This window comes from Trachurus trachurus (assembly GCF_905171665.1).
Source record: "Trachurus trachurus genome assembly, chromosome: 3".
NCBI lineage: Eukaryota > Metazoa > Chordata > Actinopteri > Carangiformes > Carangidae > Trachurus > Trachurus trachurus.
In genome coordinates this window covers 22,898,380-23,015,839 of record NC_139893.1, presented here as the reverse complement: position 1 = coordinate 23,015,839, position 117,460 = coordinate 22,898,380, and the positions used below count along the sequence as shown (strand labels likewise).

The following is a 117,460-nucleotide window of genomic DNA, read 5'->3' as shown; positions in this document are numbered from 1 at the left end:
TCATTCTTTACTGAGATAGCTTGCGTAACAATAATTATTTTTCCACAACAACAAAGAAGCTAAACCAGTAGGGTTTTATTGGGTAGAGGTAAAGGAATTGCTCAGAACTAAGGACGACACAGGTTTCTATGTGACTCACCTCCTTGATGCCACCACACGCCTGCTGGATTAGACTGAAACCACATGGTAGAGTACTATGTGTGTAGAGATATACCACAAATCCCTTCTGACGAACACAGAGCAGGGTGACAGCAGCGCAGTGGCTCAGACATGTGTGATAGCTGTTATGGGATGGATGGCCACTCCTAATACTAAGGCTAGAATATGCAGCTTGCCGGCAAATGTTCACAGTCGACCAACAGGTGGAAAATATGACCAATAACCCACAAGCCAAATTACAGTATGGAGCCTCTCAGCGTTGTCAGCAAGAACAGTAAAGTGCATACATGTGCTTTCATAAACTTTAATAAAACAAATCTCATTTATTATTGTTTGTCTGCCCTCCATACACCTACAACTTAAAAGTGATAGTAAGCACACTCATACCAAAAAGATGAATATTTATTTGTTACCATATAGTTATTATGTGTCTGTCTGAGACTTTGTTCTTCTGTGTTTCTTTATTAGTCTCCAACACTCACTCTAAACTTCCCTTACTTGTTTTTGGCTTTACTGAACAAACCAACAAACAATAAATATTCCATATTTGAATGTTATGTATTTTGCCCCAACAAAAACAGAGTTACACAACAGAGTCCCTTTTAAACATTACAGCAAAAAATCCATAGCTCATGGTTCCATAGTTCAGCAGAAATAAGTAGATTTGACCTTCATCCAACAACAGGTACTGTACAGCATGTTGCAGGAGTCAACATGACCCTTGCCTGTTCATACACTTTCTTCTTGTTTCAACTCATTTAACCAGAACCTGCTGTTACTAGCGCTTATGTGACAAAATTCATGAGTTGTTCATAGGACCCTCATAATCAATCCAGCAATTTTTAACTAATCTGTGACTGATTGCAGTGGAGTCCATGGCTCAATGACTTTGAGTTTTTATATTCCAAAATGACTTGTCATTTGCCTTCAAATTGCGTCTGTCAAGAATGTCAGTGAGTGTAAGCGTAATATTTTGAACTTGGACCCAATGTCTGGATCACATACTGTATATGACCAGCAAAAGCCCATGTCCCCTTAAAAGCTGTGTTATCATAAGGACTGACAATAAACTGTGCTTTAGGCCGTGGCTACAGAATTGCTGTCATGTAAGACCCCAACCCCATAATCATAATAACCAAAGGACTGCAACACTGCAATGACTGTCTTCCTCCACTAAATGACTACAGTACTTTGGCAAGTTCAAGCAATAGAATGACAAGTGCTCTGTCATCCACAGGACTGTCAACAGGGTCAGTCCACAGAAAGCTGCAGGTCCTGATAGAATACCAGTGCATGTGCTCAGGGAATGTGTGGATCAACATTTCCTCATAGATGTCTTCAACATCTCCCTGAGTCAAGCTGTTGTCCCCACTTGCTTCAAGTCCATGACCATCACTCCAGTGTCAGCAAAGTCAGCAGTGTCAGGCCTCAACAACCACGCTCCTGTATCACTCACTCCCATCATGATGAAATATTTCAAGAGGCTGCTCAAGGACCATGTGACATCCAGACTCCATCAAAAACCTCCACTTCAAACTTGCATACTTGACTAACTGTTGCACTGGTGACACCTATTATTAGCACTTTACCTGAGCCTACAGATGCACTTTATCAGTTAGCTTCACCTTCCAATAGCCCAACAAGTTCTCACTCCTAGCCTCTCATGTATTGACACTTGGACAGGTTGTCCTGGTCAGAGATGGAAGACTGGGAGTTTGGTTCTGTTTAAAGCAAAGATTGTGGTGTGGTTTAACGCAGAAAAGATTTACTGTTCAAAATTTCAAAAGTCCATCACATTATCCTGCACATCAAAAAAAAAATGATGCTCAACGAGTGCCCCGTGTGTTAAAAAGTGAAGCAAGTGAGACCTCTCTTGGTGGTCATTCGACTTCCTCACTGATGGTGATGGCCCCAGTCAACATGAGTTGAAATAAACACCCTGACACCATCACCTTGAACCACAGAGTTTCTGACAGTTGTCCATTAACTCAACCCATATCACAGTGGTACAGTGACCCAAACTGGACTGTGAACACTACCCTCCTCATGAAGAAGGCTCAACAGCACCAGCACTTACCGTCATGGCTGAGGAGAGAAAAAGTCTCTCCCTCCTGTTTGCGACACACTCTGCGGATGCACCACAAAGATCCTGCTGACCTGCTGCCTCTCTGTTTTATATGACAGCTGCATTGCTTCAGACCAGACGGCCCCTCAGAGAGTGGTGAGGATGGCTCCGAAAATCATCTGACCTCTCTCCCACCTTTTTGGGATTAGTATCAGACACACTGCCAGAAACTCTACCCACTCATCCCACAGACTGTTTAACCTCCTGCCCTCTGGCAAATGCCACTGCAGCATACATGTCATTTCCTTTTAAAGTACATACAGAAACACACACACACCACGCTGTCAGAGCTGCACTGCGCACACAAGGACTCACTGAATACATATTTACTCACAGTGCTGATAGTGTATCATATATCTATCTACAGTTTGCTGCTATTATCTAATGTGTACACACAATCGGCAGTAAATGATTGCTTCTTTATTTTTTGCATACTGTCATATTGTGCAATTATCTGATTGTTGTGATTATCTATTGTCCAAAATTTGTTTTAACATTGTGCACAGCACGTCCTGTCCTAGTTAGTCTCGTTTCACTCAGTCACACTTTGATCTTGAAGCAACACAGTTTCATTCTGCTGTGTCTGAATGACAGTGAAGTTGTTGGTGCAGCACTTTTACATTTTACTTTTAAATTTACATCTATTGTAGTGAACTGTGTTATATAAGTTACTCATGGACTTAAATCCCTCCGTTACTCATTTCCAAGATTCATAAGATAATAAGATTAGATAAGATAAGATAGGTTGAGATACACTTTATTGGGAAATAAGTGAAGAACTATAAATTGTTGCGGAAATTTTGGTTCTGCCGGTGGAGAGTCAAAGAACAAGACTGGACCCAGGTTTATTCTCTATAGAGAAGGGAACAGAGCACAGAACTACACAGCAGATAGCAGTTCAGAGTAGCGCCCCCAGAACAGAGATTACAGTCCCTTCTTATACCCCACTTTATGACTCTGGTTACTTCATTACTACAGTACAAGCACTTCTAGCTTTTCCAGACAATAAAACAATTCAACAGATGTGTTAAATGTCTACCCCAGTTGTTGTTTTACCTATAGGAATTTACAACCTAGATCAGTTAGTTTATGATAAACTATTCAGACATCAGTGTAGAAAATGCATAAGCTTCAATCCAACACATCATTGAGAATAGAATACATTTCTTCAACCTTTACACGTCATAGACATCGCTGTCATCACTATCTTCGTCCAAATAATACTCATTTGTACCATAGAAAAAGATGACTCCACTATAGATGTAATCAATTTCTTCACACATGGTATAACACAGCACAGTACTAGCATCAATATGACCATTATGCTTATGATTGGTGTAAATAGTCTTATCAAGATTGCCCACCATTGCTCTCCAGTCAACCAGGTCCATAGATTAAAACCATCCCCTGTTTGTACATCAAGAAGTCATTTAAATGAGAAACCACGTGTGTTATGTTGTCAGTCATATCTGGTATGTACATGCAGCATTCACTTCCTATAATGTGGCAAACCCCTCCTTGGGATGCTAACATTACATCTAACATCATTCTATTTTGTAGATCAAGGTCAATATTTATCTGTTAAAGGATATGTTGGTCTTTTTTTGCACAAAATTATAAAGTAAGAAATTATCAGGCAAATCTCTTGTCTCTAAGCATGAAAAAGCCCCCTTTAGGTGAAGTAAACATTTGTAACAAGCCAGATAGACTGCCACAAAGAAGGAGATCAGACTTTGCCTATATTGCATGCAGGTAGAAAAATGGTTAAGTCAAGTTGCTGTGCCTATACCTGCTTTTGCTTACTTCACTCACAGAGGAGATCACGTCTTCTTTAAACATGCTGACACTCGGTCATGGTTCTGGATCACCTGACTGAGCCTGTCATCAGCCACCAGCAGAGGGCAGATTTGCACTATTTGGCGTCACTGTTCAGTGCACTTACTACCTCTGTCAAGTTAAATGTCCTTATGTTGTTACTGAGATGTTTCCTTTCTGTTGCTGTGAAAACTTCTCAAAATTCCACTGTTATTCTCTTACAAAGCTAAATATACTTTACAAGAAAATCTCCATTCTTTTAAATGAAACCCAAATAAGACAAAGACAGTAGTGGCATACTGCTGTAAAAAGGTATCCTAAAACTCTCGCATGGTTGTGTTTATCTAAGCTTGAGCACAATGTTGTCACTGCCCCGCCCACTCCAGTGAGAGTAGAGGGGAATCTGCCCCTCAGCAGATTAACCTTTGATCAAACGAGTTAAATGTTGCTTCAGTGTCAGCCTCACAGTCAGTGTAAAAGTGTGTCTTTCCCGTCCTCCGCAAAAAGGATACTGTGCTACTTCGGTGTGCCGCCTCACAGCAGGAGTTTGTTCAGGTTTGACCAGTGTTCCTTGTCTAGTTATGACTGAAGTCTTTACTTTAGGTGTAATTGAGTTGTGATAATGAGTTATACTATTTTGGTTGTCACCTTATTTAAGATCTAGTATCTGCTGGAGTGTAATAAGTTTATTTTAATCAGGTAAATACCTTATATACACAAGTCATTTAGTTGTTTTATGTTGAGCTGCGTTGGGTCTGGTTTTGCATTATTGAATGATATAATAATTGTAGGGGAGACTGGGGGATGGTTGTAACGTTTTTTGTCTCAGCTCCTTGAACTTGCATAGTGTTCATGGTAGGGCTGGGACGATATGCTTTTCTCCCGATTCGATTCTTCTACGATTTTTTGGATGGCGATTCAATTTAAATTGCGATTCTACGATATTGCCGTTTCTCTCGATTTTTAGGCTGCATTTTTAACATTTATCTGCACACAAATACTGTAGGAGCCTATAAATTAACATACTCCATTATAAAGTGAAATTAAACCCTTTTCAAAGCCTGTACTCTCTGTATTTAAAAGAGGCGAAATACACATTGCACAATATTTTAAAAATTTCAACAAAAAAAATCAAAAAAATTCAAAAAAAAAAAAATCGATTTTTGAAAAAAAAAATCGATTTAAAAATCGTCAAAAAATATATCGCGATATCTATGTGAATCGATTTTTTCTCCCACCCCTAGTTCATGGTAGGGCTCTCAAATTTTGACACAGAATACTCTCATTTGTCCACTACAAGTAGCAGTGCCTTGAACTTCTTAAACTATATCACAGAATTCACTATTTGATGTCAAATGCAAGGAGTGCCAGTGCCACTGTTGGGTAAATTGTAAACCATGGGGTAAATTGTAACAGTGAGATTAAAAACTAAAAACTGAGACCAAACCAAAAAATATAGATCTATGTAAATTTATTGTGCATGTTTCAACACTAAAGCATCTTCCTGTGGTTCAGTATGAACAACAAAACCCCATCACTTACGACAGTGGTGTGGATCCTACCATTAGTTGTATTAAAGAACATAATTCTGATAATACCAATGAAGGGTGTATATGAATGGAAACCTTCAGCAGGAGGTCAAAAGCAGCTAATAATCCGGGTAAAATTCCAGGAAAGATGGTGACACTTAATAAAACAACAAAGATAAAAGGTGTTACAACCATCCCCACCCAGTCATTGTCATTGTCATTGTCAGTCGACAATGACAATGACAATGACAGATTGTTGACAATGACAATGACAATGACAGATTGTTTGACCCGCTGTACCAGCATGGTGGTTTGAAATAAACATTGATGAAATGACTCACATTTTACCTAAGAACCTGCTCTTTCATCTTATACAAGTTACCTAATTCAAACGCCAGCGGTATCAATACTAGTCAGAACTTGGATTTGGTCTAAAACATTAGTTTCTGACCTAAAAAAAATGTTTTTGGGCTGTAAAACCTACACACAGATGTTTTCTGTTTGTATTTGTAATTATTATATGTTGCAATGTAGTCCTGATACTACAAGACTACAGCAAGTTTTTTAAAGCTACAAGACATTTAAAAGTTTTTCTGAAGTTCCCTCAGATAGGTTTGAACCATTAACACAGAACACACAACCAAGCTTCAAGTCATCAATGTTGAGTTGAATTTTTTTTTTTTAAAGACCTATCTTGATTGTTCTGTGTGTAGTTGAGTTGGCTTAGATGTTGATGGTCATGTAGTATTATGACTGATCAGAGTTGTGCATGAGTGGTCATGAAAAATTGCTGTTTCGCCACTTCATGAATGTAGTTGTAACAAAGGTTATGCACTCATCTCAGTGCATGTGACCTAATTCAGCTGCAGGAACTCTGGCACAGTGTGAATAGAGGTGAGAGTAAAGACTCCTGTCATTTAATGACTCTGCATTTTCAGATGTCACTTGATGAGGTACAGTAAGACTAATATGCATATCATTGGGTGACCATCATAGATATCTAATCATGTCAACACACGTTACATAACAGCAGAGATGCAGCCTCCAGATATATCTAATGTCTGTATCTTGTAAATGAAGCTGCAGGAAATGTTTCTTCTTGAAATATTTTGTCGTAAAAGTGTGTTGTTGTGACCCGAACAGAACAAAATGAAGACAGAGTATTCTCTGGAGAAGAATGGCACTCACACAGACTCCTTTGTAAGTACAGTGGAAACAGCAGCTTCCCGCAAAACATTCCTGACCTCATGTTGCTTTCACTTCCTGAGATTGTCTCTCCTCCTTTTCTACCTGTTGTTTCTCTGTTCAACTCTGACTCTGAGCGTCTAATTCTCTGACCCGGTCTCTTCTTGCTTCTGACTCTTCAGGAAGTGGATGGTATCAGGTGGAGAACTGGATCTGAGGTTTCCAGTCCAGGGCATGATGATATGCATGACTATGAAATACCCCACCCTTCCCCTTTCAGAAAATACCACCAGAGCCTTCAGACCCTCAAACCCATCCGCTGGTCCTCCTCAGAGTCAGTCTCATTGATGGTTGACACAATCATAACTGTGTCTTATGCTTATTGCAGAGCTTATATCAAGTGATGTTTCATTGTTTAGGTCCCACCCTTTGGACAATGCAGGTTTCTTTTCCTTTACTACCTTTGCCTGGATGACGCCCATGATGTGGGCTATGTTCAGGAATAGGCTGGACATGGACTCCCTCAGCCTCTCACCTGTGGATGCTGCTACTACCAGTGGAGACAGGTATGACTCTCCATGTGTTACTTCAAGAGGGTTCTCTAATGACATATAATGCAAGTGATGTATTATATTTATAGACAGTATGATAATACTAATTGATGAAATTCATATACAGAAAATAATTTCTGAAAATGTGAGAAAAGTAACGGCTTCATGCTCTCTGACATGTGAGTACAGGTAATCTAGGAACATGTCTTCTGATTGTGTGCGTGCAGGCTTCAGAGACTCTGGCAGGACGAAGTGGCGAAGGTCGGCCTGGAGAAAGCCTCGCTGGTTCGTGTGATCCTTCGTTTTCAAAGAACCAGGCTGATTCTGTCCGTCATGGTTGGTGTTCTTGTCATGGTGGCTGCTTTTCTTGGGCCGGTGAGTGCTAAAAAAAAAAAAAAGAAAAGAAAAAGAAAACTGGTATTTAGATCTTTGACTAAAATAATAAAAATAAATAATATTTTTTCTTGGCAAAATGTAGTTCTCTGAGCTTAAAGTATCTGAAACCTCATTTACAGGGGAAAGGTCTTATCATCAACTACCTATAACTCATTAACACCTAACCTGTGACTGATACCTTGTTCATGAGGACACCCTCTTTTGTAAACAATCAGAAGTAAAACAAAAAAAACACAGGTTTAATCTTTAACACTGCACTGCAATGTATAGCCTCATTATAACATCTTTTTGAGATTATCAAGATTATTATGTATAATGGTGAATGAACAGTTTTTGGAGAGCCAACCAAGTCTTTATGCATGATGGTGTCATGGAGGTTGTATTACTCATACAGTAGACTTTTGTAAAGGACACTGCAAAGTGGTTTTACTGAACCTCTTTTACTGTCAGGAGATAATAATGTGGTTTATGTTCAAACAGTTTTTTGATGTTAGCAGAAAAGCTAGTTCCCTTGTTTACACAGCTGAAACTGCCAACTACCACTAACTAGTGTTTATTTAATGTTACTGTGAGTACAATGATACTCTGAACTTAGGTTACTTTTAAACCCAAGAACACAATGAACTTACCTGCAAAAACAATAATGTTTATGGTGTTAAATACTGTTTGCTGTCCTTGATGGTTGTTTGAAGTGTTACGAATGTCTTTGTCTTTTCAGGGTGTTATAGTCAATCAGATCTTAAACTACATAAGTGACCCAGAGAAATCCACAGTGTCCACAGGGGTCGGTCTATCCATTGCTCTGTTCACATCAGAGTTCTGCAAAGCCTTCCTGATTTCCCTGCTGTGGGCCTTGAACCTGCGCACAGCTGTCAGACTGAAAGGTGCCTTCTCTTCAGTGGCCTTTCAGAAAGTCATCTCTCTGCGGGCGCTGGGCAACCGTTCAATGGGAGAGGTACTGTATAGACTGTCGGTCACACCGGGTGCAAGAAACATAGGGGAGAGGACCGAGTGCAATTAGATTCATGATTTTATTTACAAAAAGTAGAATGTACTGTAAGGAGAGCAACAGTCAGAACCGCGGAAAAAGACGAACAAATCCAGAAATTCACAGACAGGAATTCAGGGTCCAGTAAACAGACAAAAGGACAAAATGCACAGACACCAATGAGACAAGAAACATAACAACATATCATAACTCCATCAGCAAATGTGAACTGGTGTGTGTATTCAAGAGTTGTAAGGATGGACTGGATTAAGCATTATTGTTACTCTTATTTTTATTATAATAATTAGTGTTAGTACAAGTATAAGTTGTAGTGAAAGATTTTATTCTAAACATTTTTTAGTCAGAAAAGCTATTCAATTGAAGTTCAAGCATCTTGCCCCATTGGGGATAATAAAGACACCTTGAACCTTGGCAGTGCAATAATTTTGATAGTGTCTCTGTCTCTCTCATCCAGATGATAAATGTTTTGGCCAACGACGGTCACAAAATATTTGAGGCAGTAATATTTGGGAGCTTTTTGCTATCCTCCCCGGTGCTCTTTGTTGCATGCGTAATCTACGCCTGCTACATTCTGGGCTTCACCGCACTGACTGGAGTCTGCATCTACATCCTCCTTTTCCCCATACAGGTCTGTATAATTCATTAATGGACACTTTTATAATTACATACAGTGTTTGGGCAGTGGAGAATAAATGGGTCTTGTTTTAATCTCAACCAGAGCAAAAACAATATTTATACAATACAAAATTACAATAATTATACAATTATCAAAAGTTAACAATCATGGTGAAACAACACATTTACTTATCATGATGTAAGATAAGACATTTATGTGTCTCACCTCACTGAAAAACTGATATTAATGTTTTGATGTTTTCCTCTTCTGTCAGATTTCGCTGATCAGACTCATTAACATGCTCAGGTGGAAAACCGTGGCGATAACAGACAGCCGTGTTCGCACTATGAACGAGATTCTCAACAGCATCAAACTCATTAAGATGTACGCCTGGGAAAATTCATTTGAAAAGGCAATTGCAGGTATGAACTGTTGGGAGAAAAAATAAAAAAAAATAACCATGTTCCACAAGAGGTTGGAGATGAGACAGCAACACTGTCCCATTTAGTTTAGGTCACTGCATTAGAAGCTGCAGTAGTCAAGCCTATACTGTATTTGTCTGTGATACAGCTGATCTCTGCTTCAACAAGTTATTTTATTTTATGATCAATTTACCCTGGGGGTTGGGGATGTGGCACTCCTCTTTGTTTGCACATTGTCTGCTTGAGTCTATGTATGTGTGTGTTTGAGTCTTTTCACATACACATTTTCTATTTCTACTAAAAAGAGAAAACTGTATTTGCTAAAAAAAGAGTGCACATTGGCTTCAAATGTAAATATTCAACATTATATAAGGCAGCTGAGTATTTCCATTTATCACAATGATATTGCTCGTGTGATAGAATCATTGCACCCTAATTGTACTTTGTAACACTATTGTTGCACTTGTGTGCAGTGTTATAATGGTACTCAGTTTCAGACATTGTTAAAATAGGTCACAGGTCTTAAACTGTATTTAAAGAAATCCAGTCCAGTTACTGGACTAGATACTGGTTACAGTGAGGGTCAGTAAATGTGTTGGAAAATGAATTAAGTGGTTAAGGTTTAAATTTATCTCTGATATCTGAATAAATTTGTGGTCTTATCTCGCACAGCTTTGAGGAAAAGTGAGAAGAATAAACTGCGGTATGTCAGTTATATCCAAAATATTAACACCAGCATCGCAAGCATCATCCCCACCTTCGCCACCACCTTCACCTTCATAGTGCACACCGTGCTGGGCCTAAGCCTCAACACATCTGAAGTGAGTACCAGAACAACCATTGCCTCTGACTTTGGGATTTCTGTGGTTAAGCATCACTTCTTATGTTGATACCAGGCCTTCACCACTATCGCCATCTTCAACGCCATGAGGTTCTGCCTGGCTCTGCTGCCCTTGTCTGTGAAGTCTCTGGCTGAGGCTGCTGTGGCAATAAAACGACTGAGGGTAAACACTCACCACTACGTTTGTTGGATTATAATACAGTATCTTAATTTTTGGTGATTAGTTATCACATTTGAATGGGCTTTAGTAGTCCACAGAATAACACAGAGAAACAGATATCGTTTTGCATCTTCATTTATTTCAATATAATTAACAGCATGTAGAATGTTTTAATATGTAGGGTTCAATGAGGCTTTAATGTACCTTTGAATGTTGTTTCATACCCTTTCAGTTCAGTCAGAGGCATTGTCCTGTTTGTTAGTTTAGTATTAGTCATTGCAGTTATTAATGCCAGTGCTCACTGTGGTCACTAACAGAGAAAAGCTTTTGAATACAATGCGTGGCTGTTTTAGGGAATATTGATGCTCCAGAACCCAGAGTCGTACCTGATGCAGAGTAAAGGCAGCGACTCGGCCATAGTGATGAAGAACGCCACACTTGCCTGGACCAGAACGGACAGCCCGTCCAGCACTGACAGTGACTGTCACAAACTGGACGAGGCATCCCATGAGGAGAAGACTGAAGCTGTGGCAACCCTGAGAAACATCTCCTTCACACTGCCGAAGGTGTGTTTTACCACTTATATGAATAAATGAGGTTAACATGATCAGACTGAAGGTGGACTGATAATGTATGTGGTATTTTCTGAAGGGCAACCTGCTCGGCGTCTGTGGGAACGTGGGGAGTGGAAAGACGTCACTGATTTCCAGCATTTTGGAACAAGTTGGTTAAACCTTTGCTTTATTTTCTTATCTTATTTTTTTGGGTCATTTTTATTTATCGTAATTTTCTGCCATTTTATTCTCTGCTGCTCTGTTACACAAATTAGTACTCTTTATTTGTGTTATATTATGTCTACATGCAGGTCTAAACATAGTTTCTTATGGTCATTTGTTGATTTGTTTTAGATGCACCTTCTTCAGGGCTCTCTCACAGCTGAAGGGACATTTGCCTACGTTTCCCAGCAGGCCTGGATATTCCATGGGACTGTACAAGAAAATATCTTGATGGGGGAACCTTTTGATCAGGCCAAGTAATTACTCACACAAAAAACATTGCCATTGGTTTTAAGGAGCTGCAGATGAACCTAGTTGAATACAGTAACAATGGGATGTGCTGAGTTGTTTTACTAGACAACTACATAGAGAGTTATCACAAGCCTTGAACAGGCTTTTACTTTGAGCAGAGGTCATCTCTATTATCTGTCTCGTAGGAAAGCCGCTCCATGCTCCCAGAGATGCAGCAAGAGTGCTGACCTGTGCATAAGATTTAATGAGTCACAGCACTTGGAATTTATGACTTGTGCTTTGTCATTATAGTTGGGCTGTAATCAGGAATACACATTAAGTGAATATTGTGGGGAAATGTCTAGTGGTGTTTTCTGAAACTACCCACAGAAATGCAGCTTTTCTGACCCTTGTATTTTCTCATTTAGCATGTGCATGAGCAACAGTTCACTTTAGTTAAAGGTAGGGTTGGAGATCCTGGAAAAATGGTTCTAGCAGGCCACATTTTGAAAATGAACAGATAAAAGGTCAAGCCCCTGTCCTCAGACTTCTCTCTGAAGCCATGCCTCCAGAACACAGGCTGGGCGCCTCGCTACATGTGACGGTATTGTGGAAAGCCGCGTAGCTCATATTTGGATTACATTGGGCCACAAAGTATCGCTTTCGTGACGCGACAATGCGCAGCATCGTTAACTTTCCTCCAGGCTTTTCTCATGGCTCATTCACGTGAAAGAAAACAGCTAACATCACAATAAACCACCCAACATCCAGCTTTTCCATGGTCGTAACTCGTTGAGGACTCTGATTGCGCACACAATTTGTGCAGGAAGAGCGGTTTGATTGACACATCAATATCCAATTATTGTGAATGTCATGTTAAAGATGATTGGATGGTGTTTTTCCAGGCTTGTTCGTTCCATAGGTGACTGACTTTTTTCATTTTTGTGAAAAAGCATTAAATTACTTGGTTGCAATCGGGGTGTAGAGAGGATTTCAAGTAATTAAGTAAAAAATGCCACAGAATAAGATCCCCAACCCTACCTTTAAATATGATTATTATTTTGATGAAATTACCTAATTATGCCATGAAATGGTACTGTGGATACACTGAACATAGTTGTACTTTAGCTGTGAAACAGTTCACACTCTTGTTTAATCCTGCTCAGATATGACAGAGTTGTGGATGTCTGCAGTCTCAGACCCGACTTGGAAATCCTCCCATTTGGTGATCAAACAGAGGTAAGAGCTCTCTCTCTCTCTCTCTCCCTATTTCTAGATGGACTGGTTTAAATGCACTTAAATGATTATTTAAAGTGTAGACATATGCAATGTCTGAAGATACAGTTGGTAAGACAAACTTTCAAGAATACAATGTCAACATTTCAACACTAAAAAGTGCCTCTGACTGACACTCTTAATGAAACGTATCATACAAGCTTCGGTGACAGAGCTTTCTCCCGCACAGCACCCCGTCTCTGGAACTCCCTCCCCCAATCTGTTCGTGACTCTCCCACACTCCCCACATTCAAATCCTGTCTGAAAACCTACCTCTTCTCTCAAGCCTACAACCTCCCCTACCCGTAACCACCTGACCTCACCTCCATCCTCTCCTCCCAAACCCTACTCATCTCCCCTATCCTCCCTTCCCATCAGCCCCCTCTGCCTTCTAATGACACTTCTCACCCCCAACTACCGTTATACTTATGTCCTCTTCCCCCCCCCCCCCCCCCCCTTGTCTGTCACTACCCTCCTCTTGTCTTTTGTAATGCGGCTTTGGGTCCTTGAAAAGCGCTATAAAAATCCAATGTATTATTATTATTATTATTATTATTATTATTATTATTATTATTATTATTATTATTATTATTATTATTATACACTGATGTGAGAGCTGGTATGGATCAGTCCTTGTTGTGTGAACACCCTTCATAATTAAAAAAAACTTTAATAGACTTTTGTCCATGCTGTAGCAACAGAAAGTCCTCATATTCTTAGTTTTACAGTTTCACAAGCACAATCTGTTTATGGCAAAGTATTTGCCTACTGGGGTCAACAAAGATTTCTTGACTTGACTTGACTTGACTTGAAAGTATGAGTCAAGTTTGGCATGGATCGATGTGAATCAAAGGTGCTGCTCGTTTACATGTATGAACATGAACATCACTTGTTTTTATGTTTTGGTTGAGATTACTGAGAAAATGTTCTTTTTTTCATAATATAATATAATAGCCTACCATATCATATCACAAAACAATAGAATATACAGCACATTTCTGTATTATTAGGTATATGAATATGACATGGTTAGAATATTCAAGCAACAGATGAAGCAGGTCATTGTTGGGGCTTCTGGACCTGGACCTAGTTTGATCTATTTTATATACATTTATACAAACAGGGGCACCAATTAAACAATTTAATTAAGGGTCATGAGACTACACGCTGCTGTTTGTACAATGTCAGAGGCCAAAAATGTTGGAAACCACTAGTTTTACAATGTGTTGGGTTTTACAGGCTTGTTATATTCCCTCTTTTGTGACACATCTCCATCTTAAAAGTAACAAATATGTGACGCGATGAAGAAAGCACAACGTTCTTGTTTATTCAAGGCCACTGATGATGTGACGGGAGTTATGGGAAACAAGTGAAGAGGTGAAATTGAAGACAGGATGAAAGTCAGAGGACATCTAGTGGTCTGATGGAGAATGGCAGGTTCAGGAAACTATAGGGATAAACAGGCAGGGAGAAGTGAACAGGGCTGGAGATGGATGCTAAGGGTAACAAACGCCTGAACAATCAATCAGTGTCCCATTTGCAGCAGAGAGCATGTGAAAATAGAGAGATAATAATGAGATGATCAAGGAGTAAACAATCTTCAAATTACACAAATGTACCATCCAGCTCAGCTTGAAGCTGTGAGTGCTCCTTTCCCACACGGAAAGAACCTATAGGTTTTTTTTTTTTTTTTGAACTTTATTTTTATTAAAGAGAAACACAAACATTCCTTGACAACATCACAAATTATGTATGACAGTGCTAAAGACAAGAAAAAAAAACAAAAAACAAAAAACCTTTTGGGCCCAGAAAGCTTAATTATACACATGAATGAAAAATAATAAATACATAAATAAATAAATAAGTGGACAGTTAAGACATTCCAGCATACTGTGGGGTTCCCCTCAGTTAGAGAGGTATCTTGCTATAGGTAGCCACCTCCTCACAAAAACATCAGACCTTAATTGTAATTTAGCAGTTAAGGCCTCCATTCCATACACCTCCCTCAGCTTCTGTTTCCACTGTGCCACTGTAGGTGGCTGTGGATTCATCCATTTTATTGTCACCATTTTCCTAGCAGTCATCAAGAGTATATGTAACAAGTGCTTTTGGTCTCTAGTGTACATGCCTTCAGGAGTTAGGTCGAAAAGAAACTGACTTGGGATAAATGGTATATTAATTCCCAGAACTTTATCTATCTCGTTCTTTACCCCCTTCCAAAAAGGAAGCATCACTGGGCAATCCCAAAATATGTGTGAGTGGTCGCCAACCACTCCACACCCTCTCCAACAGTATATTGCAGCTGGGTTATCTACAAATTTAAAAACCACGGAAGGCACCTTAAAGAACCTTGTCTTCGTCTTCCAATCAAACTCCTTCCACATGTTACTATTGATACCTTTATGACATCCAATGCACATCGTTTCCCACTCCCCATCCTCAATTATAATATTTAACTCCAGCTCCCATTTGTTTTTAATATAAAAAGTATTGTCTGGTATATCTAGTAACAAATTTCTGTATATATGGGAAACATGTTTTTTATTTGGTAGTTGATGTTTAATTATATTAATAAAGTAAGTTTCTATATTCGTTGGAGCATTTTTAATTATATTCCAGTCTGTATGGTTTGTGATGTAATTCCTTATCTGAAAATACCGGAACATATCACTTTGGGGTAGAAGGAATTTGTCTTGGAGATATGAGAATGGCTGTACACCAGTGTCACATAACAACTGGTCAATAACCCTCAGATTTCTACCTGCCCACCTCTTAAAAGTGATATCTGTTGTTGAGGGGGGGAAATCCGGATTTCCAGTAATCTGCATAGCCCTTGAGAGGGCAACTGTTCCTCTAATTCTCTTTTGGACTGTCGACCATACTTTTAAGGTGTGTTTCACCCATACATTTTCAATTTTTAATTTCTTCTGGGACTGCTTGTTTAGAAACACTAGAGTAGATAAAGGTATTGCTGATAACGAATTCTGCTCTATGTTCACCCATCCCGATTCTATGTCATTGTTAATCCAAGCTACCACTGCTGTCAGTTGTGCTGCCCAAAAATAATATTTTAAATTGGGGAGGCTGAGTCCACCCTTATCCTTCCCAAGAGTGAGCGTTTTAAGTCTCACTCTTGGCCTCTTATTCTGCCATATAAATTTACTTATAAGCTTGTCCAGCATATTAAAGGCTGATGTTGGGATCCCGACTGGGAGAGACTGAAACAAAAACAAAATTCTAGGAAGTAGATTCATCTTAACAGCCTCTACTCTACCCAAAAGGGATAATGGTAGCACATCCCATCTTGCCAATTCATTTTTAAATATCCCAAATATTTTTTTATAGTTCGCCTGGTATAGTTGTGTTACCTGGGGAGTGAGTGTGATCCCTAAATATCTGAAACCCTGTTTGGATCTGCGAAAGGACACTATATCATCAAGTTGGCTAGGCCATGTCCCAGACACCATCATCGCTTCTGATTTACTAGGATTAACTTTATAACCGGATACTAGACCATATTCATTAAGACTTTGTAGAAGAACAGGAACTGAGTGGACAGGATTTTCAATAAATAATAATATGTCGTCCGCGTATAGGGATATTTTATGTTGGTTTCCACTCTCATCCCTTATTCCTTGTATAAGCGGGTTACTTCTAATCAATTCTGCGAGCGGCTCAATGCTAAGAGCGAACAGGGCTGGCGAGAGCGCGTCCCCCTGCCTTGTCCCCCGTCCCAGATCAAAGAAATCGGAACATTGGCCATTAACTCTGACTCTTGACTGCGGATTCATATAAAACACTCTAATCCAACTCAAAAAGGTTTCGTTAAAGCCCATATGAGCCATTGTTTGCTCCAAAAATGTCCAGTCCAGTCTATCAAATGCTTTCTCAGCATCTAAGCTGAGAAGCATTGATGGAGTCTTTCTACCAGAAGCAATAGATTGTAGATTTAAAGCTCGTCTGACATTATTAGTGCCCTGCCGTCCGGTTATGAACCCTGTTTGATCAGAGTTTACTAATTTACGGATGTGTTTTTGTATTCTATTTGCCAAGATAGAAGTCAGGATTTTTAAATCCTGGCAAAGCAGACTTATCGGCCGATAGCCCGTACATTGAGTGGGGTCCTTTCCATCTTTGTGTATAACTGTGATAATTGCCTCTGACCAGGTTTTTGGGGAACCTATAGGTTTTAATATAGGTTTGAATATATGTGACATATAAAATTGGCCGTTTTCATATATACGCATATATGCTGAGGATATATGCACATACATATATCCTCATGAGGATATACAGTATGTGCATATATGAAACCTATGTGCATATATGCACCATATACAGTATATAGCGTATATGTATGAAAACGGCCAATTTTATGTATGTCACATATATTCAACCCTATAGGTTCATTCCGTGTGGGTTGTCTTCTCTGTCAGTTTCTTTCTGCTCCACATTTACATTGTTGTAATTAATAAGATGTTCAGACTTGTAGCCTTAGTGGGGTTTTAGTAATTTTTTTCTTTGTTGCTGGCAGATTGGGGAGCGGGGGCTCAATCTGTCGGGGGGGCAGAAGCAGAGGGTCAGCCTGGCCAGAGCCGTCTACTCCAACAAGGACATCTTCCTGTTGGACGACCCGCTATCCGCTGTCGACGCCCATGTGGGAAAACATATCTTTGAAGAATGCATAAAGAACGAGCTGAAGGGAAAATCCATCATACTGGTTACACACCAGCTTCTGGTAGGAAATGACTATAGACCCTGCTTTATGCTTTAGCACAATGAATCCTAAATAGTAAAGACTATCTAAGTAAGTTAAGTTATCTCACTCGTGTTTTCTAGTACTTGGAGTTCTGTGATGACATCCTGGTTCTGGAGGACGGGGAGGTCCGGGAGGCTGGAAACCACCAGGCCTTGATGAAAGCCAATGGACGCTATGCTCAGCTCATCACGAACTACCAGATGGAGCAGTCCGAAGTGAGACCGCCACAAAAACCTTCTGCACAAACAAAAAATGTTCTGTAGTTCAGCTATTCTCACAAGCTGTAAAACTTTTACAAGCTATAAAACCTTTTCCCCACTTCATTATTGTTTTACCATCTTCTGTATTATTTTACTGGCTCAGCAACATTTAAACAAATGGAGCAGTTTTTTCAAAGTTATAATGCGGATAGTTTTTTCCAGTATTGCTGCTACACTGTTTATACACTGTGACTCAGCCATGGAGAGATGTCAGGTTTAGCATTCACCATTGGTTCAGCAGCATTTCTGTTTTTTTTTGCTTATTGTTTACAGACTCATGAAAAGGAGGATACATCACCTGAAGATGCAGCCCAGCTGAAGGAAGCTGAGCCAAGACATCGCGCAGACAGTGGGATAGTTAACCCAGGTAGGAAAAAAATGTTTGTTAGTGTGATGACCAAAAAGTATATATATTTGAGATCATTTGTAATGCCTCAATTCATCGTTAGAGAGCTGAAAATGAATACATAAGGTTAAAGTTCATTCTATAGTAGTGGTATGACAACTGTTGGTTATCCATAAAAGAAGGTTATTCCAGGTTATAACAATCTGGGCACAGCTCTCAGTGGAGCAAAGTGTCCACACACACACACACACGCATCAGCAACAGGCTTTTAAAAGGGCCAATGTTTAACCAAGCAGGCTAAAGGTACAGTAGTGCCAGTAGTCCATCCAGGTGAAAAGCCAACAACAGGTGACAAAAGAAAAGCCAATGAGGACAAAGCAAGGTATGAAAAGCAAAACCAGACAGGGAAATAAACCTACAACCAGTGTCATTATACTGTGATTACACTGTTGTTTTATGAGCACAAAATAGACAGATGGCATTTCCTTTATACCCAGCTGCATTTCTGTTGTGCTCACTGGACCAGCACAGGAGACAGGTGGGTCAGATCCTGTGTGGTTCATGGCAGCAAAGTGACTGGCATCTGCTTCTTTTCAGTGTTTGACATGTCAGATGAAATAGACGATGGAGTATCATCACCCGACCAGAAATGTAAGTACATAGAGATAATTACAATTGGGGATCAGGTGCAATGCAATCACCCTAATATAACCCTAACCTGAGTCAAGCCATCAACAGCTGATGCTTCAACAGAGGAGCCTGTTGGATGAATGAGCAGCCTCCCCATTCCTCCTTCCTCCCACGTTTCCAACTCACACTCACAAACTGTGTCCAACAACTTTTTCCAAAAAGAAATGAAGTGTGAATTCACACATTCACTCTTTATTCACACTATTTCTGTCACTTTTCATGTTTACAGCAAACATGTGCAACACTATTAATGCCTTCCAGGAGAAAGAATAAACACTGCTATCCCCACATTTAAACAATTATCATGTCTCGCCCCTTTTATAAAGACGGTTGGACTGTAATTCAGCCTTTGAGTGTGACTGCTGAGCACAGCTATAAACACTGCGGCAAATACTGCAGCAGATTTAAAATCCAGACAGATGGCTACATTTGTCACCCTTAGGTCTAAATACTGTATAACATAATAATGATCCTTCTGTAGTTGTGTGAACTCAAAACACTTTACATTTCCACTGTTGTGACTGTAGCAAGTAATTGAAGGACTGGATCTTCAATGGAGCTGGTATGCGGTAACACAGTTGTTTTTTGAATATGGTTTTTCTGTTGGAACACTATGCACTTACTCAAGACACATGCATGATGAAATAAAAGTGACTAAAATCATGATTCTCTGAAAAGCTTCTCATTCGTTTCAGCCATTGTCAGTGCTGAAGATCAGCTGGTCAGACAGGAATCCTCCACAGAAGGCGCCGTCTCCTGGAGAATTTACCACCAGTACTCCCAGGCAGCTGGAGGTCCGATACAACACACACACACACACACACACACACACACACACACACACACACACACACACACACACACACACACACACACACACACACACACACACACACACACACACACACACACACACACACACACACACACTCACTCTTACACATTGCTGGCATAATGCTATACAATAATTAACAACTCACACCTGTGTAACATGCTTCATGACTGTGTCGCTCTGTCGCTGCAGGCTACTTCTTCATCTTCCTCACCATCCTGAGCATCTTCCTGATGATCGGTTGCACAGCCTTCAGCAATATTTGGCTCAGCTACTGGCTGGGACAGGGAGACGGGGTGAGAACCAATACTAACCAATACATCTCTCTCTCTCTCTCTCTCTCACTCACTCACTCACTCACTCACACACACACACACACACACACACACACACACACACACACACACACACACGCAGCTAAGCTGCCGGGACACTATTGTATTCCTACAGTAGGAATTCTTCTTCTTCTTCTTTCTTTCTTCCAAGGAAGTCATACTTCCCATGGGCGAAAACTCACCAAACTTTGCACAAAGGTCCAGTCCCATGCCAGATTCACTCAACTCCAAGGACATGTGCCCCCCCCTCCTAGGGGGGGGCACAATAAGCGTTTAAATTTAAAAACTTTAAAAATTCCTACCAAACCAACGGTAGATGCTACAGTTTTGAAACTTCACCACAATGTCGCCTCAATACTGCTGAAACTTTTGTCCACTTAAACTTATTACAAATTATGAAGTCCATCACTCTGTTTTTTTCAATAACTGTAAAACTTTAAAAATGTATCTCCTCCCACAATTTTTGCTCGATTGTCACCAAACTTGCTACAGAGCATCTCCAGACTGTCCTCCACAAAACTTGTTTCTCGGATTTTTGATTAAGCAAAAATTGAGCCTACAGTGCATGAAAACGTTTGACTGTAAACAGTACTGTAAACATATACCGTCAAATTCTTGATAAATACATTTTCAATCTTCCTGAAAAAAAATGACAATATTCTGGAGTCATGGTTGATGAAGTTTAGCAAATATCAGAATTTTATCTCAAAAACTGAATTTTTGAGAACATTTTGAATTCTGCTCTCATGGGAACAACTGCAGTCAATGTGAGTGTGGAATTTATAAACATCATATTTTCTCTTATGAAGCAAAACACGTATCATTAAAAACAAATCACCAACATTTCCATGCTGTCAAGATGCAATTTATGTATTATCAGATTTTTGTTTAGATGACTGAATTTCTGAAATTTTGACAATTTCATCACAACAGCTGCCCGGGCACTGACTCACCTGAGTGGATAAATGAAACTACACAGCAGGTCTCACTACCAGCCAATTAGCTCAGCGAGTTAGGAGCTGGTTCTTGGTGTCAGAGGTTGTGAGTTCGAGACCCAGCAAGGGTGATGATGATGATGATGATGACAGATCAAAATGTCAGATGTCCTCAACACGAAACACAAGACAATTGTCCTAATGGTGGCATCTCAGCAAGCCTCTAAATTTAAAAATCCAAATAGCTTGGACTGGACCATGTGCGAAGGCTCCTAACATCTTAGACTCATAGTAGATGTTTGACAAATACATATCAGAATTTTACCTCAAAAACTGATTTTTCTTTTTACTGTGGTTTCAAATCTGCCTACACGACAGTGAATGGCTTACTCAATTTGTGAAGCCACTATTGAACTGCCACTTGTCAATTAGCTCAGTGCGATAGACAACGGTCTTTGGTTCCCGAGGTTGTGGGTTCAATCCTCAACTGATGCAAATTGGACATTATAAGGTCAACTGTCCTGTCTTCCTATTTTCCTGTTTGTTGCTCAGAATTGCCTAAATTTGCCCAATAGTAGCCCGGACCCGACCCATCGCTGCGCAGCAGCTATAATCTTATTTTTGTTCCTTTTCACACTGAATTGGTATGGACCTTTTTCATTAGGTCAACTGCACACAGTGTCCAGCCTCAAAGGAACTATACGTAGACACAGGCATCGGGTTGCAGACAGTCAGATTTGACTGTAATTATTGATTCTGTATCAGCACTGAATTTGCAAGAGATGTGTGTACTGACTGATCATACGTGAGCAAATTGAGTGTGTATTACGGTATTTCCTATCTCCGTCACTATCTTGTATATCGAGTACTCCCACTCCCACAGAAATCCTTCTTACAATTAAAATACTTAATTGGTTCTCTTTAACATGTTCTGTTCTGTCCCAGTCCCAAAACAGCACAACTGCAGACCAGGGCGACATCTCACAAAACCCAGACCTGCACGTCTACCAACTAGTGTATGGCATGTTGGTGGTCGCCATGGTGATCCTTGCTGTCATCAAGTGCTTTATCTACACGCACGTCACCTTGAATGCTGCCTGCCACCTCCACAACACCATGTTCAGGAAGGTAATGTAACATCAAACATTCACACTCTGGACTCTATGACTTTGCATGTCACAGTATTTTGCATCATAAGATCAATGAATATGTAATGATTTATAAACACGTCTCATCATCTGCTAATATTTTTGAAAAACTGTTTCAGGCCTGTGCTCACAGTAACCACCAATGAGTCACTCATTAGGAAGGTTTTTCTTTGTTTCTTTCAGATTATTGACAGTCCCATGAGTTTCTTTGACACGACGCCAGCGGGCCGCATTCTCAACCGCTTCGCTAAAGATCAGGAGGAGGTGGACATTGTGCTTCCCCTCAACTTGGATCCCTTCCTGCAGTTCAGTCTATTGATCACCTTTACCGTTGTCATCATCTCAGCCATCTTCCCCTTCTTGCTCATAGCCGTGGTTATCATTGGAGCCTTATTTACCCTCATCCTCTTGTGAGTTCCTATCATTTCAGTCAAAACAATTCAACACATACAGTTAATTGCAACAGACTCTAGGGAAATAATGAAGTGTTTACAAAATCTCCAAACAGTAAAGAGATGTTTGAAGTCATAATATCAGTTGTGATTTCTCTGCAGCATCTTCCAGAAGAGCATCCGCCAGATGAAGAGGATGGAGAACATCAGTCGGTCTCCCTGCATCTCTCTCACCACCTCTACCCTGCAGGGCCTCAGCACCATTCATGCCTACAACACAAGGGACAGCCACATAGAACTGTAAGATACCAGAGTTACTCATTATGAAATACTCTCAGACTCTGAGAACCTTGTTCTGTGTTTGTATCCTTTCCAGCTTCGCATCTCTGCAGACAGGAGTAATGGCTAATGTCTTAGTTACAGTGCTTTTTCTGCTGTCTTAGTAGTATCAATCAGTTAAACAACACATGCACTGCAAGTAGCACAGACAACAAAGGAAGTGAGTAACTAAAAGTGAGTAACCTGTTCAGCTGGATCCTTCATTGCATGTCATTCCTCTTTTCTCTGACACTGAGATCCCTGTCTCTTTACGTTGGGTTAGGGTTAGTGGAAAAAAAAAGTCAAAAAAGAAATTAACAGGTGCTCTGTCCCCTGGACGCGCTGTTCTTATCTGTGTCACTTGCAGCAAGATTCTGTTATTTGCCCATGTTGTGTGTACTGATATGTGTTTCCTTAAGTTGCAGCATGTGATGCTCTCTGGGCCACTATAGACTATTAATAGCTGGGTTGAGGTGATGTTGACAAACCCTGACCTGTCCTTTGTTATGTTTAAGGTTCAAGTCCCTGAATGACACCAACTCCAACCACTATTTACTCTTTCACTCTGGGACGCGTTGGCTCTCCTTCTGCCTGGATTCCATGGCTGCGTGTATGACGTTGTTTGTGTCTCTGTTCGTGGTGCTCAGCAGTAATGACATCATCAGTCCATCCTTGAAAGGCCTGGCAATGTCCTACACCATACAGGTACATCAGTACAGAGGCTTGATCTCCGTAAAACCAATGTAAATGCAACTTCTGTGTTTACAGTACAGTATGTTTGTGTGTTTTCCAGTTGACAGGCATGCTTCAATACGCAGTCAGGCAGTCGACAGAGGTGGAGGCGAGGTTCAACTCGGTGGAGAGGTTACTGGAATATATCACTGTGAGCCTCCAGGCTTCTTTGCCTTCAAAAATAACAAGAACCATTTAAACACAGCCCCCTTGTCTGACTTGGACCTCTTGGAAGTGGAGTTGCTTAAGTTTCATCAAAGTAATTCATGTTTGTTTTGTGCAGAGTTGCAAGCCTGAGGCCCCCAGACACATAAAGGAGGTCAGTATCCCAGAAAACTGGCCAAATAGTGGAGCGATCACCTTCCAGGACTATAAGATGAGGTACAGAGAGAATACACCCATCGTCCTGAACGGGCTCAATTTCACCATCCAAGCAGGAGAGAAGCTGGGCATTGTGGGCAGAACAGGCTCTGGTAAGACCTTTACACCGGCACTTGTTTGTCATAACCTTACTGTAAATGGGAAGTCCACTTACCGGTAGGAAACTGTGTAGCAGCAGCATCTTTGGGTTTAAATTTTGAAAGGAAGCCAGGACTGTATGATCATGAGGGAAACCTCACCTCTCCAAACAGGGAGGGTTTATATCTTAGCTACTCTCTGCTCTTGGTCTGTAGGGAAGTCCTCTTTAGGCGTGGCTCTGTTCAGGTTGGTTGAGCCAGCTGCAGGAAACATCCTGATAGATGGAGTGGACATCATGGCCATCGGTCTGCAGGATCTGCGCAGCAAGTTGTCCATCATCCCTCAGGATCCCGTCTTATTCATCGGTTCAGTCAGGTAACTGAAGCCAATCCTGATCTCCACAGAGTTTTTCTCTCTACCCAGTTATAATAATGCATATGTTTCCCTACAGGTACAACCTAGATCCTTTTAATAACTACACTGATGAGGAGATCTGGGCATCACTGGAGAAAACCTACATGAAGGACTCGGTATGACATTAGCAAAATGTGAAGCGCAGTGTATTTACAGTTTTTTATTGCAGTGTGTGGTTATGGCGGACCTTCTTATCTAACTTTCCTCATCTGTTAATTAAGCTGCTCCGTGAATGGACTGTTTGATCACTGTCGGTCTGTTTTACTCTTGTAGAAGTTGTATTTGCAGTAATAAAAGTGATGCTCTGTTGTGTTGTGTCTCAGATCTCCAGGCTGGAGGGGACGCTACAGGCACCAGTGCACGAGAATGGAGAGAACTTCTCTGTAGGAGAGAGACAGCTGATGTGTATGGCCAGAGCACTACTCCGTAACTCCAAGGTTTGTCCATGTTTGTTTGCACACTACGACAATAAGTGTCACTGACCAGTACAGTACATGTAAACTTTATTTATGGTATCATCTCAGCTCTCAATTGTTCTGAAATGTTGGCAAAGATTTTGAATTATTATTGTCCAAACCATGGTTTCTGTGACACAAATTATACATAATCAAAAATCAGTGATACAAACTAAATAATAACTAGCTCATGAAACAATTACTAGCTGGCCTGAACTCAAATAGACAACTATATATTACACTAAACTATAAGGAAAAACTCTTAAATACAAAAAACTAAATGTGTTGATACAGTAATGTAAGGAACACAGCAGAGAAAGCTGTGTGATGCTTTACTATCAAGCAGGGGTTCAAATGTTTCTATTATTTAGTCCACCAGAGGTTACTATTTATACAGCGTAGGAAAATTTGCAACACTCATCTTTGCAAAACAGTCACCTCATTCACACTAAATGTTGCTGCTGCTGTCCAACAGATCATTCTGCTGGACGAGGCCACAGCGTCCATCGATGCAGAGACAGATGGTCTCATCCAGAACACCATCAAAGAGGCCTTCCAGGACTGCACCATGCTCACCATAGCCCATCGTATCAACACTGTGACCAGCTCAGATCGTATTCTGGTCATGGAAAATGGAGAGGTGAAACAAACACACAGTACAGTAAGCAAAGATCAGCTCATGTAATTATGGACCCACCCTGATAGCATGTGTTGCCTTTGACAGGTAGGAGAGCTAGATCACCCAGATGTGCTGAAGCAAAGACCGGACTCTCTGTTCTCCTCACTTCTGGCAGCTGCTAACACTGTGAACACTGGGAACACAGAGGATCAGTGACGCCACGGCACAAACGCACAGCAATCACTGGAACATAACAAGTTTGGTTTGAGATTTTTGCAGAAAGACAATGTTTTATGTAAATAGACCTCCATCTGATTGGATCTGTCACGTTTATTTAAAACATATTATTTATTGATTTTCTACACATGAGGTATCTACAAGTATCTGTTGTATTTTAACTGTGTAATCAATAACATATTTTTCATTGTCATCAATAACACATTTTTCTTGTCATCTTCCATAATTTTATAATTTCCATTTTAATAAGCGTCAGGCAAATGCATTCTTCATTACCCATTGCTTATTTTGAATAATGCTCTCCATTGGTGGATCAGTTCATAGAGAAAGTTTTCTACCACAGTTGTGCTTCTTTTAAAAAAGATCGAGCCATCTTATGAAGAAGAGAGTTTTCTGCTGTGAAATCCCATTAAGGCATGACATTCCTTTCAGCTTAGTTTATTGTGTTTTAGTGGTGGGGTCTCATCCTCAGACCCCTCTCTCAATTCATCCTTTATCTCTCTCCCTCTCTCCATCCTCTCACGTTCCACTCATTATAAAAACCACAGGAATATACAATATACATATTTAGATGTATAATCTTTACACATTGAAATATAGAGGCACAACTCACTTTTTAAAAAAGCATGTTAAGAGCTAATCTAATGAGCACTTCATGCTCAAGATGATTTTTGTTCCATAGAAACAAATCTTAGGAAGAAAGACATAAACAACCAAAATTAAATTTTAGTATTAACTGTTACACAGATTGTAATACTGGTTAAAAAGTATGATGCATAAAGTTTGGTTTTGCTGATGCAACTTAAACTACAGCGCTGGGAAGATATAAACTATCAGAGAGGGAATCACAGGTCAAATTTTCCCCCTGATTGTCCAGCAGAGAAATGGAAAATGCAGTAAAAAAAAAAAAAAAAAAAGAGAGAGAGAGAGATTAACAGGCATACAAGCCCAGAGAAAGTGACAAAACAGGACTTATTTCATGCCAGCACACACTGGATCTGATCCACACTGTTAAGTATAAAATATTAGATTTTGTTTGTCAAAAAAAGGATTAAAAAAACAAAACAAACCTTCCCGTTCTTTTCAACTGTGTTTCAGCTGCCATCTTTCTTAAGGACACATGATGGCACCAGAGATTTTTGTTCTTTCAACCCCATAGTACAGTGTTGGAGTGTTTAAAGGGTCTAGTTTTAAACATAAAGTATCATTCATTGAGTACTTTTGCAAACAGAACATTTATTATCTGTTCTGCCTGGACAAAAGATACTGTGTGCTCTTTGAGAAATGCTTGTAAAGCATGTTTATTCTATTTATGGATTGGCTGGTACTTCAGCTTTAGAGACAAGCCAGAGTGATTTAACTTTTTTTATACAAAATTTCTTTGCATTTTCCATCAACTGGTTGTGGATTACTGTGATACAAGGGTGCACGAGGAAGGCCATTCACTTTGAAGCCATGGAGACTTCTGAATCAGTACCTCTTGAACTCAGAAATGAAGGGTTTATGCTCCTTTCTGGCCACTGCATTCCCACTGACATCCAGTACCTGATGTACTATTTGACCTTGAAAGGCTTTGAAGCCCTGTGACTCACAAATCAGATCGAGACCTTGACCTCATTCTCACCTGCAATTGTGCCACAGACCACTTACCAATGACAACTCTGCGCCTATGGCATCCTCTGGCCCGCATAGCTTTTGTCCTCTATTCACTGAACCTGCTCTCTCTAACCTGCCTCAACTAATACCATCCGCAAGCTGCATACTGCTCTCAGAGCTCCTAACTGATGCCCTTGCTGACCTCAAGGGCTATCGGTCACACCCGTATTCCTTCGCATCCAAAATCGGTGCTGCCAAAACTGCTTTTCACAATGACAAAATCAGCAGGACCACAAATAGTCAGAAACAATATTCAATTTTCAAAACGTCACCCCGTCCTCCACCAGACACACACCCCTCAGCTGATTTTGCTTCCTTCTTTACCTAAAAAGTAGTGGCCATCAGTTTACTGGTTTTCCTGGTTCTGTTTTTTTCCATATCACTCTCATGTCCTTCTCTCAAAAGTGCACCTCTTTTTTGTCTCAAACCTCCAGCTGAGTGCAAGGCACAAGAAAGTGAAATATTTAGTAATCCTGTGACATAACCATCTCAGACTCCTCAGGTCTTTTCTCTCATTCGGTCATCTCAGGGATGAGGATGTGTCAAAACTTCTGACTGGAAGACGTCCTACTACAGGTACATTGGACCCCATTCCCTCACACCTTCTCCAAGCCATATTCTCCACTGTTGTACAAGCAAATCATACATGTGATGAAAGATTCGCTGGCTTTGCAAATGTTTGCAAATTTAAACAGGCTCAAATAACTCCCCTGCCACAAAAGGCCTCACTTAATGCTGCTCAAGTGGAGAACTATCATTCATTCTCATTACGGTATTTCCATTCCTATTTCAGTGTATCAAAAGAGCAACTTCGGGTAGGTCTGATCGACCGCCCTCCTTGATCCAAATCAGTTGGACTTTAAGAGCAGCCACTCAACCGAAAAGGCTCTGCTGTCTGTGACAGAAGCCCTAAGGACAGCTCAAGGTGAAACTCAGCCCCTGGTTCTCAGCAGTTTTAAATACAGTGAACCACTGCATCCCACTGTATGTACACATGGGACACAAGGACAATTATTCTCGACCCACCCCCTCCTCACAGCAGTGCCCCATGGATTGATTCTGCACCCATTCTCTTTGCAATATATAGTTTATCACTTTCTTGGGTCTAATTATCCGCTTGCACAGCTTTTTATATCACTGCTATGCCAGCAACAACAAACTCCACCCCTCCTTCTCACCAGATGACCACATGGTCTCTGCACAGATATCCACATGGTTCATCAACTAAACCTAAGACTGAACCCTCATGGCTCAGCATCACCATCAACAACTGTCATCTCTTACCCCAGACAAGATCATAATATGCCTGGGTATCATGTTTGAAAACCAATTATCCTGCTCTGAACACATTGCATTGCACTTGTAACTAGAAGAAAGGTTTTCAATAAAACCTTGGAAAGAAGAACTGTGAAGTTTTTTTTGCCTTAAGACACGTGTCAACTACATTCTCGCGCTCCAAAGCTTAAGCATGCGTTTAAAAGTAAAAAGAGCCACACTAACACAACATACTGTATCAGACCGTACCTAACTTAGCACACAGCCAAACTCTTCGTCCTCCTGGCCATGGTTTTGTCCTGTCTTGACTTCCCCACAGGCACTGTGAAGCCCTCACTGAAACATATCATACATGCTCCTTGTTGGCCTGCACTGGCTACCCAAAGCACCTAGATCTGATTGAAACTTTCAATTCACTTTTGGTAGACATTTACCTGATCTCCTTGCACTTCAATAAATGTAATACTTTGTACTTACAGTACAGTACTGAAGCCTTGGTGTTGCCTCTATCAATTCAAAGAAAAGTGCATTTCAAATGAAAATTTAAATGTGAACTGAATACATGAGATGAAGCCTTTTACTTCTGGTCTGCACCACTGGAACAACCGAGAGTAGAGTAACGTTGCATAACCTGCTCCAAAGCAGATCTTCTCAGCCTGTTAAGAAACCTGAAACTTTTTGCTGTACAGTCACAAGCTTTCTTCTCCTTCCTTCAGGCGAAGGCTAAATAAAACATCAATGGATCAATTATTATACAGGGCTGGTGTTTGGGTTGAAGGCGACTCACATGCTGTGCTTTGTTTGCCTGCTGAAAATTCTGGTATCAACGCTTTTTCAAAAAAAATTTAATGATTTGATTAGGATTTACTGTTCTTGTGCACTATAAATTAGAACTCTCATTAATCCAGCTATTGTTTACATTTCATGTCTAATTGTTTATGAAATTACTGATCAATGAAGTTTAGGTTTGTTCTCAGATTTTATCCAACAGACAGACTTGTGACAGTCTGTCTGTTGGACGTCACATCAAATATTATTTTAGAAAGTTTGTCCCAATAGTACAATACAGGCAACTGCACAGGCTGGTTGCTTTACTATTTAGGCTACTATTTCCATGTGTATGGAAATGCACTGTGTGTAGCCTATATGTGTTGGATTTTGCGTGTGAGACCTTTTACCAGTATATACTGGGCTTGGCCTATGCCTGAACTTGTTGTCTGAGTCATCAGTTTATATAATCTATTTAAAAAAAATTAAAGCATTCACATCACACATAACACCATACTGACTCAAGACCCACACATAATTACTTGCGCACCATAACACATAAAAACACGCATGCATGCTTACACATCTTACACACTCATTTCTAGGAGGAAACTTGACACACACACACACACACACACACACACACACACACACACACACACACACACACACACACACACACTGGTGGGAGGAGCTATAATCGCTGCTCCTATGAGTTTGTCAGTTTCCTAAACATAGCGGACGAGGCTCTGGCTGAGTGAGTCCAGCGGAGACACTTTGATAAAAATATTTATCTAAATCCACATTTATCATCCGTATTGACAGAAGCTGGCGGAGGGCGGCGGGGTAAGTGGAGTAAACACGTGTGTGTGGTTATGTGAGGAAGTGTGTTTGCTGTCTGTCTTGTGCGCTGTAGAGGGAGGGGAGCCTCACTTCACATCACGTTAACACTGTTTTTTTTTCTTCGTTGGTTACTCGTCTATGTTTGTTTAACATAATAACATACTGACAGCAAACGCTCAGCTGAGTTTATGAATGTTGGCGATCTAGCAGTGTATGGGTAATTTGTTGTTTTTGTGGTTTCATGACTGTAGGTGTCAGTGTGTGTGAGTACAGTAGGCTATGGTAGGCTACTGTAGCCTACATGTGATATACTTAAGTGCCCTGATGGAGGGCTTTATACAACTCTGCTTTACTCTGTAAATGTGCAGAAGCCTACAGTACCTACTTCTACTTTACATAGCAGGTTTCTGAATGCAATGAAGGCTGTTGTGATAAATACAAACTCACTCTGTTAAGTAGTGAGGTCCCTGTACCCAAAGCTGACAGTGACTGAGGGAAAAGAGTGAATTAGCTACATTAACATCAATAGTCACTCAGCAGTCACTAAAGAGGTAGGCTAGCAAATGTTGATTTGAATTTTATTATAAACTCATCTCAAGTCTCAAAAATGCTACAATGTGAGACAGTGGAGGCAGTTTCTGGTGTTTGTTGAAAACACAGCCGTTGAAACCCACTAAATGAATGAGAACTAAAATGGAAAGTAACACTTAAAACATGAGACACTCTGTCACAAAACATTTTCCCTATCAAGAGCTAGGGTATGTTTTCAAGTGTAATGCAAATAAGGCAGAGACAAGAAACATCAAATGTTCTTTTTTGGGGGGAAAAAACCCCCATAACAAACAAAACTTAAAAACAGATTGAAAGTGACAAAACTTAAAAAAAAAAAAAAACTTACACAGTGTCACATGTCAGTTTAACAGAAACATTTTTGCTTAACTTTAGCTAACAGCTAACATAAGGTAAATGGAATTAAAGTGTAGAGGTGCTAAACTAATGAAATAATTCTCGACTGCCCGTTTAATAAGGAAAGCAACACTAAAACCACAAATTTAACTCTGTATCATAAAATATTTTTCAATTTTTATAGGTAAGTTTTCAACAGACCAGTTTAATGCAAACAACCAAGTGGCTTACAGAAAATAACAAAAGTTTAGGCAGAGACAGGAAACATTGAACATTATTTTATAGTGGTATTTATTATTTAAAGCAGAAGTAAGCAATCCGGTCATTTTGGCTAACTTCTTGTCAGCCGATGGAGTTAGCAGTCCCTGCCCTCGTCCCTACGTCACCACATTCACGCGCATCCCTTGGCTGCACACACAGAGAGGACCGCCCCTTTATGCCGTTCTCTCTCCTCATTGGATAAAGGTTGTAGGATATCAAGGAAAGTTTTCTCCTCGGCTTACAGCAGAGCAGAGTGACTGACAGACCCGTGTTTCAGACCAAACACTCTATATAAGTGATTGCCGTCAGAAGATCAAAGGTCAAAGGTCTCTTTATTGTCATACAAACACATGTTAAAAACATGGGATGAACGAAATTTCGATGCCCTGGTCCCGTGCCAGCCCACTAAGATAAATAAAAATAAATAAGTACAATAAATAGAAACTATAGCTAAAAACTATGGTAATGGTAGATAGGTAGGTAACTATTTAAGACTTACATTAACACAAACATTCCGCTTACTTCTGCTTTAATCTTACATAATACATAGGCTAACAAGAAATGCATTTCTGCCATAGTTTAAAACAAAGAGTGAAAGTGGTTAGACTTACAGATGTTACTGGTTCAAATTTGCGGGGTTTGTCCTGCACTGCAGGATCGCGTGATCGCGTGACTTTTCACCACAACTGTTTTCCTCTAGGTGGCAGCACCGTACTAAATACTGCTCAGACGTTTTGGGGACAATGCTGACAGCCTGATAGCCGCGATTAGGAGTGGCGCTGTTCATGATACAGAATACAAGAGGATGAAAGGAGAACTAGCTGCAGACAGTAAATAATATAGTAGCCTAGTTTTTCAATGACAAAATGTAACGACGGCAGCTACAGTAGACTATAGCCCACGTCTCACTCTCTTTTTTCGGTCATCTGTCTCGTCATCTCCAAAATGTGTTTTTAAAATGAGCCAACTACAGTACTGTGCAGTAGTGCCGCAGATTTCTCACTCCGCACCTTGTTTGAGAGTGCAGCTGGATGATTTCTTGTGAATGAACGGGTCTGTGTCACTTTGGGGCTGGGCGATAAAACATAGGATAAATAACTTTCCCTCGATAGAAGACGCGGCCGATACAAAGTGACACCGTCAGCCATGCAGCCGGCCTGGACTTTTTATTTTTAATTATGAAGGATCATCTGCGCAAGGCAAAGATGATAGCATCAACAAAACACGGCGTAACACACGCGGCTGTATGGGACAGGCTTTTATTTAATTCAGAACAAACCGCTTAGCAAAAATGGAAAATATAGTCTATAATAATTAATTGATCTGTTGTTTGGCCACTGTTTGAAAATAACCCGAATTATGAGCAAATAATCTGATCCAGAACAGCAGTCATAATCAGACTTCTTCTAAATAAACCTAAACATTAAATAACTGGGTCAGGTCGGACCATGGGGTTATTTTTTCTCTTCTTCTTCACAGGAGAAGAGGAGGCTATGTGCAAAGTACCACATTAACATCTCTATTCATATAACGCCCATCGAAACAGCTGATTTACATGTCGGCCGTTAAGGCAAGGCAAGGCAAGGCAAGGCAATTTTATTTGTATAGCCCGTTTTTACAAACAGTTTGTCTCAAAGGGCTTCACATGGCATCGTAGCAACATCCTCTGTCCTTAGACCCTCACATCGACTGAGGAAAAACTCCATGGAAACCCTTTTAACAGGGAAAAACAGGAGAAACCTCAGGGTGAGCAACAGAGGAGGGATCCCTCACCCAGGACGGACAGACGTGCAATAGATGTTGTTACAGACAAGAAAACAGTTTACAGTTTGTCACAGAATGTGCGGAATATGGAAATGTTAACACATGGCGATTGGCCATTCACGCGGCTTTGTTCTTGGTTTCGGCCAATCAGCTTATAAGCACATGGCTAATTATCAGCTTTCAACCAATCGCACTGTTTTAATGTGTGTGTGTGAAAGTTATTTTCTTTAGTTCATTTTCGTTTCTTTTGGATTTTTTTTACAACAATGTATCAATATAATATTGTTTTCGTTTCATTTCGTTATAAAAATCAATCCCTTTTCTTTGAAACAATGAGATTGAGCAGCTAAAACTCAATAAACTCAACCATGGCTTGTCTTATTGTTAATCTGAACGCACATGTATAAAGGGCAGAGTCAAGGCAGCAGATAAATCACAAAACATCAACGCGTCCGTGAGCGCAGCGCACCTCCTCTTCTCCTGTGAAGAAGAAGAGAAAAAATAACCCCATGGTCCGACCTGACCCAGTTATTTAATGTTTAGGTTTATTTAGAAGAAGTCTGATTATGACTGCTGTTCTGGATCAGATTATTTGCTCATAATTCGGGTTATTTTCAAACAGTGGCCAAACAACAGATCAATTAATTATTATAGACTATATTTTCCATTTTTGCTAAGCGGTTTGTTCTGAATTAAATAAAAGCCTGTCCCATACAGCCGCGTGTGTTACGCCGTGTTTTGTTGATGCTATCATCTTTGCCTTGCGCAGATGATCCTTCATAATTAAAAATAAAAAGTCCAGGCCGGCTGCATGGCTGACGGTGTCACTTTGTATCGGCCGCGTCTTCTATCGAGGGAAAGTTATTTATCCTATGTTTTATCGCCCAGCCCCAAAGTGACACAGACCCGTTCATTCACAAGAAATCATCCAGCTGCACTCTCAAACAAGGTGCGGAGTGAGAAATCTGCGGCACTACTGCACAGTACTGTAGTTGGCTCATTTTAAAAACACATTTTGGAGATGACGAGACACATGACCGAAAAAAGAGAGTGAGACGTGGGCTATAGTCTACTGTAGCTGCCGTCGTTACATTTTGTCATTGAAAAACTAGGCTACTATATTATTTACTGTCTGCAGCTAGTTCTCCTTTCATCCTCTTGTATTCTGTATCATGAACAGCGCCACTCCTAATCGCGGCGATATGTGATACATAATCATCAAGTCATAAAGCAAGACAGGCTTTATCATATTACAATAGTTTCTGTGATTTAGGCAGTGTATACAGTAGTTAGTTCTAGTTTAATAGCCTAGAGTTTAAGCTGTGGATTACTGCACAGATCACTGAGTCATCCGCCTGTCGTCCTCCGTTCTCACAGATGCCACCTGGCGGTTGTTTGGCACATTGAGGCTTTTCATTAAAACCTCTTGTCTCGCCAAAGAAAAAAAATGCATGAGTCTTGTGCCGTCTCGCGTGGACCACGCGTGAAGTCCGCAAATTTGAACCAGTAACATCTGTATATAGTTGACAAATAGCCTACCTGTTACACAGAAATGCCTCGCTGTGAGGTAACGTACAGTATATTAACATTGACTACTGGTCATATCAGACGGAGCTAGACTGTATGTTGAGTGTAAATATTCAGAAAGAGATGCTGACCACTGAAATAAGACTTTGCATTTAAATGAGGAGGTCAACATTTTAATGACTTGCCAATGCGCTGTTAACGTAAGGTGTGTCCAGAAGAAAATGTAGCAACCATATCAAAATAAATGGTTGAAAATTAGAATAATTCTGTGAAATTCATCAGCATTTTGAACAATTTCTACTTCAATTTCAATTTTCTATTTTTTTTTGTGTAGAATATAGGCAAGGCAAGGCGATTTTATGTGCATAGCCCATTTTTACAAACAGTTTGTCTCAAAGGCAAAATTGCATCATAGCAACATCCTCTGCCCTTTAGAGGTAGGTATTGAAATTTCAATGACCTCAGTGTCTTCACCGCAATTTCTCATTACTTTTCTAGTCATTTATATGAAACATCAATAGGGTATAGTTACGTAACATAACATACATGTATTTAGGTTATAGCAGCCTGTCTGATTTATTGGTCTAGCTCTTCCAAGATGGAGAAGAATGACAAAGTGTGGCTGACTGGGGAAAATATTTTTTAGTTTTATTAACCATAGCATAATATGTGTGTAGCCTACAGGTGCAAACATGTCGTATCACTAACCACTGTGGTAAATTGTTTCAGACTGGCTGTGGTTGTTTTGTCAATACATGTTCTGACTTACACTAGTATGGCAATTGTTTGCTCATAAAGGAGATAGCTCATCCAGGCAACATTAAGATAAAGTGATAAACATTTGGGTGGGACCTTAACCAACTGATGATTGAGGGAGGAGAGGCTGCAGTGCACTTTGTACCTCAAGGCAAATAGTGTTTTGTATTTCTGTACTGTATGTTGTCCTCCAGCACAACTCCATATCCCCGGGCTGCCACGACGGAAAATCTCCTTCTGTCAAAGAACTGCATTCAAAGGCAGCGGATGAGGATGGTCTGATGTTTTGAGATGTTTGTCTGGAGATTGTTTGCTATTTTGACTTAGCTAATAAGCCGAAATCCAGGTCCTGATAGAACATAACCTGATGGGAATATCTATGGCCCGTCACTAAGTGAGTCCAAACTACAGATCATCAATTGGAGATCATAATTTTAAATGCTTGTTTGTACGAAAAATGTTGCTGGTGAATAGACAGAAAATGTCCTGCTCTGTAGCTTCAGCATCTCTGATGCCCTGCTGTATTGTCCCTGCTCTTTGTTTTCATATTTCATTAGCTGGGTCAGCAGCATGTAACGTCACCTTCAATTATCCTCCCTGTCAGTAACCGACAGTGCCTGTCTGCTGGCTTTAGTGATTACAGGCTTCAGGGGACAGGTAATCAGGTCATGGTTACACTGTCACCCTGTCAGACTGCTGAGACCACAGGGAGCATATGGGATGAAAGAACTCTCCCATCTCCAGTAAGTTATCTATTAGCAGGCCTACACATGCTGATATTGTCTAATGTGCAGTACAGCACTTTACATCACAGCACAGTGTAGTGTGTTGATATTTCTCTTCTGTTAGATTCCAGTTGTGAGCAACACAGTCAACTTTATAGGCCAAAGGTAAATGTTAAATTATTTGGCTACAGTTGTTCATACAGTGCAAGATGTGCATTTCTCAGTCTGTGATGGTGGATGATATTGTTCATATACTGTAGACATTGAGCTCTAAGTATTACTGGGCTAACCTCAATTAGCTGCAAGTGTGGCATATTTACAATGGATCAAATGACTACTTGTATGTGAGAGATGTCCAAGTAATAAAGCCACAAAGAATAATGTCCTAACTCTACAGTTCCCCTCAGCTGTATGAGGCATTTTGTAACATTTCAGCTCATTGTTTTGAGTTTCTGGACTGCAATTCTCTAAATTCTCTGCTAAATCCATACACTACACTGGTATCAAGCAACAGGCACACTCAACGTAGAAGAGAGTTTAGTATCTAAACCGTCAGATGTTTCCCTCAAGAGATGTTAAAGACCTAAAACAGACAATAGTGGAAGGGTGAATACTATACATTCATCAGATATACAACTTCAAATATTGCTACAGTGGACTGTTTGGTCCTGTCAGTTTGAGAGGTTGATCATATTATTTTAATGTCGTGTTCATAGCTTTTCCCTCACAACATATTTTTCAGCTAAGGCCTTATAACTAGATTTTATTCCCCATGTGAAAACTTTTATTCAAGGTTGTGTCCTTTGGTGCAGGTTCCGCCAATTATCCAGATAACTTTATTGTCATCCAAGAGTAAAACCCAAAACCTCTTGTGTTGTAAAGTTTGAAAATGCATTTCATTTTAAATGTGGCCAAGTCGTGATCAAATTAGGAGGTTTTTTTTTTTTGGAGGGACAGTGAATTCTTTATGGTACGTCACATACTGGATGATACTATGTCTTTCCAGTTGGTGCACGCACATCAGGTTCTGGTTAGTGTAAATCTGATTAAGATGTATGTTTCTTGTTTTTACATTGAACATGGAACATAACTTATACATTCATTGTTCGCTCAGCCTGTTCAAAGAAGCGGATGGGACATTAAAGCACCCAACTGTCAGTCATCCTTGAACCAGTTAACAAATACAGGAATACGTGTTGGGTTTAAAAACAATTAGCAGGATTTTAGCATGTACAGTAAATGAAAATATTTCAAACCTGCAGTAATACATATTTCTGTCAGTATCTTGAGCTAAAACAGGACACTCCAAAAAGTGGTTATCGTACTCTAGGTTGGCTGGATGTCTGACATTGTTTTATGAGAATCAGAACTCCACTGTGTCCTAATGTAATCTGGCTAGAAACATTTCTGGGATCCTTTCCCATTTAATCAAATGCACTTAGTCTTTTAGCAAGCATTTGTTTCCGAGTGTTAATGTGCGTGTGTCAGATTCGTTTTTTGACATTGTGGTTACTGATAGGGTTTAACATATTACTGAGGTGATGGAGATGATTATGTCAGTTGATGTCATGGTTGTCGGACAGTTTGGCTTTATTTGTTCCTGTCATTCAAAGTGAACAGAGTGAGGTAATTCAGAATCCAGCCTGTGCCTGTTATTTCAAAATAAAAGTCTCCTGCAAAGTTTAATTGTGAATCCATGACTTTTGCAGTTGTGGCAAAAAAAAAAAAACTACTGCAAGTAAACTAAAAATGGTAGAAAATTAATCAAATGTTGTTGAAAGGCAATAAGCAAGTCCAACCAAGTAACAACAGGTAACGGTGCCAGTCACTGACAAGACAAGTGTTCGAAAAAGTTAAACCAATGTCAAGACCATAATTTATTTTAGAAAAAAACCCTTTGAAGAAAGAGTTAAAGCAGAAGTAAGTGATATATTTGTGTTAATATAAGTCTTAAATAGTTATATCTTCCGACAGCAATCACTTACATAGAGTGTTTGGTCTGAATCACGGGTCTGTCAGTCACTCTGCTCTGCTCTGAGCCGAGGAGAAAACATTTATCGTATCCTACAGTTTTTATCCAATGAGGAGAGAGAACGGCATGCAGGGCTGTGTGTGCAGCCAAGGGACGCCGTGAATGTGGCGACGTAGGGACGAGGACTGTTATGGTGCGTTCAAGGAAACTCGTATTTTTCCGACCGTGAAGTCGTACCAGTTCGATCTGGTACGAGTTCACGGGTCGGAAGTTACGAGTGGCCGTTATAGTGACTTTCACCGGTAAAACAGGTCGGAAAAACACGAGTGGGTTGCCTGGAACGCTACAAAGTCGTAAGTTGTGACTTGAAGCTGTAATTTACGATTTCAAAAGCCTGCCTGGAATGCAGCATTAGCGAAAACGACCGGACCACTTACTTCTGCTTTAACTGCCTTCCATCAACTTCATCTTCAAGCTCTTTCATGTAGATTTTCAGCCATAGTTGCTCTGTTTGATTCAGCCATTGGTGTTTGCGCCTCAGTTTTACTTTAAAAAAAAAAAAAAACTCTAATTCCAGGTATTTATAGCAGTAGTGCATCATATCAATTAAGGATGGAAAGTGGAAAGAGCAGAGATTTGGTTAATTATATCTCAGTGTGAAAGAATCACTTTTGTGATAGTTTAAAACACATGTATTGTGGAAATCAAAATTGTTCCACGTAACATGACAGTCTACAACCACTTTCACCACAGCCCTGTCAGCTAGGTCCATTTGTGTGGCTGCACGGAGCCCGTGTGCTCCCCAGTGGTATTTCCTCTCCCTCCTAGTTTCCCTAATGATAGAATATTTGGTGCCTTGTGGTCAACAGAAATAGCAACACTTCTGAAGGACAGGCTTCTCTTTTTGCACCACACGTTGCAGAAATAGAGGCTGCACTGTGTGTGTGTTTCATCGAGATGCTATTTTAAGTCCTCCGTGACTGACTGACTGACTGACTTAGTTTTTTGTAGTCAATTACATGGCCTGCTCCAGCTAATGCAGGCTGTTTCTCCGTGGACTGATGCATTTCTTATCCTCTTTGATGAGCTGCAGCGATGAATGGCTAAACAAATCAGATGCTGTGTCACAGTGAGCAGAGAGGATGAGAGGGTTTAGCTGACTTTTCCTGCTGTGTAGGCTTGTTACCTTACTGTGCTGATGATAATATCCAAACTGTGATATGATTATTGGACAGCCCTGACTCCTTTTAGTTCGGTCTGCTGCGCCTAAATCTTCAAGTTAAAGGTTTAATGACATGTGTATGATGTGATTCCATGTTGAATGTGTTTTGAAGAAAATATCTTGTTTTCTTAAGAATTTTCATCACAACTATTGCTATGACTCCAGTCATTTTGGAGGGTCCTTAACAGTGAACTTGTGTCAAATACGTGAGGAGAGAAGTGATTTGATCTTCAATTAATAAAATGCATCTTTTCCAACAAGAGTAAAACCGCTCTCCTCTCCTCTCCTCTCCTCTCCTCTCCTAATCTACTGGACCTGAGAACTCGTCCCCAGTAATCAGGCCTGAGCTGGTCCTTCCAAACCAGCCAAACCTCTGGCTGCCTGCCGTCTGACCGCTGGGCCACACACCCGCACGTTTGATGCTAAATTTGCCGCAGAGGAGCTCAGAAATTACACTCAATAAATAAAGAAATCAAATATAACAATTTACAAATATTAGCCTTGCAATCTACTTCCCTGCAGTCACATAAAACTGCCTTTGTTGCTCCCAGTAAATAGGTTTCCTTTGGCTTTGCCAATTTAAACAGTAATGTTGGGTCAATGCAGCGTGGCTTGGCTTAATTAAACTCAATGTTGATTTGCAGAGACAGTGTCCAGACCAGAAAGCGGTATGGGTCTACTCAGAGTCCTGACACGGTTCTTAATGGTGCCAACACTTCGTTAATGCCAGCACATGAAGGCAGTCTCACTCTGAACTGAGGTGAGGACTCTGTTGTACCAGAAACTTCCACATACTCTAGTGTTGTGTGTTTAACCTAGAGGTCTTTTGACTATGAGCTAATAAAATGATAATTTATCATAAAGATATATGCCTCCTTTTTTACCTTTAGAACAAATATAATAGTTTAAAGTTATTTGTTGGATTATCTTTCAACAAGTACAAAATAAATGAAAGAAACAAGAAAGTTTCTGAATGGAAGCTTTAAATCCACCCTGGCTTATTTTGCTCAGCTTTGACATTAGGATAAATTTGCACCGCTTTACACACCTCTAGTCTTGTGTTCTCCAGACTGTATTTTTTTTTTTTTTTGGGGGGGGGGGGGGGGGGGGGGGGGGGTTGTGCATAACAATTCTGGCCTTATGTTTTCTTATCACCAATAGGGATTGTCCCTAATAAACTGTGGGTTGATTTTTTGGTGATTGGTGATTTGGTGAACACAAACCGACGTCAGCTTGCCTTGCTCCAGCCAGGCCATTCAGTCTGATCTTCATTTCCAATAGAAGCAACCTGTATGATCTCACACAGCACTTTGAGCAAATATACTCCCTAATCCCAGGTGACCCAGAGACTGGTCATACGATTGCAGCTGTAATTCCTTTCCCTCATCCCAGTAATTCAGTGAAAACGATGTTTTCAAGTCCCTAAAACAGAGACTTGAGGAAACCTACGGGTTCTCATTTTTAAACCTGTGGTCTGGATGAGCTGAAACAATGACATCCATGGCCCGACACCTCCTCTATGGCCTCACCTCCTGACTGGGTCTTTTTGGCATTTCTGCGTTATTTTATTGAGACAATAAAGACTCATCCTTGGCTCTCAAAATAAAGGAGACTGATAAATGCCAAAGGGATTAGTGATGAATCGTAATAGAGGTAAAAGTTTGAAATAAGTCAGTCATATCACCCAGCTGTGATTTGCCAAATGTACAAGCTCTTACAGTAGAAAGATGTCTTTACATATAATGAGACTGAATTGTGTGTGCTGCATCTGATGCCTTAAGGATTGATCTTGTGAAACAAAGAACAGAGCCAGTGTTTATTTAAAAACATAAAAAACAAAAAAAAATGACTGATAGAAACTATACTGCAACACTACGCCATCAATCGTGTGTATTCTGGGTTCCTATCTCACTTCAGTCCTTCTATCTAGTCTTATATGAGTGTGCCAAGATTTAGGCTACACATTCAAAACAGCCCTGTATTTCTCTGTTGATCGAGAGAGATGGTTGTCACAAATTTAAAGCTGTAGTTTACATTCCTAGATGCAGCTACCAGCCTCCATGAACAGTTTGGGTCCTTTCAAACAGGCCAAAGCTTTGAGCATGTATCACTCAAACTAAAATATACAGAAAACATCTGCTTAAAGAACTTTAGTGGCACATGTTCTTCATGGGCTTCCTGTCTGAAGTGCCACTTAAGGAGGAGCACGTTCCATGACTTCTGTATTAGATTGATGCTGAATGAATGCATGTGGAAGCTCTTGTGTAATGGCTCCAACTGAACTCTACTTGTCCTGTACATACATACGTACACTTCCTTGAAAAAGAGCCCACTGTTTACCCAGTAATCTCAAAGAGAGAGCTGGTAGTGTTGGAGAACGTGTTTATGTGAGTGTGCGAGGGAGTGGGGGGGGGGGGGGGGGGGGATAGGAGATTGCCTGGAGGACCTTCAGGAGAGAGGCCTCAGATCTACTTACCATCGCTTCACAACATTAAAAGGAAGACATTACTTTGCTGAAAGCACAGAATTTCAATGAGAGCAGGAGCAAACAAAATGTTAAAGAATTCATTATAATAACATTTAGTAGATCAAAAGATTGGGCTGAGGCTAGAGATACTTCTCAGTGATGGAGTTATGTGGCTCTGTGCACTCATCAGCAGTGAATGTAGAGCAGGAAAGGGAGGAAAAGATTGGTTGTACAGTATTTACCGTGATGTTTTTAAGGTTCGTGATTGGTCTCTGTAGATAGTAGCCTATATGACAGTCTTCAGCACCACCACCATGTCGCAGTTGACAGCTACAGCAGAGAAGTGTTCCATAAATAATACAAAACTTACCCACAATAAAATGTCTAAAGATGACTAGACCTATGTTTTATATTTTATTGTGCTGTATTCTTGCGTTATCCCAAATGTTTCCAGCAATTTTAAAACCTAGAGAGATCTGTGATTTTAATCACAGTAAGTGTGTTTCATTTGGGTTGCATGTCATGACATCATATCTCCTATGTGAAGGCGTCACTGTTGTGGTGGCCTGCCAGACGTGATCAAAATTGACTTTGTATCCTGTTTTAAGCCACATTTTATGTTACATTTTTACGTCTTGGTTGCTCTCAACTATATGTTTTAACCAGATGAAGGATTTTAATCATCGGATGTCTGGCTCCCAGCCCCTCCAAGATGTTCTCTGTCCTCTGGACAGTGCTGGTGATTCACCTTTTTTTTTCTTTTCTTTTTTTTCTCTTCTCTTTATGTGAAACTACATTATTCAGAGCTTCCACTGGATTTAATCAGATCAGCTGAAATTGCTTCTGGTCCATCTGTTATCAGGTGGAAGACACCTGCAGACAAATCTGCTTGAATATCTCTGGTGACAAGGAGCCTTGAGAGGCTCTTTCTTCCCTTGCTACAACCAGGATAGAGGGGTTGACAATACCCCTCAACAACCTGGCTAAGATCTGTCATCTCACCTGAATGTCTCAACATATATCAAATGAGCCCTAATATTGAAATGGATCTGTTTTCCCAGCTATCTCGACCTCAGTCTATCTCTCCTCCCTCCAGGCCACAAATACAGGTGTCTGGTTCTCAAAAGCAGACAGCAACAGTGAGTTTCATCGTGGTTCATCGGGGGAAATATCTACTGATTGGGACAATTCCCCATCCAAGGTGTAGAAGTTATCCACTGTCTATGAGAAAAATGTCTTTTACTGCCAGAGGCGCTTATGATTCAAAACTTGCAACTTGGATTAAGTTTAATTTGCGTCATACTGTTATTTCTTTTTTTTTGTGAACAACTGTTTTATTGGCATAATTTCACACAACAAGGTCAAATATTACCAACAGTACAAACATTGTCATACTGTTATTTCAAAGAAATAAGGTTACTTTTTGGTTGTTTTATGTTAATTTTCTCATTCACCTCTATTATTCTACTGACTTTTTAAAAGAAATGTTCTTTTATTCTTGGTATTCATAAGGTTGGTACTGTTTGCCACCAATGTCATTTCACTTCAGCCTTCAATCACCGCAACTCAGTGTCACTGCTTAGTTTTGGAACAAAATGTGACAAGAGCAGAAAGCATTGTGCCAGATTGAAAGTTAAGTTGAAGACCAACTTTTTTTTCTGAAAAGAGCAGAGTATGGAAGGGGAAGCATTTTTACAGGGCAGCTTGTGTTTCAATCTGTGTTGCAAGCATGACATCAGTGTCTCTGTGTTGAGACAGGAAAATCTTATCCCACTGTCATAAAAGCAACACAATAATGAAATGACATCACAGTGGGCCAGTAATTAAATGAGCAGACTGCAGTCTTGGAGTTTTTACTAGGCTGGGAGATTGTGAGTAACACTGCAGCATGCAGGAGAACAGGGTGTTGATGAATGTAAGCCTGAAGCTACGAGTTTGAGTGTGAAATTCACAAATGTATTATCACTGTGTTTTCTTAAGGAGCACTTATTATTTGCTTGTTAGTGTGCGCTGCATAAATGTATACACACACACGCTCAAATGGGGTTTTTAATACTCTCATTTCCTTCTTATGGTGATCCATATGCCACAGTGTAGCTCAAGCTCTTATTTGACAACTGTTTGGGAGGGTCTCGTGGTATGGCAAATGACAGCTAATGCCATCTAATCTGCCTGGCCTTCAGCCTGGCATTAAATGGCTGGGCTGCTGGTGGGGCAAGATGACTTTAATTATTACATTTCAGGCAAAAACTCATTAGCTCAGTGACCTGCAAAGCAGCAGAGGCCAGTGTCGATACTCAGGCTGCATGATACTAGAGGCTAGCCTGTCTGACTGTGGGTGATGAATTAATCACAGAGCGTGCTCCTGCCGCGGCCGGCAGCTACAACATCAGCACTTGGTTTCCTTGCTCCTGTCTCACTATGAAAGACACTTTCCTGTCTCAATGATCCACAGAGACGGGTGAAATAGGACATTTCAGGTTTTGTCATTGGGCAGATTAACAAAGAGACTCATTTGCAGCTGTTGTTGCTGGTTGTGACGTGTGTATTAACTTCTGCTTATTCTATATTATTCAAGGACTGTTCATTGTGCCAGAGCATCATTTGCATGAGGAAATGCTAATTCCATCGCTGGCGCTTTTAAGTTGCTGCAACTCTATTATGCCTTTACATAAATTGTCATTCGCTTTCGTTACATCAAAGAAAACTGGTATTCACAGCTGAGCATGTGGGGAGGGTCGTTCTGTAAACAGGGAAGTGTTAAACATTTCAGCCAGTAAACAAGCCTGATCTCACTCCATCTCCCTCAGGGAGCTGGTCCACCACATAGCCTGCCTGTTTACCATGAATAAGTTTCCCCAAGAACTTGAAAAAAAAAAAAAAAAACTAAATTTATGAGAACTTCAAAGAATGTCCGGGGTTGCCGTGGGGGGTGGGGAGGGTAATCTTCTATCAGTCCGCCTTGTTATGCCTTGAGCATTTTCTTCCTGCTGATGGCTATGATGCAAATAAGCTTCTGGAGGGAGAGGGATGAGATGTAGCAAAAAAGGGAAGTATAGTACAGTATACCAAGGGGATGGTCCGAGCTGCTGGGAAGGTAAAGATAAGAACGAAGAATGTAATCTGTGTCATCAGTCCGTAACACTTTTGGAAACAGTGACGAAACAGAAACTTTCATCTTCCAACAAATGCATCTCACCATTGGCTGTCTGTGCATTGATAACCAGGACCAGCTTAATGATCTACTGAATCAAAATTGTGTTTACTCCTGCACAGATCGGAAAACAGTGGTTCCTTTATTCCACTCCATTGTAGAAAATTGTGGGGTTTACCTATTGGTGCATGCTGGGTACCATCAGCTTGAAGCCTCATTGATTCACTGTTGGAATGACTGGAGCAGAGGTCACGTTGGGGTCAGCACAATTAGAGATGAGCCCATGGTCTTTGATGAGGAGGAGGGATGAAAGGGTAGCCAATTACTCTGCGCTGTTTTTCACTGGAAACAGCCTGGTGCTGCTAAGACTCAGCATGATTAACCTTCACCGTTCTAATTTTGTTTTTTTCTTTAAATGAGGAAATGTTAAAAGGAAGGTTGTTAATTAGTGCTCATGATGTTAAAGCTGTCATTAGAACAAAGGTTTTTACACTTACAATGACCCCATTTATTGGGGTTTATTGAGGTCAACAGGCTGGTGTTAGAGGGGGCTTGGGGCCGGGTGATATGCACTTCACTGTGTGTGGAAGAGTTTATAAACCATTAGCTGAGGAATAATTGGTGAAATGATTGTCTGCATGTTATCAAGGTTTTAACCTTGATAACATGCAGACAATCATTTCACCAATTATAACATTTGGCTGTTTGTGAAGGTTGAAAAACTCTCAGCATGTGTTAAAGCATTGAAAAGCTAGGAGGCTTTAGTCACAGTGTCTGTGATGCTGTGAATGAAACCATGACAATTCCTAACCCAGTGATTTATGGTGGCCAATCCATCAGTTCTCCCTGTATCACATAGCCCAAGTGCACCAAGCTTTGTTGGTTTAGTTGGAAGGGAATGGTTTGATATTTTGTGAAAAATTACTTTTTCACTTTCATGCAGATTATATGTGTAACATGATCCTAGTCAGTGGTCAGCATGGTAAACATGAACCTACAACCCGTAGCTTAGCCAAAAACTTTAGGAGGTTGGGAATGGCTGGTTTGGCTTAAGTCCAACTATGAAGCTAAGTAGTTTTCGTTGTTTTGTTTTTTTGTTTTTGACATCTCCATCTCCAAGCCCAACTAACTACAGTAGTTACTAAATAGCTGTTTGGCTTGCTTTTCCACTTACTTCCAGTCTTCATGCTTTTTTTTTTTTTTTGGCATTGATCCTTTGATCTACGGCAAACCGACTTAATGCCAGGCTGGTGAATTCATTTGTTTTGGCTTTAGTTTTTCATTCAAGGTGTGGATAAAACAGATCTACTAACCTAGTTAGTTAGTTAAAACCTAACTTAGCTGGCTGTTTGGCTTCCACTCTGTATGCCAAGCTAAGCAAAATGGTGTTAATTTAGCTTTAATGTGCGAGAATGGTATTGATCTTACTTTAGATAACAAAGTTAAGGTGTTCAACTAATCTATCAAATGCTGCAAAAACTGAAGCCACATACACAGAGGTAGAGGACAATGTTGTGGACAGTGCCTTAGTCTCCACTGGACACGTATACTATTTGTCTTTCCTCTTTCTTTCTTTTTGCAGTTAAACTAAAAACTTCTGTTTTAGTGGTGTTTTTTTTCTTCTTTCATTAAGTTATTACTTCTAATAAAATGAGGGTCTATGGTTTGTTCAGGCTGAATTTGATTTTTGACTTCTTGTCTGGTTGCATGTTTATTATTCTACTGTTACACTGTCACTTGATTAAATTGTTGTTGATGGAGTAAGAAACTTGCTCTCAGCTGAATGAGAAATGCAGTGGTGGTGGTGGTGGTGGTAGTATGTGTGTGGGTGTTAGCGGTGGTGGGAGGGTTATTTCCACTGCTCCCTGTTTGACAGATCATGTAGGTGGAGTAGTAGTCAGAGCTAACAGGAAGTTAGTGGAAGGGTTTTTCTGTGAGTTTTGCTGTGTCCAGTCCTGCTGTGATCACTCTCTGTTGTAATCGATACTATTGTCTTTCCTGTCGGAGCTATCGGAGAGCCTGAGACACACATTAGTTGATATTCTGTGATAGCACTGTGATACTGGGTTTTTAAGTGATGTTGTCAGTTCTCTGAGGAGAAGACAGATGGTTTGACATTCAGTTATTCATGGACAGATGAACATCATGCAGCTCATCAGCAACACCCTGTTCTCTTTCAAACTCCCACTTTCTACACTTTCAGAACTGCCCATTACAGTCATAGGTCACGGTCCTCTGCTGTTACCACAGAGCATTTCTGGACTATTGCTTACTCATATGACAATCAATGATGGGTATAAGGTGACACTATCAGTCACAAGGCGCTGAACAAAACCTACAAGCACATCGGAATCTTAATTGTTTTTCATGTAAAGTCTGAAAACACAAGTTAGTGGTTTTACAGGAAGTTGTGTGCCAGGTTATTTGGCTGGGCACAGCAATGGTGTTGAGTCTCAGCTCATTGCCTCTCAGTACCACAGTGATGACAAGATGGATTACTTTATGAACGCGCCAGGCAAGATGTCCCCCCTGCTTCCAGATGTTATGCTAAGCTAAGACAGCTAAAAGAATGTGTATTTCCAAAAATGTGTTTATTTCATGTGAATAAACATGGGTAGACTTTTTCATAGGCTAGCTAGTATGGCAGTGAAACATATCAGCCATCACAGCAGACAGAGCAAGAACATCTTTATTTTCCCCTCATGGTGCCATCATGTAAGGCATTCAGAAAAGTTCAATTTGCCTAAAACACAATAAGTGACATTCTCCTATTGTATAGGCATAAAAGCTATACAATCCTGTGCAATCCAACCTTGGAAAAGTGTGTTTCACACCCTAACAAAGAATGGTCACGCTTCCAAAGATCCACAGGAATTGGATTTCATGGGTGAGATAAAGAGGAGTGCATTTGGCTGTGAGGTTCGCTCTGGGGGCTTAGCACTTCTTGTTAGGGATACATTCAGAGGCAGGGTGTATTTTGAAGTTAGAGACAGGCGTCGAGAAGGTCAGAGCAAGTATAGTAAGAAAACTGCAATATGATGCGATATAACTAAATAAAATAAAAAAAGCACTATTCAATACTTGATCCATGATCACAAAAATATCATACTGATTCATTTGTGACTCATTTTTAAGTTGTGTTGTTTTCCAGAGTTTATAATCAACGTTTTGATATACAATCTAAAGGCATTTAGCATATTACCAGAATTACTCAAAAACATTAAGAGACTCTGTGTAAACAGACAATTTAGTAAGTAGCAAATGTCAGCCACTGAGGCCATACGTGTTTTTAAATCTATATACAATGCAACGGCATTATATTAGATTTAGAGTCACATTAGGTGTGACTTTTCTTTTGGCTGTAATGACATTATAATAAATGGTCCAGCCTTGCAGATGTCTGTGTGAGTGCTGGTTGCTGCAGACTGTTGGCTCGTCTCTCTGTGTTGTATTGATTTTCACACCAGCCAGATAGAGTTTCTGCCATAGTAACATATTACATCTTGGCTGATCAGGACAACTTGTCTGGGAAGCACATGCACAAGAAGATGTAGAACAGGCAGTGGTAATGCTCCACAGACTCTGCAGTCTGAGACATAGATTAATTGTCCAACATAGAGAGGGCTGTCTGCAAACAGCTGGTAAAGTTGTTTTATGTTGTATTCTGCATGTAAGCTTCCATTTCTCACTAACATTACAATAACAAAGCAGTCTCAGCCAGGGCAGCTTGATGTCAGTGTGCCAGTGAATCTTAACCTTTAACACTCTGATCATCTGTTAGGTCAGCCCTGTCTCCTAGAAATGATATTAATTATACTCATTTCATTTGTAAACATGTATTGCCTCTTGAATTTCTTTGCAAAAACTAACCAGCCATGTACAGGGTATGAACCGTTTCTGGTGTCACTGTCGGATCCCTGATCACCAGCTGTAGACTCGAACATAATAATGATGATAAAAAATAAAAAATAAAAACAAGCCAATAAGCAATTATGTTTCTAATAATAGGAAAACAAATTAGTAATATATGCAGGGTTGAAGTAGTTGATTAGGGGTCTGAATTTCTTCATAAGCAGCAGTTTGATGACTCTCAAGAGTGATAATTGAGTTTACCTCTCAATTTAATTTTCGAAACCATTTTGAATTTTGGTAATGACTGAATGGAAGAAACTTTTGCTGTTGTGCTAAACTTTTTACTCTCTTGCAAACTGAAAATAGACATCAGAGTTATGTTTTCTGGTGTTTAAAAGTAAGGCACTGTATTGATGTTACAGTATTTATTACCTACATAAAATAAATAAAACCACTCACTGAAGACCTCAGACATCAAATCTGTCCTGAACAAAAACAAAGTAGCGGCAACAATGTTAGATGTATGCAGCAGTAGCAGCAGTGTTAGTGTCAGTCCCTGTTTCAGCCTTTCGATCACGGCAGACAGGAGAGCAGTTCTGAGTCAGTTTGATTATTGTGATTAAGAGTGTTTGTTGCAAAAGCTGGAAGATTATGTCTGAAGTGCTGAAAAGTGGCTCCTGCTTTTCCAGGGCTTAACTCCTAACTAACCAGTGACTCTATCCCACTTCAAGGATTTAGCTCATTCAAAATAAGCAATATAACATAACTCATAACCAGACATGAAATGTCTCTCTTTTATTGTGGAAATGAAAACTCAGAAGAGTTGTGTTGTTCTTTCCTTTTCAAAATATTTGTGTCTTGCCATCAAATCATCCAGATTGTAAAACAGATAAATCCTCGTGACCTTTAAATCCCAAATATGCAAGGAGCCTTTGTTGCACTGTGTATATCCTGAACTGACTTGGCAGGGTCAGCTGGGATCTGGGCTGGAGAACTGGAAGGGTTAGATGATAACGTGCAGCAAACCAATCACTATCACATACAACATCACATAAATGTTCAAGGATGAAAAAAATAAAATTAAATATGCGATAGAAGTACATTTTCAATAGGAAGCAATGAAACAATCAGTCAAATGGAACAACACCAGAGCACGCAAAGGATGACTTCAGGAAATTAGGCTTTAAATGTATTTTAAATCAACATGGCATTTTCTATTTAATTTTATTTGTTCTTCATTGATCTGCTGTATGGAGCATTTTGGTGACTGGCACTCAATTGTATGATCTTTTATCAAATAAAGAGGTCATTTAAATCAGTAAAAGTCACCAATAAATTTCCACTGGTGCGTGACAAATGCATTTGTCCCATCTCCCAACCCTGAGAACTGGGTCTGCAGTGGGGGTTTTGGTGGCTCAGCTCTGGGCTCCACATGCTGCAGTAATCCAGAGAGGGTTAGGATAAAGCCTGGCTTCGCCTCACTCTCTGCCTCCTCCCAGATCAGATGAGATTAGGAAAGAGCTAAGGAGCTCTGGGGGAAGGCAAGGCTGAGAAACACTGAGGCTGAGGAGGGACACAGCAAGGCAGGTGGGCACTCCTGCAGGAGGAGGAAACTGGAGAGCAGAGGCGAGTTTACTCAAGACTGCAGGGTTGAATATGTTGATGCACATGAAGGAGTACTGCTGTGGAAGATAGTTTGGTGACAGACAGACCAGGTGCGTAAAGAAGTAGATGGTCTAGACTGAATTTAGAGTTTTTTCTTGGTGTGTTTAGAAAAGATCCAATGTTTGAATGTTAAACTTAAAAACAAAAGACCAAAAGTACTTTGCAAGAGACTGCGTGGGATGAATGGAAGACTTGTCTTTACTACGGCATACATTTTTCAACAAAATACTGTTTGCATATGTAGTTCATATTGTAGCCATTTGAAGATATGTGTAAAATCAATTCCCTGTGTTTAGCAAGCTGTGTAGGTATTGGGTAATCTCTAACCCCTTGTTCAGCACTGCTCCTATATGCACCATAAGATCTGTACAAATATTGACATTGTTAATGCTTCGGGTCTGAATAACACTGGGATTAAACTAACTCAATCTCTGCCATGCTCTGTTTCAGCAAACCATGCCAAGCTGATACTGGAGTAACAGAGCTGACAGTGGGACTGGGACGTGCTGTATGTGAGGATCATCGGTGGAAGCCTTCACTACCTGAAGCCTACTGATATTCTTCTTCAGCTTTTATTGGAAGGTGTTTTGGCAATGGGGAGGAAGAAGATCCAGATCACCCGGATCGTAGATGAGAGGAACCGACAGGTCAGAGTCCCCTTCTTCTGTCTTCTGTTATTATAATACACCAAAACCTAAGACCTGCCGTGCACAAACGCTACTGCACTGACCGTACCAAACATCTCCTCTGTCTTCTGTGTCAGAACATGCATTGTAACAAAAACACACACTGTATTTCTGCCGGGAAAAATGTGGCTGCAGATTTTAATGTTTTGGTTGTTATATTTAGTTTTTCATGGTATCTGATGTGTTGATATGTGGCCTCTGAAGAGCCTCTAAAGTAAGAGGTTATTTTTGTATCCAAAAGGAATAACCCAATAGCCCTTATATATATTAGATGTTTTCATTAGAAAGACCAAACAATATCTGGATGTGATGTGTAAGTATTACAAGGTTCAGAACCACTTTGTGACGGTATCCCTCAAGGAACCTTTTGTGGGTCCCCTATAGTTTCAATGTAAAGACCTCCTAAAGACTCTTGTCAGCTGTTTTTTTGAGAGTGCAGTGGTCACAGCTGGTGGCGAGGGCAGTAATTTGAGGTTAGCTGGGTCCAAACGGCACCCTGTCATTAGCAGGGTGGGTCAGCGTTAGGGACACACAGTGGCCTTCTCTCCTCGCAGTCTCCTCGCTCAGCCACACTGCTGCCCACTGGAATCCCTCTCTGTCTGTCTCCTCTATATATATCACCTCCAGCAGCACAACAAATACCAGCCTGTCTGGAAGGAAGGCACAGGCTCTGGAAATAGGGATGTGGCTGGAAAGTAAATATCTGGGATGATGTTTATATTTGATGTTTGGTTGTCTTGGCCGGAGCATTTGTAGATAGACAGTGCAGTAGCTGTCGGGAGTGCACTATCACTGGAGCCTGCTGTATATTTAGGTTCCTGCACTCTATTTTAGGAAGTTCTTTTATCTGTCAAGTGCATCAAGTGTTTTCAGTAGTTTTTTCCTCTTTCCTCAAACTATCACACCATTACACACTGTGCAGATTATATGTTGGTGACATTACTTTAGCAGCGATACACCATCCACCAGCACACACACACACATATTCTAAAAGAGGAACAAGGTAGTTCTTTGTTATCTCTTTTCGCAGACACATATTTGTAAGTCATGCTGAAGAAATAATGAATGTAATTACAAACTTTGTTAAAAAGGAAACTGATTTCTCCGCCAACAAATGCTAACCGCTCTTGGAACCACAGTGAGAACAGCAGCGTCCATTTTTACCACTATCATTACTGTAATGAGATGCAACATTAATTCAGTGAGAACTGCTGCTCCAAAATGTTTCTGGCTTTAGTGCAGATGTTCAGCTTGGATGAACGTGAACTCGGTTCTTTGCTGTCTAACTGGAACATGTGATGTTAGACCCTCCAACATCTTAGACCATTCAAAAACAAATTATACTGTCCTGGAGACACATGACATCATATCATCCCCATTGGGGAATGTTAAAATGTTTTAAGAAGACTATACTTTTATGACCAAAGAGGAGACTAAATCACTTGTTAACGATACTGTATGTCATTCTCTCACAGCTTTCCTCTCTTAGAGAATATATAAAGCTATAGTTCTTTCTTAATGCTGCTCTCTATAGTTCCCTGGGTAAAAGCCTCCAAGTGGGGATGGAGAGTGGCTGTAAGACTTTGGGTCCCACACATTGAACCTAACAACAGACATGCTTTGGTTTTTAGTTAGACCGTGTCTATTTAGTCAGTTATCTGATATATTTTAACCTACATTGGCAAGGCAAATTTATTTGTTTAGCACATTATCTAGACAGAGATCATTCAGTGTGCTGAAGAAGCATCAAATAGAAGTAAAAAGCATAAGGGAAAGGGTAAGAATAAGAAAACAGTACATAAAGGTATTAAGGGAATTGCTCTCTTTTCTCCATGTTAGTTAAAGCCCCAGCTGCTGCAGCAGCATTGATAGAAGCATTTCTTCGTACATCTTCAAGGTCAATGCTCAGAAATTTTAGACTGAACTGAATTTTGTGTGTGACCAGTGAAAACCCAGTGATGGTGAGGAGGTGTCAGGAGAGCACATAAAATAGCTTGATTGTTCAATTCAGGAGCATATAGGAGCAAGAGGAGCAAAAAAACACTGGAGAGGAGTGGGTGTTCTCTTCCAAGTTATGTTTATAGAATAATTCATTCTTCCCCTCAGTGAATTGCAACATTTGGCAAAGCAAAACCCCAAGGAACCTGGAAAAAACAGCTTTTAGACAATCAAGTGTGGATGGATTATACCGTATATAGTGTTGCAAATCACTGAATCCTGCTTCCACATGTCCATGGTGTTGAAGAACTTGACAGTTTTTTTGGATGAAGTTATACTTCTCTGTTGGTATCAATATTTTCTCTTGTTAATGTTTTGAAAAATTAAGACTCCTAACCTTCCAACTGCTGTTAAGTTGCCTATTGCTGTTGTTAAAAAGACCTGAAAAAACTGCCCGTGAGCTGCAGAGAACATGAAGTGGGCCGGTATGAAGCGCATGAAATACACCTGATACTGCTAGAAATCTAGGTGTGAGACAATGTGAGAGTCAGAGGAAGTTTATGAGTCAGGATCCCAGAAGCTGTGATGGAGGGCAGATGCAAACAGTTGACTCACTGCAGGGAGTTAGCCACACACCAAAGAAGGAATGAAGGCATGACGGATGCGTGACCTGTGGGTTGTATGTGGACTTGATGTGGGCTGTAAGTTGTTCACTCTAAACAATGCAGTTTGGTCAAGGTGTGTGTCATGGCTAAGGGGAACATGGTTGATTGCTGCTTGTCACAGCACAATACAACACCATCTACATGGTTTTATGTCTTCAAGTAGGGTGTAGTGACATTATTTGGACTTTCTAGGAATATAATGACTATGAAGTAACACCTAAGGGTGGATGTCTTCATAGTAATCATTGAGGGAGGGGAAACATACTGAGTTGCTTTACCCACCCACATTTCCTTTCATTTCAATTCAGTGGGATTCCATTAGAGACAATTTTCCAGGTAATTGCCCCCCTCTTGGGGGAGGTCAGCCTCTTACACGAGGACCTCCTACCTTCATAGGTCGCCTCTTTATTCCTGTGCCTTCAAGTGTGACAGTGAAACATTCTCAATCTCTTTTCTGAGTCCATTGCCTTATTATCAATTGTTCTGGATGAGAGCAATAAGAGCAGTAACAACCGCAACACACCCCTCAGATAAGAGGCTGCACTGGTACCTCCTCTATTGACATCAGCTATTTGAATTTCATCACCTAAAATATTATTATCATGATTATATATTTCCACACTCAATCATGGAAGATAAGAAATTGATGAGAATTACAATGTGATAGAAAGTTTAATTCTGCTTCTCTTGATAATCATTGTGTAGCTTCTGGCAAGACATATTTTTAGTACAACTAATTGGGTGTCAGGAAATCAATCAAAAGATCATGCTTTGAGAGTAACGAAAAATAATTCAATAAATTATTTTCAGTTTTCCATGTGAACTCTTTGGATAGTTGAAGGAAACTTGACTGATCCTGAGCATTTGTCTTTCCAGGTGACATTCATGAAGAGGAAGTTTGGTCTGATGAAGAAGGCCTACGAGCTGAGCGTTCTGTGTGACTGTGAAATCGCCCTCATCATCTTCAACAGCTCTAATAAGCTGTTTCAGTACGCCAGCACGGACATGGACAAAGTCCTGCTGAAATACACAGAGTACAACGAACCCCACGAGAGCAGGACCAACTCTGACATCGTCGAGGTGAGTGCTGGTCATGACCTCATGTCAGTGCTGGTGTTCTCGACGGAGAAGCTGACAAACGTATTGCACAGAGCAGCAGGGTCCTGTATGTGTACCGTTTTGAGTTTGGTGAGAAAATGTGAGCGTTGTTTCTCCTCTTTGTGTGGGTGGCCTATTAAAGCCCACTGTATGCTTCAGACAGTAGAAGGATAAAAAGAAGCCTAAAAATACAAATAAAAACATTAATACAGAATAGACAACATTAAAAAATAATAAGAAAACAGACTGTAAAACATAATGTGTAATTAAAGTGCAACATTATTACATTACAGCAGTGGAGATGAGAGCAGTTTGTAGTGTTACTGTCATCACTCAAAGATCCCCATCTATGATTACACCAAGAGTCTTTGATGCTCCAGGCTATCCCAAATAGAACATTTTCAATCTTTATTTAGTTGGAGTGGAAGTTTCGCTGCATCTATCACTTTTTTAAGGCACAGACACAAGGAGTCAGTGAGACTGAAACCATTAGGTGTAAATAGTGTTGTGAGTGTCAGTAATAGACAAGAGGTAAAGTGCAGTAAGTGAAGTAGAGGGGATGAAATAAAGACCTAGAGAAACAAAATCACTGAGTCAAACATTATTGAGGCTTTACACTCAAACTCTTCACGATTGAAAATCCCTCAGTGTTTGTTTTTAAAGCTCTGATGCTGCTAGCATCCGTTTTGAGGATTAGGGAAGGAAATGACTGTAGTATGTGCTTTAGAAAGATGAATTTCCTAGAAAGCATAGTGACTCAGGATTCATCAGAACGGGTCCAGCTGTGTCTGCCTTCAGTGCTCGCTACATTAGGTGTTAACGCACTCCAGTTGTAGCTTACCCACTGTGAAGAACGTAGATGTTTCCAGTGATAAGATCCACCCATCCACCCGTTCTGCGTGCTCCTGCACAACCTCTGTCATCAGTGTGGTGACGCTGGCAGTGTTGCATCATGGTCCCTGAGCAGTGCTATCCTGTCCCTCACAGCACGTACTCATAGCAGCTGCCATTAAAAATGAATGGTCATCTTGACTCATGTTTTGGCTGTTTATGTAAGCTTCAAATGCGTGTCTTCCTTGCTGAGAGCCTGTATTTACTGCTCCCACCCATCCTCCTTTACACACACACACGGACACACACACAGCAGCAGCACTGTACCAAATGCAAAATGGGTGTAAAGGAAGCTTAACTTCCTAAATTAAGTGTTTGTTTTCAGAAATTCCTCTTCCCACTTCCTGGAAAGGAAAAAAAGTTTCAGTGTTTCAGGGGAACCAATAGCTTTCTTTCCTCACTGTGTAAAGTAAATCTATTATAGTCTGTATAGGACTGAAAGTGATAAACTGAAACAGAAAAGTTGATTTCATCCTCTAAAATAGTCATCCCCAACCTTTTTTTACAGATGATATCTAACCAATCAAACTGATCTCTAAAACAGCTCAGATGAATGAGATAAGATTCAGTGAAACACGAAAATACAGACATGATAACACCATCAAAGGGAAAAAAGAAGCTTCTTAGTAAGTAAGGAATCCAGGGATAGCAGTCACCACATCAAAAACAAACAGCAACTTGAAGTAGCTCTTATTTTCCAAAATGCAAACAAACATGGGCTCAAGTAGCCTACAGTATATACGTATATGATGCAAACAAAGCTGACAGTGTAACTGAACTTACAGCTGACTAATAATTGTTTGGTGTTAGGAAGGTGTGTGCTTGTGTATTAGCTTTATGTACATTTGGGGTATATTTAAGTTTGGACTATTCATCTATAATTTTTCTATAGACTATTCTCAGAACCAACCTACTCTAAAACAGGGTGAGCTACTGGTAGCCACCTGCTGGAAACCAATGTCGATATGCATCAATAATATTGCCTGTAAGGAATCCAAAGAAAATATTCCCATCTATTCTCCTGCTGTAAACCACACACAGACACCTGTGTCAGCCCTGTAGCCTCTAGCAGCATTTATTTGCCTACATTAGCTCTCATTTGTTTCTTCCCACAAATGTGACATAGAGACACAACCTGATCAAAACATACCCTGAAAAGTGGGATGTTGCTCTTTTACATATCGGTCAGTGCATCTGCAACATTAAAGCATGGAATTTGACTATGTGTAAAATAACACGCCGCTGGCTGCAGCAGGCAGCCTGCATGTCAGGAGGGGTCAGAAGCTTCTGTGGGTTCATTGTTGTTGTTGATGTAACATGATGTTTGCTGGTGATTATCTTTCCACAACACAAGCACACACACACACGCAGCTAACAAGTTCCTTTGTCTCACACACAGGCAGCCTCCGTGTGGTTGTTCAAGTATGTTTTACACAGTCAAATTGAAATTTGAGTTCCACTCACTTAATAATCCAGTAGCCATTGTTCTTTGTCATTTTCATAGAGGGGGTGAATTCACTTTCAGCTGTTTTGATAACTTGGCTGTCAGGGTATTTGTCCTGTTTAATGCAAGACTTTGACTGTTAGAAAAATGTGCTAATTTGCCATCTTGCAAGTTGGATGAGAAGACTGAAACCACTGTTATGCCTGTATAGTAAAAGCAATAAATAAGTTGGTGAACTTTTGAGGTGCTGGTAGGTGGATTTTGTTACCTTTGAACAGAGCCAGTCCAGTGTTTCCAGTCTCAAGTTTGCCATGCTAAGTTACAGATACAGTAAGGCTGGTATCAATTTTATCCATCTGACTCTTGGCATGAATGTGAATCTCAAACTATTCAAAGCTTTGACATCATTCAACCTTTGGAAAACCCCAGAATACCAAACTAAGCCACCTTGCTTACTCTGAGATAAAGGAAACTTAGCCTATCTTGCCATTGTTGCATTGCATTGCATTTATTCCCATTTGTTACTTTATGTTTATGCTGTTTTAACACACCCTCTGCTCACAGTGTGTCAAACAAACATTATGGTGATGGCACATAGCCATACTGTATAAACACAGCATTGAGTATTGATTTAAATCATTATTAGTATTATCATAATTACTTTGTTGCAATTCTTGAAACAAAACAGGTATCCACAGATCTAGTTGGAATCAAGTCATGACCATAAGTGGTTTCTGAGCAAAAGTTCACTTTTTTCAGTTTGACTTTAAGCAGCAGGTTCTTTTGAAATGCGCTCCACAGATCAACCTCCATATGGTGGAGACAAACGTGTAACATCAACCTGACACAAAGACTGAAGCCAAGAATTACTGTGTGTGTGTGGTGTGTGTGCGTGTGTGTAATGATGATGATCTGCCAGCTATAACAACTACAAAGTCTCGACTGCTCTGCTAATGTCACAAAACAGATTACTTTTGTCATAATAATGAGACGGGTTTGTGTGCTGCAGAGTTAAGTTTCAACAATAACAGAGCAGCTGTCCAAGGTATGCAGTGCAGTCATCTCAACCTGCAGAGCACAGAGATGAATGAGAACCACTAGATCCACATTTCACTGAAACACAGACACTTGTTTAGGCCTATACGATAGCCTGCCTCAATCTGTGGAAACTGTGTGTGGACTGTGTAAGTGTGCGAAAGTGTGCGAGCTGAGCTTATCTCAGCCATAGATGTGTCGAATCACATCTCAAACACTCCCTTGTCTGCCCTATTCTTAGCCTACGGGGCAGTCACCCGACTGGAAAAGACTCACTCCAGGGTAAGAGGGAGCCTTATTTTATCTTTGATGCAGCCCTAACAGCAACAAGGCAACACCCTCATATGTTAAGATGCTTAATGTTGCAGCCCGTGCCTCATGGTGGCAATGATCCAGATGCCTTTAGTGATCCACTAAATCCGACTTTGACATTTGAGATGATAAGGAGACACACACTCTCAGATGCCCCAGCAGACACTTTAAGATAGTCTTAAGTTCCCAGACATGATGTAGTGGTTTAAACCAGCATCTGTGGAGCCACTTATAGCCCTTTGGGTCTCAAACCAAATCCCTTCAGACCTTTCGTTCTTGGGTCTACTCTGTGTCCCTTTCTGTCAACTGTCCACTGTCCTTTCTCTAAAGAAAACAAACAGCTTTTTTTTTACAGGGCTTGGAACTGTAAAGCTACCTGAGTATGAAACCTATAAGACACAGGAATGATCACATGATTGGTTACAGCTGTCCTCAAAAAACAACAAAACACTCCCTTTTCCTTTTTGCTTGTAAGGTCAAGATGAGTTCACACACGAATCAGGGAACGGCTATACAGTAGATAGAACAACCAACCCCTGATGCTGAGTAATCGAAGACTTCCCAATATTGATAATAATTGCTGAGTCAGCTGCACCACTTGCACATACCTACACCTGCAGGTCATGGTTTCAGATTGACGGTTTGAATGTCCTGCATTGCATTTATTTTCATGTTATTAATTTTCACATGACATGAATTTTAACTCTTGAAAGCAGAGTTAGGTATTTGGATGACACATAAGTGCCTCTCTGATACACATATTAGCAGATTATGATCCCAGGTTATATATCAGTACCTCCTTGAGATGAGATTGTAATTAAAATGTCACTTGATACTTTGGTGCTTTATTGTAGCAAGGGCAGTGCAGTGAAGAACTTGATGAATGGCAAATAGTACAATACTTTTTCCTGTGAACAAATGAATGAATTAACTTTATCATATAGCATCATTCATGCAGACAATGCAGCTCAAAGTGCTTCATGAAATCACCGATGGATAACTCATTCTCCACCTGTCATTTTGCCTGATAATTGCTAGCTCTGCGACACATAAGGTCACCCTCCTATAATTAGACCAAATGGCATAATTGTCAAACGTCAACTGCAAAAACAGGCAGGTTGACAGGTTTAGGGAAAGCTTGTCCTGTGCTGAACAAGCCAAACATTGCGTTTTGCTATTGGAATTTTTAAAATGTCCGTTTACTGGAGCGCAGAAAACGAACAACCGTCCAACTGAACAGGAATTGAGCGTGTGACCTCTTAAGTGGTCACCAGTTGTTAAAGTAGCGTTTCAGGCCTTTGGTGAAAATAGACTTGCAAATGTGTGTTTAAAGCGTCTAATAACTACAAGTGTCTGGGAATGCAGAGGACATGTGGTGCACAGACAGTCAGCTGGCTGCCGTGTCGGCCTGTCAGTCCGTCCTTTTCACGCCATCATCTGTGTAATCTAATGAGGAGCAGGGATGAGATGATGGATACCAGAGAAGTGATGTCATCATCCTGACATGACACTGGTATGATTTTTTTATTGTGAATCCTGGACCATACAAAGGTCCAGAGGGTGCTGATGTGGACCAACATCCATCAGTTCAACCAGTCATGGTTTGACTGATGCAGGGCACATTTAAGTATTTAAAATCATAAAAGCTTCTTTTTGTTACGGCAATCCTTTGTTTTTGTAATTCATATTAATGTATTAACAATGGATCACACAAACCTTTATAATATGAAGCTTTGTCTCAGCTCTGTGGAGGTTTTCCTGTGTCCTTTAGCTCATTGTTCCAGTGTTACAGCCTATAACTGATCTGACTTTCATCAAGCTCATTTCCTGTCCTAGCAGGCAAAAAGAAACTCCAAAAACCCCACTGTGTAATAGGCAAAGTTTGTGACTAGCTGGTAAACAAAGTGGAGCATTTAGCAGCTCAAGAGGCATATATCTCCCCCAGCTAAGAGAAGAGTGAATATTGGATCAGTGGCCAAAGACATGACTCAATGATAGCTATTGTTGCCCCATCTGCATGTCTGAGTGTTTGCTAAAAAGATCTCCTTATCAAATTAAGTTAGTAGTGTGTTAAATGTGGGGATTTAGACACTGCATCAACTATATAATCTGTATCAGGGGAAATCTGTGACAAGAACAGCTCCTTGCCTCATCTTGATAGAGCATGGGTCCGAGTAATAAAATGATAGAAACCTTTTATCACCAGCCCATGAGCAGGATATTGATGTTAGGATGTGCAATGCTATGCTATGATATAAAGTGATAAGCTCCTTTATATAAAGAGGATGAGCAGCGTTTTACTAAAACGTAAACTCCTCATGTATTAAAAATGTTAATTATGTTAATGTTAATTAAAAATTCTAAACATCTACATGTCACAATTTTCAGTTTCATATTGTTTTCTTTCTGTGTATGGTTTGGCATTGTTGTTTATAACTGATTATATAGCACATGTACACACAATTATAAGTGACAGGTTGTTCCCTCCTTAACGCAGCATTTTCTCTACCAATACTGCCTTTCTGTTGTGCTGTAGCTATTTGTGAAAGCAATAATAATATGATCCTCCATGGACAGGGGTGTTTGTGCTAATGAATCTCATTTGATGGCTATATCTCTGTGATTAACAGCCAAATCTTTGCCTTTTATTTCCCACCCTGCACCACTTTAAAGACCCAACCAAACCCAAAGTTGTTTCAGGGCCCCTATAAAAACTGTCTGCGTGCGCTGGTCTGCTGTGTTTAATAGGCTGATGTGAATGTAGATGAGTATGACTGGGATGTAGAGCTGCATCTTTCCAGAGGAAAACTCGAGATGTCTAATGTCTGGACCACTCTGCTTCAAAGCTCATAAAGTCAAACATACTGTCAGAGCAGAGTAGTCTACAGTCCGTGTACTGTAGGCAGCTGTTACGCTACTGTACATGCGAACTCTGAATGGAAGAGGCAATTATTGTTGTGATTTATACAGTAGAGCACAGAAAATCACATTGCCCAGAGAATAATTAGAGGAGTGGTTCAGTGTCTCAGTTAAGAGCATATGACCGTTTGACCCTACTCAGACTCGTACTAATTATATGTCGCACCTCCTGTAGGTCAAACTATCCTTATTACTGTGTTGGCACAGTTATAGAAAGGCGTTTTGCTCTCAAAGCAAATTAGGTAAGAAGTATTAGTTTGTAGTGAAGAATAGGTTGTACTGTAGATACATTTTTAACTACCATTGACTGCCTTAATAGATAAAGGTCATTGCTAAAGTCAGCATAACTAACATACAAATGCTAATAATAATAACTTAGTAAAATGACAAAAAATAACCTTGTATGTTAGCATGCTAACATTTGATAATTAGCGCTAATCACAAAATACAAATGGTAATTCCTTTTGCAAGTTATTTGGTCAGAAACCAAAGGACTGGATAAATTAAAATGTTGACCTGATGATGGTGCTATAGAAAGTCAGTGAAGCAGACAAGTTACCACAGTGTATCCTGAGGGGAACACAAATGTGTGCACCAAATTTCATGGCAATCAATCCAATAGGTTGTGGAGACATTTTGCTCCAAATCGTAACATGTAAATGTTACCAGGTGGTGGTGAACAGTTTTAGCTGCTGGTGACACTGAATGAACAAAACAACAAAGGCCCTGAATGATGGTAACCAGCTCCACTGTAAAATAGATAGGGGTGTTTCCGCATGGACTACAGTATGTGACAGACTGACAAAAAGACTTGTGGTTGAAAATTAAACAACTACAAGGGCACTCAGAGAGAACAGACTTATGCCATGTACTGTAGGTAAATGTCAAACACCATAAACCAGACCTCAGAGAAAAAAATCTAATTCGTAGTAAACAACACATATCTGCCCCAAAATGTTGGTCGATGCCCCATCTCTCCACCAAGTTCATTGCAATCAGTTCAGTTGTTTTTGTGTAATCCTGCTCACAAACAAAACAGACACCGGTATTCACAGAGGTTATTACAGTGCTTTATTTTCTACATTACTGGCTCTATGTTTTCAGCCCATGAATGTTCTTAATGGATTCTCCAGAGATACACTCAGATAATGAAATGCTCGATAAACATGTGAAGTAAACCAGCAGTCGGTTGGTTCGCTTGCAAAGTTGCTGGAAACATTTTTTCAAATAAAACAGAAAATGTGTGATGAACCAAACAATGGCTATGCTTTTGTAAAGTTTTTTTTTTTTTGTGCAAGTAAAGCCATTAAAGTTCTACGTTAAAGCCATTTAACTACAGAATAAAATCTTGTTTACACATCCACACTGATTTAAGAATGAACACACAGAGATTATCTGAACTGTATTTACACAGCTGCTGGAATGTAAATATGGCCTTGGCACCAGAGACGTATCCGTATTTCTGGAATCTCCTGAGAATCAGATCTGGTTTCTAGTCTCCTTAGTGGTTAGTTGTCCTTCCTGCTCTTTAACCACATATTGAATAGGGACCAACCAGAACCATACACATCCTGTCTGCAATACCTCAATTTTTGACAGGGACAAATGTTGTTATAGAGAAGTAATCAATTATTGCTGTATTACGTGTTCAAGCTGGTTTGTGTCAGCTGGGGTCATTTTACATTTGTAATAAAACAAACCTCTTTGTGAAAATAGACTACTCTGATATGGACAATGTCAGAATAAATGAGATTCCCATCAGAAGGAGTTTATTAAAAGATTCAAATATATTTGTAAATCATTTTAAACATAGAACGGCTGATGATTTATGAAGTGTGAAACTGCTTCTGATGGATCTCTGTTCTCAGTAGCCAGCTTACTGCTCTATGTGGCTTTATAATGAATGCGGTTGTAATTCCCCCTTTTAAAAAAAAAACATTTCTTCTCTAAACTCGCCTTCCCCCCTTGTGCTTATTTCACCCACAGGCCCTAAACAAGAAGGAGCACCGAGGCTGTGACAGCCCAGATGGTGACGCCTCCTACATCCTCACCCCCAATACTGAAGAGAAATACAAGAAGATTAATGAGGAATTTGACAACATGATGAAGAGCCATAAAATTGTAAGCTGCATTTATGTTTCTTGTTCTTAACCTTTGTTTGTTCTTGCTGTTAAACTGACAGATCATATAGCCTTGCTCATTAATACCTTAAGGAATGTAACATTCAGTGATTGCACGCCCACACTTTCTCTGCAGGGACTTGAACTTTCCCATCCTATATATCCACTTAACTTTCTTTTTTTTTTGCATTTTACCCCGAGACTCTGATGTTTTGGGGGGATTTGTTAGAAGTTTCCTTCCATCTTTTTCTTTAACTAGGAATATGTTGGGCAAAAAGCCATTTGTGTCATTCAGTCATAAATCATGTATTTGACCCCTATGTTCTGAGCAGAGATGATGCACCCACCCACACAAACACACATAGGATGAAGATAAAATGTCAAATGAACATGTGTGTTCCTGATTAGCAGTTAAAGAATTAGTCGAGCTCATATTTACATGCCCTTCTCTGTCACTGTCTCTCTAGTCCACAAACCTTCCACAGCAGAACTTCATGCATGTGGTACCAGGCAGCATGCCATACAGCCCTGTTGCAGGAGGAGGTGTGACTTCCCAGGCTCTCGCCTCAGCCACAGCAGCTCTGGCTGACAGCGGGATCCTCTCGTCACATCACTCACACCTCCACAGAAACTCTCCACAAAGACCTCCCAGCACTGGAAACACAGGTGTGTACATACAGTATGGTTGTGTGTCATGTTCCTACTGTAACAACAACCTATTTGCATTGCTGTTTGAAAACAAAACTCACTGTCAAACTGAGCTGATGACATTCAGGTATAGCACGTACAACATGTGTGTTCATTTAAAGGTTGCCTTTTTGTTTGGATGGAACTTTTAGTCATGGGAGCACCATCAAGCAGAGGAGGGGGAGAAAAACACATTCACACGTACAATGGACAGGAACAATATCCCCACCAGGCCTAGAGCTACACTCAGAGTTCATTCCTGACCAAATTGGACAAAAGTGTGCAGTTTGCCTGTATTTACTGAATATGAAAAGAATATAAAAATAATCATGATCAGGAAACAGAGGCTGGCAAAAAAAAGTATGGGATACAAACTGAAGAAGAAATCAACTATCACTGACACTGTGTGTGTCTTCATGTCCAGGTGGTCTGCAGGGCAGTTCTGATCTGGCTCTGCAAAATGGATCTGGACCAGCTGGTATGTGTTGTACTTTTTGTGTGCTTCTCACAAACACACTCCAACTTATAGAGGACACAAACACCAACAAATCGATGTTTGATTGTAACTGTGATAAGAGGATTTTGTCTGAGCTGACTCCACCAATATTACAATCACCAATCACATCAGGTCCTCTCAGCCTCTTTAAAAGTTGAATGATATGGTGAATCAGAGGCCTCTCCTCTCCTCTCCTCTCCTCTCCTCTCCTCTCCTCTCCTCTCCTCTCCTCTCCTCTCCTCTCCTCTCCTCTCCTCTCTTCTTCCTCAGGCTGATGCAGACAGTCAGGATGTAGGCTGACAGTCTCTTAAACATACTGTCAGCCTACATACATCACACCATTTCACTACAAACTCCACAATGCCCCAGTTCCCTGAACTACACACATGCTGTACCCAGCAGCTTCCCTGATAGGGCTTTACCTGCTGTAACCTCTCTCCCTCTCTCCCTCCCTGCCAGTCTGCAGTTATGCTCAGTGTCCAATAAATCAGTCCAGTTACTGTGAGGAAATCTGCTTTTCCATAACCATGTGTAACCAAGCACTGTGCCTGAGTACGGGTACATAAATGTTTCACATTCATATTGTTATAGTCTTAGATTTCAAATTGCATTTTATTAAAATTGAGCTATGAGCTTTAAAGACATCCAGTGGTGGGATTTTTATGAACTCACTGAGAAGAAAATATTGTACCAAAATATTTATAAGCCTTTGATTGTACTCCAGCTACATGAAAAGAACTGGCACATTTATTACCACTACTACAAATAATGATGATATTAGAATTGTTCCCAAAGAAAATACATTTTGTCCATAGTACTTGTATAAGAGTGTTTTTTTATGAGAGAGTGTCTAATACATCTCCTGAAAAAAAAAAAAAAACACAAATATTAGCAGAAAGTTTCCTGTTCCATCATTCATCTCATGACTCCTTAGACTGGGTTCTGTATTGACAATAGATATCTCATCTAAATGAGTCAAGGGCACTACTTCCCATCAGAGCATTTGAGCAGGTTCAGTTCAACATCCAGTGAAGGCATCTGTGCTATTCACAGAATCTGGATGCACCTCGGTGTCATTTCTGCTGGTTTATCAACTGGTTTCTGTCTTTTGATGTTGGATCTTCAGCCCTCACTGCTGTCTGTCCTCCTTACAGAATATCCTCCCTGTCATCTCCGTCCCAAAACACTAAAGTCTCATCTGTGCACAGCCATTATGTAATGTCAAGAGCAAGAAAGATCAATTATTCATTGTTATCTTTTGTATAATATATAGCTGTACTTTCGTCATTCTCCACTCAGAGCCTGTTGGTGGACAATTATGTTTTTAAAACACTTTCCCAATCTTCATATATGTCGATACTTGGAGCAGAAAAGAACAGACTAAAAGAGGGGCTGCAAATATCCCTTGCAAAAATATTTATTCACATGGAGCTACATTGCACAGATCAAACATATGACTCTCTGTCTGTGTAGATAAGAAATGAAATGGTCATCCTGTCGGTCAGTTCTCCTGTGATTTTCTTACCCTCAGTCCCAACATGTTGTTGTATTTTTCTATTTCTCTGCTTAGTGAATGGTTTTGTGGGCTCACCTGGTGGAAGCAGTTTGGGGAAGATCATACCACCCAAATCTCCTCCTCCTCCTCTTCCACCTTCTGGGAACAACCTGGTTGCAGCGAGCCGCAAGACGGACCTTCGAGTGGTGATTCCTCAGTCCAAAGGAATGATGCAAACACTTGTAAGTATGCATTTCCTTTGTATGTTTAGGGGCTCAACAAACATTCTCACAAATGCTTATAATGAAGAGAAATATTCTACATTCTTTTAAATACTTAAAGCTGCAGAAATGGATCTGTTGCCACTAATGAGCAGAAAATTATCCAAACAAGCTGACATGTTCACAGCTTCTAAGTACAGTGGATTAAGTGTTGTACTTCTCAGCTGCTCATGGACACACACAGGCCTAAAGGCTTTTAGTGCCTGAGTCTGAGTTTTATTAAGAACCAGAACAGTACACAGTGTCCTCCAAGCCGGAGGGATCTTGGACGCAGACAAGAACAAGGTAAATAGATGATGCACACGATGACAGAGTTAGTCAGCAACTTTTCAGAACAATTGGTTTGACACCATCTGGACCAGATGGTTGCTGGATCTGAAAGTGAAATCATTGTTCTTTTAAAGAGAGAAGGATCTCTCTGTTCTGGACTGAAAAACAATCTGCAAAATGCCATAAACAGTAATCTTCTGCATGAGTTCTTGTTTATATTTAGAGTTTCTCATCCAAATGTACTGTGTGCATACTTAAAGGAGCTATCTGTAATGTTAATGCTACATGCTGCAACTCTTGTTAACATTAACAGAACATTATACAATAAACCTGGCCCTCACATCCCAGGTACGACCACTGAAGACCCTTTGCAGACCCTAGCAGACTGTTGTGTACTCACACTTGTAATGAATGCAACACTAGCTTACTGTAATGTAGCTATTTGCAAATTTTGAGCTCAGACTCTTGCAAGGATCTGTCTCCACTGGTGCAAAGGAACAATCTCCTTTTGCTTCACCTTTATTCTTCTATTGAAGTAATCAAGCTAACAGACCAGCCAATATGGAAACTTCTCATCACGTTTTAATCACAAACTGTTATTGTTATCTTGCAAAATCAGTGTTGGGTGGTGCTCTTGGCAAAACCAGTACCATAAACTAATAGCTGTGAGTGCTATGTGGTGACAACAAACTCACAAACAGCTCATTCAGTGCTTAAGGTTTAGGCCTTCAGACAGCTCCTCTTTATAGCTAAGCCAGTTTTTGCGTGTTATAAAAAAACATTCACAGTTTTTTATCAAAACACATGAAATGTATAATTTCTTTTGTCCATCTATGATTCTATCCCTACTAAAAAGGCATTTTGTTCTATGTCTCTTGTGCCTTATAGGCACAAATTCAGCATGAAACAGCATTTTTAATCATATAAATCAACATCAACATGTACAATAACACATAAGTAAAACAATACAGCTTGGGATACAGGTAATGTACAGTAAAAACATGCAATAAAACAATAAAACAAAAGTGAAGGCATATAAAACCTACTAAACTAAAATGCCAAGGAAAATAGATGAGTTTTTAATACAGACAAGATCACAAGAGTGCTTTAAGTATTTCCACACAAACACCCCGAGTGATTTTTGCCTCTATCATAAAGAACATGATAGAGTAGCGTGATGCATCAGTGTTACAGAAATAGCCTGTCATTTCCTTAAAAAAAAAAGTTTTGGAAGATAACATGCTGCAAACACAAGACTGATGATATTTCAAGTAGCCTGCCAGCTCATCCACTTTGTTGGAAGCAAAGCACATTCTCTGTGAAAGCCTAAGTCAGATTTAGACACAATGCCAATGGAACATAAATGCAGAAATGATGCAGTTATTTTCTGCTTGCATCTCAAATTGTGGTAAAATACACCCTCAAAAGTGAGTACACAGTATATCAGAAGTTGTGGTGATTAGCTGTATTCAAGTTCACGTTTTGGTGAACTGACTCTCTGCCTCTGAAAAGTGTAGACGGAGTCTTCAGATCTCCTTGATCCTGTTTCTTCAGATTGTACATTCAGCAGCTGTGCTGGCTTACTGAAGTTATTGATTTGCCCTTAACTCCCTTACTGTTGCCCTTCCCTCCCACACTGTGCTCAAACATGATGTAACGATTAGCAAACAATGGAAACAGAGACTTTTTTTTTCTTTTTTATGGTGACCAGGCGGCTCTATTACTTTGCTGGCTGTGGAATCAAGGGGATTTTTACATTTAGCAGTGACCCATCAGTGAAAGAAGAGGAGAGGAGTTTGTCACAAGATTGATGTAAAAGTTTGACCTTTTGGTACATGAAGTGCTTGAATAGAAAATGTTTACCCAGATATAAAAGATTTAAGAGGTTTCTGTGATTTAAAAAAGGGGATTTGTGGCTTTGGATTTTTATTGAAAGCTTTTCATGTGTTACTATTAAAATGTTCATTTAGGTATTGTCTATATTGTCACTAAGATACTTGACTAAATTTAAGTTGCAGAAACTATAGCTCAACAGCCTTTCAATTCTGGACAAATTAGTCCAGGTTCAAGAACATTTTTGTCACAGGTCATCATTTCTCAGGATTCTGTTATCGGTGATCGCTTGCATGAGAATGAAAAAATGCTGCTTCTGGCTGAACCATGTCGAAACTTGCAGAGGAGGATGGGACCTGCTATGTTCACAACGTATATTTGTTCTGCTTGTCATTCACGGCAGTAAAAGATGCTGAGTTGTGGTCAGACTGACACTACTTTGATCATGTGCTCATTTTGAAACTGCCCTTCACTTCCTCCTGAATGACAACGTCGGCATGCAAGTGTGAAAAATACGCAGAGCACATTGTGTATGTTTTGCAAAAATGGGCAGGGTTCATTCTTTTGGATTACGTTTTTTTTTGTGGTAATCAATATCATTTAGTCATATCCATAACGGACTGAGCAGCTCCACCTACTTTCAAGGCTGCATTGTTGCCAGTTAGTTTGGGCTTGAATACTCTAGAGCAAGGTAACAAGGTTACCACACTGACACAAGGGAACATGGTGCAATACTCCAGGGAATCACACAGGTTTAACTTTGATAATATGCTAGTTTGAGACATGTACAAGTTGATTAACCCAACATTTGTGTGCATGCATGTGTGGGTTGAGCAGTGAATGATCTCATTCTGAGTGATGTCATTACTGACATTATCAGGCTGGAACGCCAACAGCCCAGAGAGCAGTTACACAAAACTTACACTAACTGTACGTCCAGTCAAAGAAGCACCAGAAAGAGTAGCAAACTGCCCTAGTTTCTAGCTTCGTTTGAGACGGAGACTGATTAAGATTTAACTGTTACAGTAAGATGATAAATTGCTGAAGCATTCTAGCAGGAGGCCTAACTATGAGTCTGTAATGGGACGCCTAAATGTTTCAAAATAGCAAAAACCTGAATCAAATACTTTGGACAAAGACATTTTGTTGTTAAGAACTGTCTTACAAACTGGTGCTAATGTATATAAGCAGGTATTTGTTCTCTAAAGGAATTAATAGGTTTTAGGAATTTAACTAAAGTCACAAAATTTGCACACTCAAGCTCACTCAAGAAAAGTGAGATGCTGAACCTCAGCAAATTTAGGGTCACTCTCTGAAAGCTGCAGGCATCCTGGGAAACTTAGAACAAGAGAATTTCAAGTTAGATTTTCTTCCTTGAAAGGAAAAAGGATGTCGCTTGAACAGGAAGCTGGGAAAGTGAATTTACACTGACATCATGTGGTTGAACTGGGGTATCACAATCTAAGAGCAGCTTTGGGTAAACACACTGTACTGTGTGTGGACAGTCCAAACACAGAGAAGCAATACACAGAGGGAATACAGTATTTAAGGACAGAGAAGTTAAATGAATAATCATAATGTATAATCCTGTTTATGTTTTCTTTTACCAGAGCAACCAGAGACTCAACAGCAGTCAGTCCAGCCAGGCTCTGTCCACCCCAGTGGTCTCCATTACCACACCCAGTCTGCCTCACCAAAGTCTGGTCTACTCCAGCATGGGCTCTGCCTACAACAACGGTACCTGAGCATTAATACCCTTGCATTGCATTGCTGTCATTGGTAAAAGTGAAATTGTTTCAACTCATCACAGAAGCAGGAATCTGCCATCATACCAACTTTGTGTGCCATTGTTTTACAGTATGTGTCACCCTCTCTCTTTGTCAGATTACTCCCTGAACACTGCAGACCTGACAGGCTTCAGCTCCCCTGCAGGCCCCTCTCTGGGCTCCATGGCAGCGTGGCAGCAACACCAGCTGGGCCCTCTGGGGTTAGTACCAACCTAACAACGATGACTCACTGTTGGCTGACATAATTTCAGTTTGTTGACTTGGTTTATTTACCCTAAGTTAAAATCATTGATCTGCAAAACAAGGAGACAAAAGCCTCTGGGATTTTTGTTTGATCTGTTGTCTGAGAGGCGACTTAAAGCAGATATCAGTGGAATGTTTTTGTTAATATAAGTCCTAAATAGTCCTATTTTCCGTCAGCAATCACTTACATGAAGTATTTCAGCCTAAACACGAGTCTCTCCGTCACTCTGCTCTGCTGTAACCCGAGGAGAAAATTTTCCTTGTGGGATACAAGTGTTATCCAATGAGGAGAGAGAACGGCATGAAGGGCTGTGTGTGCAGCCAAGGGATGCGCGTGAATGTGGTGACGTAGCACGAGGACCAATTGATGCCTGACAAGGGCGGGGGCTGCTAACTCATGGTGCGTTCAAAGAAACTCGTACTTTGTGTTTTTCCTTCCTGTGAAGTCATACCAGTTCGATCTGGTACGAGTTCACGGGTCGGAAGTTACGAGTGGCCGTTATAGGGAACTTTCACAGACAACAGGATGGTAAAAACACGAGCTACGGGTTACCTGGAACGCTACCAAGTCGTAGTTGTGACTTGAAGCTGTAACTTACGGTTTCAAAAGCCTGCCTTGAACGCAGCATTAGCCGAAACGGCCGTGAAGCTGATATCTGCTTTAATGAAGAGAAAGGCTAAGTAACAAACTGAACATATCAAGGGACTAATATCTGATTGACCACTAAGTGAATATCTACACTGACCTGTACATTAATTAAAATGATAAAATGATAAAAAGTAACATGGGTTGACTTGACATGACTATGTAACCTCGCTGAAGAGACACAACACAAAAGTTGAATGATAATGGTGAATGCAAAAACATAATGTAGTAGTAGACCAAAAAGAGAGGAGTTATAAAATCAGTACTCTGTTATTCCCATCTTATTTCTTGACCATGGGTTCAGCTTTTTATATGCAAGGTATGAAGATTGTGTTGCCTTTTTTTTGTGTGTTTCACTTTAAAGTCTGGAAATGTTACATGAAATGAGTGCATTACTAGCAGAGTGTTCTTTAAGTCTGAAAAGCTAATGCACTGAAAGCAAAACAACCCCTCTTTTTACTGTTCTAAAGGACATTAAATCAAATAATGTAGTTAATGCATTAATGTCAAATAAACATTTTATTGTTATAGTATGAGGTGGAGCTATTTTTAAATAATTAAAGAACAGGATATTGAATTCATATTCTATGAAAGAACTTTATTTTGTACCAAAAATAATGTAATATCCAAGTAAAATAAAACTAAAATGTGTCTTTAAATATAGTTTATGAGTAAATGTCCTAACATTCCACCACAAGGTACATTTCAGTATTATTGGTTACTCTCCACTAGGTGGCGTCTTCAGCCCACAGTCACTGTCTTACACAATCCTCTTCCTCTCTTCCCTCTGTCTGTAGACCTGGGAGCTCCAACCTCTCCATCAACACCAACCACAACATCAACATCAAAGCTGAGCCTATCTCCCCGCCCCGTGACCACCTCACCCAGTCAGGGTACATGACCCTCCCTCATCCTCACTCCTCTTCCACCAGAGTCGAGATGGGGAGGTCTCCTGCAGACAGCGTCAGCTCTTCCTGCAGCTCCCATGAGGGCGGCAGCAGCGACCGGGAGGAGCAGCAGCGGCTGGACTTACACTTGCTCCCCCTGAGTCGGTCAGAGGGCAGAGAGAGTCCGACGGTCAAACGAATGCGAATGGACAGCTGGGTGACATAGAGCCTGCAGTCACATGACGACACAGCACCAGGGCAAACACAGGAAGGACACTGTTATGCAAATGAAATGTGGATGGATTTTATAGATGTGTTCTGTTATTTTTAATTAAGTTATCTCTTTGTTTCTTTTTTTTTTTTTAAAACATCTCATCAGCTTTTCAGAAAGTGGCACTTCCAAAACATATACATAAGATCTAGTGCTTTTAAAATATATATAATTTTAAGTATCACAGACTGAAAATGTGGGTCCAATTGCAGTACAGTCTGTCATTTTCTAATCCAGCGGGACACAGTACTGCAGACAGAAGAATGGAAAAAGGTGAGTTGAGCCGTGTCTGTTAGTCTTGATCTGGTTGGTAAAACATCGACGTGATTGCATGTATGTCTCCCACTGGGTGTCACCCAATTCATTTCTGATATTCTCAGGGTTTGAAACATTGAGTCCAGCATGAAGGCAATACTCCCTCCACACCATCATCCCCGAAACTCCTCTTTACAGAAACACTTATTTATATCAGCCAAAGCAGTATGCTGTTTTTTTATGTTGTTTGTGAGTGTTTTTATATTGTGCACAGAATAAGACAAAATTTCATTCAGATTTAAAACTGAAAGCCATGAACACTTGTTCTGTATGCACTATCTTTATTGATTTGTATATACTGTAGTATCTTTATCACTTTTTGGTGTAATTATTTACTGTATTGTTAATCAGACTGTTGTATCTGACTGGGTGAAAACACCTGCACCAGATTCTAGGAAAGTATATTTTTGTGGATCATTGCCATATTTGCAAGGCATTGTCCTTTCTTCTCTCATCAATTGTTTGTTGGATAAATCTGTTTCGTGAAAATTGCCTTGCTGCACTCTCTTGAAACTACAGTACATCTCCAAAATATAGTTAAAAATGTACTCTAGTTCAGAGTACAAGAAATTTAGATTCCTAAGACATTTGTTTTACTAAAGGAAGATAAGACCATGGTGATGAAAAGACAAGTAATAACCTCAGGAGTCTTACAGTAAATAAGCACTGATAAAGGTGGTGAACTGGAATATCTAAATGGACACACTATTAGTATGACAGGACAGTGAATTGAATCAAGAGGTTTCATAAATGACAGTATTGAAAGATAGACTTTCCTCTTTAGATTCTTATTAATTATGCAGCACCACAATTAAGGTTTAACATGCATGTGACTGAGTAGCAAATGGTTAAAGCTGAACAAATGAAACACGTGGGTTTAGTGCATGTGGTAGCACGTGGTGAAGTGTGCAGAAGCTGCAAGATCAACCACAGTAGTTCCACTGAACAATAGCGTGGAGGGGAAGCCTATCAGTCATGAGTGTGAATGGAAAGAGAGACAGAGTGGTTTTGTAACACATAGCCTACCTGGTGTAGCTTTTACAGCAGTGGTCCTCAACCTTTTCTGGGCACTGGACCCCTACATATTTTTAAGCAACCCTGAGGACCCCTCTTGGAAAGCTTGGGGGAGGGGGAGCTCATAATTTAAAAACAACACAGCGAGTGTTACGTTTGTTGTAATGGTGTAATGTGGCGTCTTATTAAAATATGACCAATTTCCCATTAAAACATAGGGGGTGCCTTAGCTTAGCTTCTGCAGTTTAGGCCAGTATGATGGTCACTATTTTAGAAAAATGATAAATGTCTGTAAAGGTCACAAGATAAAATGATATTTTATTGTTTTAAGCACCCCTTGCAATTGCACCAAGTACCACTAGGGGTCCAAGTACCCCTGATTAAAAATGCTGTTTTACAGGATGCTGGAAACATGTTTGTTGGTTCAGAAACAATGGAGAAGATCATCATCAGAATACTCCAAATGCATTACTGCATGTTACTAAAAATCAGCCTTAAGGGGCGTCTTGTTTCTGCAGGTGCCAGGTGCAGAGGGGACTCTAATTGGATGTGGTTATACAGTGCAAATCACAACTGTAAAGGAAGTGGCAGTGCTTGGGCTGTGGGAAAGAAAGAGCACAACAAGGAAAGGACAAAATGCTCAACAGCAGTTTCAGTTTTATGTCAGAGTGAACATACCAAAGGTTGTTGAGCACCATTATGTACTGGACTGGAACCACACAAGCAGGAACCGTTTAATGAGGATGTACTGGTTTAGACAGATAACAAGAGCGCTGTACAGTATGGCCTGACTGACTGTGAGGTAGGCAGGTGAGAACTGGAACAAGAACTGAGTTACTATAATCCATCAGGCAGCTACTGAGATGGGGGAAGTTGAGTGTTCAGTACAGAGGGTTGTTTGTTGTGAAGGATGTTGTGTGCAACACCTGGTTGTTGGCATGAGCACTGACATTAACTGCTGTGTAAATGCTGATCTGGAAAGATGGTATATGTGAGCATAGGAGGAAAAAAGCATATCAATCACTTTCACTGACAGCAGCGAAATAGAAAGAAACCTCATGACAAAATCATTAATATGAGCATTATTTTGCTAATTATTACATTGGTCCTATTTTTTTCAAATGAGAAGTTCCTGATCAAGAACATGTCCATGAATTGAAACCTTGTACTTTTATGAACAGTGCCTGTAGTAGGAAAGAGAGGAGCAACAGAATTACACTTGTTCAGATAGATAGAAAAGCACATAGACCCAGACCTCGTACTCACTACTCTGTGGGAGAGAAATGGAGGGTGAATGGATTAAATGTACCAAGGTTAATGACAATGATGAGAGCAAACATCTGTTTGAGAACAAGATTAGTTTTATGTGAGCCACGAAAGACTGTTCTGGAGAAAGACCTATCAAATAAAGAGACCCTCCCTTTGGCTTTATCATGAACACATCCGTAGCTAGGAGTAGGCTAATAAACTTATGTGGAAATATTGGGAACAGATTTGCATGATCACACAACTGAGTCATTATAAAAGAAAAAGGTGTGGAGCACTATGCACTGTGTCTGTGATAGAAACAGGCCACTACTGTACCTTCAATGGGATAACACTGAATGTTTAGTCCACATTAAAAAAAAAAAATCAAATTTGAGAAAGGCTGAACTACAGTGTTGCCACCACATTAAAGTGAGGCAGGGTGGGAAAATATTTATCTGGATTATTTTTTAGGGCAAATTGAAGATTGGTTAAACAGTTATTTTAAATATTTGCTAAAGTTGCCAGTATTAACCTGGATTAAATATACACTAGATTGTCATCATAATAGTTGTGTTGTGAATTTCCAGGCTATAGAATGTGCACATAGTCCTTTCCTTTTCCTTTCCAAGCCTGTTCTAAATGTTACAATATTCTCATACTTGTGCCTTGAGATCTTTTCAACAAATGTGGTGATTTTTACAGGAGGAATGAACATGTTTTTTCGTTCAGAAAAAAAAAACAGCTTAGAAGATCATCGCCAGAAAATGTCAAAAGCATCACTACATTTTAATAACAGCAGCCTTCAAAGTAGGCTAGGGCATCTTGAATCTGCAGGTGCCAGGTGCAGAGGTGGTAAATCACAGGAAATGAAGTGGCTGTGCTTGGGTTATTTCAGATTGACCGTAGCCTACGTCAGATCATACTAAAGGTTGTTGAGCATAATTATGAACCGGAAAACACAAGCAGTAGCCTACCCATAGTGATTTAATGAGGCTGGCTGTGCTGGCTGAGACGGATAACGACAGCCTAGGACAGTAGGCTATGGCATGTCTGACCTATACGTGCGTAAAAAAAAGCGGAAAAGCTTTTATTTTGAAAATCTTAATCTGGAGGAGGCGCTGTTGTCTCCAGCTCGACGCTGGATGCCACGGAGAGAGGAGGAAGCCGGTTCAGAGCCGCACAGCGCGGTCGATATGTTGAGGTGGTGCGGTTCTTCTTCATAACGACAATGTGAGGTGAACGAGAAACACTCGTCGGAGCTTCCTAACAGCGGAGAAAAGGTAAAACAACCACTAGTTAATTTGTTGCGTCTTTTTCTTCTGGTCGGGAAGTAGAAAGCTACTAAGTTAAGTCCTACCTGTTGGGGTGTCCGAGGTGGGGCCAGACAGGTGAGTCACCCTCCTTCCCTCCTTGCTGGCCCTGGTAGGTTTCCTAATGGCGAACCTGTGAGCAGACAACGTGGTTCAGGTTGAACACTGAACTTGTTATCAGACTTGTTGTTGCTTCTCCTCTGCTGAGGCTGAGCTCAAAGTGACACTGGGATCAAATCTGACAGGTTTACACTTAGTTTTTCACTCTTGGCCTAATTCACTAACTAATTTAAAACGTCGTCATGCTGGGAAAGAGTCGGTCGTCAATTCTGTATTGATAACAAACAAATACAAGCACATTTAGATAAAAAACAAACAAAACAACGGTGGAGTAGTTTAATGCAGCTGTGTGGTGGTCAGTGTGTGTGCATGGCGAATCAAACAGCAGCTCCGTTCGACCCATCCAAGTTTTGATGCATTATTATACAGTCGTGCTTAGACAAAATGATACACACATTAACAGCTAATGGAGCTCAGTGCAGCTGCACTGCAGTAGGATCTAGATAAGAGATAAGTTGCAATCTTTGACCATTTGTTGCAGCTTGAAAAGGGATTTCCCCGTAGAAATTACAGCGTTTAGGTATTACCGGTTTGCTAGAGGTCATGTTTAATATTGGCACTGCATACAGAAGATGGAGTGGCATTATAAAACAGGAAAAACAAACAAACAGAAGCTCTAACTTCCTGCAGATTGTTTATGTATTTTTTTTCATTGCTTGAATGTTTCTGTGCGTGTTCCCCTGGCAGCAGTGTCTTGCAGCATATCAAAGAGGGACCGCAATGTGAAATAGTTTCAGGAAATAGCTCTGTGTCCTGTTCTGACAAGACAGCCCTCAGTCTTGCTCAACCCAGCCCACAGAACACAAGAAACTAAACATAAAAGGCTCATTGCAACCCTCAACAGTATTATAGGTTAGCTGTCTAATAAAACATAATCTTTTTTTATGAGAACAAAATATATAGGCTACATTAGAAATCTTGTATTAAAAGTACATTTTCTGAAGATTGACATGGTATCTACTTTCAGATTGAGAATCCACGCAGAGAGACTTTCAAACCTGGACCTGTCTGATTATGATGGATCAGTTTTGGGCAGAATAAGTCACTGCTCTCTCATCATCTGTACATTTTGTAGGATCCAGTCAGCAGGAGTGCTTTCATGTTTAACAACGGATTAACCCAGTATGATTTCAAAACGCTATCATCTGTTACTTGTGTACTTAGCAGGCATTTTGTAAAATCTGTGTCTTTTTTGTTTTTTGGTTATTGTTTTTTTAATGGCGGTGACCTCATTTGGGAGTGAGACTAGAAATGCGGTGTGTACAGGAGTGCAAGGTTTTCTCACAGCAAATGGTAGGCTTACATGTATCATCTTGCTGCAGCACCTGTTATAACAATGACAGAGGCTCAGATTGAGTTTACGCTCAAGTTACTTAAAAATAACCTAAAAACCTATTTGTTAACTCTATGTGGTGTGTACTTCAGACCATCCCATTCTTACCTGTAACACAATGTGGCCTCATTATGTTGCAAAGGCTCTTCTTTTGTAAATTTTATGCAAAGTTTAAATAAATAAATAAACCATGCATGGACAGAACATTCACTGGCCAGTTATAAAAACATTTATTTACATGAACTATACACATGTTCCCAGCAGTGATTAGAGCACAGTGGTGAATGTATACCACCCATCAGTCGTGTTTGTGTTACACTGTGACCTTTGGCCTGTGCACTAGTTACTTAATTGATTATCATGATGTAGTAGCCAAATCATGTTTTTGTTTACCATGTCACTTAATGTTGCTTTTTAGAGTTAGAGGTCAAACAAATGACCAAAATGTGTTGCAGCTAAGTGAGGTTGTTCAGATGGTTTCTGGACATGGTTGTCTGCAGTGAGGATGAATAATCAGCATCTCCTTGAACCATGCGTGCTACAGCCTTCACAGCTTCATTTCAAGGACTGGCCTTTCTACAACAAGGCAGCACAAACTCATGGAGGATAGTAGATGTGTTTTCTGAAAGTTTATTATCTTAAACCTTCACTAAGCTGTAAACACGACTCAGACACTCACCATCTTATAAATTTGATGAGCAAATTCAGCATTTACACCCCCACAGACACAGTGCAGGGTTAGTTTTCATTCTGTGTTTTGAGGGTGAATATCTGGCTTTTTAACCGTTCCACTGCTGTTTGGTGCTCAATCGAACACAGTTGGATTTTAGAGCTTCTTTTCTGTCATCTGCTGCTGATAAATGAGACTGAATCCAGTCAAGTTGACATAAACCAAATCAATGAGCTTAACAAGTACACTGAAACAGTCCACTGTGATGAGGGTAATTTATAGGGACAACTTTACACATTTGATCCATATAAAAACATCATGGCCTATAAACAAAACAACAAAATCATGTCATGATGTTATTATTTTTCTACATGGTGGCTTCGATTATTATTTCTGATAATTTTTAACCTCTGTCTGTTGTAGATTATAGCAGGTCATAAAAAATTAAGTATACTATTAAATATAATACATATACAACAATTACATTTACATTAGTCACTTGTCAGTTTAATAACGACTCTGCTGTCAGTCCACTGTGTGGCCTATTAGTGGCATCACTCTCTCTCTCACTCTCACTCTCTCACTGTTTCAGTGATCCACCATCTAATCCTTATATTTGGGTCAGGCCAGAGAATTGTGAATCTAGGCTACAGATAGAGAGGCATTCGTTTGCCCGTTTTACCAAACTATAAATGTAAAAAATAAATGGAGGTCAACTAATTCCTGGAAAAGCTACACTTCAGCTCTACACTAATACAATAATAATAGAATGAAAAGACATGTCATAAAACTAAAATACCACTTGTTACTGATGGGTATATGAGATTAGGTGTCCGGCTTTAGATGCTTGTGCTCTTATTTTCAAACCCAGTGTTGAGTTTCACTCCTCAACATCTGTCATTATCTTTGCCAGCTTTGTAAACACTGAAACCCTATCACGTCCCTTCATCTGTTGGTTCTCTACTTCCCCTTACCACATGATAACATGGCAGGTCAATGCAGTGAAGTAGGAAATGTGCAGCCGTGAAGGGGCTTCATGATTCAGGTTTTGTGAGTTTATAATTGCACACAGAGAGGATAGTTTGAGGTATTAATGAGGCATTATGGTATGCACAACCGGGTTTGTCAGCCAATTCGCACCATTACAATTGCTTGAGTTGTTTCGCTTTTGCTGACTTTGTAATTAGTGAACTGAGAACGAATGATAGATGACTCAGCCAATTACTCTACACACATTCACAAAGGCTTCCAGAGTAAGTCATTAAGAAAACTGTGACAGCTAAAATGAGATTAGACCTCAAGTCATGCTACTGTATGCTGTGCTGATGATGACATTAGGAATAAACAAGCTTCACCATATTGTACCACTTTGGATCCTATTGTAAATTGCTCATATCATGGTCTTCTTGGACAACTCTCCCCAAAGGCCACTGGGTATAGGTGAAAGCCCCCAAAAAACATGTAAGTGGACTAATTATTTTGTAGTTCATATTGTTTGTGTAGCACCTTTAGTCCTAACTTTGAAATTTAAGGGATACTCACATGGCTCTAGGTCCGGTAGGAGTTTCACCAGGAGGTAACTCACAAAAAGGAGTGGGTGTTGGTATTTGAACAGGTGATATTTTAATATCAATGCAAAACAAATAATAAACATCAACAGCTTGACTTTGCACTTGTTTCCAAAATGAAAAAATAAGGTGTCATAAAATGAAAAACACAAAACAAAACATTTGCAAATTTCCCATGTGAAAAAGAGCATTCACCAATGTCACCTGATTGCACACCTTCCCTTTCATAGTGCCCTGCATTTATAAGACATGCAATGATTGTAGTGGCAACAACATCATTGTTGTCTGCTGCAAAACATGTGAGTGTGTGTACATTGTATGTCTCTATAAGTCGACCCTGTGATAGACGGGCGACCGGTCCAGGGTGTACACCACCCGCCTCCAATGTCAGCTGGGATGTTTTACCCTATTCTTTTTAAGCGTCTGCCTCTGAGCTGTGATATACATTTTCTGTAGTTCACTGATATTGAATGTTAGCTAAACTGATTGTGATAACATTGGTCGATGAGTGTATGTCTCAGAATGATTTAAGGAGCTTTTTTTCTTGACAAGAGTCCTGTCAGAAGATTAAAACCACCCTCATGTCACATGTCATAGCTGGGTAGACACAGGATATGCAATCTGCCGACCCACACGCTCTTATTAACATGTTATCTTGTGTTTGTTTAGTACTTACTGGCACAGAGGTGCTGTTAAATGCATTTCCCTTAAAGAGAAGCTCTACAGTATGCTGAGCCAAGCTACCTTAGCTGCAGCATTACATTTAACAGACATAATTCAATCGTCCTGAAATAGTTGTAGTTGTAGTTGTGTCAGCACTAGTCAAAATCAAAATTTTTATTCTATTTTCAGCAGAGTTTTTGTTGTTTTCTTGTTTTTGTATAGTATATAACCCTGCTCCTGTTCTGTACTGTAGCTCCCAGTGATGTCCAGATATTAGACACAGATTGAACCTCCCTCCCATCATGGACTCCAAGAAGACGGGTGTGCTGCACCATCTCCGCCAAAAGATGCTGCCACACCTGCGGCGGGGCAAGACGAGCCTGAGCAAGCCCGTCTCCCGCTTTGAACACATGATGGACAATCGGATGAGCTCCTCCGTTCCTGACATGAGAGACATGAGGCAGGAGTACGCCCGTATCTCTGCCAGTAGGCCGCTTCAACAGCACAACACTCCCAGCTACAGCAACCCGTCCACGCCACATGTCAAGTCGTCTAGAGGCAGGGAAGGAGGTGGGAGTGGCCTGAATTTGGGAGTGGTCGATGGAGGAGCTGGGAGGAGTGAACACAGAATGAGCGTGCCTACAGACGCCACAGACTGGGCTTCCTCCCAGGAGTCGTTCAGCAGTCTCTGTGACGTGGAGAGGAGCGCTCTGGAGACAAACTACAGACCTGCCAGGGGCATGGAGGCGGAGGAGCTGGGCCTGCCCGAGATGATGACCGTCTACAGCCCCGACTCTCCCCCTGTGGAGGGCTCACAGTCCAGCTCACAGGTACAGACACTTCACCTGAGAAGTTACATCAAAATCAATATAGAAAACTGACTAATTACTATATAAACAATGGTCTTCAGGCAATGAATATTTCATTTTCATGGGTACTAGTGGCACATTTGTAGAAGCGTTAAGCAAGTATGGCAATAGAGAAAGCTTGTAGAGACATGCATATTGTTTTCCTTCCCTGTGAGGCACAGGTAAGAAGATAAAGTACTTGTGACGATGTGGCAGGTATGCTGTAAATTGGTGGGTGTGAAGTGTCAGCTGTGTTTGCATAGGACATGTGAAGTTTAACTTGGAGGAGCTGGATACAGTTTGAAGCTCAGTGTTTTCATAGTGCCACGGGACGAGTGTCATCGTGACAAGGATGTGGATTTGCACATGAGTGAAATCTGGCACAGTCTGAAAATACTAGTTACATGTTATGATTATTTTTTAGAGCATTTCTAAATATATCAAGGTAGGGTTAAATGTGGATGAATGGGAATATTTTAACTTTACTTAAAATATTGTAGTGAGATTAATCCAACCTTACAAAGTGACCCCCCCCCCCCCCCCCCAAAAAAAAAACAAAAAAACATTTTGAGTGCATATTGAATATTGAAGTTTTTCTTGTAAATGTAGGATCTCTGAAATTCTCGTTTTTTTCTTTAAATATTAATCCCTCTCCTGGCACTGTAATGTTTTTTATTTTAGCAGCAGTGGCGTAGTATGCCAAGAGATCCTGTTCAACAATATTTAGAGCAAATATTTGATTAGTGATGTATCACTGGACCATAACCTTGTCTGTCATGAGGTATAACATAATTTGCAATCTACTCATTTATATCATTATATCAAGCTACTTTTTCATAGATAAGGATTTGTTTATTGATCCATGATCTCTGAAAACAAAAATGATTAAATTAGTGATTTGCATTTTCAGTTTCAGCTTTTTTATTTCTAAAGTAGTAAGAGATGTTTTGATGCTAAATATTTCTACTCATCACATACTCTGTGGGCATGCAGTACATAGGACTACTGTACTGTAATGCAGTTTACAGGTGAAGAATGAAATCCAGGTTAATTTCCGTGGTTACCTGTTGATAGATCATCCTACTGTTCACCAGTGTTCCCTTAACGCCTAACATGCTGATGATAAGTTCATTAGAAAATACTGAAGTCATGCATTGAATTTCACTTCTTCATATCTATCATCTTTCATATTGGCTGATTTACAATGGCAGGTTTTTGCTGTCTCAGACAGTGATGATGCAATGTCACTAGTCTGCGGTGTTTTCATGTTACCCTTGCCTCAGCTCACTTGCTTGGAATCAAGGTGGAGGTAAAGAAACCAAAAAACACAAAGTCCCAGGTTTTATGGCAGTCCGTCATATGCAAATCAAAAAAAGGCAACTAACAGTTGAGTTGAGGTGACCCAGTACCATGCAGTAGCTGTAGTTGTTATGATAAATGCCACACAATCTTGTCTGGGGCCCAGTCTAACTGTATGACACTTGTCAAAGCTCATAATTCAGTAAATGCCTTGTTCAGTAGTTGACGCTATGAACAAAGGACATTTGTTCTGAGTTATCTTCACCTACATTGTTTTGCAGCCAGAGCAATTTTTTTTTTTTGCTTTAAATGAAAACTGCTGAAGATGAGTTGTCATGTGTCTTCACTGTTACGATCTGTGCAGAATTTGTCTGACTTTGGAAATGAATTATTTATTCAGAGTCATAAATGTAAGAATAAATTGTATTTTTGGATTGTTTTGTCTATACAGTGTATTTGGAGGTTGTGTGGCTAGAATGCAGTCAGACAGGTTAAATGCAGCCAGTCTCACTGGTCACGCATAAATGTGATTTAATGACTCATATCCCTGATGTCCTCATTGTGGTAACACTGAAACAGTAACATGAGAAAAAGCTCCCGCACACTGTCATCACTTGCAGAGGTTTTATTGAACAACGTTTCGGTCCTGAGACCTTCGTCAGATTCTAAAGGTGTGTGTGAGGGAGGAGGCGGTATAAATAACCTCAGCACCAATCAGCGTCCTCACGTGACAACACCCCAGAGAAAAAAAGTTACACACAGTGTTAACAAAATATACACATAGTATCAAAATACACATTACATTAAAGAATCTCATACATAGGAAAATCGTCCGTGCCGGTGTGCACAAGTTTCAGCCTAACACTGAAACAGTAAAATCTAAAAACCCCTTTAAAACAGTTAAAGCAGATATCAGTGGAATGTTTTTGTTAATATAAGTCCTAAATAGTCCTATTTTCCGTCAGCAATCACTTACATGAAGTATTTCAGCCTAAACACGAGTCTCTCCGTCACTCTGCTCTGCTGTAACCCGAGGAGAAAATTTTCCTTGTGGGATACAAGTGTTATCCAATGAGGAGAGAGAACGGCATGAAGGGCTGTGTGTGCAGCCAAGGGATGCGCGTGAATGTGGTGACGTAGCACGAGGACCAATTGATGCCTGACAAGGGCGGGGGCTGCTAACTCATGGTGCGTTCAAAGAAACTCGTACTTTGTGTTTTTCCTTCCTGTGAAGTCATACCAGTTCGATCTGGTACGAGTTCACGGGTCGGAAGTTACGAGTGGCCGTTATAGGGAACTTTCACAGACAACAGGATGGTAAAAACACGAGCTACGGGTTACCTGGAACGCTACCAAGTCGTAGTTGTGACTTGAAGCTGTAACTTACGGTTTCAAAAGCCTGCCTTGAACGCAGCATTAGCCGAAACGGCCGTGAAGCTGATATCTGCTTTAACTTAACATTGAATGGACCAATCACTCATTCAGGGGAACAGTTCAACATCTGCTCAGTGGGTTGAGTTTCAGGGAAATATCAATCAGGGAACTAGCATTTGGAGCTTGCAGTATTGGCCTTTTACCCTAGTTAATGTGTTGAAGAATGTGTTGGTGCACAAGTTCCGCACAAATCTTAACATTGTGGCAGCATCTCGTTCAAATGGGATGGGGATTCTTGAGGCCAGAAAAACAAGGGCACCATCTGAAATTCACCCTGGCAACCTCACAGCAGGCACTGTCTTTTTGCCAAAGGTTATCATTTACATATTCAGGTCAATCTGGCATCCTGTTTAATCTGGCAGCACTGGCAATAATATTTCAGTGGCAACAAATACTAAGATAGGCACATAGCCTTTCATTTTTGCCCTGAGGCCACAGAGTAGATAAATCTGGCAACGCTCTTAACCCAAGGCCTTGAAAATGATTTTAAACCACATCTGGCCCTTGAAGCAGTCTGTGTGAATTTCAAAAACACAGATGACAACAAGAAAATCAACATTCTTGTCTTCATTCCTACAACACTGACGTTCCCAAAACAAAGGTTTTGGAGGCTTTCAGTAAAAGTAGAAGCAATTGTAGTGCAATGTAGAAAAAATAATCCATTACAAGTATGCAAGAATGATTAAAATAAAAATGTTAAAAATTGAGGTTGTTTGCAAAGGGCTGTGGGTGATGCCACATCACAAGACAAACAAAACAAAATCTACCTCCAGTCTAACCCAACAAATCCTCACTGAGTCACTGACTAAAACAAATGCAACACACTGCCAGGCTGCACTAATCTAACGTGTCAAAATAAGAGTGCACCCATCTAAGCCACCACCCACTACTACTGTTGAGTATACAAATAAAGCCGCCACTGTGCGGTGCCAAGACGGATGTAAGAAAATAAAAAATAATCTGAACCTAATTAGTACATCCCACAAACTATGAACTAGTGCTCAGTTGAGTTAACACCGATGCTTATCACACATACCACACAGGCTAACATAGTAACAGAGGGGCACAGACTGAGGTCAACTGTTGACATGAAATCACAGCCGTGACCAGCTTTTTCACAAAATAGCCTCTCATGGATATCTAAACAAGCTTGTGTGTTTCAATCTCAGTTTTATCAGAACAGAACAGCTTGTTGCTCACAGTCTGAGAATCCTTTGAGGCATTTTTGTAACCTTTCATTTAGGAGGAGTCCACTCCTGCCATAAAGCCCAGATCAGTGGAGTGCTGCGCTGATGGTTGTCCTTCGGGAGCTCAGCCGCAGTGACCATTAGGTTCTTGGTCATGTCTCTTACCAAGGCTCCTCTGGTGTGTTCGCTCAGTGTGGGTGGGCGACCAGCTGCAGGCTGGGTTCTGGTTGATTTATGGAGGCCACTGTGCCGACAGGAACCTTCAGTTTCTTTCTGTGACATGTTTTTAGTTGCCCTCCTCAGATTTGAGCCTTGACAAAATCTCCTCTTGCTTTCCCTTTTAAATAAAATGATAGTGTTGGTCCAGATGTACATTGATAAAAAGATTGTTTATTTTGTACTAGCATAAATACTGGGTCTGAATAATTTTCCAAATTTGTTGGTGTTTTTTTGTGTGACACTGACAGAGACATACAGTAAACACCTGTATTCACAAAACTGCCTCTGGCATTGATCCTGTGGCAGCTCTTTATAAATAAGTAGCCTACTATAAACTATGATGGATCTTGCTGACACAACTATGATGGAAATTGTATTTTACTTTTGAAAATAATGGTTTATAAACAAGCTAAACAATTTTGCCTTATAATGCTCAGTTCCTCATAGCTTGAAAGTAAAGTGTAAGATTCGTTGTTCATCTGAACTGAACATTAGGGCAGAGGAAAAGCAAATTACCTCTTTTCATTACTTCGGTATGTTCTTTGGTTTAAATCTGTTCAGTCCCCAGGATACAGGAATTTTTAATAAATGCTCAGAGGATTTGTCCCTGTGGCAGTAATGCCCCAGAGAGATCCGGTCTTGAACCTTCAGCTGGTCAGCAGACTGAAACTTCTTCTTTCACCATATGGGACTTCACATCCTTCTCTCATATCACATCATAGATATTTGACATGTTTTTACCTTTGTCTCCACAGTATGAAAGTCAGGATTTCAATGGTCATGTGTTAAAGGACGAGGACACCCATAATGTAAGTGTTGTTATCCAGTTCTACAGTGATTTCTGATACTGAATTTATACAATTTTAGTATTATTTATGGTTTCTACTGTCGATTCATCTCAAAGATGACATCATACTGAAAAGGTGACTGTAGGACAGTGTAGTATAGGTGTTTCTCCTGAGCTGCATGTCCATGGTTAAAATGACTCTGCAGTAGACTGTGTGTGTCAAGGGACTGTGAAAGTGTTTTTACTATGCATCATGCAAACAGCAGGACTGTGCTTGGGTTGACACACACTCATGCCAAAGTTTAATGCCAGATTATCTTGCTGTGTTCGATTGGACAGTTGTAGGCTGCTGTGTGTGCTTGAGTATTCAGTGTGTGCCACCCTGGCTTTTGTAGTCAGTCGGAGCCGGGCGATTCTAGGCAACCGGGTTTTATTCACTGAAAGATGCTCGATTTGGTGGAGAGGCTTAATAGTGATTAGATAATCCACTACAGTACATGGGCAGGAAACTCAGCATACAACTGCAGGAACTGCCCATGGCTGAGTGTTTTTAATGGTGTCACAACAGTAAAGTTGTAACAAAAAAATGCACATTAAGTGCCATAGATATAATGCAACATGTTAGAAATAGCATGTGGTGTTGAAATGAATTAGTGAGACAGCTGCATGTCAAAACTGTGATAAACCCCAAAACAGCTGACATTTATAGAATGGGATTGTAGTGGAGAGCACAACTAATTTAGCATCATTATTGCTATTGTAAAAAGAGAAATAAACTAGCACAAACACAAATGAGTCCCTGCATGCTTAAACCGTAAATGACAGCATGCAAGACTTTTGGGACTAATGATTAACAGAATATTATATAATACATAAAGAAAGACAAAGAAAAATATTGTATCACTTAAAGGGACTACGAGGAGTTTTGCAAAGCAAAGTGTTTCCACACTACATTTCCCATGAGCCTCCGTGCGCGTGGTGCCGCAAGACGGACAAAAGCGAAAACATTTGCCAAGAATGTTTTCATCAATCAAGAACGAAAGTCGGAGGTTCGAAGGCAATCAGATACCGTCACAGTTCTGACCAAAAACGGTGATCGGCGTCCGGGAAACCAAAACTATAAATGCTGGGCGAGACGACCACTAAATGATAATATTAAAATAACTATAAAGACAAAATGATATATTTATTGAAAATGGACCCATTAACAAGTTTGGGTAATGCAGATTGATCCACATTAATATGAGACTCTTTTAGAACCAAAAGCAAACTCCTCAGGGTCTCTTTAATGATGAATTCTTTTAAATTCTAATATATCATAAATCAAAAATTATATTTAAGAACACACTACTGTCACTTACTGTATATAAGCTATTTTGTGTTGTTACACAGACAAAGCTGTAGACATGATCAGAAGGTCAAATGTGATCAGATGTACTGTTGCTTTGCTTCTGTTGTTAGTGGTAAAGTAAATGATAACAATGTGTTTTGTTGTCTGTAACCAGAGCGAGATGGGCAACGAGACTCTGAGCCCGCAGGGGAGCATCAGGGATCATTCCAGGTCTTTCCTGCTCAACATCAACCTGAAGGAAGGACGCAACCTGGTCATCAGGGACCGCTGTGGTGAGAGTCTCACCTGTTACTACAGCTGTAGTAACACCAACACTGTCACTGAGGCTGTCTGTTTATAGTAGCACTATTATATCAGTTTCATCATGCTGACGTGACACATGATATTACAAGACAAAGTCAAAAAAGGGACACGGATAATTGTATGCAGGGTAAATAATGTTACAATATATACAGCAGAACTTTGTGCCACCATAAGCAATTGAACACAGATGTTGGCCACTTCATGCAGGTAGATGTTTTAAGACCTGGAAAACACTGAGGCGAAGCTGTGCAAGCAACGTGGACTCTATATTGTACCTGCTGGGAACAAGTGCCATGTGTGAAGTTTTTAAAACTACTTTCAGAGCTTATGAAACCTCCAAAGGTTTGTCAAGATTTTTACCAGTCCCTGAGAGGAGAAGGTAAAGTAAGGTATTAACACATGGGGCTCTACTTTCGTAAACTAGCGCAGGTGCAGCGGATAAGGCCTGCGCTCCGCGTTCGCTTCGCCAACGGGGAGTGGCCTGGAGCAGTTTGCAATTTTCCTTCGAAGCGCAGCGGGGCGCATCCCGCCTACTTCCCTCCCACCGGCGCAAATGGCATAGAGGGAGGAGAGAAGGCGTGGAGTGGGTTTGACACAGCCGAGTCAGATCTTCACCAATCAAATGAGCTCCTCTCCTCGCCTTTAAATCCGCCGCGCGCGCGAGGCGGACGTTTGATTTCACCGTGGAAGAGAAGATTTGAATCAGCACATACAGATTACAGCATACACATTCAGCACATCTATATCGATTGTCCTGTCACACTGATGACAGATCAAAGGCTGCACAGATGAAAGATGAGGATGGATTACTGCTGTGTTGACACTACACGATTATCTGCTATATTTATGTATTTACTTATTGATTTATTGACTCTCTATCTCTCACAGCAAGTGAGACGGGAGGAAACTGATGTTCTGGTCCGGTCCAAGCTGGCAGTGTCCGGTCGCGCGAACAGACCTCACGGGCTGATGATGCAAAAGTAGTCTGGGAGGGAGGAGGTTATGATGTTATCCAGGTTGAGAGCTGTTGCCCAGTAAAAAAAAACAAAAAAAAACACACACACCCCTTTTCCATTAATAAAGACACTCATATTTAGTAACCTATTTAAACACGTGTGCACAGATCACAACATAAACAAACAGCTGTGTGTAAAGGAGGCATCACGGAGCGTCTCTCTTTTTCTTTTTTCTTTAGAATTTACCTGAGATGGGAGATGTGAATATCTGCTCACTATGATGCCGAGGCTGATTGTGGTTTGCTGTGAGAGATGATAGTTTATTTGTTTTCAGTTTTATTTGTTATGGTCGCGTGACGATGCGGCGCTGGCCCCTAATAAATCAATAAGTAAATAAATAAATAAATAGCTGATCATCTGCAACGGCACAGTGTGTAGTGTCAACACCTGCTCTTGGGACATCCACGGCTGTCTCAGTCCCTCCCTGGTTTCATCTGTGTTAATTCAGTCAGGCTGAGTTTCCATTACGCAAGCCTTTGATCTGCCATCAGTGTGACGGGACAATCTATATAGATATAGGTGTATGTGCTGATTCAGATACAATAAATAGGGGTTATTGTGATGATTATTATTATTATTATGATTATTATTATTAATTGCATTTAAATGTGCCTTGCGCTGAGATTAGACCAGGTTGGAGCTGGCGAGCTTTCAGCGCACTCTCCGCGCGGTCTATCTGCAACAAATTGTCACTGCGCCACGGCGAATCTGTCGACACCTCCCCCTGCTGCGCGACCACTCCCATCTCAGCGCACAGCAGTCTGCCAATTTACCGAATCCGCTGCGCACCTTGTTGCACTGGACGATAATACCACTGCGCCAGCTGCGTCAGGGCTCGCCTCGCTGCGCCCCCCTGAGTTGCTCCAGGAAAATAGGGCCCATGGTATTTGTTCCTTGTTATAACCCAATTTCCTTGTTCCGACTATTAAGAAATAATTGTGGGGAATCTTCAGCCTCCATTAGGTAAATTATTTCTTAATTGTCGGAACAAGGAAATTGGGTTATAACAAGGAACAAATACCATGTGTTAATACCTTACTTTACCTTCTCCTCTCAGGGACTGGTAAAAATCTTTTTAAACTTCCTGACAAACCTTTGGAGGTTTCATAAGCTCTGAAAGTAGTTTTAAGAACTTCACACTAGGGATGTCACAATTACTAGTTTTCACAGTTAATCGCGGTATTAAACGTCACAATCAATTGATCGTAAATATTCCTAAATACCATCACTTTCTGAAAAAAGACTAGGTTGGAACCATATCGGCAGATGTGTGCCAAAGTAAAGGAAAATGCACAGATACTGGTCCATTTATCTGAAGTAACACTGAATTGGTAGGAATTTAATGTTAGCATTTGTATTGTTAAAAAAAAAAAAAGATTAAAATAAACTTAAACATTTGGTATACAGTAGATGACAATTAATGACTTAAATATTTCAAACACTTCCCCCTGGGGATCAATAACTGGTCCTATATTAAGAGATTAGTAATGTCATTATATTTTGAGTATATTTAATTTTACACATTCATAGTGTTGTGACATTTATTGATGCATAATAATCGTGATAATCGTAATACCGTGATTATTTCTTTGTATTTGTTTCTGACAATAATCGTACCAAGAAAATCTATAAACGTGACATCACTACTTCACACATGGCACTTGTTCCCAGCAGGTACAGTATAGAGTCTATACTATGCTGGGAACAAATGCCGAATGAAGTGTGAAGTTTTCAAAACTACTGCCAGAGCTTATGAAACCTCCAAAGGTTTGTCAATAGACTGTGACACATCTTTCTCACATTGGCTTGATTCTCATTCTCTTATTCCTGTTACTTCTGACATGTGGTTTGACAGTTCAATACTCGCCTCATTGTGCATCACATACGTCATCTGTGTGGTCGTCCCAATGAGCAAGTGCCGACCCTATTAGGCAGTTACTTTTGTCATAGTTTCTTTTTTTCATCCTTAAATTAATTTCTTAGAACAGTTGTGCATCACATACATCATCTGTGTGGTTGTCCCAATGAGCAAGTGCCGACCCTATTAGGCAGTTACTTTTGTCGTAATTTCTTTTTTTCATCCTTCAATTCATTTCTTATAACAGTTTCCGTAACACAAGAAAGTTTTATTTGGAACCCAGAGCAAAGTTTGAACACTGTGTCCTGCTGCCTGCTAGTGTGTGTGTGTGTGTGTGTGTGTGTTTTCTGCTTGCATTAGCCTCAGTTTGTGTGTCTAGCCTTGACTTGTTAATGACAGCCAGGAATGTCTGTTTAAATACTCTTTGTGTTATTGACTACAGGGACACTAAAGACAGCCGTGTGTCAGGTTGGCTGTGAAGCTCTTATAACAGCCAGGGCAGGATTCCACAAAGCATATTGCAACCTGTTTGAGCCCCACCCTGCATAGTGTGCCAGGCCTTTCACTCTTGGCTTGTATTCCAATTACATTTTCTCCTCCTGTATGGGTTTATATTTACACAACCAGGCTCTGGTTAATGATAACAGAGAGCTTAGAGGGAGCACGAAGAGGCTGGAAGATTCGGTTTCACTGCATTATTGTTAAACTATATGGGCTTTTTAGAAGCGCTGCATGAACAACCTTTTGTCCTTCTGTTTGATCAGGTTATGTTCACTGTACCGGCACAGCATATACTGTACTGGCAGCTGCTGATGCTTTGTTGTGTAAGGATTTATAATGCAATGCCTTTATTGTAACATCAAGATGCCCAGAGCCAGGCACAATCTTACAGGTCACTGACGCAGCAGTGACAGCTGCTGCCCTCGTCTGGTTGAAAGATGAGCTAAACGTTTGACATCTGAGGTTAAAATGATTCATCACAGCAGCATCAGATATGAGGTGTGTAAACACAATGCACAAAGCTAGATACATATGTAGTAATAATAATGAAGGAAAAATAGGCATTCTCAATATCTGTCATCTTTTTTGAAAATTAGATTCATAATATCTTGAACACATGCAACCTCACAAAAAAAAAAAAAACTTGTCGAAACCTGATTGGCTAACGATTCAGGAAGTTGTGGTCAGCTCGGTCGGGAGGGGAAAAAAACCCCACATCCTCCGAGATGACACTTCTTAAAGTTTACTGGTCCTCCCTTTTACTGGAAACTGTTACATTTCCCTTGTTAAGAAAGTTAAGAAACAAGAGTTCAAGACTTTTTAGTAACCCAGTTTAGAAATTAGATGATTTCATTTGTGTTGATAACAATCAGTCATGATGATGAGTGACCTGAATCAAACCAGTAGCCAACTTTAATTAAGGAGAAATCTTTTTGTAAAACAAAACGTGGTTGATTTTAACTTTTAATTTAGGTCTGATCAGTCAGTGCATTGTATAAAATCCTCTGGCCTCATTTCCAGGCTAAATCAACAGCTGCAGTGTGGTCTGTTTGTTCATGTTTAATCCCCAGTCACTGCAACTCTCTCCATCAGCATCCATGTGTCCTAGTGAGGTGCCAGTGCTAACAAGTATCGGTTAAATAATCTAAAATGCACCGTTTCATGTTTATGTATCATTTTTCAGGTACCAGTGACCCATATGTGAAATTCAAATTGGACGGCAAAACGTTCTACAAAAGCAAAGTGGTTTATAAAAACCTGAACCCTACATGGAACGAGACCTTCTCTCTGCCTGTGAAGGATCTGAATCAGAAACTGTACATCAAGGTATTGTCATCACAAGTCATTATTCTGTTAGAGAAATGTATTATTTGATAATAAAAGAGCCTGTTAATGTACTGTCAGCGTAGTAAGACATGTTGAATTTGTTGATTGGAATTTATCAGACGTTTCACAGAGCTCAGGGGACTTTCTATGTTTGCACCTGAGCTGGAACAATGGAAGTTTAAATTGCCAAGAACGAGCGTAACTGGAAGCTGGTGTTTTAAACACACAGCAGAATTTGTTTAGTGTCTACACATGAACTAAATGTTTTATTCAGCTCTTCTCCTCCCAAAATATTTTCCACTACAGTACTTCACCTCTGGTCAGCTGTAGTTACACATGCCCAACCTTCAAACATGTGTTAGTGCATGTTTCAGCTGTGCAGGATTTCATTTACAATGGTGGTCTGTGTTGTAGAGTTGTAAAAATTGACGCCTGGTCAGGCTCTGCCTTCACTGACAGTAATAAACCGCACAGACAGTGGTTGTCCTTTCAGCCACTCACTGTTACAGTAATTGTCTCCATGTTGCTCTCTTGCTGTTTGACATGACACAGGTATACGACCGTGACCTGACGACAGATGACTTTATGGGCTCTGCTGTTGTCAACCTGAGTGATCTGAACATTGACAAGTGAGTAGCTCAAGCTCAGTGAGCATATGATGGCTTAACATGAACTGTGCACTGTAAGTGTATGAGCTTATAAGCCTATATTTCAGAGTCTAAAATAGATATTGGAAAAACAAAATTTTGTTTTGTGGCCATTATATGTATTAAAGGTGATGGGGTAATGCTGCTGTTGAAATAATCCTGTCTAAATTTACTGCAGTTTCTTGTTCATGCACTGACTCACATTTATGCTTGTAATGATATAATTAACCATAACCAGCTACAAACTAAACTACAATGATAACTGGAGTATGACCAGTCAAGGTGATTAAAGAATCACTAGAAGGAATGTTTCTCCCTCAAATATGAATAGTGAAGTTGAACTTTCACAGTTTCATCAACATGTACCCAACCAGGGCCTCCCAGCTCCTTTGGTTTGTTACCCCTTAAAACACCCACATTGTGTACTGTACCTGCTGATGCCTTTCTACGGACGGTGGATATTTAAAGTGAAAGTTAGAATTGTTACTTGAACCTAAAGATGTAAAATCCACACACAAAAATTAAGAATTAGGAAAAAACAGCAATGAATTAGTTTAGTGGAAATGTGTTTTTCTGCTTTGGCACTCATTTTATCTTATCTTTATCTGTTGTAAACTAAAATATCAGTTGTCTTTACTGCTGATGAGTGTTTTGTCTTCTTTTAGCGTACACTATGTAGAAAGTGCTTATTGTGGTACTTTATGTTGCAACGCCATATTTAATTTTTTTCCTTCTTTTCCTGAACCTGTGGAGCTTATTTTGTGGATTATGTTGACACTGACACGTAAATGTTGTTTCAACTCTGCAATGAACTTGGACATAAAACAAGAGCATGACTGACTACAGCCACCTCTCTGTCACTGTCAACAAAACTGAAAATGTACTGCTGTTGTATTGCATTAAACTGTAGAGGTGCACTTTCATAATAAATTGGTAACTTGGTGCTTGTTTTTCAAAATTACTTGCATGCCTCCACAACCCACATCAACCAAATAACCCACTTGTGCACCAGTTCAGCTGCACAGCACTCTCTCTGTTCCACCCCCATGTCTAATGTATAGATCTATTTGAATTGAACTGAAGCTCAAATTTGTGTTGTGTTTTTCCTCCAGAGTCAATGAGCTGTCTTTGCCCTTGGACGACCCAAACAGCCTGGAGGAGGACATGGGCATTGTGTTGGTGGACATGAGTCTGTCACTCAGGGGTGACAGCAAAAAAGGCCAAGTATGGCAAGCTTCCATACTGTATATTAACTGCATGTTTGCTTGCAGCAGCAATGGTTCATATGCATTATGTTTATTGCATGCTTGTCTTTCCTTTTAGGTTCCTGTGTATGTCTTACTAACCAAAGTATTTTTGTTTTGCACCTAACATGCATGCTCCTGTCGGCAGTGGTGGGCCCAAAAACGAAAACGAAGTATTAGGGTAAGAAACAATGGAGGGAAAACATTGGACAGACATTAAATAACATTTACTATGGTCAGCTTTGTGCTAAATGTGAACGAGAGACTTTGCTGCATCAAGGGTAAAAAACAAACACTACAGTATATAGTCGAAAGACTAACACAGAGTGTCCACTTCCACTATCGTGCTCAGTGTTTGGATTCTGGTACAGCTCAGACTGATTAGATAATCCCACAACGTGCACAGCAGCTGATCTGATGTCTTATACTTGAGCAACATTTTATTCAGACAATCCCTGTTGCTGTTTTCTGTTTATTTTAGCAGTAGCCTGTGTCTTTGCACAAGAGGGCAGCAAATCACCACATTTCTAAAAACAAAGACAGCATTGTGTCATCTGTGGCAAATTGACTCTGATGAATGTAAATGCCCTAATAGATTCTTGAACATTAAACATTAGGACTCAACAACATTGTACGTGCCTATTGCGGGACAGCAAGTTTACACATCTCATTGTGTTTGGAGTCTCTCTTTTACACAACCATTGCAGAACTCAGCTGCTTATGTACTTGTGAACTTCCTGTTGAGTCATATCTATGTTTGTTATTGTGATCAAATCCTATGAAAAGACAAAAAAAAAACAATTTATTAATCAATTTAGCTGTGCATCAAATGCTTGGTGTATCAGTCTCCCCAGTGCCTCTTGCTACATTATTTTTCAATATCTACAAACACATGATCACTGTTTCTCCTACATCCTCCACCCTAGATACTGTGTGTATGTATAATTAAAGTGGGATGGCAGTGAAAGCAAAAACGTAATGTAAGAGAAGCATGAACACACAAAGTCAGCAAACATACTTTCTAATATGAGCCAAATTAACTTACCGTCTCAAGTTTGTCATCATCAAGCCACCTTTTATATTAAATGTACTGAATATAGTAAGTGATGAGTTCAAGTATTTATTGTGGATGAGTTCAAGTATTTATTTATAAGATGGAGAATAATATATTATTTATGCACAAAGGTTCCATAGTGTTGCTTTTAAAAATATATTTGTGAATTATTTTTAAAGATTTAAGACTTGGGATGGAGAGACAAACACAGACAGGGTGGGGACACTAGTAAGGATTCAGTGATGGACTAATGTATCGTTGCTTGTGGGATTTTGACAATAACAAAAACATAATAGTGTGTATATAGAGAGAGAGAATATTGAAGGCCCTTTAGTGTAATGATTGTGCTCCGACTTGATGAGACTGTATGTCCCACAGAGCAGCTGCTTGCTTTTTTGCTCATCACATCATCCTGTCATGCAGCAGTCCAGCACATCGCCCTTGTCCATTTACAGATTCTGCTGCAGCCTTGTGATTCTGTATTGGCATTGCTAAACAGGTGTACCTAATAAAGTGTTCACTGCATGCATGTTTCCTCTGTTACAACAGATACTTACTGTACTCTGTCCAGTTTAGAGCTGCATTTTTATGGTAACATGATTTTCTGCTTATGCATAAGGCAGAACAGAGACAGACAAGACAGCAGTGTCAGCTTGATCTGTGTTAATTAAATCTGGGTTAAATTTATCTCCCTACAGCACTGTGTCTTCATTTAGGCTCAGCTAATTATCTCAGTATATGGCTTGAGTCCCTACTATATGGTGTAAATGAGAAAGAGAGAGAGATGCTGCTCTACACTGCTAGCTTTAACTAATCTCTCAGTGAAATGAAGGATCAGTTAATTTTCCACCGGAGAAAAGAGATAATGCCGTCTCATTCAGCTTTGCATTGATAAGTGGCCATCTTGGAAGGGTGCTGATTGTGATGTCCAGAGTCCAGATCTTGAGGAAGAAACCATCTAATTTAAGCCTTATAATAGCGTAGGTGGTTGTGTTTTTGTTTGGTTCCTTTCTGTCCCTGCCTCATGCATGTGTGCAGTGTTAAATAGAAACAACATAACCAGGCAGAATGTGAAAGTGAATTAGATTCATTTTGTCTGCTTTTTTGAATCCCTTTCCACTCGTATTGTGCAGGCAGGATCGTCCCCTCAGAGCTTCCGTCTGTCAGAAACACTGAGGAAGAGTCAGCTGTGGACTTCTGTTGTGTCAGTGACTCTGGTTGAGGGTCGGGAGCTGCCGCTGGACACTCAGGGTGGTCAGCTCTTTGTTCGCTTCAGACTGGGCGAGCAGAGATACAAAAGCAAGGTACTGGAGGAATAATGCTTTTCATCTCCTCCAGCCCTCCTCCCCTTCCTCTTGAAATGTCCTTGTTATTCCTAAGCCCTCTCAACGTTTCCTTGCTTCTACCATTTTCTTTGTCTCACACTCCCCTCCCTTTTCTCCGTCCTCCTTCTCCCCTGGTTCTGAACTCATCACTACTTGAATCCATCTTCCTTTTCCTGTTTCCTCTAAATCTACAGTTTTGTCAAGCTTTCTTCAATATTGGCTTTAATTTATTTAGTTAGTAATTATGTACTGTAATTATTAGTTTTCTGGCATTGAATGCTCATATGTTATGATCCAACTCATTCTGGGTAATTGAGAGCCTCATCTACAATAACAAACAAGACAGATTATAAAGATGAAAGATTATAATCATGTAAATGATAATATAATATAATGCCATTCACTGAAAGGTGGCTCATGCAGTGCATTCATATACTCTTATTGTATTTTTGTTTTCTCATCAGCTCATGCCAGAGTGTTAAGTAATTATGTCAACAGTCCATCTGTTTCAAAAGTGCAAATGTGACGGCCTTGTGACCTTTATAATCTTTCTGTGAACGCACATTACGTAAACGCCACGTCCTGGGAAAAAGAACAGCAACAGGGCCAAGGAGAGATATGAAGCAGACTTTCAATGTGTAGCATAAAAGGCCGAGGCTCTTACTGCTGCTCATCCAGGCAGCTGGGATGTTGTCTGGCAGGGATGCTCACTTTCTTGTGCTGCAGGCTCTGTGACAACTGTCATTGATGATTATCCTGCTGTTCAGTTATCTTGCAATATCATCCATTACACATTCAAGCTGCATGCTAATGAGCAGCATTGCTCCTTTTCTTTCTTCGTGTTCAGTTTCAAAGTAACAGCAATTGTTTATTTTACTTTGAAGTGCAGTGGGACTTTAATGCTGCTAGATAACAAAACATTCACACACACACTACAGTACTCTGTTGAAAAATGTGGACGTATGGCCACCCACCCATATTGTAAATAGTAGCTGTGACTGTAAATCTGGACAACTACACTCTCTAAGCTGAATTGGAATGGTTACTATCATTGATCAATGTGGACATAGAAGAATGGGAAACATTTGTAACGGTTCATGTTCTTCCTCATTCAGAATCACTGCAAAGTGGCCAACCCTCAGTGGAGAGAGAGGTTCACTTTTAACCAGTTCATCGACACTCCAGAAAACCTTGAGGCGGAGCTCTGGTCCAAGGAAGGACGAAGGAGTGAGGAGTGTTTGGGATCGTGAGTCTCTTCAGCCTCGGATGTGTTAGTTTGTGTAGTATAAAGTAAACAGTGTATGGAGTCTGACAGATGTATGTCAGTGTCAACACCAACTATGTGACCATTCACCATGCCATCAGTTTCACACAGCCAAGTGCACACAAGACATCTGTGCATTTCATTTGTACTGAATGTTGTATGTATACGTCTCTGTGTGTCCGAATGAAATTCTGCTGTTTGTGTGCAGGTGTGAAGTGGACCTACCTCAAGTCCCTTTCAACGAGAGGCAGCTCTTCACAAAGTCCCTGGATCACGGGCGAGGATGCTTAGTTTTCCTCCTCACACTGAACGCGTGCAGCGGCGTCTCCATCTCCGACCTGTGTGCTGCGCCTCTGGACGAACCTCACGAACGACAGAACCAGCTGGACAGCTACGTCAGTGTCTCCGTGCTGTGTGTCTGTCATCTGTCTGTAACTGCACTGTAGCTGCATCACGCCGCTCCTCACATGTCCCAGTAGAAGTGTCAATTGACAATTGACACTTCTGTCAGTTGATCGACATAAGCCCCATGATACTGAGTGAAATACAGATGCATCCTCTTTTTTCCCCCGACCCCCATATATTAACACAAGGCAACAACAAAACATCCATCCATCTGTTACTTTCAAGTTAAATGTTTAACTCAGTTTCAGGATATAAATTCAAGAAGTGACACCTGGACAATCTGGTGTCGTCCCAGATTTTCTGGGTCAAGTCGAGCACAAGGCCATTATGCTTTTCATCCTTCATGTTTGATGGTTTAAATCTCTCTATATGGAGTGGATATTGGCAAAAAGGGGCTCACATTGTGAGTCAGTGTGAAGAGGGCACTTTCTGTGTTCTTTGTTGAAGGGCCAAGAGATGGCAGTATCTGTCTGAGAGCCTGTAATTTTTCTGCTCTGTTCATGAAGAGCTACAGGCTTTTTTTTTTTTTTTCATCATGGTTTGAACTTCAGTGAGGTGGTACTGTAAGTTCAAAAAAATATTTTGTAAGTGTAACAGGGAGTGTTGCAGCTTGGCGTCAAGGGAAAAGAGAGGCTCCGAGACTGAATACATGAATATGTCTTGTTGTCATTATGCATCCTAATTCCCTCTGGTAAATTATAATTTAATAGTATAGTTGGAAAACCCCGCCAATGAACCCTTGCTATCAGATGTTATCAGTTTTTATGCAATATATTAAAAATGCAACATACCTTGCATTACAACAACAACCCTAACCCTAACCCAAATTGTAGAATGCCTTATAATTTTTAGCTGATATATTACATTATACCCCGATTTCTGTTGATACCAGGAAGGTTTAAAAATTATCCCTCAGCTGCTTGAAAAGTTACATTTTGATGTATCAGTACAATTACAGGCTGTGACAGTCTTAAAAACATATTGTTCAAATTCACCCTTGATGCCATTAGATAGTATTTTCTCGAAGGACCATCAAGCAGCATGCTCTAACTTGCAAAAGCATGGCCCTATAGTGATGATATCCTCAAACCTGGATCACAAATACTTATTGATCACCGCCACATTTATTAGGGAAATTCTACATACACAGATTAGCCTATATCAGTCTAAACTGTAGATATATTAGTCTCCTAGTGTGCAGTGTTTTCTGAAAGTAATGGTGGAGCTTAGGTCTGAATCCAGTTTTGGTTTTCGATTATGTTTTAAAATTTGGACATAGAGCATATTTATGCACTTGAATGAAAAGAAAATCTGACACATATTACATGATAGTCTCTCCCGCTCTGTGTTTTATTCCAAATCTAGATTTGAAGATGATTCTGTTTAAAATTATTATTAAAATATTTATGTAATTTCGATGTGCTCTCATGCAGCTTCTCACCTGCTCACTATCCCCACAGTGCTGGAAAAGATCCCTGAAAAACCTCCGGGATGTTGGTTTTCTTCAAGTTAAGGTTGTCAAAGCTACAGATCTTTTGGCTGCTGATTTAAACGGTACGTCACACATCCGGATTCAAGGTCTCTCTTCATTCTGATGTTACAGTAAATTGAACGGCAGACATCCAGAGTGAAAGTGTTGTGTGCTGTGTTGTGTTGTGTAGGCAAGAGTGACCCTTTCTGTGTGCTGGAACTGGGGAATGACAGACTTCAGACCCACACCATCTATAAGACCCTCTACCCAGAGTGGAATAAAGTCTTCACATTGTCAGTCCCACTTTCTCTCTCCAACCACCTTTTACCGTTAATGCCACATGATGCATGCAGTCTGAACCACATGTGTACTTCATGTTGTATCAGTGGTGCAACCTGACCCTCCTTGTTTGTCTCCACAGCCCTGTCAAAGACATTCATGATGTTCTGGTGGTGACCATCTTTGATGAGGATGGAGACAAGGCGCCAGACTTCCTGGGAAAGGTTGCCATTCCCCTGCTCTCGGTAAACATGGAGTCCGTCATGCACACAATAGACTAATCTATTTACACTCTGCGTCTAAATTAAAGTGAAGAGGGCGATAACACTCCAGTGGGTTGAAGACTTGCTAAGATGTAATCTGGCATGACTGATAGTCAGGCTCATGGCTGAGTTCAGCACCTGATGCCCTTTCTGTCCTGCAGATCCGCAGGGGACAACAGATCGCCTTTCCGCTGAAGAAAGAGGACTTAGGTGGACTGTCAAAGGGGAGCATCACTCTGGAGCTGGAGGTTATTTTTAACCCTGTGAGTAAAAGTTCATCCTGCAATGAGGACATGAGGCTGTGATGGATATGGAATATGGGCCTGATTCTGTCTGCTTGTCATTGCGTCTTGACTTTTTTTTATCAGGTCAGAGCAAGTATGAGAACCTTCCAGCCCAAAGAGAGAGGATTCATCGAGGATAATCCCAAATTTTCCAAAAAGGTTTGTCACAGTTCTGATATTATAATTCTAATCCAGGGTTGAGGAATTAGTTTGCAGTCTCTGTAACAAATACAACATTCATTTAGCCTTTAAAAATATATATTTAGTTTGCTTATCCAGAGCAGTGCACACTTGGTTAAATGCTAAATGTCACTTCATTAGATCAGACTGACAGAAAACTAAACAGCAACTATTTCCATATTTGATTACTGTTGTCATTAGTTTTCAAGGATAAATGCACCTGCGTCACCAGCGTCTGAACATTTCTGCATGTAATGTGACTGATTTGTAATGGAAAATCTTTTTTTGTTATTTAATCCATTGTAGATTTTATTAAATTTGTGAAACCAATTTTTTTTTACCATCTTATAAACCAAACAATTGACTGAAAAAGTAAACCGCATATTATTCACTGAAGAAAACAATGGGTAATTGCAGATGCAGACTTCATGGGATTAAACATCAGAGGGAACTAACTGTATGGAGGGTAGGGGTCAGAGGTCACTGCACATGTAATGCTTGAATAATACATTTATCTTTTCTTTTTTCTAAGAGTTTACAGACAGAGTGAGAGTTAGAACTGATATTCCTATCAATTATTTCAACAAAAAAACTTTTACCTTGATTTTTCTCTTTAAAAACACCTGATCCTAAAGCAAAACTGCCCTTTGGCTGAATTAGGTGAATTGAGCTTTTAATTCTTTTAATTGACCCCAACTGTGACTCAGTTCTTGTCCGCTGTTCTACAACATTAGTTTGATATACAGTCTGCAAGACAGGGTGTGACACAAGGTGCCTGACTGTCTGTACTCTGCACAAAGACTCATTGTTGTGAGACAATGGATTGTTCACTAAAGCCAAAATTGGCTTACACTCGGAGGACTGCGGCTGTGCCGTGCAGGTTTTCAGTTTGTTTAAATGTTGAAAGTCTTGGTTGACAAAATCAGGTCAGATTTTTCTTGCCCCCCTCTCCACACTGGCTCATGCCAAAACATACCAGCTACTCTCACTGTTCGACTGACTGGCTGGAAGTTTTATGTTTGGCATGGACAGAATGCAAACATTATTAAGTGAATTATTATTATTCATTCATTTATTATTCAAACATGGCTGGTGTAATGTTATCAATTGTTCACATTTATAATTCTATCTTTCAGGCTCTGGCCAGGAACGTGATGCGTGTTCAGACGCTGTACAGGGCTATCATGTCGACTCTGCAGTACATCAAAAGCTGCTTCCAGTGGGAGAGTGTTCAGAGGAGCCTGCTAGCCTTCCTGGTGAAGTGCTTTAACTGCTTATCAACACACTATCTGCATTTCCCTCTGTTTTCCCTCTAAGGCTGCGGAAGACAACTGCAGTCTCGCCAACCCCTACTTGAACTCTCCCAGCGAGAATCTTAATCAATGCGGTGTTGGGCTCAGCAGAATCGCTGGCTTGGCCACGGCTGTGTGCTGGAGTGGACGCTTTCAGCGTTGCATGTGTCGCGGATGCACAGTTAAACCTCAGCTGGAGAGAGTAGAGTCCCAGCGGAGTCAAGATAGAGTCTATTTTTGTTCTACTTCCCTGACAACTCATTAACCCTCTGTCCAATCTGTGCTCGGTTTGATTTAGACCCCATTATGCCGACAGAAGTCCAATTAAAAGGCTCTTCAGAGATAAGACTGATTCTCCATCCTGCCATTGTTCAATACAAGTGTTAAGCAACTGTTAAGACAGAAACACAGCAGAGGCCTTTCGCCTTCGTCTTTTGAAAGTGCAAAGTGAAGTGGGTTTTGATCTTGTTGACATTATTATCTTCCAAATCTGACTCCAGTGATACAGCATTCGCCAAGTTGTGCATTAATGATGTAGGCAATCAAGGTCATGGGGAGTTCTTTTTGTTTTTAAAGCCAACATCCTGTAGATGGCACTAAAGCTTTTCTTAGCATCTAAATACTTCCTTCAGAGGCTGGTGAAAAGATACTGTACGCCAGCCAATAGAACAGTTTGTTCAATTTGCTGTGAAAAATGGGAGCTGCACAACAGACCTGTTATCTGAACACAAGCCACAGTCTGGGTTTTAGCTTTTACTCATGCATTTAGCTTTGTCATTTAGGATTTAGGATTTAGAGTGGGGGCATTGAGGTCAGCGTGCTCTAACCAGAAACTGCGTATATAGAAACTGCTTACATTAAATATTTAAAGCCCAGTTAATGTACAGGCACTCACAATAGATTCTTATGCCAGGTTATTCTGAAGAATATCCAATCCTCTCTCTTTCTTTATAACTAGTGTTAATTATTGGGGATGATATTGTGGTTTTTCCTAACAGCTCAGATACACACACACTAAGGTAGAATCATACAAGCATGAACAAGCACACGATGTACACACACATTCGCCCACTGCAGCTCAGTGTTTGAAAGACAGTACCATCTGTACTCGTGTTTTCACACTAATGCTCCCTGTCTTTTCAAGCCTCAGTGAGAAGAAATAAATGCCTGGTTTAATGCCGCCACATAAGAGTAATGACTCAAAGCTTCAGTTTACATGACAGGAAATGGCAACCAGCTACCTGCAACACCTGCCGATGATGAGACACCTTCGTGCAAAGAGATTCAGTCAATATCTCATAGTGTATCTTTTTAGGTACGGGTTATCGTGGCAAGAAGCATGAGTCATAGCAGTATAATTATATAACTGATCACGCAGTTTGGTTAAGAAAGGTGGTAGGTTTTGCTGTTTTTATTTTTGAAATATCAATTTCTTTATAGCATGACCCCAGTTTTCAAGTCTTACTCGCACCAAACACAGCGGTCATCCAAAATACTAAGTAAAGGCCAAAGCGTAACTCCCACATGGAAGCCAGTGTAACCAGTGTGCTCCCACCTCATCCTTTCACTTCATAAAAGAAAAGTGTATGCCCCACTTCAGCAACATACCATGAGGTACATCTTCTATGACGAGGTTTGGTAACACTTTATAATAAGTACACACTATTAAACATTAATAAATACTGAATTCTTCATTTATAACGCATGAATACTCATTAATATGTAGTTTATAAATACAGTTAGTGCTTATCAATAATGAGTAAAACATTTTTAACTGTATTTATAAACTACATACTAATGAGTATTCATGTGGTATAAATTATAAATTCAGTTTTTAAAGCTTAACTACTGTTTAATAGTGTGTACTTATTATAAAGTGTTACCCAAGGTTTCATATGCAGCAACTTTTCTGTCCCCTACTAGTCCTGCAAAGGAGGCTCCTGATATGTTTTTCAGTATCTGTGATCGCAAAAAAAAAAAAAAAAAAAGCAGACAACACCTCCCTGAAATATCAAGTTTTGGACAGAACTCAAACTACTCACTGGTCACATTTGCAGCATAACAGCAATTTTCATCCAAAATTGATAAGCACGCTAATCTTTGCAGACTGTTACTAGATAGCACTTTTCACTGATTTTATGAATCCTCTCCCTTTGTTCTACTGCTACAATATATTTTAGCATTTAGAAATTGTGCTATAATTTTCACCTGAGGTTTTTCAGGAAAGGTTAGTTGTTGTGGCTTTACATCAGTGAGTGGTCTCAGTGATGACAGTGATTCTGTGTTCTTGGATTACCCCTGTGCAATGCAAACCCTTCCCCCTAAGCATTAGTGTGGAAATCCTGCTGCGTTCTGGAAATGTACTACTCTCCAGTTCGGTAGCTCTCCCAACATTAGGTAGCCTTTCATATTTTTTATTTCCTCTAATCTGGATTGTACGTCCAGATCCCTTTTTGCTGTCGAAGACGGTGTAATGCCTCTCAAGCTGAAATGGGCTGCAGTTATCACAATCTTTATGGGCTTGAGTATACATTTCCACCAAAGCGTGACTTGGCTTTCCCCTTGTCCCAGCTCTCCCACTCATTACAAAGTCCTCACTAATAAAACATAACCCTTTCAGTGAGGAACTGGTTTCATCTCCTCTCCCAGGCCCTGTTTTGGCTTGTGATAACAGAGACAAGAGCGTGCTTGGCTTTTTGCACATTAAAGCTGATGGTGGTAGTGGTGGTGGAGGCGGAGAGGAGGGAGGAGGGAGGGAGGGAGGAGGGGGGTTGGGGGGCTCATCTTTTATGCCAGTTGGTGCCTCAGAGGAGAGTGATGTCTTTACCAGATGTTCACTTCTATTTTTATTAGCATTTAAAAACCTGTAAACCGTTCCCCACGCCTTTTGGCTGGCTGCCAGTTTGGCCGGTGCGGCCGCTCTTACAGGATTATTTTATAGTTCCATTTTGCTGTGTGATCCAGACATCACAAGCCATATTTCTTTATCCTCTCATCCATTTTACCTGAGCCGCAGACACACAGGTGGAATGTGCATCACAAGTGCCATTATGGCCATTATTTAAAAGACATAATTCACACACTGGCCCCCAGCCCCCCCCGTGTGCGGTCAGCTTTAATGTACACAAGATGAGAGAGGCAGAGCAATTAGACTTATGTGGTTAATGTCAGGGTATATCCAGGAAGTGGAGGGAGAGACCGTCCTGCTGAGCAGAGTGGCCACACTGCACAGCGTATGCAGGATAACTATACGTAGGACGCCAGGCTTTTATAGTGGCCCCAAAGCACTCATCAGCTTGATCTGTGCTTATGTGATCAATAGCAGATTGGAACGACCTTTAGCTAGCAGGGATTCAGGATCTATTGAAAATGTCTTTGAATGTGTCTTAATGAAGAGCAGTTTGTTTTGTACTCCTATCGTCCTGGTGCTTGATATCTGACTCGTGTGGCCTCCTGCCTGCAGGTGTTCGTGGTGACGGTGTGGTTCTGGGAGTTTTACATGCTGCCCGTTCTGCTGGTTCTGCTCATCTTGAGGAACTACCTTTGGATCTGCTCTGGTCGGGTCAGCCAAGACGTGGTGAGTCAAGTCCGTCAAGCTCTTCCATCTTGTTCTCCTTCAGCCCAGGGACACTGCAGGCTCCTGTTTGTACTCCTTTATAGAAAAATAACTATCTCAGCCGTGTTTTGTTCTCCTAATTAAAAGCTGACTATACGGTATAAGTCTAGTTCATTTTCCATTCACAATTTCCATAGCAACCAGCTGCACTTTTCTACATAGCCTATTATAATGAAATAACACATAAACCATAAGCATAGAAAACGCGCTGAAAAGACTAATGCAGTATATCATTATAGCCTAAGCTAATTTGCAGAGCTTGTCCTTTATTAACACTGCTTCCTTCTTTGTAGTCTAGTTACCTGACCCTGCCTCTTCACCGTAATAGGTCCATTGCCTGGTTCTTGTTGCGACCGGTCAATAAGAAAACATTTTAGTGCTCTGCTCTGAAAAAGTCAGAATTTATCACTTTTTCCTTGCTGTTGGATGTTGAATCCTGTCTGTAGCCCGTGTAGACCAGTAGCTGTATTTACTGTACACAGTAATAGTAGCTCAGCACACACTATAGGTTATAGCAAATTATATACACAGAGCAATGTTCAAGTGTTATCATGATGTGAAATCAGTGAAATATGCACTGATTTATAATTAGGCAGGGCTTTTACTAATTATTATTTAAGCATCATTTAATCTGTTGACAATTGATTAGTTCATACTGTGAAATGTCAGAAAATAAGAGTGAAAAATAGTCACACACATCACTTTTCACGTTTCAACACCCACTGCACATGTCCCATTTACATAAAACAATTATGAATGTTATATTATATTACATTATATTATATTATATTATATTATATTATAACTTATGTACTCAACACTAGTTCGCAGACTGTGTGGGTTAACAAGCAAACAATGTCACAGGTGTTAGATTTGAATTCACTCCCACCCACTTTAAACCAGACAAAACAAAAGTGACAGAAAATCTCTGAGTGTCTCAAAATGAAGCATGTAATAGATGTTAAAAATCACTCACCTCTCCATCACCTATCTTTTTCAGGACAGTATGGATCTGGGGGATGAGGAGGATGAAGATGAGAAGGTGTGTACGTGTGCTGGCTGTTTACTTTCCCACTTCTTTGTTGACTTTGTATTTCTGAATGCTGCTGAAAAGGAGAGAATTTAGCTTTATTTATTTAGTTTCATGTTGACAAAGGTATCTGCCGATGATCTTTGGTTGCATGTTGTTAAGCTCTTTATTCGGCGCCAAATCTTCTGATGTATTTTGATTCCTGCCAAACAACTAGCTGTATTTCTTTGTAAACTTGTGATTACCAAAAGACATTTTGGCTTAATGAAGACATTTCCACATGTCACAACACATTCATATGCAAATAGAGGGGCGGGGAAAAAGGTTCTGCTGCATTTGGGAAAGTCCCTGCGCTTAACACACCATATAATACCATCAATATGGGACTAATGACAGCTCTTAGACATGCTCTTTCAACGCTCATTTTAAAAGTTTGTGTTGAAAGTGTTACAATGCTTTTAGGCCATGAAATATTCCTTGAGAATGACAGCAGTTTATTGTAGACGTTTTGAATGGCCTGCATCAGCCCCATGTAAAGTGGTTCTCATACTGGTTCCAGTGGGAACATGACCCTTAAATGGCTCAAGTGTTTCAGTGCAGTGATGGATATTTGACTGAGGTGAAGCTAAATTGTCTTACATGTGTTTTTTTAGCCTGATAGCCACTGTGCACGCGGAACATCCCAGGTTTGATCCCCTCTGCAGCTCTTTTCCCAGGCTCATCCCCAAAGTCTTAATGGCAGTGAGCCAGCAATCACTCAGTGCTTCCATGCAGAAGCAAACATATATCACAGAGATCACATGATGACAAAGAGCATAGCCTTGGCCAGTAAACACTCCTTCAATAACCACCACTGCCAGCCCACCAACCCCTCTTCTTTAGTCCTGTAACCCTCCTCTGTGTTTGATGTGGACATGTGGCCGTGTCTCTGTCTGAAGTCTGGCTCTCACGGCAGAGATCTCCAGAGAATCTGCTCCTCTCTGTTTACTTTAAAGCTGTCCTTCCCTCCTGGGATCTGGTCTAGCCTGAGAACGGTACCTCTTCTCTTTCATAATGTGAAGTCCAGTCCTGTTCTGTTCTGAAGAGCCTTCACTTCAAAAAGACATGTTTCAAACTTGCTTTCAAAGTTTCTGCCTTTACATTCACATTTTGCAGACACTTTATCCCGAGCGGCACTGACTGGGTCTGTTTTGTTTTTGTGGTCTCTCCCTCTCAGAGCAACTTGGATGGCTTTTATTATGAAGTGTCCAGGGGACCCAACCTGTGGCCTTGAATGTCTCAACAGTCAGTTTTGATGTGACAGAGATGCACAGTCTCAGCTAGTTTATTATGACGCTGACAAAGTATCTCATTAAAAATGCCCCTCTCTGTTTTGCCCCTTTTTGGCTACAAACCAAAAATCAAGATGTTTAAGAAATGAAAATTGCAGACTGATTAAAAAGAAAAGAGAAAAGAAATAATTAAATGTTACATTTATTATCTAAATCTTTATTTCAAGGAATCTTCTATCAGCATTATTCAGTTTTACCTCAGTTTTTATTACAACCTCATTACATTTATATTGGATCTAATATGTCTAATATGTTTCAATGTTTGTTTGAATGACTGTGTGACAGTAGAGTGTAAAAACAATATTTCCATTTTTATTCCACCGGGGAGATGAAGAGTTAACAGGCTGCATGTCAGTTACTGACGAGATGAGTTCTGGCTGCGGTCATTTTTATTTATAAAGATATTTAAATTTGAACTTTCCTGAAAAATGTATACATGACAGTTTATACTGCTACTTATACTTGTACCCATGAATAACTTTTCCTGCCTGTACCTAGCAGACAGAACAGAAAACATGAACTGTGAAGAAACCCGTGGAAGTCACAGACAGTGTGTGAACTTCTTCTAAGCAGCTACTCTGTCCGTCCGTCTGTGTTGTTTGCTGCTGTAGGAGTCTGAGAGGAGAGGGCTGATGGAGAAAATCCACATGGTTCAAGAAACTGTCGTCATGGTTCAAAACCTGCTGGATGAGATTGCTTCTTTTGGGGAGAGGATTAAAAAGTAAGAATTAAAGATCCATCAAAGATTTATGCTCTGAAACCTTTTAATATTTAGTTTTATTTAAGCTTTAGGGATCATTAATGTTCGTGGCCACATTATAAAAGGGATTGTGTGAATACATACTGAATATTTTATCATATTAATTGTCCTATACTCTAATTATCCATTAAAAAAAGGAAAATTATGATTGATATTATTGTGGTCTCAGTTACATTTAATTATTTAATCTGCAAGTCCTGTGCTGACACATGCTCATGTGTCTGATCTTAATTTGTCAGCACGTTCAACTGGTCTGTGCCGTTCCTGTCAGGCCTGGCTCTGCTGGTCTTTGTCATCGCAGCGATCCTCACATACTACATCCCTGTGCGCTACATAGTTTTAATATGGGGTGAGTGTTGAGCACTGTTCTGTCGTCTGTCTGCACCCCATCATACCCCCACCCCCACTCCACGAACTGTACTTTGCTGCCTCCCATCTCTCTCCTTATTTTTTTGTGATTTCTCACTTGTTTTTTGATACATTGGATTTAAAAGGTCACAGGATTATTTGCCCTCTGTTTTCTGGTGTCTGTCACTTTATCTCCTTTATCTCTGTGCTATTGGCTGCTTATGATAATGAAAAAATGGCTTTCTGAAAAATTTGGCCGAGGTGCAGAGCGTGTTATGTTGTTAAAAAAAAAAGAGTAAAAAAAGTAGACGACAAACACTGTGTTGTACTCGTAGTAATATTTCTTGGACAGTGTGAGCCTCCTCTGCAGGTTTTTGTTTGTGTGGAAACAAAGAGCGCAGTTACAAGAGACTACTGTTAATGATATGTTGGTGTGAATTTCTGTTTTAGGTATCAATAAATTCACCAAGAAATTACGGAACCCGTACAGCATCGACAACAATGAGGTGCTTGATTTCCTGGCGAGGGTGCCTTCAGATGTGCAGAAGGTAAGCCCCACTGGATCAGCCGGCCAGGAAGCCCAAAATCCCAGAGCCCGCTAGCTTTGCATTTCACTACAACAACTCCCAGGCATTCTTCGCTCTTTTCTGTATAATTAGCTTCATCTGTATAATTACGTAGCCCTTTATAATTTTTGTTGTGTTTTGGTCACGATGTGGTGGAGGTCTGCCGCTGTTCCCAGGATGAGACGGGAGACGCAGCTCCTGGTGTCTCCTGTTTGAACTGAGCACGAGCAAACTGTCAGCCCCGTACTGCTGCTGCTGCATCTCCTCCACCGCACATCAAAAATAACTAAATTAACTTCATAAAGTTAATTGGTAATTTAGATTATTTTAAATAGTTAAGGTTTGAAACACAAAAGTCATCATCAAGGTGACAGGAACTTACACACAGACCTCATTTTAAAGTATGAACCATTCAAAGGAAATCTTTCCTTCCCCGCGTTCTGCTTTGCTGACCTCTTATTTTTTCCTTAAATCCCACTCTCCACTGTGTTCCCTCTGTTTTTACACACCATCCTCTCCCTCTCTCTCTCTCTGTTTCTGTTCCTCTCTCTCTCTCTGCCTCTCTCTAAGCGGTTTGACCCCTTTTTGTGTCCTCTTTCCTTCTCCGATGCCCTTGGGTCTCTGTGTGACTCTCTGCAGTCTCTCCACTGATGGTTCTGTTTATAACAGAGTGTTGTCATTGTGTTCACTCCACATCATCATCCTACACTGCCCGAGTGAAGATAGTTTTGTTTAGCAGTACTATTTAAAACAAATGAACAGAAATGTTCATGTTGAAATGACTGTGTCTCTGGTCTCCTGCAGGTTCAGTACAGTGAGCTGAGAGGCAGCAAGAAGAAGAAAATCTCTTGAATAGGAGCCAGTGCTGCTCTTTGCGGGCTTCCTACCTAAAAATTGTTTTCCAGTGGATCCGATGGCGGTCGGCACAATCTCACTTTACGTTGGTTTCGGGGTGTGTGGTAGGTCTGAATCTTAATCTGCTGTGGCGAGACACAGCTCTGCACCGCTCATATCAACCTGCACCTAAAGACCTTTCAACCAAAGACGTCCACACTGAGGACCCTGCAGAGATTACTTTACCACATTTTCTGGATGGATTTGTAATTTTATGTCCACAGACCGTAGTTGGTTTATTGTATTGTATTGTATTGTATTGTATTGTACAGATTATTCTTTCAGATACTCAATCAGAAGCTGCTTTGTTTTATTTTATCTTCCTGGTCCCAGGTTATGTTGTCCTGAAACCAACTGAAATATCAGTTTGTATCACACTGAATGTATATGTGTATTTTTACATAATTTACTTTGACGGATATGAAGACTTTAATTTTAGAATGGATGATTCATCTTTTGAAAAAAAATGTTGCCGGGGTAAAAGTACATTTCTTCAAGGGCTACTTAAAAAGTAAAAGTCTTGAAAAGGCTGTAAATATTTTTTTAGAAAAAAGTTACATTTCTGAGTTGGGGTTTTAAATATTAATTTGGGTTGTAATCACTTTTCCAACCTTTCATGCTGTATGTCCATACAGCAACATATGAGAAGTGAGACTCCTGTGTTTCTTCTGCTAATGTTTAGAGCTGTGTGACCGGTTTTCCAAAAGCACAGTCACAATACTGTATGGTTTTGTTTTTACATACACAGGCGAGTGCCTGCCTTTAGTTTCCCATCCCACAGAGGATGCTGTATACACTTCATTTTATTTATTCATGACAATCATTAATGAAGACCGAGTGTCTCTCATTTCTAACGGCAATAAATGCACAAAATCACACAGCGTAGCATCTTCTCTGAATTCCCCTGCACAACCATGTTCATCCTCTGAGTGCTCCTGTGCTGCAGGATTGTGGGCGTCTTTAACGGCACAGTTTCCGAGCCCCCCTCTCTTCATTAGGCTTTCATGAAGCAACGCAAGGCTGTTCGAGACCTCACCGGCACCCGGGCTCCCCCGCTGTGTTGATGGCCCTTGGGCGTCGCCATGAGCAGGAGGACCTCTGCGACCTCCCCTCAGCTGCTGTGACGAGATGCCCGCAGCCAGCGTCCTATCAAGCACAGCAGCCAGACAAACCTACGGTACCGGGCTGCTCACCACTCAGTGGCAGAAGCAGCAGCAGAGGGAGGATGAGATGGAGGAGGAGGGTTTTAAAAGCAGCCACAAGCAACAACAGCCACACCAATTTAGGGATTGGAGAATTCAAATAGTTAAGATGCCGGCGTTCAGAGTAATACCCTGGGATTTATAGCTTTTAAGTCAGCGCACGTGGGCTCTCAGTCTGCAGCCTGTTAAATGAGAAATGAGTGAAATTAGAGGAAAATTTGTCTCAATAAGAATCACCTAGTTTCTGTATCAAACGCTTTACAGATGTCCTGCATCAGAAAGTACTTGATTTACCTCATTAAATCTGTAAAAGTGTAATTGATGTATTTTGACACAAGACCATTTGATAAATCCATAAAACGAGAAATAAGCTAAGCATCCTTCAACCACTTAATGTAAAATACATATAATATCCCACACGGTTCTACACATACACACACATGAAATAATTTGATCATTTGTTCAATAGTCTTGAGGACAGAGGGTGTGGAGAACATGGCAGACGATGACCTGTGTATCTCTTCATCTAGTTATAATGTTGACTTAGGTATTCAATATTAATAACCCGCTGTCAAGGACACTGGAAGGACATCTCAATTTGACACTTATAGGCTCGGCATGAATATGTATGGGCAGCGAGACACTTCAGAATTACCAAGTAAAATCATGGTTCACACGTGGGGACTAATGTGATGTGGCACATGCATTCTGATGAGCCACAAATACGGCAGCTGATAGGTCTCAAAAGACTTGTTACAACTCAATATCGGACCTGAGAATATTCAGCTGTGTGAGAGTGTGCAGAGAGGAGAGCTGCATGTAAAGCTGTGTAGAGGGTGTGAAAGGCCATTATTATCTATTAAGTCTATATTAGTTATTTAGCAAATACATCCAGCGTGGACCATTTGGTCTAATGGGCAACATAGTGTTTAACTGGGTCCGGACATATGAGATCACCAGTGAGCAAACTGCAGAGCAGCAGGGAGCTGTGTCCACACTGACAGCCCAGGTGGCTAGATTATGGCTCTCAGTGTATTTCTGTGACAGTTCACCCTCACACTCTGGTGCTGGATTCAAACCACATGGACACTCTCAAAGAAAATGAGATGAAACATGCCTTAGAAGCAGAAATATGGTGTAACTTCAAACTGGAAGCTGGTGAGAGTGAAAAGCTGCTCCGTTGAAATGTCAGGTATTCAGCTCTTTGAATTAATTCATCTTTCCAAACGTCGGCTCTCGTCATGAGAGATGTATGATGATCCTGAAGCAGTTCTGATAATGACAATCATGACCAACACTGCTGTTGAGCTCTCACTAACTAGGCTACTGTAATGTGTTTTCACGAAGGAGAGCTTTTCACACTGCACGGCTCGAGTGAGCAGTTTGACCTCTGCATCCACTTTCTGAATGAACTTGTAGCTTTCAATGAGAAAATAAGTAGAGCATAAGGGTTAATGAATTTAATATACAAAGATTGTTACTGTATATGAAGTCAGAGGGAGTGGCAAATTACATTCCCACTGTTGCTAGGCAATAAGCAGAAACCCCAGGAAGTAATCTGTGTCCAGCCAATCGAATAGACCAGCACGTAATCTTTGTAAAATCGCAACATGTAATTCTTACAGTTGAGATTTGTGCGAATTAACAAATTACATCTCACGTGTTAATTAGTGAGCTTTACAGGTGCTGGTGGACGGAGCCAAACAAGCTCGTTTACAGGGTTTAGGGCGGGGAGACTGTGGGTCAGATGTAACACTTGATATCACCTGATTAACTGCTCAGTTTAGTCTTCATCCGCACATGAGGAAGCAGCACCAATTTTAGAGGAAAAACTTCACTTGCTACTTTGTAATTTAACTGTTCAAATTTAAATTGATATTAAAATTAAAATGTTGTACGTCTGAGTCCATATCTTTCGTGTAAATTGTCAATGCTAATGTTTTAGCTATTAGCTGTTAGTTGAGGCATCACACAACTACCAGAGTTGTAACAATACACACATACAAATGTTCAGTTGTTTAAGCTTGTTTAAATGTCTTATTCATTTTACGACAGGCAGTCACTAATACACTTTGTTTCCACTTTTACACTGGTTATGTAATAATTAAGAATTGAAAGCTTTCAATATGGAGTTGTGATCTTTAGGCTATATCATATTACCCTGGGAAACACAATTAATGCAGACTAATTGTTGCATTTCACTTCTTGTTTCTGAGACTAAACCACATTTGTTCTGTTTGTGTTGCAGAGATACCAACTACACAATTAATTGAAGGAAGATGTAACTAGGGTCTAGTTTATCACTGAGTTAAATCAGCTCCAAGATACTGACAGAAATGTGAAAAGTGTTATAACTGTTCCAGTGCCCCCTATTCTAAAAATCTTTTTTTAGTGAACATAGCTACACGAGAGTGATCCTCTCTTCCATCTCTAAGAAGGAGAATAAGCATGTTGCCAAAAATAGCAAACTCTTCCTTTTAAAGATCAGTCTCTAGATTTTTCATTTTGTCAACTAAAGATTTATTTATTTTCATTTTATGTTTTTTTTTTTTTTTTTACAGTCTTACAGTAACAGTGAATATTTCAACTTCTCCTTGATTTTCAAAATATTTCGTTAGTCTATAATCATTACCTCTATGTCGTCTCTGTAATGAGCCTGATTTTGACCTTTTGGACTTTCCACAGACCACCCCACCGTTCCCCACAGTGTTGACAATCCTTCAGGGAGTCTGGGTCCAGGTAAATCACAGACACAGTGGGTAGTGCCCGTGCAGCTGCTCAGAGGCTGTGGGATGACTGTGCTGTCCCCGGAGCAGGCCGACATCAAAGCCTTAGATCCAGAGGAGCCCGAGGCTACGAGCAGCCAGGAGCTCGGATCGACAGAGGAGATGCAAAATGATATGGTGAGAGACCACTGCACTGATGTTAGGTCAGCCTTTTGTCTGTTACATTTCAGACATTTGAATATTACGAATGAATAGTCTTGTTTCTAAAAGTTTGTTAGAATCACATAATTTAATGGAGCAAATGTATTAAGGTGTGTTTTTTAATGCACATCAAACTGCCCTCTGGCAAACTGCAACAATCACAGTTACACACGTCTGTTTGTCACCACATTTAAATACATTTTAAGGTGTTTATTCTAATCTGCAGCTCATATCCATAACATGTAAGATCCAGGATGTGAATGATTCACTCATTCCATTTAAATTATTACAAAATGGCGCACTTTAAGCACTGAATGTTGTGGTCATAATAGAGCAAATAGTGCAAAACATTGTCCTGCCCAAACTCCATGGAAACCGTCTCATAGCAGTTTTTCACCAACCCCCTCCTGCCCGTGGCCCCGATGCATCAGCTCCCACTGAAGACGGACGTTTTTAAAACTGGTCTCAAATAGTTTGTTTCAACAAAGTTCCTGTTGGTTCACACATGCATTTAGCTTAAGATCCTCTGCAATCAGACAGAAGACGACAGGCATTAATGAGAGCATACCACAACTTTTTTTCTTTGCCATACAAGCGGGAAGTGGACAATAATAAGTTCACAATCACAAACATGTAAAAATAAAATAGTCGGTTCATCATAACAACAGCTCTTGTTCACAGAATCCATGCATCTCCTTGAGTGAACGGATTAAATGATGCCTAGTTATTGGTGCGGATTGGGTTCACACCAGAAGTAAGCCGCTCTAGAGACCGAGACACCCCCACCACAACCCTGTCAGATGAACTCAAGGTCCCCAACTTTGACTCTGTCATATACCAAACATATTCATTTGAATGTAGGCTAATGAACCTGATAATAATTAAATATTGATAAAATAAAAGTTGATATTTTTGTTCTTCTTAATATGCATCTGTACGACTTAGAGCTGGATGTTTCATCCATTTATCACTTTTAGATAAAAATGTGAGTCATATACGTAGCCAATACTTGAATCTACGTATGTGTTTGTGTTTACTAGACATCTGTTGTAATCAATAGGTTTTCTTGGGTTGAATTCAATATCACAGTGTAACAAAACAGTTTCAAACTCGTTATGAAGGTACATTTTGCCCAGTGCATCCGTGTTTTAGTGGTTTTTGGAAAATTGGAGTTTGGATCCACACATTATTCCTGTTGGTTGAATAAGTTCTTTGTTGGTTTGGGGCTTTTCATGGGATTGTTTGACAGTAAGGAAAATGCAGCTTATTTCCACAATCCTTAAAAGAAAATGAGATCAGATTTCAGGTCTTCTTGTCTGCAAAGCCAGAAACCGAATGATCATTTGCTTGAATTTATTGCAATTGTGAGTCAAAACTACAGATCAGAGCTTTTGCACACAAATACTATACACAAATAATATCATCTTCCCTGATTGTGAAAGAAAAAAACACAAAGTTGCACTTGTCATAGAGCTATTTATTCTTTTACTACATCATAACTCAGATCAGAAGCATGTTAGCAGCCGTAGAGCATGTTGATCCTCATGATGTCCCAGTAGGACATGCCCTGCCTCTGGCCGATCTGGACGTTGGGGTCGGGGATGGGGGTGATGGAGTCATACCCGTTGACGGAGAAGGCTGTTCTCCCATAGTGCATGATGGAGGAGTAGTCGTAGGGAGTGTTGAGGTTGTTGGTGTTCTCCTTGTAGAAGTTGTAGGACATCTGTTGGTTGATGTTCTGCCAGTTGATCCTGACGTATTGGTCGCGGTCGCTCCTGGTCTGCTCGTGCTGGAAGCCCAGAGCGTGGTTGATCTCGTGCTGGATGATGCCGTGGTACATGCAGCCCTGCCTGTTGAGAGAGAGTATCTG

General features: G+C 40.3%; 4 protein-coding genes across 4 annotated transcripts in view; 3 read left to right on the top strand and 1 right to left on the bottom strand.

Annotated features, from left to right (window-relative positions):
* Window positions 1–4,536: 4,536 nt before the first annotated feature.
* abcc12 (ATP-binding cassette, sub-family C (CFTR/MRP), member 12) lies at window positions 4,537–27,215 on the top strand. The gene is made up of 31 exons (XM_083997744.1): window positions 4,537–4,654; window positions 6,772–6,828; window positions 6,996–7,147; window positions 7,233–7,379; window positions 7,592–7,739; window positions 8,479–8,715; window positions 9,224–9,397; window positions 9,660–9,807; window positions 10,480–10,628; window positions 10,704–10,811; window positions 11,162–11,374; window positions 11,460–11,531; window positions 11,717–11,841; window positions 12,982–13,054; window positions 17,625–17,828; window positions 17,930–18,064; window positions 18,383–18,476; window positions 19,053–19,106; window positions 19,841–19,939; window positions 20,170–20,273; window positions 22,193–22,375; window positions 22,579–22,805; window positions 22,950–23,087; window positions 23,621–23,810; window positions 23,899–23,988; window positions 24,121–24,310; window positions 24,512–24,671; window positions 24,748–24,826; window positions 25,034–25,147; window positions 25,641–25,805; window positions 25,890–27,215. The coding sequence occupies exons 2-31, from the start codon at window positions 6,778–6,780 to the stop codon at window positions 25,998–26,000; spliced, it is 4,134 nt and encodes a 1,377-aa protein (XP_083853870.1). The 5' UTR covers window positions 4,537–4,654; window positions 6,772–6,777; the 3' UTR covers window positions 26,001–27,215.
* A 3,220-nt stretch (window positions 27,216–30,435) lies between these two features.
* LOC311005372 (myocyte-specific enhancer factor 2A-like) lies at window positions 30,436–73,402 on the top strand. Its single transcript, XM_083997758.1, has 10 exons — window positions 30,436–30,566; window positions 51,285–51,481; window positions 55,000–55,203; window positions 63,809–63,943; window positions 64,410–64,608; window positions 65,054–65,107; window positions 66,696–66,862; window positions 70,615–70,741; window positions 70,889–70,991; window positions 72,478–73,402. The coding sequence occupies exons 2-10, from the start codon at window positions 51,428–51,430 to the stop codon at window positions 72,791–72,793; spliced, it is 1,359 nt and encodes a 452-aa protein (XP_083853884.1). The 5' UTR covers window positions 30,436–30,566; window positions 51,285–51,427; the 3' UTR covers window positions 72,794–73,402.
* A 3,176-nt stretch (window positions 73,403–76,578) lies between these two features.
* On the top strand, window positions 76,579–112,127 carry mctp2b (multiple C2 domains, transmembrane 2b). Its single transcript, XM_083995493.1, has 23 exons — window positions 76,579–76,695; window positions 81,333–81,909; window positions 86,822–86,875; window positions 88,359–88,476; window positions 93,066–93,208; window positions 93,761–93,837; window positions 94,968–95,079; window positions 95,248–95,280; window positions 97,287–97,457; window positions 98,594–98,724; window positions 98,951–99,137; window positions 100,608–100,701; window positions 100,809–100,911; window positions 101,040–101,142; window positions 101,322–101,423; window positions 101,529–101,603; window positions 102,761–102,880; window positions 106,380–106,493; window positions 107,533–107,574; window positions 109,505–109,614; window positions 109,893–110,002; window positions 110,452–110,549; window positions 111,372–112,127. The coding sequence occupies exons 2-23, from the start codon at window positions 81,382–81,384 to the stop codon at window positions 111,417–111,419; spliced, it is 2,673 nt and encodes an 890-aa protein (XP_083851619.1). The 5' UTR covers window positions 76,579–76,695; window positions 81,333–81,381; the 3' UTR covers window positions 111,420–112,127.
* Window positions 112,128–117,106: 4,979 nt separating this feature from the next.
* The window catches only part of LOC311003755 (high choriolytic enzyme 1-like), a gene marked incomplete at both ends in the record, with an annotated part of 777 nt that continues 423 nt past the window's right edge, over window positions 117,107–117,460 (bottom strand). The window contains one exon of the mRNA XM_083995588.1: window positions 117,107–117,460. This exon is cut by the window's right edge and continues 423 nt beyond it. Coding sequence (XP_083851714.1) covers window positions 117,107–117,460 — 354 coding nt within the window.

Coding starts and splice junctions, on each gene's coding strand:
- LOC311005372 (XM_083997758.1), top strand. CDS start 51,428: ATGGGGAGGAAGAAGATCCAGATCACCCGGATCGTAGATGAGAGGAAC. Junction 55,204..63,808: donor CCAACTCTGACATCGTCGAG/GTGAGTGCTGGT, acceptor TTTCACCCACAG/GCCCTAAACAAGAAGGAGCA. Junction 70,742..70,888: donor GGGCTCTGCCTACAACAACG/GTACCTGAGCAT, acceptor TCTCTTTGTCAG/ATTACTCCCTGAACACTGCA.
- mctp2b (XM_083995493.1), top strand. CDS start 81,382: ATGGACTCCAAGAAGACGGGTGTGCTGCACCATCTCCGCCAAAAGATG. Junction 100,702..100,808: donor TTTGGCTGCTGATTTAAACG/GTACGTCACACA, acceptor TGTGTTGTGTAG/GCAAGAGTGACCCTTTCTGT. Junction 110,003..110,451: donor CTACATAGTTTTAATATGGG/GTGAGTGTTGAG, acceptor TTTCTGTTTTAG/GTATCAATAAATTCACCAAG.
- abcc12 (XM_083997744.1), top strand. CDS start 6,778: ATGAAGACAGAGTATTCTCTGGAGAAGAATGGCACTCACACAGACTCC. Junction 7,148..7,232: donor ATCCGCTGGTCCTCCTCAGA/GTCAGTCTCATT, acceptor TTCATTGTTTAG/GTCCCACCCTTTGGACAATG. Junction 24,311..24,511: donor TGTGGGCAGAACAGGCTCTG/GTAAGACCTTTA, acceptor CTTGGTCTGTAG/GGAAGTCCTCTTTAGGCGTG.